Source organism: Peromyscus maniculatus, chromosome 12 (genome assembly GCF_049852395.1).
Source record: "Peromyscus maniculatus bairdii isolate BWxNUB_F1_BW_parent chromosome 12, HU_Pman_BW_mat_3.1, whole genome shotgun sequence".
In the NCBI taxonomy this organism is placed as follows: domain Eukaryota; kingdom Metazoa; phylum Chordata; class Mammalia; order Rodentia; family Cricetidae; genus Peromyscus; species Peromyscus maniculatus.
The window spans coordinates 73,954,522-74,076,426 of NC_134863.1; the positions used below are offsets into that span (position 1 = coordinate 73,954,522).

General features: G+C 41.6%; 2 protein-coding genes and 1 long non-coding RNA gene across 6 annotated transcripts; 1 reads left to right on the forward strand and 2 right to left on the reverse strand.

Moving 5' to 3' along the window:
- Nucleotides 1-15,171: 15,171 nt before the first annotated feature.
- Mrpl39 (mitochondrial ribosomal protein L39) lies at nt 15,172-39,017 on the reverse strand. 4 transcript variants are annotated; one of them, XM_006996464.4, is made up of 11 exons: nt 38,862-39,016; nt 38,113-38,319; nt 36,456-36,595; nt 35,076-35,175; nt 34,075-34,142; nt 31,742-31,854; nt 29,109-29,174; nt 27,706-27,859; nt 23,450-23,497; nt 22,150-22,215; nt 15,172-15,347 (listed from the first exon to the last, which is right to left on the reverse strand). In XM_006996464.4, exons 1-10 carry the CDS (start codon nt 38,923-38,925, stop codon nt 22,165-22,167), a joined length of 1,011 nt encoding a protein of 336 aa, XP_006996526.2. In that variant the 5' UTR covers nt 38,926-39,016; the 3' UTR covers nt 15,172-15,347; nt 22,150-22,164. The 4 variants fall into 4 exon arrangements, 3 of the variants coding, with proteins under 3 accessions (XP_006996526.2, XP_076405253.1, XP_076405254.1); XR_013043839.1 differs by lacking the exon at nt 27,706-27,859 and having other exon boundaries at nt 15,273-15,347; nt 38,862-39,017; XM_076549138.1 differs by lacking the exon at nt 15,172-15,347 and having other exon boundaries at nt 22,112-22,215.
- A 7,555-nt stretch (nt 39,018-46,572) lies between these two features.
- LOC107399950 (uncharacterized) lies at nt 46,573-67,793 on the reverse strand. The gene is made up of 5 exons (XR_013043840.1): nt 67,638-67,793; nt 55,562-55,608; nt 54,997-55,114; nt 48,066-48,346; nt 46,573-47,653 (listed from the first exon to the last, which is right to left on the reverse strand). It is a non-coding gene; the product is annotated as an uncharacterized LOC107399950 (long non-coding RNA).
- On the forward strand, nt 66,237-116,355 carry Jam2 (junctional adhesion molecule 2). Its single transcript, XM_006996466.4, has 10 exons — nt 66,237-67,574; nt 94,445-94,513; nt 99,704-99,811; nt 101,387-101,539; nt 105,900-106,096; nt 108,082-108,181; nt 109,154-109,261; nt 111,465-111,480; nt 113,909-113,951; nt 116,254-116,355. The coding sequence occupies exons 1-10, from the start codon at nt 67,508-67,510 to the stop codon at nt 116,284-116,286; spliced, it is 894 nt and encodes a 297-aa protein (XP_006996528.2). The 5' UTR covers nt 66,237-67,507; the 3' UTR covers nt 116,287-116,355.
- The last annotated feature ends 5,550 nt before the right edge of the window (nt 116,356-121,905 follow it).

Below are 121,905 nucleotides of genomic sequence, written 5' to 3' on the forward strand. Positions count from 1 at the left end.
GGAATTTGGAATTTATTCTGACTACAAAGGAAAACTATTGCCGACCCTGTGTAAGAACATGACAGCTGATTTCAACTTTTGAAGGGTGACTCTGGGCTGGAAATAGTGAGGTACGTCTTTAATTCCAAGACTTCAGAGGAAGAGGCAGGCAAAGCTCTATGAGTTCAAGGTCAGACTGGTCTACACAGTGAGTTCCAAGCTAGCAAGAGTTAAATGGTAAGACTCATTCTCAAAAAAGGGGGGAGGGGGGAGAGACAGTCCGCTCAAGAGGATTAGTAGCTTTATTGTGGCAACAAAATAGATGTGGGCAGAAGTAGATGGTGTTAGGATACACTTTTAAGGTGGACTCTATAGAATTCTTAATGAATTGAACATATGCAGTAAGAGAAAGCAAGAACTCAGGGGTGTTTAATGAAATAGATGGTGGACCCAGTTACACAGGTGGCCAAGGCTGGAGAGGAGTAAGTCTGATCTCACAAAGTAAGAGTCATGCCAACTGCCAACTTGAGAATCAGTTTACAATATTCTTTAAGGAAGGGGTTCATATCAAAACATACTAAACATTCTGGTAGATGTTAAATTTTTATCTACATTAACAGATTTTTAATCTATTATATCAAAATTGCATCCCTGTTCAGGAAAGCTTGGTTTTATTCTATTGTTTTTGAGACATGGTCTTGTTCTACAGCTTTGACTAGCCTCAAATGTATGGCAGTCCTCCTGCCTCAGCCTCTCAAGTGCTGAGGTTCCAGGTGTGAGTAATTCCTGCTACATCTTTGAACAGATGTGCTCATTGCTCTTTTGTTGATCTTCTGTTTCCTAGAAACATTTATTAACAACCAAATATTAATAGTGCAGCTACATGATGAAATCAAGGAAAGTATTAAGTACAAAGCTTAATAATAGAAAAACATGAAGGGGAAGATATAACTCAGGGGTAGAGCATTTTCGTACCACGTGCAAGAGCCTGGATTCAGTCCCCAGAACCATGAAAATTAAGCAACAATAGTAATAATGATAGGACAATTAGTGCCATGGAAGGTTGAACAGAAAGCTTGGCTTTGAAGACTGGAAAAAAATCAGCAAACTTTTTAGAAGAACGACTATATAGAATGCCAACAAAATGCCGTGTTTGCAATGCAGGATAGAAAACAGAATAGAGACCTATAGATGTGAACGACATCAGCCACTTCTACCAAGGAAGAACCACACAGTCCTTTTCCGGCTTGTTTGAAGTTATAGTGAAATGAGGTCCACCGTGTGTGGTTATCTTGTAACAGAAACCATTTTGTTACATCAGAGATAACTGAGCCTGGAACACACTTAGATGTGTATGTTTTCTGTTAGTTATAGCAATGTTAAGTCTCCTCTTGGGTTATTCTTACAACCCACTTTGTCTATGACAATGATAGCCTTGTAGCTCAAGACTAGCTCTGACTTCTTGTTTACTATCACTTCGTGATATTCCTTAGGATCTATTTTTCCCCACACTGGGGTCATTCTTGGTGGTATGCAATAGAATTAACAGTGGAAAAGCATTCTTTAGAAAAAAAATTAAAAGTCTGAAGAGGTGAAGAAAGTCCAATGATTTTGTACAGAAAGACGAATTATTTACATAAAGAAAAGGAGAAAACCTAACATCCTTACCACAGTGAGTATGGTAGATTGAACTATGTCCCTGATTTTATTTGGAGATAAGGCTTTGAGGTATAATTAAAAGTTAAATACAGTCATAAAGGTGGTGTTTAAATCCAATAAACAAGTGCTCTGGTACGAAGAGGCAGAAAGAAATCTCTTTCTACATGCACACAACAAGGAGAGTCATGGGGCCACAGTAAGAAGGTGGCCCTCTAGCCAGGCAGTGGTGGCGCACACCTTTAATCCCAGCACTCGGGAGGCAGAGCCAGGCAGATCTTTGTGAGTTCGAGTCCAGTCTGGTCTACAGAGCGAGATCCAGGAAAGGCACAAAGATACACAGAGAAACCATGTCTCGGAAGAAGAAGAAGAAGAAGGAGGAGGAGGAGGAGGAGGAGGAGGAGGAGGAGGAGGAGGAGGAGGAGGAGGAGGAGGAGGTGGTGGCCCTCTGCAGGCCAGGAAAAGAGCACCCTCCAGGCATCTAATAGGTCTCACAGTTGAGATTAGACTTTCTAGATCTAGAATTGTGAGAAATAAAGTTCTGTCAGTTTAGCTACTTTGCCTCTGGTAGTTTGTGAGAGTAACCTTGGAACTGGGTTCCATACAGAGCCTGAAACATTTTCAACATACATGCTGGAAACATGGGGGCTAAAGGTGATTCTAGTGACGTATATAAAATGGAGAGAAGAAGAGCCATAGAGAAAGACTGCATCTCACTGGTGAAGAAACTGTTGGTAGAAATAAACCCGCTAAAGGCTATTAAAGTGAGGTCTCAGACAGAAATAAGAATTAAGCTGTTAAAAGCAGGAGGAAAAACCCACCCCTGTTACCAAGTGCCAAAGAACTTGCCTCAAGTGTGCCTATGGTATAGAGTCTTAAGGAACAAAACAAACAGCCACAAAAACAGAGCTTGAAAGTGATGGAATTGGATGTTCAGCTGAGGGTTTATCTAAGCCGGGTGTTGGAGGAGTGGCTGGATTACAGTAAAGTACAAGACCAAAGGAGCTGCCAGCCAAAAGGAACAGTAAGACTTGAAACGCGGCCAGCCTGTCACAAAAATAAGAAGAGGACAGACACTATGGTGTCACTGGACTGCAGCTCAGCAAGGGGCCTGTTCAATTAAACATCTTCAGTTTTGAATTGAAATGGACAGAGGAAAGATGGAATAAAGGAAGGCCATCCAACTCCTTGGCCCTGATAAGACAACTGAGCATTCTATCTATAAACGTATCCCATTCTTCAAGAAGGAAAAAAAATGGTTTCAAAGGTAATTCAAAGGTTATCAGGACCACTGCCTTGATTTCACAAGGCAGCTGACCTGCCACCAAAGCATTAGGGCAGGATCTCCTCCTCCTGGAGACAATCCAGTGCTCTGCCACCCAGTAAGTCAGGAAGGCAGAGCACTGAACCAAAGAAAAATATTCTCAAGCGTTACAACCAACTGAAACATGACTTGCCAGCTTTTGAACACCTGGCAACAGGCCACCTCCTCTTTCTCCCCTATTTTCTTTTCAGTTTGGAATAAGAATATTTGTCCTATCCCACAATTATATTTTAACATCAAATAACTTGTCTGGTTTCAGGGGCTCCCAGTCAGAGAGGAAAATTGCTTCAGGGTGAATAATTCCTGTAGTCTCTTCTGTACCTGGTTTAGAAGGTATTCAGACAAGAGGATGCACTGTAAAGTTGATGCTGGAGTGAGCTAAGACACTGGAGACTGTCGGACATGATATATCCCATGAGAAAAGCACAAAAGGGCACAAAATGCTAAGGTCTAAGGTCTTCCTAAATTCCTATATTCAAGCCCTAATCACAGTGTAAATAAATTTATATATAAGACTTCGAGGGTGTAGTTAAGAAGGTCATAAAGGTGGTGTCCTTATCCAATAGAATTAGTGGCATTATTAGAACAGGAAGAGAGAGAGAGAGAAACATCCGAGTTCTGAGGAGGTTCTAGTGCATGGTCCATGGGATGCTAGTCTTCAGGCAGAAACAGAATCCACCGTAGACATTGCTGGTAGTTAGAGAAGTCTCCCCACTATTTCATGGAGGAAAGGAGAAAAAAAACCATGGAGAGTAATTTATTACAAATGACTCATCATTCACCAAGTAAAGCTGACCAGGCCATTTGAGATAAGAGTGTGGCTGGGGTCAGATACTGAATAAGTTGAGTGCTGGGTGGGGAGGGCGGCATGCAGAGGAATTTGCTCTGTATGTGGTCATGACAGAGCCTAAGGCAAGAACACTTCCCTTCCCATGGTGCTCATGAACCAAAATGTTCTGAGAATTTCAGTCTCGCTCCCGGAGCTCCACTCTTCCTTCACTGTAGGAAAATTCCCATAACACTATGACAACCTGGCTCCCCAAAAAGACTTTAAAGAGATGACTTGCACCAAACAAAAGTAGAAACTCTGCATCCCATAAAGCCAAACCATAAAGTTTACAAAGAAACTGTCTACAGAGGTGTGTGTGCACAGAAGAATCTTAAGAGACCTTAGTGCAACAACTAACCCCTGGCAGCAAGCACTGTCTCCTAGTAGAAGTCTGACTCCACGTCACTATTGTTTAAAGAGGGGTGGATGGTAAAGAGAAGGTTGAGAGATAAATGCTCTCTAATGTGTGAACTTCAACTACTGGATGGACAGAGAGCAGGGGTGGAGAGAGATCACACCTTTATCCTCTGAAGGTACCCCAGGATCTAAGAAGGTCACAGACTACTCTAAACCAGTGACCCATTTACAAAAGGAAATGTGGGTGAAAAACATAAAACTTTAGACTTCAGACTTGGGCATCCAAAATGTTATGAACAGCGAAAGCAAGAAAAAATTAAATTATGGTAGGAAAATAAACACGATGCTTTGTTTGTGGCAAATAAAATGAACACCATTAAGTCTGAACATCTTATGAAGGCCACATTTTTAGCTTCAGGCATCAATTATGGTTGCTCCACTGATGGAGTCCAGAGGAAGCCGATTCAGCCTGCTTCATCCTGGGGGACAGAGAGGATCTACAAGTTCACAGAATAATTAATAATATCCATGTTATTGTCCAACCGAGTTAGCAGTGAGCTGAAATCTTGGGCTTCATTCAATAGACTGGCCAAGTCTGACACCCGGGTCTGTTTCTTCACCCACAGTCTAAAATGTATTATACACTCTGAGAAATGTCCCTCTCATATCCTTCCAAAGAGCCAAGTTGCAAGTTGAGTTTGGTAATCAACAGGCCTGAGTTTCAGCACTCGGTTAACCTTAAAAGATTCTTTTTTTTTTTTTAAAGGAGGGAGCCAAGAGGCTGGTTTCTAATTGTTCCCTATGATTATCATGAATTCTGCAGAACTTCATGGACTTGCTAGACCATATCTAGCAAGAATTCTTCACTGTTACATAGCTGGCCAGTCGCCATAATCTATATTAGGTTCATCCAATCTATAATAAGCAATATCAACAGTCACCATTTTTATCCGGGAGGCTACTGGTAGCATTAAGGAGTCATGAGGAAAGGGAAAAACCAGAGCCAAATGAGCCCCAGACACACATTTATACCATGGTCACTTTGCTAGGGTCACTAGCTGGATGTGAATCACATCCCAAATGCATTCCTGCTCTCCAAGCTACAAGTTCAAAGCTGTGGAGGACGAGTCTGTGCAAGGCAAGCCTCCCTACCTCGGCTACACCTGGCATCTCTTCTCATCACCGCCATCCTCCTGTGCCTTTCTGCACCTGCCATGTCCTCTTTACAAGGACACCAGGTGTGTTGGATTCAGAGTACACCCTACTTCAATGATGTAATTTTAACTAATTATACCATTAAGACCCTACTTCCAAATAAGAGTCACATTCTCGAGGAGTACATACTGGGGCTTTCACATGGATGGGGATATGAGTTAGAACCAACGTGGTCAGTCTTTGAAATATACAAGAGGGAAGGAAATTTTATGCCCACAACCATATCCATGGGATAAACATGTTCCAGCAAGGAGGTGGCCCTTGCATTCCTTGACTGTCCTTGGAACAGTTACTCTGTATTAATCAAGGTGAGTTCGATAATCACCTTTCTCTTGGTCAGCTAGTATTGGCATAAAATATCTATACACCGGGCAACTGAAAATTGATTTACAGAATTTTGATGTTTGGAGAGTAGAAAACCCAAGCAGGGTCCGGCAAGTGTGGTTTCTAGGGAGGACTTGCTCCCTGGTTTATAAGCAACTACCATAGCACTCGAGTGGCATCCTCTTTGTAGAGAGGGAGAAGGAACAGGAAAGAGAGAGAAATAAATCTGGTGCCCTTTCCTTCTATAATGTCACTTTTGAGATCCACTTTTAGGACCTTATTTAACCTTGTCCAGCTACTTCCTGGCCCCACCTTCAAACAGAGTAACTCTGAGTGGTAAGAGGAAGCCTTCAGTGTTCCTATTTTAGGATTAGACACTTCTGTTCATAACCACCCCGTTATCCTCATTACAGATGAGGATACAGGCATGTAGAGAAATTAACTCTCAATTTCCATAACCAGAACTAGTGTGAAATCCAAGTGGATTTGACCCCAGAAGTCCATTTCTCTGTCCGCCAAGCTGAGAGGTCCTATTAGGAACTAAAACAGAGGTGAAGGGTGAGATTGCAGTTGATGACTTCTTTCCTCTGAGAGATGGGGGACTGAGAAATACAAACTCTGCCTCTGTTACACAGTTATATGAACTTGTTACCTGGGGAATGGAAAGTAGGTTCACCTAAGTCTAACCTACAGCCCTGACATGTGTCTCTACCCAGCAGAGGGTGTGGTCTGCCCGGGTGTGGTCCGGTGTTCCTTGCTGCATACCCAGGCCAGTTTTTTCCTGCTGCCTGGTTCTTCCTGAGCTCCCAGATGCTACAGAGATCCAGAGAGACTAGACTGCACAGCTAGACTACCTGGGCTGGAGCTGGACTTCATTCTCAGCTTGTTCCATCTGTACAAGCTAATGCAAACTGTTTCATTAATCTCTCATTGTCTTCCTCTCGGAATGTCCTGAGGACCAAAAGAGCAAACACGTATGTGGAGTTTTAGGGGAAGGCCTGACTTATGTCAAACGCTTTATAAATATGAGTGAGAACCAACACGGTCACTTTTGAAATACACAAGGGGGAAGTTTTATGCCTTCAAATTAGAGGTTCTTAAAAATGCTCACAAGTTCCTTAACCAACCTGGGCAGTCTGTAAGTTAACTGTAATTTCCAACTCTGCACCCATTCAGTTTAGAAACTAAGAGTCGCACATGCTAGTCTAATATGTCGTCTGACCTTCGGGTGGAAAGTCTAAGTGTTGGACATTCATGCTGGAACGCAGTGACTCACTTTATCTTTAATTATACATATCCATGATGCTGAGGTTCGCTCTGTCTCCATCCTCTGCTCCCCTTCAGGTTTTTCTTCCCCTAAGTGGAACTAAGTTGAATAGAGGTGTTCCTCACTCACGTGTGCCTGCAGTATAACCTTGCTAGGGTGACCTTTGTTCATTGCCACTGGAGCCATCACGTGGTCTGCTCTAAGAACATGCCTTCTTTTGGTAGAGTGAAGAAGGGTGAGGGTAAAGAAGAAAGGGGGGGGGGGCGGGTGAGTGGAGTGAAGGGAGGAAGGATATCGGTGAGCCCAGAATTAAAGAATATCCAAGTGGTTGATGTTTGGATTCCCCAAAAGTGTAAATGCAGGACCTAGCAAGGCACGCACTTTCTCGGACCTGTTGCACATTCCGAGTGTCTGGGGGTCTGGCAGGGTCAGGAGGGGAAAGAGGGGTCAAAACCAGGGTGCCCTGTGGCCCTGCCGGTCCTGATGAGAGCCGGGGAAGCCTTCCACCTGGGTCTGGAGTTGTGTGCCCTGCCTCCCTGCTGCTGCACAAAGTTAGCAACTTCCCCCTCCAGCCGGCCGGGCCAAGTCTGGCCGCCGCCGTCATTTGAATGCGTTTCCTTTAAGAATCAAGCACCGCGGAGCAGGTCAGGAAAGTACACGGAGCGTGTCAGAGAAAACACGCAGCGACCTCCCCACCGAGGAAGGGAGAGGGGAAACACCGGGTCCTCGCGGCGCTGGACTTTTTTTTTTTTTTTTCGACTTTTCCTTTAAAAAGAAAGAGAGAAAAAAAAAAAAAAAGTTTTTCGAGCCGTAGGTTCCAAGAACCGGCGGGAGGGGGGCCGAGGCGGGGGCTTTTGCAGCCGGCGCTGGTCGGTTATGAGTCACGCGCGGGTTATAAAAGGGTCGCCGGTTCGGAGCGCGGGCTTCCTGTGCGCGGCTCGCCGCGGGCGGCTGGGGGACACGGAGGGAGCGCGCGAGGGCCGCGGAGGCCGGGGGACAGCTGCGCAGGTAGGGCGAGCCGGGGACGTGGGGGCGACGCGGGGGACGGGACGGGCGGGGTTCCAGCGGGAGCCGGCGGCGCACGTGGCCGGGGAGCCCGCCCCGCTGCCGGCCGCCGCCGGGGGTGGGGGACCCGGGCCGACCGAGGTCGGGGTGGCCGGAGGAGGAGCAGGAAACCTGATGCAGGGGAGCAGCGGTGCGGTGCCCGGGGGGACACGGGAGCCACCTGTGAGATGGCCCAGGACGGCTTAGTGAGCTCGGCTAGGGGGTGTGTGTGAGTTGGAGGGTCGGAAGGGATTGGCACCAGCTAATAAATAACCCATCCGAGGGTCACCAAGTTAGGTGCCTATGGTTTTTTTTAACCCAGGGAAGCCCGGCCAACCAACCCATGGCGCTTCTGTGCCTACTTGCTCCTGTTGGGCTGAGGTAAGCTTGTCTTGAGGCACCTTAGTTGTCTTTTTTTTTTTTTCTTTTTCTCAGAAATCTCCTGTAACTGTAGATCGTTTTTTCAGCTTTCAAGAATGGAAAAGATCTTTGGGGTTTGTACCATCTAAAGCAGAGATATTAGGGTGGTTGATAGTACAACCTACTTTGTAAATCCCAAAACTGACAAGAATAAAGTCCAGTCTCTATTAAAAATGGGACGCAGAGGACCAGGCAGGTGAAGTTACTTCTCCAGCATCACACAGCAGATCTAGGAGAAACTGTGATTTGAAGAGCCGAGGGGCACCTGAGGATGGTATTCTGTGTCAAGTGGATAAGGGGAGTGCACATTATATATATATACATATATATATATGTATATATATGTATATGTATGTATATGTATGTATGTATATGTATATATATTCCTAAGCAAACCTAACTATTACCTCAGCTTCGGAAGTACCACCTCTTTTCTTTAACATAGTGGATAATCTAAGTAATCTTAGGATTCATCTTTTAAAGAAGGTGTGTGTAAAGTAGCTCAAGTGAGCTGTAATATATGCTATTTAATTTTCAGAGTAACTCCCCGTCTGCCATCTGATTGGGTAGTGGCAGTAACAGGATATTGGCAGGGGAGCTAGTATCTTGATTTTTGACTATGAGGACTCGGAATCTGGATTTTCTCTAGTAAAGGTCACAGATTCCTTAAAGCAGAGTCTACAGTTGAGTCAAATGTGGGATGGGTGGTGAGGGGGCTGGAAGGCAGGCAGCCTGCTATTGATCCTCGGGGTGAGTTTCAAGGTAGTTTGTTGCCAAGGGACCAAAGCACATTTTAAGTACTTTGGCTGATTCCTCAAGGGGATGATAATAAATGTTTCCTTCAAGAGTAGGTCAGCTGGTCATGGCCATAGAACCTAGCTTCCTGACCAGGCAGGTTGAGAGAAAAAGATCAGCCCTGTGACACTTCCAAGAGATAAAAGGCAGAACAATCAATGGTCATAGCCCAAATACCTGTTGTAGGTTTAGCTTGAACATGTACAGACCATAATTTATTAATTTTTAACCTCATAAAAGAGAAATGCTGTGTTCTCTTTCTGGGATGGCTCTTATCATATTCTGCAGTGCAGGACACAACATTGTGCTTGATGCTAGAGACCCAAATGACCCAGATAGACACAGCACCACCCTCATGGATGCAAAGGGGGAAAAGAGGCTAACGGGACCCTGACACGGTATTTGATATGATTCCAACTTTGGTAACCTTAAACACGCAAAGTAATGAGGGTGTACCGAGAATTCTTACTTTCCATGTGTTAGGGTGATAGATCTGTAATGTTTGCCCTCATATGTCAACCAATGAGCCCTCTAAATAATAAGCCCATATTTAAAAGACCCAGGTTTTAGCCTCTGGAGTTTTCTCATTGGTTATCTGTGCTGTAACCAAGATCCAATGGTCAACTTAAAGAAGTCTTTTTCAGGGTAGAGTAATAGTCCTTGCACCCCTTTTTTTGGGGTACATCTTTTGGATCCTAATGGAAATTGTATAGACTTTCTGCCAATGAGTATAACGGGGCAGGGAGTTCCACACACATCAGCAAGCCTGAGGCTCCTGTGGTGTTTAGCCATGATCCTCATGGGTGGTCCATTTACATAGTCCCTATTTTGAACTTAGGAGGACTAAAGGACTTGAGCGGAGGAAGTGGACTGTAGATTCTTCACTGTGGCTAGGTACTTCTGTCCTGACTTTCTGTTTTTTGAGCCCTGAGCTCTTGTTTAGCTGAGGCTGTTGATTTTAATAGCTTTATTGTTTGGGCATTAGTCCTCCACTTAGAGAAAGAGCTTAAGACCCACCAATGTCCTTCAAGCCATCTGTACACAACAGTCCTGTCCTCATTTGCCTGTGTCTCAGATAAGTGGCTGGGACTAGGCTGGTTCTAAAATCTCTTAAACTCATGATATTCTACAATTCCACGGAGACCATCAACTCTAACTTGTGTAGCTCCTAAGACACAGCCAGGCTTAGTACATTCATACCCTTCCTATCTAAAGAAAGTTCTAGTGGTCATACTGAAGCCATTATTGAATGCATCATTATCGAATGCATCTTTATCAAATGCATCATTATCAAATGCATCTTTGTCTTTTTCTTGGTCTTCTGGGCTCTAAAATAGCAAACATTTTAAAATATAGATATATAAATTCCCAAAACCTTTTTAATCCCCTTTTATTCTCAATATATTGGCTACATGTATATGAGAATATGTATATACATACATATGAAAGCTATAATACAGATAAAAAACATAACATCCACACATACATCCCTTCTCACTAAGACTCTTAGGGAAAGCAATGCTTTTAATTTGATATCTGCTCTATAATTCTTACCTATAATGAAACCTTTAAGGCCTGTCCATCGGTATCTTTGAACTTACAATATCCAAGACCACAAAGAAACCCACTTCAAAAGGACATTTACCTTCAAATTAGCCCATGTGTCATAACCATGAGCATCCTTACAACCCCAAGGCTCTTGGCCATGTGAAAGAATACTTGATTCCCAAAATTACCATCCTTGAACACAATGGCACGCTCACCCGAAATGAGACTTAGCATCCATGAAGTAGCTGCAGCTTAGCATAGCTTGTAACTATTTATGCTGGCCCTGATAAACAGGGACCCCTGTAGATGGACAAGGTTAAGACACTGGCACCAAAAATGTGGGAAGAATATCAGACTTCTGACTTAATGAAACTGGGAAGCTGCTACTTTGATAGCACTTCGGCCATTGTTCCATAAATAAGGATGTTCCGTTTAAGTTTTGTTTCCTGGGTGTCTTAACACAGAGATGTGGTCCTTTATTTGCCAGTGCATCATCAGATGGGCCAAGAGTGGACAAGTGAACGGCTGTGAGTGATTGTCCAGGTGCATATCACAACTGTTTGACATTAAGTGAATCAGATCAGCTGCTTGTCCTCATGCCCCTGTGCATACCTGCCTGGTGCTCATTCCCAAGGTTGTGAGGGGTAAAACCGTCAATCACAAGGGTACTGGCCACACAGGCAGTCCTGAGTGCTTGCTGTTGTTATGTGTAAGTGGGTGAGCTTGTATATTTCAGCAAACCAATTTGGAAAGTAAGATGCAGATGCAGTCTGAAGCTGTAAGGAATACAGGCACAAAGAGATCTCTAAAAATTCTTGACATGGTAACAAAAAAAAATCACTAACTGTTAAAGTTTTTAACAGTTGGAAAATTCATTCATCTCCTTAACTAAAAGAAAAACTAATAAAATAGTTAAGAAAATCTTTGCTGGGGCAGCATTTTGACCTTTTGGCAATGACTTTATAACTTCAGAGATCAAGAAAAGCAAAAAAAAAAAAAAATGTTTAATTTGTTTTATGTAGGCTTTTGTGTCACCGATAGCTGGTATAAGGATTCAGCTATCCAGTGGCAAATATATTTGCATTTGTACATTTAAAATACCAGGGTTAGAGGTCTCTAAGTTCTCAGGAATAGCTTAGTGGTAGAGGGCTTGACTAGAAAGCATGAGCCGTGGGTTCAATCCCCAGCTCCATATAAAATGAAATGGCACTGTTGGCATGAGATTATGCCCAGATAGCTGGTGTCGTCAGCACAGCGGCTGATATCCTTTGAGCCCTGATTGGAAACTTGACACTAATGTCACTTAAACTGCACATTGAGTTTTTTTCGTAATCCCTACCACTGTCTGTTTTTAAAGAAAAAGCTAAGGCTTAGAGAAGTTAATAAGCTTGCCAAATACCAAAAATCTGGCAGCTTCGGTGAAGTCATAGATGAAACTCAAGTTCTAAGCAGAATGATGAACACGCCTAGACCTTTCAGGTGGACTTTTTGTTACACTTGCTGAATTATCTCCCTGTTCCTATCTACCTCCCTAGCTCTGTGTATCTATAGCTACCAGCACACGTGGCATCTCACCCCTAAATGCTTTAACACATACCCCCTAAGAAGAACAGCATAATCCTCCACAACAAAAACTCAGTTTTTACTCACCAGTCCAGATGGTGACCTCTACTGGGATTCTCCAGCTTTACTCTATAATGACTACTCTCTGGAATGAGATCCCAGCACAGAATCCTCTAAAGGGGTTGATTTCTCATCCGGAATGCCAACAAATTTATTAATATATTTCACCGCAAGCTCCCACCTCAATAATTCAAGAACATGCCTATTATTTAATCCCACTGAAATGTTGCACTGTCAATCTAAGCCCAATGCAGGGAGAAATGCCTTTCAAGAGTGCCTAGTGTTTACTCTGGACTGAGTGCTCTGTACCAAGCACTGAGACCCAGTTTCTGCCCTCATATACAAACCTGGTCAGTAGAAATGCAAACACCAATTACCATGCAATGTGATCAGTGCTCTGGTAGAGGGTCAAGAGAGAATGAACCAGCTGGGAAAAGGCAGGACAGTCACTTCAAGAAGCAAGCAGAGACTATCCTCTGGGAATGTCCTACGTGAGACCATGGAAAAGGGCAAGGTGAGAAAGTCTGTACTTGAGCATGTGAAATACATAGATCTACTGCCTAAGTGAGTAGTGTCTCATAGTGACATCTTGGAGAACAAAAACTATAATCCTCATTTGGTTCATTAAAACACTGGCAAAATGCTATAGTGTGTATAAAGTAATGGTATGGATTTTGCCTTTTAGTTCAGAGTAATCACCTACCTGTATCTCACACAACTAATTTCTAAGAAGACAGAAGCAAATTCTTCTATTGTAGAACTTAACGTAATTCTTATTATATAAGTTCTTGCGTACTTGGAGCCCTTATAGTGTATGGGAAGAAAAAAAATATGAACTGTTGCTTACCAAGGTGTTTTAAACATGTGGCGATAACTAATAGGTAACATATAGATTTCAATGGGGAATTTTATTAAAATTAATTATTGACAATATGTGAACCCAAGTATTCTGAGGAAGTTTGTGAAGAGGTGACCCTTAAAGAGTGGTAAAATACTATAGAATAATAACTGCCATACATTTTCTTTTCCCAAGATGGAGAAAAAGGTAAGGTTATCAAAAGAAATTGTAAGTGAAAAGAAGAAAATAGTTATTAAAATCTTCTTACTGGAGTTATGGCACTACAAACATTGCCCAGTACAAACCTTTGCATAAATATGAAATAAGGATATATAAATATAAATAAGGCCACAGATCACATCTTACCAGTGAGCTCTCCCTTTCCTGTCTCTTGTTTTTCCCATGTTTATTTCATATTTTAGCAGTGTTCTGGCCTTCACTAAGCCAGTGAGGTCACTGAAGTAAGGAAGCTGGTCCCTCCCTGGGATGCACTGATGTGGGGAGAAAGCTGGACCCAGGCTAGCTCCCCTCAACATTAGCTGCTTGTTACTCCACTCCCAGACTCTAGGGGAAAAAATCCTAACCTGTGTTTTTCCACATCCTTATCTGACGAGTGAAGATATTAATTATGGCCCATAATAAAACTATTGGGACGGTTACTTCAGTTCCATGGGTCATTTTATAAAAATATTCTAGTTGTAAAACTGAGAAAGACAGAATCTTCTAAGACCCATATTCTTTCTCTTTTCTGCATTCATAATTAAATGTTCTCTCAGTCTTATATTTCCATGGTGATCCCAAGAAACCACATTGGCATTCTTCTGAGACAGTTCAAATGTATGCCACATTTTTGCTTGCATATTTGATCTTACTGGCAAATTCTCAAAATACATAAAGGTATGTATATTTAAGCTATTCATCATCCTTGCAGCTCCTTTTAAAAAGGAACTCTTAATTTGGAAATGTTAGACATTTTCAATAAAGAGCTCTTAATAAGAAATAAGAACAGAGAAGGAATTAAGGATTTTATGAAAGGAAATATTATGATATGAGGAATTAATAATTCCCTCCAGAAATGGCTTATAGAGGAATTTTTTCTCCTAAATGTAAATATATATATATATATATATATATGACATGTACTCCTACCTAATTCACCCTGAGTTCAGGATATATAAAGCAATCTTTTTACCTTTAGAAGATGCATTTGTGCTTTAGATGCTATTGGTAGCAGGTCACACCACACATCCCTCTCTAATGATGGAACTCATGGATTCAAGAGGAAATAGAATACTATTTATTCCATTAAATAGTATTATCCTTAAAATCAGTTACTGAGACGTGATACCAAATAATAATGTTCGACAGAAAATGAGCAACAAACTTCACATAAACACATTTTATAACAGCAGAAACCGAAATATTCCTTGAGACAAAAAACATTGGTCTTTATATGAAGCATTATCGAAATATGTTCTCATGATGTTTAAAATACCCAAAGGCTGAAATACAGAGAACATCCAAAGCTTAGATAATACTACTCAAAAGTTTAATTTGTAACTCTTTGTCCATGTCATTCTCTGTTCCAATTCAAAGCCATCTGCCAATATGTGGGTCCTTTCTCCTCAGCCTCTGCTTTGCACCAGGACGAGCTAACTTGCTTAGTGTGTGCAAGCTGGCAGAGACTTAAACCCACCCCGGCCCTCCTCCTTCATTGCACTCAGGAACTTACTTCCTGAAGCCTTCCCAGCCTACTAGTTCTCCCACACTGAGGGAAGATTCTGTCAGAGACTGAGAATGGAAACCGGGCCCTAGGGCCGATGAAAAACTTTAGTACTTAAGACATCATGTTCAGTCATCTTCACCTTAGGTCAAAGGGCAACCAAGACATTAGTTAACGAGTTCTAGTCCAGAGCTTCCCCCAGCTCTTGATTTTTTTTTTTTTTTTTTTACACATTTGCATTAACCTTTACTTCCCTGGTCTAACCTAGAACTGTAGCTTCAGAAGACGACTTAGGTTCAGGGTAAATTCTGGTGGGAAAGCCAGATGCTCCACAGATGCCGTTATATGCAGTTGATTTTAGTAAGTAGATCCTCATAGGATTCAACTCTGAATTCCATCTTCATCCTTGTGTTTTTAAAGGAAGGAAATAAATAAAGCATGAGAAATTAGTCAGGTAAAGTCATCTGAACTAAATCATTTTAATTTTCAAAAACATGACTTTGTTTTCATCTAGTGGCTTCAGAACTAAAATTTGTGTTGCCCTACTAAAACAAAACCATGGCTTTCCATGGAAGTGGATGTACATTCACTTCAGAACATCAAAGTCAGCTTCTAAATATTCGTATCTGTCCAAGTGAATAGCTAGGGCTGTCCCACAATGACTTTGGTTATAAATGCAACCACCGGCTTCCTATAAAAACATTTTTTAATAGGCAGTTTCTTTGGTAATAACTGTTAAATGGTTGGTGCTGAGGATAAACAGCAAAACAAGAAAATATAAAGATATATATAACTGTGGGAGAATAGAACTCGTGATTTTCTTGTTTGCTTGCTTGCTTCCTTGCTTGCTTTTATGTTTCTCTGAGACAAAGTCTCTCCCGACATCTCCAGGGTGGCCTGGAACTCCCAGAGATCTGCCTGCATGCCTCTGTCTCCTGAGTGCTGAGATTAAGGGTGTGTAGCACCATACCTGGCCTAGAACTCATGATTTTTTTATGAGACCCTCACAAGATGAACAGAGCTCCTTGGGAAGAACAGTGGGGATGGATGAAGAGCATTTACAAATGGGCTGGATAACTCAATCAGAAACTTAAAGCTGGCTATGAGAGCAAACTTTGTGTAGAAATTACTGAAAATAAAAAAAAAAAAAAAAAAAAAAAAGATCAAGCCTAGGCCATATTCCTCTCTGAATAGACTAGCTGATAACATCATCCCTGGCAAATCAAGGTAAGACTAGAAAGATTGTGAAATCCTATGCTTCCCTCATACCTCAAAAAATTATGAGGCAGAAAAGCCTAATTAAAATTTCCTGGAGTGTTCCTTAGGTTTAGATCATAATACAGGGAAAGAGTAATATGCCATTCACTGAAGGCTATCTGGTACTATAATTTGTCTGAACTATTCATTGCTTAACATTGGTCTAATTTCTACCCAAGGTCAAAAGAGTTGTTTTCAGTAATGGTGAGTAGCAATTCCAAGTGTTACATTTTGTTATTTGTTGAGATGAGAGCTCATGTAGCCCAAGCTGACCTCAAAGGTGCTAAGTAGTTGACAATAATCTTGAACTAAGGATCCTCCTGAGCCCATCTCTTAAGTCCTGGAATCATAGGCCTGCACTACAGTGTCCAGTGTGCGTGGGTACTTGGGGACTGAACTTTGGGTTTCATATATTTTTCTTTTTATATATAAAATATGCCAGGTGTGGGGGTGTACAGCTATAATCCCAGAATTTGGGAGACTGAAGTCTAAGGTCTTGAGTTCAAGGCCAGCCTGGGTTACATAGGGCAGCCTTGGCTATGTATACTAAATATATTCATGTTAACTCCTTTATTCACATGCTATCTTTAAAGAATAAGACTTACAGATACCAAAGCTATTCACGTAATAGAATTGTGTGCATACATGCACGTGTACATGCACATGTGTATATTCTCCCTAATGGGTCAAATAATATTGCTTGAAGTAAAACAAACAATAAAATGTAATATATTTACCACACAATTACTATACCCAGTGCACTACCAAGGGGGGAAATATTATTACAATCATGTTTTGGCTGAAAGTCTGTAAAATAAAATTCTGGATTGAAACCGTTTCATTCAAAGATTTTCATCATGAAACCAACTCATTTGAGAAAACAGCAAAGTTTTAAAAAAAATACTATCAGTAAGTATGATATATTTCCTTGGTTTGGGAATTTCCAAGCCACGATATTCTGCCCTGTCAAAATATATTCACTGGGGAAATTTTTCACTTAATACATTTCTTTTGAACTTAATCACAGTTTTACATCTAGCTGGTTTCATTATTAAATAAAAGAAAAGGTGGTTCCCCTTCGGTCATGAAGGGAACCACAGCCTTGAATAATGGTCTAACTTCTAGGTTCGCCTACAGTAACACCGAAACCAGAAACTTGTGGGAGAAATGTCACTTTATCTGAGAGAGTTAAATCCAACTCTCACAGGAAACAGCAAATTCATCTTTTTCTTTTTCTACTCAACTCTTTGCTGGAGACAAGTCCCTTGAGTCAGTGCTCTTTAAGTCACACTTCCTGTACATCGAGCAAACTGAAGTCACTGGCTTGTACTTTCCCCAATGGTATCCCGAAAGAGCATTGGGAACATTTTCAGATACCTTTTTAGGGCAGACCTGTATTGTCTATATCACACTACTTGAAGAAAAAAAAAAAAAAAAAAAAGAGAGAGAAAACCTCAACTACTCATTATGGAATGAAAATGGGTTCGTTGAGTTTTAAGTTTCCTATGTCATAAAGTGCAATCCTAAATATCTGGGTTGTCTTCTTGAATTGTCTAGGGATCCAGAGGATATAAATCAGAGAGTAGACCACCTCACTGGATCTAAAGCTATGCCCTTCAAACTTGAGCATTTTGGAACTATGAACAGAGGTTTTGTTTTAAAGATGATACATGTGTACAAATTATTCTCACCTATGAACATAATTTACAATGTAATTTTAAAATTAGCCTTTTAATGGCAAATCTTTCAGAATCTTTCCAAAAATAATAAGCTTTTAGCCAGCTCTTTCCTTTCAAAGCTGAAGTCTACCTTGCCTTTGGATTTATAGTCCGTCACTCCGTCTTTAGAACTGCATGTGCACACACAACTGTTTCTTTTTCTCTTCGCAGGTGATGTAGACCAGGAAGGGGAAGCGTGTGGTTTAAATTGCTGTGCCTCATCCTCTGGATGCTGGAGGCTCGCTGGAGGTGGTATGTTGTTAATGCTAATCGTGATAGGGGTTTTTGCCTCTGACTGACTCCTACATGTTAGCATTAACAGGATACTATGCCTGTTACTAGCCTTCACATGGAACAAACGGCTGCCGTGGGAGGATGACAGGACCATTAGTCACCCTGCTGGATGAGTGCAGACTTCAGACTTACTCCTCTATCATTTCTTAATGCACTAATCATAATCTGGTTACTAGGATGTTCCACTGTGTTAAGATAAATGTCATTTAAAAGATGTATCAGCAGTATCCCAAACAACATTTCAACTTCAAGCCTACAACATGTTTATTTTTATCTTTAATGGAAAATGAAACTTGTATCATTTTTAATTCAAAATTATGCTCACAAGCACTTTCCATGATTCAACCAAAATACAGGCTGAATATACTATATATAAAACACATTTCTAGAATATCTCTGTAGCTTAAATTCAGGGCTACCATCCTCCACTGACATCAAGGATTATCTGGAAATACCTCTTATAAGACTTGGAATTGGCTTTTTTTCCATGTTACCTTTTCTTATTTAGTCAGCTTTGATTTAAAATTCATAACTCTTAATTTGTGTTTTATTTTAAGGGATAATTGAGACAATACTGAAAGATTTTTAAAATTAAGTATTAAAGTATTAGCTGGGTAGTGGTGGTGCACACCTTTAATCCCAGCACTTGGGAGGCAAAGGCAGGTGGATCTCTGTGAGTTCAAGGCCAGCCTGGTCTACAGAGTGAGTTCCAGAACAGCCAGGGCTATGCAGAAAAACCTTATCTTAAAGAACAACAAAAAAATAAGATAAAATATTAAAAAAACTGACATGGTGAATGGTTCTTGACAGCGCCCCGTATTTCTTTCACAAGGCACACAAATTTAACTTAGAGCACTTCTCATTTGAAATGAAACCCCAAATCTTGGTTCCAGTTCAATAGCTGAGCCACACGGTTAAGCTTTCCTCTGTATTTCTTCAGGCACTGAAAGGGGTGAAACAGTAAGGTGTGCAGCTTACTGGAGTTACAGAAGTATTTGTAAGATAATAAAGCACCACATTATTAGTGTTCTCTTAATCTAAAACTCTACCTGTTGCTTTGTTATAGTTAATAATTTGTTTTACAGAAACTTAATATTTGAATTTGTCATTTTCTCCACAGTATCACTTATAAAGTATATATAGATAGGCAGTTGTATTATTATATTTAATGTATACCTATTTTGACAGTTTTCCTGAACATTTTGTCAAGCAACTTTTTCACTATAGACAAATAAATTTCATGAGTCTTTAGTTGACTTAGAATACTTTTGTGTGTGTGTATTTTTTTTTTCAAAGTACAGAGTGTAATTTCAGAAGATATTTATACAAAAAGAAGACAATGGAAAAAAGTTATAAGGACGGTGAGGAGAATGTTCCTGCCGGCTAGGACACAGTATTCCTGTGGAAGGGCACCCGCCCCCCCCCCCCCATGGCCCCACTGCTTTCTGCGGTGTATGCTGCCAAGATAAATTCCTCCTCTTAACCCTCGGATTGATCCTGTAGTTCCACAGAGGTTCTGTGGCGGTGAATCACACTCAAGGTGTTTCTTTGGACTTTTATTTCATCCACCACTGTCTAGCTTCAGGACCCCTTGTTTTGAGTCTTAATTCTTCAAAATCCTTTTTGCTGCTGCAGCCACAGTCACTGCATGCTAGTAACAGCCTGGGTTTTGTACATTACTTTCCTGCAGTTCCAATCAAAGTTCTGAGCATCACAAGGCACTTTAATGCCTTCCTCGAAGAGCTCTGGGCTATACTGCATGCCTAGGCAAGTAACTTGACCCAAGCCTCAGTTTTTCCATCAGTGTATGTATCGCAATGACTTGTCTATTTTTAAGGATGGTAGGCTTAGATGAAATACCACAGGACAGAGCACGATGTCTACAGCTTTGTTAAACACAAACCTTGAACGTTTCCATTTCTGTCATCGAAATCAAGAGATCTACCATAGCACAGGTGCCCCAACACTCTAGCTCTCCAGCCATAATCCCACTGTAACAGTCCACACAACTCAGATATGGCCCGAAGGCTGGGTCTTCTCTGACGCCTGGCTCTCCTAGACTTCTATTTGTTGACCAGTCTTCATCAGAGATGGGATTATTCCTGACCAACATTTCCAGTCATTCCAAAAATTCCTGGGGCATGAGCAAGGCTGGGTGTGTTTGCCGAGGAAGGTAAGTAATGAGGAAGTGTGAGTGTGCTAATGTGGCTGTGACTGATTTAAATGAAGGGCAGTTTTCTGGGGTTGAGGAAGGAAACAGCAACACAGTTTTGTACCCAAAAGACTTAAGTGAATAAAGCGCTAAGTTATATAGGACACCAAAAGACTGAGCTGGGCGCTCAGCCACTCTCCCAGACATTTGCTGAGCCAGAAACTAAGCTTTCCCTACTCACTGTCAACAACTACATAGACATACTAGCAGAGGAGGCAGGGGCAGGGAGTTAGGAGGCAGAGAAAATGTGGCACACTAGAAAATTTCTGAAAATAAGTGGACAGTACCTGAAAGAACAGAGAGACTGGAAGAGAAAGGGGAACTTGAAGAAAAATACATGCAGGCAAAGTATGCATACACATAAAGTTAAAATACAGTTAAATTTTTTAAGCAGACCCACTAAGTGCCAAGAAAAATAACTGCTTGAGACTGACAGAGCCGTAGAATGTTATAATTTTATAACAATGAAAGCAAAGTCCTAGCAGTGTCCAGAGCGTGCTGGGGCCTGGGGGTGCAGGGCTCCAGGTCCGAATTCCAACAAGAACGGACTATCAGTCTTATCAGCAGTGTCATTCGCTGGCTGCCAACCGGACTATTTCTGAGTGCTGATAGGAAAGTGTTTTTCAAAGTAGAATTCTGTATCTAACCAAACAGCTGCTCAAAGGTAAGTACAGAGAAAAGCCGGTTCCCCTTCCCTTAGTGATTTTCCTGTAGGAAGGATTGGAACGATCAACTCCAGGAAAATGAGAGTTGGGCAAGAAATGGATACTAGACTGGGGGAGGGGAGCAGATAATACTCAGGGGAAACAGAGTCTTCAGACAAAGACGGCACCAGTTCTAGAAGTGTTCAGAGCAGAATCGGAAAAACATTTTGTTTTGGCAAAGGCTGCCAAAAAGAATCAGTAATCAAAGTCTGCTCAAAGGTGTGAGGAAGCAGGTATTTTCAGTCACTGTTGGGAACATGCCTTGCCAAAACCTGAATGCAAGTAAGACAAGAGTTATGAAAGGGGATATAAAGCTAATTTCTTTTCTGGCTCTAATACTGTCATGGGTTTTTCACATTTGGTGATAGTTAAGTACATAAAAATATATTCAGTAGTTAAAGCATGAAAATCTGATGTGACACTCCATGGCCTCCGTGTGTATGTGTGTGTATTTAAAAACAAACAAACAAACAAACCCACCTTTGGAGGCTAGCATCTGGTAGCACCTAACAGTAGCTCCACTAACAGAACTGCATCCCTATACAGGTATTCCTATACAGGCAGCACAAAGTAGAACGGACTGAGTGAAATCACCTGTATTCAAATCGTTTCCTCGTTCATGAAATGGCAAATCTGTCCCAAGTTGTGAGAATTAAATAAAAGGCTCACACCCTAATTCCAGCACTCTGGAGGCTGAGGCAGGAAGACTGGATAGCAAGTTCCAGGCCAGACTTCACTATAAACTGAGACCTTGTCTCAAACAAAACTACAGAAAAGCTTTCTGTGGGGGACTTAGCATGTTGGCACACAGTAACTACACAGTTAAGGACGTCTTCCATCTACAAACACATTATTTTGGACAAGGATGTTTAGTACACCACTGTTTACAAAAGCAAAAAACGGCAACACAGATAGTGTATTTTCACATGGAGGTCGAGGACATTGACCTTGCTGAAGTATCCACAGAGCAGAAGCAAACACACATTATATTAAAAGCTTTTATTTTAATTTACTATACATACGTAAATTTTAGAAGGCTACTGGGTAGACACAGTGCTCTCTGTCTGTCTGACTGCATCTTCAGTTACCTGCAAAGACATCCACAGCTTTACTCTTCACAGCCCCTTCAGTTCACCCTTTACCCACAGTTCAACCCTCCAACCTGTCCCACTTTCCTTCAGTGATTATTACAAAAGTTACACAAGAAAAAAAGACTTAAAAAACAAGTTGCCAATATAAATCTCCAAGTATATCCCACTTAAAACTATGTAATCAGAGGCATATTATATGTAGGCTTCCCAAGTTTCTCACCTTATTCTGTCTATAGAACAAAAGCATTACTATGAGAAAAATCACCAGAAGTGAAACACAAAGTATTATTATTCCATGTATCTTGTGTGAGGACATTTCTGTTTGGAACAGATTGTGTTACAGACCCACTGCAAATAGATACCAGCACGTCCCATGGTCCTATTCTATGGACAGAACTGTCAGGAAGAAATACGCAACTTGAAAATAAACTGGTCATGTGCTTAACGTGTTTGTTGGATGGCCTTACTTTACTGTTCACAGAGTGACTGAATAAGTCGGAAGAGCTGAGGCAGGTCTCATAGGGCAGCTCGCAGACAACAAGAGTGAAAGCGGGAAGTGCTCAGGTCAGGAAAGGTGACACTCTTATTTATGCAGGTTAATCATCAGAGCCATGTTCTGAATCTAGCTTTTCAGGGCACTCAGCATTTAACAGTCACGGTAACTTTATATCACATAAGCCTTCATTTTTCAAAAGCTCATTAAGTTTACAAAATTAAAAAAAAAAAAAAAGGCGGGGGACTCAATTAGGGCTAACACAGCTACTAAGAACAATTACCATCACATCATTTCTCTTCCAGTTCCATAGTATCATTTGTATGCTATTAACAAATTTAAAGGCAAATTATAGCTTTATTCTTGCCAAAGGCCCACCGGGGTGATAATCACTACTAGTAAGACAGATTATTACTCTGTTTCCTTTGCTTCTCTTCAGCTCCTACCCATTTTGGTGGGGTTTTGTTTGGTTGGTTGGTTTTGGGGGGTTTTTTGGTATTTTGTTTTGGTTTGTCTTTTGGTTGTTGCTTAATTTCTAAAAAGGAGGGCCGGGCGGTGGTGGTGCACGCCTTTAATCCCAGCACTCGTGAGGCAGAGCCAGGCGGATCTCTGTGAGTTCGAGGCCAGCCTGGGCTACCAAGTGAGCTCCAGGAAAGGCACAAAGCTACGCAGAGAAACCCTGTCTCAAAAAAAAAAAAAAAAAATTCTAAAAAGGAAATTTCTGCAGTGAAAACTTACCTTTTTCCGTGATCTTTCCAATAACTTGTCCCATATTGTAAAATGTGCCTGAAAAAGAAAATATTTGCTGTGAATGACATGCAGAAGGAAGCTGGAGTTTTCAGATTTCCTTTATTTTAGGTGTGTAAGTATTTCGCCTGCATGTACGTACGTGCACCGTATCTGTGCCTGGTGCCTGTGGAGGCAAGACAGGGCATCGAATCCCTGGAACTGGAGTTAAGGACTGTTGTGAGCCATCCTTTGGGAGCTGTAAGGTGGACCCAGGTCCTCAGTCAGAACCACAAGTGCTCTTCACTACTGAGGCCTCTGTGCAGCCCCCAAAGAAAGATCTGTAAAAGTTCCCATCTTTACCTAGCGCTTTCAAGTCATGTATATGTGTGTATCCGTATGTGGGCATGGGCATGTGGAGGGTCCAAGAAGGCCAGAGGCCTCAGGTCCGCTGCAGTGGAGTTAGAGGTGCCTGGAGCCTCCCTGTGGAGGTGCTAAGAACCAAACTCTGGTCCTCTGCAAGAGCAGTGTGTATTAACTGCTGAGTCATCTCCTCAGTCCTTTCTGTAGCTTTTTAAACCAAGTCAGAAGATACGCAGAACTAAAGTGTGATCACAAAAGTGAACAGAAGGCTTCTGTAACAACCCCCACCCTCACCTCACCACACCACACCCCCAAAAAGTAACAACCTAGACACGAAGCCACCAAAGAGAACTCTTAAAACTGTGATAGGATGCTGAAGTGTAGCTCTCCACGACCGATGGCCTCTGGCGGGGGCGCAGGTGGGGAAGGCCTCGGTGTTCTTTAGGGGCTGGCCACGGGGAGTTTGACCACGCTCCAGGGAGTATATGGACAACACAGGTGGGACCTGTTTTTGTTGATGTTGTTGTTTTTGTTTTGGCAGGGTGGGGGATGTCACGAGACTCAGGGAGGCAGACCTGGGAGGACTGGGAAGTGAGTGTGCTTGGGGTATATTATGTAAAATTTCCAGATATTCAATAAAAATATTATGTTGGGAAAAAAATAAAAGTGAAGAGCAGAAGAAACTGCACGGGGCCCTCATTTCGTTTGGCTGGGATAGACATGCCGTCTTCCTTCGCTGTCCTATTACATCACTTCTAGCGCTGACAGCTTCTTTCTAATGGGAAGCGAAAACTGGGCCCCACTTTCCCCAAGACTACAGTGCTTTCCCGAACTAGCCTATCTGACCCTGCTAGAGGTCACCCTTCCAATCACACAACCAATCACAGAGGTGTCACAGGAACCGTCTGCAATAGGGTGATCCTGAAATGACAGACCCGTGACTCAGAGAAATCACACCACCAGAGAACGAGCAGAAAGCTCAGGGATGGTGACAGGGAGGTACAGAGGTGGTCCGTGGCCACTTCACACAAAATGAGCTCAGAAAGTCTGTACTAAAAGGCAAAATTATCCACTATCCCCATGCAAACCCTTCTACAGCCAGCATGGTGTGCCGAAGAGGAAGACCTAACCCTCCTGAGGCAGAAGGGACAGCTGGTGTGGAGAACGCAGCCTGGGACTGGGACAGAGCAGACGGAGGAGGGAGCGGCCTGCCGTAAGGCCCCTAGCAAGCAAGCAGGGTAGACCCTGCAGGACTTGGTGAGACAGGACAGAGCTCGGTTGTTTAAGGGAGACCACTGGAGAGCTGCGGCAGGAATTACACACTCTGTATATGGTGCACACCTATAATCCCAGCTTTCAAAGGCAGGAGGGTCAGAAGACCAAGGTCACCTTAACCTACACAGTGACTTCAAGGTGAGCCTGGACTACAGGAGACATTGTCTCAAAAAAAAAAGAAAGAAAGAAAGAAAGAAAGGAAGGAAGGAAGGAAGGAAGGAAGGAAGGAAGGAAGGAAGGAAGGAAGGAAGGAAGGAAGGAAGGAAGGAAGGAAGGAAGAAAGAAAGAAAGAAAGAAAGAAAGAAAGAAAGAAAGAAAGAAAGAAAGAAAGAAAGAAAGAAAGAAAGAAAGAAAGAAAAGGAAACAAATATCCTTTCACTTATTTTAATATTTTTTTCATTTAAAATTTTTTAAGCAAATACAGTCTAAAGTTGACTGAAGGGCAGAGGAATTATAATAGTTCAAACAATTCTGGTAGGTACCAACATGGCTCGGAGGTTAAAAGCAGTGGCTGATCTAAAGGAGCCAGGTTCAATTCCTAACACCTACACACTGGCTCATAACCATCAGTAACTCTGCTTCCATAGGATCTGGGGCCATCTTCTGGCCTCTATAGACCATACGGTGCAGACACACATGCAGACAAAAACACTCACACACATAAAAAGAATTTTTTTTTTTAAGTGAACAGCCAGGTGGTGGCGACGCATACCTCTAATCCCAGTACTGGGGAGACAGAGGAAGGCAGATCTCTGAGTACAAGGCCAGCTTGGTCTACAGAGTGAGTTCCAGGACAGCCAGAGACACACAGAGAAGCCTTGTCTCGAAAAAACAAAAAAGAAAAAGGTAAACAAACAGATGGTTCCGACCACAAATCAGAGGCTACACTGTGGAGGGTAGGGATGAAAGCAGGTGATAGTACGGAGCTGTGCAGCAGGTGGGTTAGAATCAGACTGTGTTCTGAGCTAAGAGTCAAAAGATTTGCTAACAAACGGAAGAACGAACCGAGGACTCTCTCAAATAAGTAGAAATGGGGACAACTAGGGAAAGAAGCATGTGTGCAGAGAAATCCAACATGTGACATGGGTGTCGTCATACTGGTGAGAGTGGGTTCCTGATTCTGTCCAACTGTCCAGCCCTTTCTATACCACAGTCTTGACCGCTGCAGCTATAAATAAACAGGCTGTGAAGTCAAGACGATGCCTCCCACGTTGCCATAGATCAAAACCATTTGAACTATGGTGATTCCTCTGCCCTTCAGTTCAACTTTAGGCTATATGTGTTAAAAAAAAAAAATGTTAAATGAAAAATATTTAAATAAATGAAAAGATATTCCATATTAATACATTAGAAAACTGGACATATTAAAGGTAACAATTCTTTCCAAACTACTACAGAGGCTTAGAGAAATTCCTGCTATCATTCCAAAAAGATTACACTAAAGTTAAATGACATGCAAAGGAATTACAGTAGTTAAATTTTTATGTGAATACACACACACACACACACAGACACACACACACACACACACACACAGGAAGCTTACAAAAGGAATTCCATGTGGCTCTTCCAAATGTCTAGAGTAAGCTGTTCCTCCGACTTACTCCTCCTCCCTACACTGCCGTCCCTCCCCCACTTAAACCATCCCTCCCATTCCCGCCCTCTTCTTCTTCCCATCACGTGTTTACAGCCCCTCTTCCTCACTGTCCCCTGCTCCCAGCTGAGCGATTGATAACTGAAGGGGAGGAAGAGTCAGTTTTCTTTAAGGGTAGGGCCCTGGTAAGTCCACCACACTCTAATGGATGACCTTAGACCCATGAGAACATGGGCGGCACAAACTGGACTCGGTGGGAAATACAAAAAAAGGATGACACAGAGTTGGAAAGGAGTACAAAATAATGGATCTGAGAGGACTTGGGGGAGAGGGGGTAAATATGACCAAAATACATTGTATACATGAAATATTATTAAAATTAATAAAAACATATGGGCAAGTATCATGGCACATGCCTTTAATCTCAGCACTTTGGAGAAGCAAGTGGATGCCTGTGAGATCAAGGCCAACCTAGTCTACATAGTGAGTTCCAAAATATCCAGGGGTATGGAGAGAGCCTGCCTCAAACAAACAACAAATATATTGAAAAAACAAAAATAAAAAGGCCATTTTGACAAAAAACAATAAAATGGAACAAATTATTCTACCCTATTCGGTGCCCTATTTATAGCCACAATAACTAACACTGTGGGCATGGAAGAGAGATGGGTACATGTGGTCAACGGAACGGAAATGAAACCCCAAAAGCAGCCCACCCAGCAGATTTTCCTATAGCCGTGTCCATACCCCAACTGCATTACCCCTGAAGAAACCAGACACAGGTGCATGACATCTATTATTTCTTATAATTACCACAAAATGCTACTTCGGAAAATTAAAAATACTATCTCAATTTGATTCCTTGAATGAACCTTTGGCTCCTGAATAAATCTGCTTTACATTATAAAGGAGCTTGCAGAATTATTAGTAGAACACAAGGAAAATGAAAATGTGTGTTCTTCAAATTTATATAAAATCAAGTCTAGAATCAACCCCATCCCCAAACTAGAAGCCGTGGTGCCTCAGCTTTACTTACTCTCAAGTGGATGGGTAAAGACAGGCCCTGAAATCTTCGGATGAGGTTCGACTGTGGGGACGGAAGATTGTGGACTGCTGATACTTCAAACTGGAAACAAACACTAGTTCTTGGGATAAGAGGGCCTTCACTCACATCAATGAAGTCTCCAATTCTGTTTGATACAAAAATAAATAAATAAGAAAGAACTAATATCAAATCACAGTAGCCTAAAAAAAAATCTACTTCTCCTTCCTGCTGGATCTCAATGCAAAAATAACCTGCCCAATCCATCTGTAATAACCTGACATACAATGCCAAGAGAAGAGACTGGAAATTGGAAGAGAAATCTCTTTCTTAATTAGGATTCATATAAATATAAAGGATTTTGAGAATTATGGAATGCATCATGCCATCAATCAAGCACATCCAACTCGTCTAAGACTGACAACCTACAGCCTTTCAGTAGCTAAGTCTACAATCCGGTATGCAGAACGGACTGAATGCAGAAAAAAAGGACTGTCTCCAGAAGAAAAAACACCCTGGGACTTTGGAACTGGGGAAAAGGCTCAGAGTTATAAGAGCACTTGATGTGCAAGCCGAAAGACCTGAGTTCGATACTCAGCGCCCACACAAAAGTCAAGCATAGCGGCGACACGTGCCTCTAACTCCCGTTACCTGAGGGGCAGGGGCAGATGATCCCAGGACTGCACTGGTTAGCCAGTGTAGCTGAAGCTACAAGCTCCTGTTCAGTGAGAGCCTTTTCTCAGGGGATAAGGCAGAGAGCAACAGAGGACCCTCAGTGTCCACTGCTGAAAGAGTCTGCACCTGGAGCGCCTCTTCTCTCCCTGTCTCCTCTCTCCTTCCCTCCCCCCATCCCACTCCAGAAACTGCTCACCATGGGAAACCATCAACATAAGCAGTAGATTTTCTTCATCTCTGCATCAGAGAATACATTCCAATTCAATGTACATGAATCATAAATAACAAATTAGCACTCACGGATCTTCTATACACAAAACTAGTGTGTCCAATTCCTATCTGAATGTTTTGCCCAATTTCAAAATCAAAAATCTTCAACTGAATAAAAATAAATCACAAAATCACATGTGGTAGCATATGCCTGTAGTCCCAGCACTCAGAAGGCTGAAGCAGGAGCATTACATATTTGGGGCCCGTTTACAGGAGACCCTGTCTCACGCGAACACAGAAAGGTAAAAGAAATGCATAAAATGAAAAACACAAACCACAACTGTCGCTGGAGATCATGTGATCTCTAGGTTGCCACATGAATACTAACAAAGCAACAGAGTGAGGTGATGATAGACAACACAGTAGACAAGCATCTCCTCTGGCCAACACACTGTCCCAGGGTAACAAAGCCAGACTCTCTGTAGCACAGCCACCCAACTGTAGACTCTTACCTGTGTAACTTGACTATTCTCTCGGGATTCTGAGACGCCTTCTCTTCTATGAAGTCCACTTTATACCTGAGAAGTGCACACAAAAAGTCAAACCCTAAAGATGCCTTGTTTCCACTTCAGCTGCAGTGGTTGTTTCAGCTGGAGCTTCCTACTCCTCACTCCCTCCTCTCAGGCTAGATCCCACGGCTCCACCAAATAGATCCCACGGCTCCACCAAATGCCTCTCACTAAATCCACAACATCTGATCACTGTCAGTGGACACTTCTGATCCTTCACTCTGCTCATCTCCACTTCTCGAAGCATTCTTTCCACAGGCCTCAGTGACGTGCCCAGCTGCCTGCTAAGCTAGCTCTTCAGCCACCCTCCATTTCCCTTTCTCTTAAGGACAGTCTCTCCTAGACCCTCATTTTCACGTAAGCATCTGCCTGAAAGCAGCTTCTTGACTTACAAGTGCTTCCACTGATGCAGCTAATTCTCCCACACCTCTGCCCCCAATCCATGTCTCTCTTCTGTGCTGGAGATCCAACAAACACTTTAGATCACCAGTCACCACACAGAATAACAAAAAGTCTCCTTCTTTTCTAATTTAAACATGTTTTTCATGAATTTCCTATCTTAATATGGTAACATAACTGTTCATGTGTTTAAGTGAAAAAAACAAAGAGATTTCCTTGACTCTTCTAACACCATACCCTGTATCCACTGCACCACCAAGTCTTACCAATTCTAGTGCCTGAAGTCTCTGAGCTTACCCAGCTCCTACCCAGTCAGTATAACTAATTAATAGACATGCAGAACTCGAAGCCCAGGTAAAAGCTTACTAAGAACTTGTCCATTTATCCTCAAGTGTCAGGCAGACATCAAGTGAGCATGAACATGAGGTCATGAATTGTGGGTGCAGTGGGGAGCACTGACTTACACCTGTCATCCTTTTTCCACTGGGCACCCAGTGCATATGGTGGAGTGGATTCCCCGAATATGTGTCTGCCCTAACCCTCCTTTATGAGACAGACGTTCTTGTGTCCGTGAGGCAAAGCAATGTTGGTACCTTCCTTTCTCTCAGGATAGAAGGCCAAGTCACTAAATGACCTTCCACAGTCCACCATTCCTAAGCTCCTAAACTTCTCCAGAACTATCCCTCTTCCCCAATCACACGAAGATTAGATACCAGTGTCCCAAAAGCTCCCACAGAATGACGGTTGAGTGGAAAAAAGGAAAATTCCACCAAACACAGGATGGAAGCTCAAAGCACACTGTGAGTAACACAGCTATGGAGCACTTAGATTCGGGAAGCAACAGAGAACTATGACCTACGTGTAAATGCACACTGAACTCTGAGCATCTGGGACTGGAAAGAATATAAAATATTTAGCAGCTTTGATACTGATCAGAAGTTAATTTAACACTTTAGTATCACTGATTTTCTTTTAACCTTTTTAATGTAGCTACTAGAAAAGTTAATAAAATTAGATAAACAGTGTAATCATATTTCTATTGGAAACTGTGTGCCTCGACTTTTGTCAGGAAAGCAGCTGATAAGTTCTGATAACCCAGGAATTGTCTTACAGCATCAATGCTATAGGATGGTTTGACCTATGGTACTAGGTACTAGCTATACCTTAGTTCAGTTAAACAATACATTAGTACAAAGTGCACTGAACGAGGATATGCTAAAAGCATTTCACAGGAAAGGGCTTCACAGCCAATCCCTTGGAAAACACTGTCTTCTACCCTTCGGGAGGCCTTGTCTTGCAACTGGGCTAACTGTAGATTTTTCACTTTGACATTAATTAATGTCCTGGAAGATACTACGAGGTATACTGCTTTGCAGGATGCCAAGCTAGAGAATAAGTTGAAGAGCCTATATCCCTATAAGAGTCTGTGAGTCCACAGCTACACACCTAAGGCAATTCTAATCCACGCCCTTTACTGATTCCAGGTATACACTGCGGCTTTAGGCTACAATGTCTTTTGTTTCAACACAGATCTCCCTTTCCAGTCACTTTAACATTTCTTAGTACATGAATACCCAGATTCAGTTTGCTCTTAACAGCACAAGCAGAAGGGAAACTACAAATTTTAAGGGGAAAAGAGACTTGACAAGCCAAGCAGGCACTGAAATGTTGAAAAATCCATCAGACGGCTATTTCACACAAAGAAAAGTATGAAAAAAAAAGTGAGGAAATCACTGAGGAGTAGGGACCACTTTCCTCAGGGACTCAGCAATGAGATGAACACAGACAACACAGAAAGAAAAACATGGTAAAGAAAAAGAAATCTTAGGGCAAAAAGTAAAATTAAATGAAGCCTTATGTACATCAAATATAAAAAGCCTGCTGAGCATGGAAGTGTAAGAGGCCCACAACCTCAGATATTCCAAACATAAAGACAGGAAAAGGAGAACTTCAAAGTCTGCCTGCACAACTTAGTGAGACCATGTCTCAAAATCAGAAGTAAAAGGGGGGCTGGAAACACAGCTCAATGGTAGAATACCTGCTAGAAAGCACAAGGCCCAGGGTTCACCCCAGTACCTGAGAAGAATATATGTAAGGAAAATAAAGTGACAAAATTACTGAAAAGCTGAGTTTTCATCGTTACATGCTATTCTTAAGAGAATGTAGTCAATGCTTACTTGTTATGTTGAAATATTTCTAATGCCACTTTTGCATCAACTTCCAGAGTTTCAAAGGGAAGATCCCTATAAATTAGAACATGGGCATCTTTTGTGAAAGAACGCAGGTTCTCCTGAAAAACAGAACTAATCATTAGTAACCACTCGCCCGGAAGCATTTCTCTGTACGTCAGAAAGACAAAGCCGTACACTCAGTGCTGCAGATCTAAGTTTATAAGAAGGAAAAACTAATTGACTAGGACATTTTTCATTCACGGTGTTTGAGGATGTAGACTACACATTCTTTCAATTTCACAACTAAAAAAACTTGTAAGATATTATACTAGTTAGGAAAAACTGTTAAAGATAAATCTGCAGAAAATATTTTAGCATTTCATCCAAAATATACAAATAAATGTTTACTAAAATTATAACACAGCAAGTAAAAACACTCATAAGCAGTGAGACATAAAAGATGCATATGGTGTACATGACTAAAACTATGTTCAATAAATGCATGAGAAATTTTCATTTCTGTTTTCATTCCTCAGTTTCACTGGTCAGGGAGTGTCAGCAAATCCCAGATCAATCAGGACCTCAGTTAGTTGAGGGGTTTGTTACATATGTCACTGCTATTTGGGTCAGTTTTTCATGTCTGATTCTTTAGTTAAACTCCCTCCTTTAAAAAATAAAAAAAAAAAAATTAAAAAAGGCTATTTATTTTATTTGTATGTCTGTATGTGCCCGTGCCCACAGAAGCCAGGAGAGGGTGTCAGGTCTATTAGAACTGGAGTTCCAGACACTTGGGAGATGCCTGATATAGGTAGGTGCTAGGAACAGAACCCAGGTGCTCACTGAAAACAGCAAGAGCTCTTTTCATTGCCAGGCCATCTCTCCAGCCTCCTCTCCCTCTTGATATGACTCCTGCATATACAGAACTCCTAGTGTATGCAAAAGACTAAAATAGTGTAAGGTGGTAGTTTTCGAACTCTGCTCTAGGAATCCAGGTCCCCTAACACAACATTAATCAACATTAACAACTTAAGCTCATACATACACATCCACATGTATATGATATGTGTGTGTGTGTGTATAATATGTAAGTACTCAATGTGTGTGTCTGTGTGTCTGTGTAGTGGGTGGTAGATGTGAACCTGCTGGGGTGGGAGACACATGCTGAGGCCAGAAGAGAACATCAGTTATCAGGTGTCCTGCTCTATCACTCTCTACCATACTCCCATCAAACAGAGTCGGTCAGAGGACCTGAAGCTAGGCTGGTCATCAGCAAACCCCCAAAGATCCTCCCCTCTCAGCTCCAACACCCCCAACAGTGCAAGGGGTTACAAGTAGGTGCAGCCACACTTGGCTTTTTACATGGGTACTAGAGATTTGAACTCAGATCCTTATGCTGTCACGGCATCTGAATTACAGAATTTTGATTGCTGTGATAAAACACCATGAACACAAGCATGGTCACGGAGGAGAAAAGTTTATTTCGTTCCTACTTCCACACCATGACCCACCATCTAAGGAAGAGTTGACGCAGAGGCCATAGAGTAGTACTGCTTAATGGCCTGTTTCCATGGCTTGCTCAGCCGACCTTCTCATGCATCCAGGACCACCAGCCCAGAGATAGCACCACCCACAATGGACTGGGCCCTCCCACATCAATCACTAATCAAGAAAATTCTATACAGAGTTGTCCACAGGCCAATCTGGTGGGGACATTTTCTCAGCTGAAGTTCAATCTTCCCCTAGGACTCTAGCGTCTGTCAAGTTGACAAAAAGCTAGACAGCATACACAGCCAGTGTTCTTACTGAGCCATCTCTCCAGCACAGCTTCATATCTTATATTCTGGACATCCTAAAACTACTACTTTAAGAAAGGCACCTCAAAAGCTAGGCATGGTGGCGCACACCTTTAATCCCAGCACTCAGGAGGCAGGGGCAAGCCGATCTCTGTGAGTCTGAGGTCAACTGATCTACATAGTTAGTTCCAGGCCAGCCAGGCTATACTGTAAGACTCAGTCTCATGGTGAAACAAAGAAAAAATAAGTAAACAAACAAAAAACAGAAAGTCAAGCAAGACATAAAACTACAAAATGTCACTGTGACTATCCTAATCCAAACATATGTCACAAGTAAGCTGAAAATCACCAACAGATATAGAGTAATAGAGAAAGGATGGATGGGTGGATGACAGATTAGTGACTGACAGGCACATAGATAATAAATACTCTTAGAGAGAGGTTCTCTTAAATGTCTTCAATGTGTAGGACCATTCAGTAGAATTAACAGTACTATTTTAGCAAAGTGTAACACTGCTAAAATAATACTCCAAAGAGTATACTTACTTTCGTTGGCATCCATTCATCCAGTTTCTTATCCAAAATGACATCATAGCAGAAGGCCCCAGCAATTACTGTAAATCCAACAGCAAGAAGAAAGAAAAAGGAAGGCAAATCTGTTACGGCAACAAGTTTCTAATCTGCAACAATTGATTAGTTATGTCATAGAATGCAATCGCCCCAAACTCTGCAAATTATAACACTATGTTCATACCCCAGGTGCATGCTAGGGCATCATAAAACTTCCCCTATCAAAAACACCAGTTCATCTTTTGTCAATTCAAAGAGCATCATTTTTCTAAACATGCACACTTTCTTCAGGAATATTATACTATAGGGATCTCAAATGGATGCTGGATTCAAAACTACAAAGGGACAACACTTAAGTAGATGCATGACTAAACGCACAGGAAATGCCCGGTTTCTTCATAATATCTTAGATATCTTCATTTTTGTATTTTTTTGTTCTTAGAATCATTATCTGAGCTTCTTTCATGTATTTTGGCACACACACACACATACACAAACACAAACACACATACACATATATATTAGTTTCACACATTGCTGCTATACATAATGATAAGAAATTCTGATTTTAACACAGTTAGATTCTTATCTTTACACCTCATCTATGTGGTACCCCTCTGGTCATGTTTCTGAAGAATGGAACCACCCGTAAGCACAGTTCTTCTCAGTAGCCTATCCATCTTTGCATTTCCTCACCCTCCCACAAATTCAATTCAGAAACAGTCTTTAAAAAAAAGAACACTATGACAGTGTAATTCCTTAACATTTGTATTCAAGAGTAACTAATTTTGTGTTAATTACTGACATCATCTTACTTCACATTTCATCCTAACAGAGTACTTTTATTACCTACAATACATGAAGCACATGCACAGTCTTATACCAGATAAAATCAGAAATAAACTCTGTACATAATCAAAAATAAATACTCAAATATTCACAGATCTTAAAAGTATAAATATTGATGTATATATTACCAGGAACTTCTGGTGCTCTGACCAAGCTGACCACATAATCATCTTTGAATGCCCTTTCTACTACACAGCCCATCATCATGGCACAGGAACGCCAATAAGCCTAAAAAAAGAAACATACACATAAATGTAACACACTAAGATTCACTGAAGTTTCTACATTATTAAAACTGAAATCAACTCTTGGCTTAGCACATATTTTTCCAACACCTGCCCATTCATCCAGAGCAATTATGCCATTAATGCAATCAAAATCTATTGTGTTTTTGCCAAAATACCTAAGCTCACATCCAAACTTTACCACTTTGTAACTAGTAGCCTTAGTCAAGTTGTGGAAGCTCTCTTTATCATTTGTTCATGGCAAATAGGAAGAAAAGCACCTACTCTCTAGAGTTTATATGAAACAAAATGAACACCTGTAAATTACATAAACCAGTACCTCATGCATAATAGACACTCAGTGTTACTACTACTAAAGCTTCTATCATCTTCTTGTTTAAGTATGTCATTTCAACAGATGTTTATTGAACATGTTCTGATGTGAAGGACTAAATCCAAAAAGGTAATTATCTTTGCATTCACAGAAGCAGGAATCTAATGTATCCAGCAATAAGATGAAAATACTGTATTTAGAGACAATAACCAAGTGTTGCTAGAGCCTAAAGAATTTTGACAAGTAGAGACCTGGTAGGTTCCATAGAGCAGATGGTATTTTAACTGAACCACAGAACATAAACAGAATTTGAAAGGGGAAAGAAAGTGATCTACATTGAAGGAAGAGCATTGGCAAAAGCAGGCAGGATAATAAAGTATAAATCATTAGTCACCAAGTACTCTCATGTGGGGGAAGATCCAGTAGGAGGTAAGACTAAAACAGCAGGCTGGAGGCACATCATGCAAGCCCCAGAAAAGCTATGTTAATTCTACCATGCAGGCAAGTTCTTCATGGATAAATGGCATAACCCCCAAAAAGTCACTAATAAAACTTAATAGAACTGTAAAGGGTGGTGTTTTAAGTAGTAAAAATAAGGGAGCTGGGGGTGGAACAGAGTCAAAAAGTTACTAAAATCATCCACAGAAGATAGTCTGATTTCAGACCAAATTCAAGTTATATATAAAATAGGAGTGGAACTCCCAATTATATAGAGGGTTACCAAAAGTTATGAGCATAAATGACATGCCCTATAGTTTTCTCAATCCAAAATACAGACAAGTTGATACCACTAGTATTTTGAGCTACAAAAATACCTAAGCTGACCAGTAAAATGCTATCTAGTAGATACCACATATGAGTTTGGCCGTATTTTTAGATTTTATACTTCATAGAACATAGGTTTGATTTAAAAGGAGAAGAAAAAGAAACTGGAGGAGGCAGAAAAATACCTTATTCACTTCTGTTGGGTCAGGGTCTTTGAAGGTAAGAAATTTAATCTCACAGGACTTGGTCAAAGGCTTATACATGCCCCATGGTTGTCCGTCCACAAGAGCCAAAATGGATTTCTTGCAGTACCACTCACTTAAATCTAGGAATACAAAATTGATTGGTGATATAAATCTAACAAAATCCAAAGTGAAAAGCTACATGTTTAAGTGCTACATTCTGAGACAATGAAAAGCAAAATTCTGCCAATTATTTTTGCAGAAATATTATATATTATACATATGATGAATTTAAAAAGAAAATATCAACACACAGAGACATTATTAACCAATTACCCAAACCTTTAACAAAATTTATTAAAGCTAAGTGTAGTCTTAAGTTAATTTGCCAGTTAATAAAATAATCTTCAAAGACCTATAATTAAATATTCAAAGAGAAACAACATGGATACATGGCTTGATTCATACACAAGTCAGAAGAAAAGGAAAATATATCTACACTCACATAAATCTGTTTAAATTATCCTTGAGTCTTGCTCCCAAACCACCTCTTTCTGCCATTATTCCATTACAGACATTTCAAACTAAATAATGCAATTACCACTGTAAGATTATAAATATGAATTCATATGTAAACCAATCAGCTCTAATCTGTTCCATTGCCCTACCCTAAGAAATTCTAATTCTAATCACACATTTTACATGTACTCACAAAAATGATCAAACTAGAGTCTAACATATACACCAGTACAAAGGTTCCGTAACCAGGGTCTTAGGGGTCAAGATGAGGATGGCTCAGAAACTTCACCTCTGCAGACGGTATGTAGAGAGCTCCATTCCGGCCTTAGGTTTGTCTTACCCTCCTCTGTAATCTCCTACTGTTTACCACAGCACAAGCTAAGAAATACATGAAAATCAAATGACTATCATCATGCTTGTTTAAGTGTCAAGAGTAGAGGGAGATTGAGTACGCGTGCCTTCAACCAGTTTCAGCTGGCAACTAATCCTGTCAGTTACTTAAATGATATTACTACTGAGTCTCTTAAAGTTTAAACTACACAGCCAATCATTCCTATCTACTATTTGGGAGATATTTAAATTTAAATATCATATCTATCAAAGCCCTACCCAAATGTCTTTAGCCCCTTCATTTCCACACCAAATCATATGTAAGCCCAAGGATCTCTCTAACAGTACATACAAAACAATTAACTTTAACATTCACTCCACTTCACATTTCCATTCATACATTTAGTACCTATACTAAACAAAACCACAACACAAGGGGCAGAGAGCAAGCAGATGAGCGTTATATTCGGCTAGAAAAAAAGAGCTAAAAAGGAAAAGGTAGGAAAAAACAAAAACTCAAAACACTCTAATGAGACCTGCAGGATAAATGCCCCCAATACATGGAAAGAGAGTTTCACCAGCACCAAGCACCCTAAGTTTAGTCATGGCCAAGCAAACTTGGAGACAACCTGTACCTCACAGAAATGCTGCAACATCCACGGTACCCACAAAGTAAAAGGGCCCGTGATCGACAATAAAGCGCCAAGTAAATTCTATAGCTTCACAAAGCAATTACAGGATTTTCTCCTCTGTGGTGTTCTACATAGCTCGTGTAAAATGATCAAAACTGTACGCTGATTCTGCTACTTACGCATGGCGCAACTGTAGGGAGTTGAAATGTTTTTATTCATCACGAAGACAGTGCCCGGATCAGTTTTCCCAACATGCTTAACCTCGATCTTTTCTGTTCGGGGAGTTAACGATAACTGCCTACTTTTCTCTTTATTAAAAAGATCATTCTGCATTTCTGTCAGTTCGGTGGGTGACAGCTGAGCAGCTGGCGATGTCGCTATAAATCCTAGGGGAAGAAAAAAAAAAATCAAAGACTGAATAAGTAAGTAGCTTACTGTGGGCCTGTAACAAGTAGAGAAAGCAACAGAATTTTGCAAAACATAGGTCAAAATTTCGACCGGGGCATACTTATACCACTTTATAGCATGAATAATTTAGCTAGCATAGGCGCACACCTCTGGTTTTCTCTCACATGACCACCGACCTCCTCAGTGGCGTCCCAAAACCAAGCAGGAGGAAACTACACCAGACAGTGGGAAGAAAGCAATGTTGGAGCTGGAAAGGGTCTGGGAGGGGCCGAGAAAGCTCCAGGAGAGCGGAGAGCCCATGCCCAAACTATCGATATCTGGCAGGAGAAACGCTGAACTTTTCCTCCAAACCCCAAAGCAAGGGACCCGGCCAGGCTAGAGGAGATGGGGACGTGTTTGCAGGAGACGGGGGCTCCTTCCTAAAAAGCCCCGCAAGCCCCGCCCATGCCCGCGTCCCTTCTCTTTCCCCGATTCCTGCACCCCTAGACTGTCTTCCCAGGCTGGGAACGCAAAAACTCACTGCAGCGGGTCCCGCCGCCCCGGCAGGGCCGCCAGAGCAGCAGCCGTCCGACCGTAGTAGCCATGGCCTCCAAGGGAACCAGGGGAGCCTCTGAGCCCGGGTCCTTCTCTTCCCGCTTCGCCCCCGGAAACCAGGAACGCGCCGCAGTGGTTCCGTAGGACCACTCAGTTCCGGACCCCGCGCTGAGGCTGCCCGGCGCCACACGGGGGCGCGTTCGCGCTTCTCTGAGGATTAATCAACCACCCTTGGTCACAGAGCAGGGAATGTTCTCCAAGGTGCAGGGACCAGCCGGTGCTAGGCTGCTGAGAAACAGAGATGTCTCCTGTACAGGAGAGTCACACGCGCGCCTTTGTCCTCCGAGGGTTCCAGTTTCCGGGCAGAAAAGTTAGGGGAGGACTTTCTGCTTTGCTTTTTTTAACAGTCTGGCCAATCACCCGGGATACAACTCTAGATAGCAAAAGCAAGGGAGAGTTTTCAGGTCGTCTGCAGTGGGTCTGTGCCTGGTTTACCATTTAATCGGCCAGGTTTCTGTAGTCTTGGAAACACATCATGTTGATTTTTGGAGAGATCTCCTAGAACTCTCTGCGAATGATCTAGGCAAGTTTGCATGGAGTCCTTAATGAGAGCGGAGTGAACTGGAATTTGAGTCTCCTCTGTGGATGGATCCCCAAAACGCAAACCGTACTGCCCGGTTGGTTCTCAGCAAATATTTGTTATGACTGTGCATACAAAAAACACCGCTGCGTCTAACGCCTTTGTGGTGCACCGTGTTACTGTTGAAACAGCATTCTATACTTATGTAAAGCTGTACCAATATAGTCTTCATAAATTTAGCCAGGGACTTCCACATGACCTCTTCTTTTAACTTGGCGGTGGAGTACACCGCCACCAGGTGCAAGTGTCAGCTGGGACACAATACTATGTCTTAGCCACAACAAATGTGCTGTGTCCTTGCCCCAAATAATACATATTTACAACTGCGTAGGGACAGTGTTAAGACCCGTCCTCAACCTTAAGGTAAGTTTGAATTCAACCATTTTACGAGGCTATCTCTCATGTAATATCCTGATTCGGTCGGGGATGGTTGATGCACACCTGCCATCCCTCCTCAACGAGGCTTAGGCAGGGGGACCAGAGCTGGAGGAGCTGGAGCTGTTTGACAGACCTTTTCTCATCAACAACAAAAATTTTAATTCTAATCTGAAAAAGTGTGCGCATGCGTGTTACTTCCTTAAATGGACTATGGTTCCCTGTAAGCTTTTGGTTTCACCAGCTTTTTCAAAACTATGTCCATTTAACCTCATCTAGAAGGGCTAAGGTTTGAACTCAGAGTTCCACTTACCTCTGCCTTCTGGGTGTTAGGACTAAAGGCATGTGCCACCACACTCGTTAATGAGGCTCTTATTGCCTAAATTTAGAACAGTTTCTCTCCACCACCTCCCATAGGCTCATAGGGAGTGGCACTATTAGGAGATGGTGGCCTTGTTGGAGGAAGTATGTCACTGTGTCGGTGGGCTTTGAAGTTACATTTATGCTCAAGCTACGCCCAGTGTCTTAGTTCACTTCCTGTTGCCTGAGCAAGATATAGAACTCTCAGCTCCTTTTCCAGCACCATCTCTGCCTGCAGGCCACCATGCCCCACCGTGATGATGGTGGACTGAACCTCTGAACTGTAAGCAAGCCACCCCAATTAAATATTCTCCTTTATAAGAGTTACCATGTCATGGTGTCTCTCCACAGCAATAGAAACCCTAACTAAGACACCCCCTTTCATTATTTTTTTAATTTAGCATACAAAGCATTGGGTTTGTTACAGTAATTTCATGTCATTAAACATTTCCAATTGTTCCCCTCCTGTGCTCGACTTGCTGATTCCTTCCCTCAGATTGCCCACTCTTAGATAACACTGGGTTTCGAAATGGTGTGTTGGTAGGGTCCTCTGAAGAACAGATACAAAGGCAGAGTTCAGTATGCAAGGATTTTAGTAACAAGAATTATGATAAAAAAATTAAGATATACTTACTAAAAAGCATCAAGTCCATAGTAATGTTCAAAATTAAATGACAGTAGGGAATGAAGGAAACAAATTCTTTACCAATAAAAAAAAAAAAAACATTGCCCAGCTTCTTTCTTGAAACAGGATCTCTCACTGGGCTGGAACTCACCAAATAATCAGGTTGTCTTGCTATCTAGTCCCAGGAATCCAAATCTGCCTCCCAATGCTACAATTATAAAGGTGTGCTTCCAAGCCTACCTTTTGCACATGGGTTCTAGGGCTCAAAGTCAGCTGCTGGGGGTTGCATGTCAATCACTTTACTGATTGAGTTACCTCTCTAGTCCTGAAGTTCAGCTAGCTAATCTTAAGTATCACTTAACTAACCACAGAGCAATAGATGTCCCTTTTCAGTGGGGCAAATGTGTGCTATCTCCAGGGCCTTTGATTTTGTTTTTCAAAAATTTGCATTATTAATCCCATCATTTGGTTTTATATTTCAAATTATTAAACATTTGTTTGAATGAAAAAAATTTTAAAACTCTTAGAAGTGCATTGTGAAGCATTTTCATCCCAGCTCTTTTTACACACACACACACACACACACACACACACAATCCTAAAGCTTCTCTAAACTAAGCCAAATGTATGTCTTTATTCTCACTCTTTTGATCCCAAATGCAACACACCAAACATTTTCTGTGACTGGAAAAACTATAAAGTGTATGTCAGCGGAGTCCATAGAGGAACAAGATTCAGCATACAACTGGGAAAAGGCAGAGTTCAGTATGCCAAGATTTCAGTCAGGGGAAATGTCTGTGTCTTAGGGTTTCTATTACCATAATAAAAGATGACCAGAAGCAACTTACAACTCTCAGCTCACACTCCATCACTACAGGAAGTCAAGGCAGGAATCTGAAGGCAGGTGCTGAAACAGAAGCCATGGAGGAGTGATGCACAGTGGCTTATCCATCAATTATCAGGAAAACACTCCCATAGATTTGCCTGAAAAGCCAGCTTATGGAGGCATTTCCTCAGTTGAGGTTACCTCTTCTAGAAAACTAACCAGGACAGCCTGTGAAGGAAATAAACAAGCAGCCACGTAAGGCTGACCACACATAAGTTTCGAAGGAAGGAAAATTAACTAGACATATTTTTGGCCACCCAGATAGTCTAAAGATCTGTCAGAACCATCATGGAACCTTGAGTCCATGAGTTGTGGGAGCTAGCTTGCCTCAGTCTCCCTTCCACGTTCCGTGTTTTACTGGGAGCAGCTCCCGAGAAGTGGGGACTGTAGCCTCAGAGTACACATGGTGATGGGTTTTAGAATTCATTAGAAGGCTGAGGATCAGCCACAGTACCTGTAATTTGGGGGGCGGCGGGAGAAGGTCTCTGAGGCACATGAAATGAGTTGCAAGATCTAGTAATTTATGGAGCAGTTGATATGCATTTTACAGGCCTTAAATAACACACACACACACACACACACACACACACACACACACACACACACACACTTTCACCTTTTTCTTTGCATCAAGGCTCTATTCCTACCTGATTTCAATGATGCAAACTACTGTGAAATAACACAAGATTAAAGCAAATAAAAAAAATTCCCTCTCTGCTGATAGATGACCCCAAGGAGTTAAATTGTATGGTTCCTCTACTATGTTTCTTTATCGACTCTTTATGAACTGAGTTGGCTATGAACCTGTCTATGTGTTAGATGTTCCTGGAAAGAGAAAAGACTGTTGAATGTAAAAATGTACACAAAGCCAGGGACATAGCTGAGTGGTAGAATGCTTGCCTAGCATGCACATAGCTCTGGGTTTGATCCCAGCACTGCAAAAAAGATAAAAATAAAAAATAGAACAAATATGTACAATACAATTGATTCCTTCAATTATCATTCCTGTTTTCACCACCCCGTTCTTCCTTAAGCATAAGAAAATCTTATCAGTTCTTTCCTAATATATAGAGGGAATCAGATATAAACCAACAAGGTATAACAATTCTTATAGATAATATTTTTCTGAAAAAGATAGATAATAATGTTATACATGTATGTATGTTTTTCTAGCCTTCATTCTTAAACAAAAATAATGTTTATTTAAAATGATGATGATTCAATAATTGTTGAAAATTACAAATAAAATCACAAGTTGGAGAGATAATGCAGATAATTTATTCCATTCCTCCCCCTCAGTTAGCAGCCAGACAAAGTGAATCATAAAGGGACTGGTATTTGGCTCAAGGTCATCCAGAATGCTAGTGTGGCATCTGGGTTTCTTGGAAACACTAGAGTATGCCAAAAATGCTAGGACTCCTGAAGCATGTGGCATGTGGTCTTTAAACCATTCAGAATTTTATCCCAGCGTGTGACAGCCACATAAAAATCCTACACTTCATAGTTTGGAGGGAACATCACAAGAATTCCCACTCCCATTTCTTTAAGATTTCAAAGATGTACGAATTTGTCAAACATATGTTCATAGGAATTTTCTTTGAACGAAAGAAACAAATATGTTCCCTTGAAACAGGAACCCTCGTCCTTCTTCAGATGGAGAGAGCCTATTAGACCAATCAGAATACAAGCTCATATAAAGTTTTAGGATGGAAGTGCATGGGTCCTGGCGAATAGAGTCAGAATTGGTTAGAGTTTCTTTTCTTTTTCATGAGTGCATGTGTTGTTTGAATCTTATATGGTCTTTTAATAAAAATCCCAGAGCCAGATATCAGGGTGAAAGCTGGAAGATCAGAGAAACAGAACCTCCAGCCACTAGTTCTTATCTCTATAAATCCTCAGCCTAAAGAGAGTAAGTTCCTTTTTCCTCACACTTTATATACCTTTCTCTGCCCAGCCATGTCACTTCCTGGTTTTAAAGGCGTGTGTGTTTCCCAGTACTGGGATTAAAGGTGTGTGTGCTTTCCAAGCAAAGGCATGAGATCTCAAGTGCTGGGATTAAAGGTGTGTGCCACCACTGCCTGGCTCTGTTTCCAGTATGGCCTTGAACTCACAGAGATCCACATGGATCTCTGCCTTTCAAGTGATAGGATTAAGTGTGTGTGCCACCACTACCTGACCTCTATGTCTAATCTAGTGGCTGGCTCTGTCCTCTGATCCTCAAGGCAAGCTTTATTAGGGTACACAATATAACACCACATGCCGTGTGTGTGTGTGTGTGTGTGTGTGTGTGTGTGTGTGTGTGTGTGTGTGTATGTGTGTTTGTGTGTGTGTGAGAGAGAGAGAGACAGAGACAGAGACAGAGACAGAGATAGAGACAGAGATTCCCCTGAATCCCTTTATCTTAGTTTCACAAGGTACCAGTTGTCAATTGTTTTTAATGCTACTGGAGTCCTATTTAAAAAGCCCTTTTCGCCGGGCGTTGGTGGCGCACGCCTTTAATCCCAGCACTCGGGAGGCAGAAGCAGGCGGATCTCTGTGAGTTCGAGGCCAGGCTGGGCTACCAAGTGAGCTCCAGGAAAGGCGCAAAGCTACACAGAGAAACCCTGTCTCGAAAAACCAAAAAAAAAAAAAAAAAAAAAACACTTTTCTTTTCTGGCCTCAAACTCACAGAGATCCTCCTGCCTCTGCCTCCCGAGTGCTGGGATTAAAGGCGTGCGCCACCAACGCCCGGCTTAAAAAGCCCTTTTCTATGTCAGTAAATTGAATCATACTCCCTAAGAATCCTTTTTCCCCCTAGTTATTGATAATTTCTCTTTCATTTTCTTGTTGTTTTAAATTCTTGACTCACCTTTTCTTGTTCCTAATCCCTTGACTACAACTCTCCTGCTCTCCACTCTCTCCTCACCCTGAAATTATTGGAAGGAGATTAGGGTAGAGATGGAGATATCTGTCTACAAAAGAAGACAGTTTGTGGGAAGACTGGAAGCCCCTGCCCACTCAACTATGTATAAGTGATAGAGAATTAATAAGAAAAGTGCACAATCTCCAAATGCAGAAGTTGGGCACTGTGTGAATGACTCATAAAAGGTGAAGACTCGGGGCCTTTGAGCTTCTAACCTTTCCCAGTTCTCCAATCCACCTCCAATCTTGGAAATTTTTTTTTAACTGTGTCTCTAGAAGGAGAAATAGTCTTCCCCTGAGATGAGCCGTATGTGTTTGTTTATATTGTTGCATATATATGTATGTATGTATGTATATATTTATATATATGAATTTGAAAGATAAGGAGGCTATGAATTTGAAAGGGGGCAAAAGGTGGGACATAGATGGGGTGGGGAGAGAAGAGGTAGAAGAGAAATGATGTAAATATATTTCTTTTAATTGCAAAATAAAACCATCTCCCTTTCCACTGTTATCTAGGGGTCCCTGGCCCAATTCTTTGTACTGGAACACAAGAGCCTAGAAATTCTAATAGGTGCCCTCAGGATCCTGATCCATAACTATAACACAGTCATAATCATCCAAAAGCCACTCAAAAGCACAGATTCATGAAATGTAATGTATAGAAGTATGAAAAGTGAGGTATAAAAGTCTAGACCACATCCCAGTTCTTAGCCTTGCAACAAAATAACTGTTATTTATTAAATTGTATCTCCCTCCCCCCCTCTCTCTCCCATAGTATATTTGAGATTGAGAGTTTTGCTGCAATAAGCATCTGTCTGTCTTTCTATTTTTTCTGAAAAGGTATGGGGAAGTGCTTGCTCAAGAATATATGAACTTGCCATTTTGACAGAACTTCCAAAGTGACCGTTAAAGCCACTAGTGTACAAAACAAAGTAGAGCGATAGAGTCACAACTATATTTCAGATAGTGTGAATGTTATCCTTATGGAGAAGGGCTGCACTTGCTGCATCTTTGAGTCTGTGGCTGAGGTTCAGGATCACACTTACCCAGTCGTCCACCTTCCTTGTTTCACATGCCACAGAGTTTTCAACCCCAGGGTGGCACTGGCCCACTGGGGTCATCACAGAACCTCCAAACTCAGCCTCAGTCTGTTTCAAAGGGTTGTGGGCTATCTCTAGATCTCCTGTTACATTTTGCACCACACAATTACACCCCTTGTCGACAATAAATACACTTAGCTGGACTAGCTTAATGCTTTTCTCTAGAGTCCTTCTCTCTTGAGCTTGTTTTTTGGACTCTTCCTCAAATGTTCCACTTTGCACAGTAGCCGCCCTACAAAAATCCAAACATTAAGAACACATAGAAAGTATGAAACCCATACTTTCCAACCTTACTTCATTCTACTGTGGAGGTGACCCTCAGCCCAAGTTTTCGAATCTAACCACTGCACCATATATTATTTACATTATTCAAATAAGTCTCCAGGAAGTGGCAAGACAAGGAATTTGTAAGGACATGGAGAATAAAGGAGCAGTAACCCTGAGAACAATTCTCTCTGTGACAACTGTGGGAGTATTTTGATAAGTGTTGGCAGCAGGGTAAAGCATGTGATGTAGGGGAGGAAACTTTGGCATTCAAACAAGCAAATAGTTTGGCGACAATTTCTTAAATTTCTGCCGTGTTTGCAAATGCCCGTAGCAATTTCTCAGACTGCAGAGTTGCTACACGTGACAGATTCGAGAATGCTTTTCTCAATTTTCACCAAGTAATTCACCCTCCCAAATTAATAATTCCATGAACCCTTTGAATAATTGGAACTATTAAAGCTAAAGCCATGCTGGGGCTTTCTATATTTAACTTGTGCATTTTGATGTTCTGCTGTAGAATCTGAAGCAAGTCGGGCATCCAAATGGAATCTTATATAATTGTTTTTTGTGTGACTTGGGGGGGGGAATGTATGCTCACATGGGTGTGCCTGGGTGCTGGCGGGAGTGAATGGAGGAGTCTGGTGTCTTCCTCTATCTCCCTCAACCTCATGACAGGGTCTTTCGCTGAGCCTGAAGCTTGCCACTTAAGCTGGGTTTCCTGACCAGTGCGCTCCCAAGGACCTTTCTGTCTCTACTCCCAAAACACTAGAGTTACAGGCACACATGGCCATGCCCAGCTATTCACCCGAGTGCTGAAAATTAGAGCTCTAGTCCTCTTACTTTCAAAACATGTGCTCTTACCTCCAAAGCCATCTCCCCATCTCCAGTTCCATCTCTTTCCTACATATATGTAGTTAGTAAGCGGGTTGCCTGCCATGGCATGCATGTGGCTGTCAGAAGACAATTACAGGTCATTGCTTCTTTCCTTCCACCAAATAGGAAACCAAACTGTGGACCAAACTCAGACTTGGTGGCAAGTGTCCTTACCCACTGGGCCCTCTTACTGGCCCTAAATTCAGTCTTCATAAATCTTCAGGCAAAAATAGTACCCGTTCCTCCCTAAATGTATTGGCATACCTGCCTACGTTTTAAAGGCAGGCAAATTGAATGGATGTGTGGTGAGAATCCTAACTGTTGGCACTCATCTCTGCAGCTCCTCCAGGAATGTGGTGCGCTTTGAGTTTATTTCCCAGGAAGAAGCGTCCATTCTAGCGAATTCAATTTGGACTTTCCCATGCCCTCACTCCAGAGGTCATGAAGCCAATGTAGGGTTTCTGCATGCATGCTATCAAGTATCTCTAGTCCAATAATACATTCTGAAACTGGGGAAGTAGCCACTGGATAGATTAGGAAACCTACTAGACCCACTTCAAAATGCACTCAAGCTAAAATTCAATTGATCTCCTGACACCATAAGCTCCTGTTCTAACCATGGGAGTCTAGGTGTCAGTGTGGAGGCAGTGGCCAAAGTCCATTAGATCCTCAAAGGTCTGATGACTTATTCTTTTCCAAAGCTCAATTCCCCAGTTTTAAAAAAAAAATAGCTTAAAAAAAAAAAAAGCTATTTGTAGATGTAACCAATCGTCTTATTAAAATAAGAAACACAGAGCCAATGTAAAAGAGAAAGCCGAGAGGTCAGAGCTCAGAGATAAAATCTTACCTCCTGCAGTGCTCCTAGCTTCCCCGAGAGAGAGCTACTTCCTGTTTGTCTGTGTTTAAATAGTCTTTCTGTTCTGCCTTCTCATTGGTTCTAAACCCAACCACATGACTGCCTCATCACTGCCTGTAAGTACCGCCCTCCAGGTCTTAAAGGCGTATGTCTCCAATACTGGCTGTATCCCTGAACACACAGAAATCTACCTAGCTCTTCTAACCACCACGCTCTTGCTATGGCTCTAATAGCTCTGACCCCAGGGCAACTTTATTTATTAACATAAAATTAAAATCACATTTCAGTACAAATAAAATATCACCATAGCTATTGGTCCTTGTGAGGAAACTAATGGGAAGACTAAACTTACAAAGTTTTAGTGTTAGGATCTTTATCAAGTGTCCCTCCTCAAACGTGAAAATGGGTGGAAGTTGTGGATTAACTGTTTTTCTCCTAACTGTAACAAAATACTGGCTTGGGAGAGGAAAGATTTATCTTGGCTCAGGGGTTCAGAGGTTTCAGTCCATCCTGAGAAGGCATGATGGCAAGAACAGCGGTCCATAGAGGAGGAGGTGTGAATTGGCTGCTCTTCACATGTTGGATCTGAAAGCAGAGAACACAGACAAGAATCAGCAGTGGGTGAAACCTTCAAGTCCTAACCTGGTGACCCATGGCTCATGTCCCTACTTGGGAACAAAGTGTTCAAATTACATGAGCCTATAGAGGACATTTCACATTCAATCCATACCAGGCTGCGACCATTTTATGATTTACATTAGACCAAGAAAGAAGGAACAGAGATGATCTGTTTCATTTCCACAAACACCGTAATCCATCAGCAACACTGTAGGTTTGAACAAAGCAGCTCATTCTGATTGCTGCTTTGATCCTATTGTCCATCACATAACTGCACCTACTACCTGGCCCGTGCATTGATTGAGAGCAGCCCCTTTTTATCCTCACTACTTTGGGTTTCCTGAGTCAGTAATGGCAGTTTCCACTATTAAATCTTGCCTACAGAGAGAGGCCATGAGCTGTACAAAGTTTCCAGGCCTCCCATCACAAATATATTTCTCACCGTCATTGTGAAATGTGTCATCTTGACCTTCTCAGTATGGGAGAGTAGATCTAAACTGACAGGTTCATTCTAACAGTCCAGTCTTCCCAGGCCTTGGCATCCCTCCATCTGCACTAAACTGAGAGAGTTGATTGTCTACTACTCACTCACAGTGGAACTCCTGTGATTCTTATTTCAGGCAGACAACCAAACTGCTAGAGCCCTATTTATTCATACGTTCATTCATTTGTTTTCTGTGTAAAAATGCTTTTTATTTATTTCTTAATGGACAGATGATAACTATACTATTTCTAGGATATAATGTGTCTTGGTAGATTTGTAATGGTCAATTTGGGATGTTTAGACTTTCCCTTACCTCAACCATATATCATTTCATTGTATGAGAACTCTGAAGATCCTCTCTCCTAGTTAAATGAGTTATGTAGTATAACATTGTTACCTGTGATCACCCTTCTGTGTAGTAACACACCAGAATACATTCCTCCTCTCTGGCTGGGATTATGTACTGCTAACTAATCTCTTCTTCATCCCATACCTACCCCACCTCCAGCATCCACTCTACTACTTTACTTGGCTCCTATGCACTCAACTTCCTTAGATTTAGTATGAGCAAATCAAGCAGTGTTTGCCCATCTGTGCCTGACTTCCTTATGATTCCATGTTATTGTAAATGACAGGATTTCATCCTGAGTAGCCTTGCATTTTGTACATGCACATTTTGTCCATCTGCTGATGGACATTTAGGTAGAGTGTGTATCTTGGCTATCGTGAATAGTACCGCCTTAAACCTGGAATGCAGATGTCTTTTTGGTACACCTGTTTCAAATCCTTTGGCTATAGATTCAGTAATAGGATTGTTGAATCATATGGTATAGCTCTACCTTTAACATTTTGCAGATCTCCATACTGCTTTCCTTTACCCACTTCATTGATTTATATTTCCATCACAATGTACAAGACCTCCTCCTCCTTTGCATCCTTGCCAGCATTTGCTATTTATTTCTCCTTTTGATTGGCACTAGAAATTCTAATTTGGATGAGGTAAATGTTGCATTGTAGATGATTTGCATCTTGATGAGGACTGGTGATATATATGGAGCAGTTTGACAGACTTGCTGGCTATTTTATGTGATAAGAGTCCCTTTGAACAGTCAGAGCTGTAACAGTGGATACCTCATCCTAGAAAGCTCATATCGGTAGATTTGGCTAGGTCTAACTTTCTGTTCTTCTCCCCACTATCCCATGCCCTTAATGCCCATTCCCGCACATGCTCCCCACATTTCTACCTGTGTCAATTAGAAACCTCAAATATTTTTTGAAGTGCAATTCATATGGGCCATACCTTGAACCTCACCTTCCAGGAATCTATTGGGAGTTGAGTACAATTAATTATAAGACTAGAAGCAAAAATGACGACTCATCCTGAAAAGAGTCAGCGGTATCAAGCAGGCAACTGCCTCAGAGGGAGGCTATTGCAATGCTCACAGGCAATGTAGGGCTAATCTTAGGTGGAGCTATTACAGGGCATTCAGAGGGCAGTAGATGTATAAGTATTGAAAAACAAGGTTTGTGTAATTCTAGCTTTTTAACTTTGCACTTAGTTGTAATCATTTATTGCACTGTAATTCCCTACTTGACACAAATCATCTTGGTGTTCATGATATATTTTATTCTCCTCTCTTTTCTCTGCAATCTACAATATTCAGGCACTGGAAAATTCAAACATCTCTTCTTACATTAATAACAAATCCCTATCATGTTTGTCAATGAGATTTTGAAAATCTACATGGTGATATATAGCTGGTGTCCCAAGTATTAGCAACTGATTATTTAATATTTAAACAGCCTTGTAGACTGACATATTTCTCCAAGTTTTATGAGATTTTAAAGTAATTTGAAGCAGTCTATCTCAAAAATTTTCTCAGTTTACCACTCTCCAAAGTTACCTTTTTGTGTAGACGCAGGTGTCTGCTGCTGCATATGTATGAGAGAGAGAGAGAGAGAAAGAGAGACAGAGTGAGAGAGACAGAGACAGAGACAGAGAGACAGAGAGAGACAGAGAGAGAGAGACAGAGAGAGACAGAGAGAATGGCCCAGAGGGCAACTTCAGGTATCATCCTCAAAAATGCTGCCACCTCCTTGGAGACAGGACCTTTCATTGGCCTAGAATACATCAAGTAGGCTAGACTGGCTGGCCAGTGAACCCCACGGGTCTGCCTGTGTCTAGTGCAGGAGTCACAGAAAAGGCCACCACACCTGAAATTTCTTATGTGGTTCTGGGAAAGGGCATTAGACATCACTTTAGAAAGCAATATAAAACAAAGAACAGATGTGTCTGCTTTTTCTCCCCAGTTAACTTTTTCTTCAAGGCCTCCACAAAAAGTAGAGTTGTTTTGGCAGTGATCATTTACCTTAGATCAACTAAATAAGTAGAACCAGAGATACAGTAAAGAGAGTTTGCCTATTTTACTAGTGAAAATAGAAAATAGTTTATTTTGAACCTATGAATATGAGTAGCTCTGGCCCAGGAACACAGATTTAAATTGCTGAGAGGTAATCCATCAACATATATAAATAATACACTGATGGGTGTTGGATAAGCAGGACATAGCAGACTTGGAAGTCTTTTCTATGGATTTTAGTTGCCATAGCATTTTTATTGCAGCTTTAAGGATAGAGATCTGCTGTGCTTAGAAGACATGAGCTTACCTATAAACTCATAAAGTAGGTAAGACATGAAAGTTAACATAAATACTATTAAAGATCCTGTGATAGCTCTAGAATTATTAAATCCATCTCTCCGCAATCACAGTGTTCCGGGCTAAGGTCATTCTGCAGGATCTTTAATATAGATGTGATTTATTCAGAGAACTGGAGCTTGGTGAGGCAGCGAATTAACGTAAGGAAGAAAAGGACACAGTGTAGTCCAGTATAGTAAGCTTTCTTTTTGGTGAAAATGGGGTTAATTAATTAATGACTTTTTATATATTAAATAGTTTAGACCTACAGGAAAAAAAGGAACAGGTAGGGTAACCACTGCCATGCAGCCATCTTCAGTACTAGTGTCTGGATGCTGAGTCCCCATAATTGCCACACTGAGCCTGATTTCAAATGTGATCGCATCAGGGACAGGATGGGTGGGAAGTGATTAAGTCACTGGGTAGCATCCTCAAGACTGGAACTAGTGCCTTATAAAAGATGCCCTGGGCAGCTGCCTTTCCCCTCCTACCATACAAAAATGTAATGAAATGGATTCATCTATACCTCAGAATGTGGAGCCTCGTCAGACATTGAAGCTGCCCTTACCTAGACTGTGAAGGCCCCTGCCTCTGCAATTGTAAGAAACACAGTTCTGTTGTTTATAAACTCTCTGACGTACAGCATTTTATTACAGCAGTCTCCACAAACTAAGGTGCTTGGGTTAATGATTTGTCACATTTCGCTGCCACTTTATTCTTCTAAAGTATTTTATCATAAACTACAAATAGTATAATATTTTATCTCCACCCTTCAGCGTATATCTTCTTTAAACATACTATTTTCTTATATAAAAAGTGGCGCACAACTCAGGAGGCAGAGCCAGGTGGATCTTTGTGAGTTCGAGGCCAGTCTGGTCTACAGAGCGAGATCCAGGAAAGGCACAAAGCTACACAGAGAAACCCTGTCTCGAAAAAAAAAAAAAAAGTGAATTTTACTTCTGAAATCTTTAAGATTAAAAGAGGACATTTCTAGTATTAAAAAGCATTCATTATCATTCTCGTCACTGTCTCTTCTACTAGCAAAGGAGAAGAGAAAAATACTTGGACTTGTGAGAATAGGTCCAAGCAACAGCCGAGACTTTCTGTTTTGGTGTTTCCAGAAAGGACCTGACAGAAGGAAGCCAAGTTCTCTTTTGCCTTGAACTATTGATGACTGTGGTCAAGTTAGGCCAAAAGCTGAGGCTCTCCTCGTTGGGAAGTGTTATACAAAGATTTGGCTAAACACTGGATGTTTTTGCTTAAGAATTTAGTCAAGGGGGCCCGGAAGATGGCCAGTCAATAAAAACATGAGGACCTGAGTTTATTTTGTTTTTGTTTGTCTTTAGAGATAGGATTTCTCTGTGTAACCCAGAGCGTCCTGGAACTCACTCTGTGGACCTGACAGGCCTCGAACTCAGCAGTCCACCTGCCTCTGCCCCGCCAAGTGCTGCAATTAAATGCATGCACCACCACTGCCTGGCAAGGAGCTGAGTGTAACACTTAGCAAGAAAAAAATCAGGGAGGACATTGGATGTGCAAAGATGTAAGTGGTGATGAGGGACATTGAGAAGAGGGAGAGGCAAAGATGAAGGGAGGGGAGTCAAAACTAAGAATGTATAAAAAGCCCTTAAGGGAACCTACTCAGGAAATTAATCTAAAAACAAAATTTTACACACACACACACACACACACACACACACCTGGAGCTGGAGTCATGGCTACAGTCTCAGATAGGAAAGTAGACAAGCAGGCATCCCTGAGGCATACTACCCAGCTAATCTAGTCAAATCCCTGACCTCCAGGTTTAGTGAGAGACCCTGCGTCAAAGGGTGGAGAGCTATTGAAGAAGAAACTAATCTACCTCTGGCCTCTACATGCACAGAGACGCATGGGCATGTGCACATGCACACACAGAATCTCAGTCAATACATTAAAATGTTGACAGTCAATACATTAAAATGTTGACAGTCAATACATTAAAATGTTGAAGACAGTAAGAAGAGAATACAGAAAAGCATGAAAGAAAGATTTGGAGAGTGAGGTGGGGGAAGATGGCCTTATAAACCTAAGTCATACACCACAGTCAAAACATCCCTTCTTCTGTCTGCGTATATCCCCTTCCTCTTCAACCATTAAGAAGGTAAGGTTTCTTTATTTTGTTTTATGTGTATAAGTGCTTTGCCTGCATGATTCCCCCAAGGTCAGAAGAGGACATCAGATCACCGGGAAATGGACTTAGGGATGGTTGTGAGCCACCATGTGGGTACAGGAAATCAAACCTGGGCCTTCTGCAAGAGCAACAAGTACTCTTGACCACTGAGACTTCTCTCTAACTCACTGCCTGGTACTGTAAGCCTGGTCAAAAAATACAGCTGGCAAAGTCCTAGGTCCTAAGGAGGAGCTGACTGCTTTATTAGTTAATTGACAACATGAAAATGACTTCTAAATATTTATGTTTATGCACACAGGCAAATGCTTCTCTCTGCCTTAATCAGAAAAACCCCTATTTCCTTGCATTATGGCGAACACAGAGATTGACAGCTTCTCAAGGTGCTGAGAATGAGTGACAGTTGAGTGTTTAGCCATGAACAAGTCATTTATATCACCCCTTCTGAGGGTCAGGGAACTTGGAGAAAGAGAGGACAGAAAGAATATTTAAGAGCCAAAAGATAGGGAGAAGGGCCTGAGATGCTATCTTCTGGGCAAGGCACAGCCATTGCAGTTAGGAAGTAATGGCAGCTGCTCCAGACTGTGCCTGTCAATGCCAGGAACTCCTGGAGTCCTACTCCTATCTGTTGAACTGTTGGCTACTGAAATATTCTGGGAGAGAAGAGTCATTGACTTCAGCTCTGTACCCACTAGTTAAGCCCACCAAGCACCAATGGCTAGTTCTAAACACATAGCCACACAGACAGCCTTGACTAAACTCAGTGCATCACAAAACAAAACCAAAAGACATGATTGTGAGAAAGGAGTTTTTGTGCAGCTAACAAGAGTGGAATGGAGATAAGAGAGGGTGGGGTGGGAGTAATTAGGACTCATATACACATTTATGAAATGTACATGTCTAATAAAATACAGTTTTGTTATGAGAATTTAATTCTAAATTAGAAGACTCCAACATAACGGCAGTTTAGTTTTATTCTTGAAAATGTCTTTAAAATTCCATCTCTCGGTCCTGTTTCCTACATAAAAAGAAACAATTTTGCAGACATTGTATGGGGTGTCAACCCACAGGGTGTCAAGAAACAATTAACATTGATTCTGGAGTGGCCTGTGAATCCTGAAAATCTTTTATTTTCAGTACTCTAGAATGAGTAGTATCTATTCTACAAAGGGGTGACAGGAACCACAACTTCTGCCCAGACTCTGACCCTGTATTATCCACCCCAAAGTCATCTTATGTACAGACAAGCATTTGAATTTCTGTCTCTGACCTTAGTGCCTTAAGAATCAGCAGGAAGGCTTTCTTCATGTTATCATTCCAGGGAAGAGAACACTGCAGAAGACTGTCCTAACTTCTGAGTGTCCACATCTGGAAAGTCCAAGGCAAGTCTTAAAATCAAATAAGCAAATAAGGAAGTGTTACAGAAGAAAACATCCCCCTTTATGAAAATACATTTTAGTCTTTGAGAATTTTGTACCATTTATTTTGAACATATTCCCCCACCCTTCTCAACCTTCCCATCCTTTCCCATTCATCTTTGAGATTCGTTCTTTTTTTCTCTCTCTCTTCTTTCTCTATCAAGTCCAGTTCGTGTTGTCCATCTTGTCCTTGGATTACAGCCTGCTCTGGTGTGTGGTCAGTTTACCAGAGGTCACATCCTGGGAATGAGTTACTTCTTTTTGAGTTGTTGGCCAATGGTGTCACATTGATCCCGTAACATTGCAGGTTATTGCCAATACTCCTGGTCACCATCCAGACCATGCCAGTAAGACCTTATTGCTGAAGACACCACATTCCTGAATCACAGAACATGGAAACATCAAGCTGGTACTCACCTTCAATCTTCATCCCTACTGGCTAGCATCTCTCGTACTGGAAGGTGCTAGAAGGAAAAAATAAATTTCAGTCTCATCCAGCTTTGAACCCTGAAAGTTACAACAGTGAGTGACCCGACAACTCACTGGGGAATAGAGGTACAAATGCTGTGGAAGTAATGGACCACTTCCAGACTGGATGAGGGGCCCACGCTATGAGATGGAATCTATACCTGACACTAGTGTTAAAGGGGCCCAGACCCTGTAGCTAGATAGGTCATTGATCTTAGGGGAGAACCCATCCCTATTACTTTGCTAAATGGTATTAAAATAACCCTTAATGCCCCCCTTTAGTTCTCCCAAGGGAAAAAAATCTTGGCTTATGGGGAGAAGAGAACATTGACACGCTGTTATCAATCCTGAAACTAGGTGTTAATCTGCTGCTGCTATTCTAGTCTGCAATTTTTTTTTTCAATCAGCCAAAAGGAGCATTCCAGAAAGACTAAAATCATCCACCTGTTAGAGTGGACAGATCCAAGAACACAGAAGAGTTCCAGCATCTTTGGGAAGGAGAAGACATCAGTCTGTTTCGTGTCTTTGGCACTCAGTTCCCACATATGTCCTGTTTATTCCTGCTCTCTGTTGCCCTCTGGAAGTTCACTCTTTTAAGGTGGAAATGTGATCTTTTGTCCTCTGGAAGTTCACTCTTTTAAGGTGGAAATATGAAGCTGAGATGCTGGTAGGCAATGCTATTTCACTTGTATGTGTACATGTTCATGGAGATAGAGACACAAACCACGAACCACCTATTTTGGGCTGCTATTTATCCACTTATTTAAGATGAGATACAAATTAAACTCTATCCTCCAAAAGAGTGCCTTGAAGAGTAGTTACATGGGAAAAGAACTCTATCTTTTCTTTTAAAGTTATGTTTTTCTTTCTCGGTACAGTGGCAGATAGGCAAATAGGCAAGGGAATAGAGTCTGTTACTAAAAATTCAAGTATTAATGTGGCTAATTTAGCCACATGCATAAAAAACTTCTAAAACTGTCCAGCTTTTCAACTTATTACTATGGTTTAAATGGAATTAAATATTCTTCCCAAAATTCAGGTTGGGAGCTGGTGGTCTGTGTCTCAGTTGGTAAAACACTTGCTGCACAGCATGAGGACCTGAGTTTGGGTCCCCAGGGCTCACATGAAAAGCCTGGCATGCTGTGGAGTGTGCCCCCCACAGGGCAAGGGGAGGCAGAGATGAGATCCCCCAGGCTTACTGGCCAGCCGGTTATAATACAAATTATACCAGGAAATTGTCATGTACTGTCTGTGACTGCCGAGAACTGACGCTAAGGACAAGACAGGCTACCATGTCTTAGACCACAAGCATGTTTAATGCAAATGTCCTCCCAAACATTCTTTCATGGGACAGGCTGCCTCCGCAGCAGAGAGAAAGGAAAAGAGCAGAACATCCCAGGAGTTAACACATGGTGCCCTGGGAAACAAGAGAAGAGTAAATCATTTGAGAAAAAAAAAAAAAAGAAACAAAAAAAACGTTGTGTTCTTTAGAGCAGCTAGAGGAGAAATCTTTTCCAACAGAGATTACTGTTGTCTGTCAATGGCATAAAGACTTAGTGGGAACAAGAAGGTAGAAGCTCTTCCATGGAGAAATAGCTCTGCCGGTCTGGAAATCACTGTTACGAGCTTCAACATTGGGCCTGGAGGGATGCTTCGGTGACTAAGAGCACCGGCTGATCTTCCAGAGGACCCACTTACATTTCCCAGCATCCTCATGATAAACAGTGCTCAGCTGTCTATAACTCCGGTTCCAGAGAATGCAACCATCTTCTGCCCTCTGTGGGCACGGCGTGCCAAACATACAGATATGCAGACATACGTGTAGGCCAAACAGCAAACACATAAAATAAAATGAAAAACGGTTTGTTTGTTTGTTTGTTTGTTTGTTTTTTCAAAAAGAACTTCAGCACAACCATTCCAGAAGGGCCTCCCCAGTCATCTCCACTGGGTGCTGGAAACATCTGGTGTGATGATATTTTGCTGTCTAGATGTTGTTTCTGTCTGCTACTTACTCTTTGTTTCTTTTAACTCTTGTTTACTATGTACTTAATAAACTCACACATTCCAAACTAAGAAGTACAGCTTAGTCCCCATACAGAGTCCCAGTCTAGCCTAATTTCAAAAATAAAGTGAAGAGCAAATGAAGAAGATACTGATGTTGACCCTTGGTCTATGCATACAGTTGTGTGCGCACATGCACACACACACACACACACACACACACACACACACACGAACACATACACACACACACACTAACACACATACACGCACACCCTTAGGTTGAAATTTAATCTTTATTATGAAGTATTAACAGGTAGGACCTTTAGGAAGTGATTCGGCCATGGAGGATCTACCCCTAATAATAGGCCCATTTCCATTAGTTGATTAATGGATTATCTTCAGACTGCATGTATTACAACAGCCACATAGGGCTGGGGATGCAGCTTTGTGGTAGGTAACATGCCTAGCATGTGCAAAATCCTGGGTTTGATTCCCAATACTATAAACGGGGTGGGGGTGGGGAGAAGGGGGTGGCTAACCTCACTCTTATTTGTGCCTCTCTATACATGTGACATCATGAGAGTCCTCACCAGCAAGAAGGTCCTCACAAGAGGTTTTTCGAGACAGGGTTTCTGACTGTTCTAGAACTCATTCCGTAGACCAGGGTGGCCTCAAACTCAGAGAACTCCCTGTCTCTACTTCCTGAGTGCTGGGATTAAAGGCTTGCACCACCACTGCCCAGCTAAGACTATTCTAAAACTGACTGATCTTGTAAAATGTGCTCTTCTAGCAAGGTCATAAGACTAACTGCTATTTCTGCTTTTGTCATCAAACTTGCTTACTCTACTCAGTGACTAGGACAACCTCAAGACATACATGTTAGAGAATACATGTAATCTTGTGGCTCCCGACTTTACAAGCCTTGGACTGATATGGCCAGGTGCTGTATCTTGGTTGCTCTCTTGGTTGCAGCCCTGGTGCCATGAGTATCCAGCACCAGTATTTAATAAAGCCTCTTCTTATTAGATTTTATTTATGGTCATGGTGAATCTCAGAGTGACCCCAGAGCCATACACCAGCCTCCAAAATCATGATCAAAAACTCCTTTATAAGTTACCTGGAGTAGTCAGTTAAAGCAAAAAATGGGACAGTTATGTATCCAGTACCCTGGAGAGATAGTAAAGCTTAACTTTTGGTTGACTTAAAAATGACACTGTTATGTTAAAAAAAAACATTACATTCTTGTTACATCTGTGTAGTTATCCAGTAGCCAAATAGTCACTGAATGCTCATTAACTGACAAGCAAGTTATTAGGCAAAAAGAATATAAAAATGGTCCAAAACTACATAGACTGCCTTCATGGAACCAGTCTATTAGCTTTTGAAAAACCATGATGAGTTAAATGTAAAAACCCAGCTCTGATGCAAGGGAGGCAGCGGAACAAAAACTTTGAATACGAGGGTTTGATTCCACAGTGAGGGAAGGGTTTCTCCTAAGAAAATAGCTATTGAGCAGAGGCAGGAGGCTGAGTGGTCACCAAACAGATCGAATGCTATATGAGGGATTCCCTGGAGAAAAAGAACTGATAGAGTAACTATGTGTTTTTTAAAGGGATATTTATTAGATCAGCTCACACAGTAGGGGCTGAGTAGTTCAAAAATGGCTCTCTCTGCTCTGTTAGGCTGAGAAGCCAATAGCTGCTTGGTCCACAAAGCTGGATGCCTTAGTCATCACAATCTTCCAGTGAAGGCCTCGAAGAGTCCTAGTCCATGTTGGAAGACTAGAGACGCTGAAGTCTGCCATCAACAAAGGATGATGGCAGCAGTAATGGAGCAGATACACTGACCAGCAAGAAGTCTAGTCAGGGATGCATGCAGCACCGCATTTCCCTCAGACTTCTTTATATCTGGGCTGACCCAGGAAGATGCTACTTGCTAGAGGAGCGTCTTTAATCCTTCTTGGAAATGTCTCACAGACCTAGGCAAAAGGAATCTCTCTTAGTTGACTCCAGATCCAATCACCTGATAATCAAGATTAACAATCACAAACAGACAGAATCTCAAAGCAATTCCACTTTGAGGTTAAGCATAGGGATCCTCAGTTAGTCAAGTATGAGTCAAACCTCACTCTGTGTGACGTCAGTCCAGTCATTCAGGCTACTTTAGCAGAATGGCAGAGATGGAGGCATAAGCAATGAGAACTCATCTCTCACAGGTTTGGGAACTGAGAAGCCCAAGGTTGTTTAGTAAGGGTTCACTTCCTGGTTTGCTGAGTGCCATTTTACAAGGCCTGGTGTCTCCTCCTCTTAAGGAACTAATCCTGTCCATATTGGTCCTACGTTCACTGTGCAACTACAATTCAAAGACTACAGCTTCTAACACAATCACTTTGGCAGTCAGGACCTCCACAGATGAACTTCAGAGAGATGCAAACATTCATCCCACAGCAAACACCCACAAGCCATGATGACTCTGGCATGTTGTTCAGCCTTTCTATTCTAGATAGCTCACCTACAAAACACAGTCATGTTCCTTTATTTAATATGATTGTTATGAAGAGTAAGTCCAATAACATGGCAAGACTTGAGCATCATATCTCAGATAGCATACATTTAATTACTGCCAGAAAATAATCCATTTAAGTGAGAGTAAAGGACCAACTGAAGAGGAAGAACAGCATGGGCAAAGGTTCTGTAGGAACTTGGTGAAAATAAAAAAGAAAGAGTGTGGGGGAATCTGGTTTGATTTCTGCTTTTATTCTAAAAGGTGCTGGGAGCTCCCGCGGATTTCAGGATGGGGTATTTTGTAGATTCCATCCTCCTCTTGACTTAATGCTACAGCCTCATGGGACTACTTTCCTTCTCCAGTACATGTTGCATGTCTGTGTACACAGCCATCCTTGTTCATGATTTTCTTTCTGACCATCCTCTATACAAAGAGATCTCCTCAGCCTCTCTGAACAGCCCCCTGCCTCCTCTCCGCTGAGACAGTTTCACAAGATATCCCATGCTAGCCTGGAAGTCATGATCCTTCTACTTCAGCATTCTGGGAATAGAATTACAGATGTGCACTGCTGTCCACTGCTCACTTTTCTCACCCTTTACCTTTTTATTTGTTTATTTATTGGGAGGAGGACGTCACATGAGCTATGATATACATGTAGAGATCAAAGGACAGTTCCTGATTGTAGTTATTAGAACTGAGAAATGCAATTAAATAGTTCCCACTCCCCTCTTGTGCTGTGGGATGTTCTGTATGGCAAATGTGTTGCTCTGATTGGTCAATAAATAAAACACTGATTGGCCAGTGGCCAGGCAGGAAGTATAGGTGGCACCAGCAGAGAGGAGAAAAGAATCAGAAGGCAGAAGGAGTCACTGCCAGCTGCCGCCAGGACAAGCAGCATGTGAAGATGTCAGTAAGCCACAAGCCACGTGGCAAGGTATAGATTTATGTAAATGGATTAATTTAAGCTATAAGAACAGTTAGCAAGAAGCCTGCCACAGCCATACAGTTTGTAAGCAATATAAGTCTCTGTGTTTACTTCGTTGGGTCTGAGCAGCTGTGGGACTGGCAGGTGACAGAGATTTGTCCTGACTATGGGCAAGGCAGGAAAACTCTAGCTACACTCTTGAGACTAAATTTTGAACACTATATTGTTATAAGAAACTGGAGAGGCTGGAGACATGGCTCAGTGGTTAAGAGCACTGACTGCTCTTCCAGAGGTCCTGAGTTCAATTCCCAGCAACCACATGGTGATCACAACTACCTATAATGAGATCTGGTGTCCTCTCTGGCCTGCAAGGACACATGCAGACAGAACACTGTATACATAATAAATCTTAAAAGAGAGAGGGGGGGAAGGAAGGAAGGAAGGAAGGAAGGAAGGAAGGAAAGAAGGAAGGAAGGAAGGAAGGAAGGAAGGAAGGAAGGAAGGAAGGAAGAAAGAAAGAAAGAAAGAAAGAAAGAAAGAAAGAAAGAAAGAAAGAAAGAAAGAAAGAAAGAAAGAAAGAAACTAGGGAAAAGTACCATGCTAGGAGAATAACATAAACCTCAGATAGCATGGGGTCCTCTAAAGAAGCATATTTGCCAGGAAAGAAGGATAGGCACATGAAGTAGTTTCATGTTACGACAATAAAATATGAAGACAGATAAGCCATAAAGAGAAAAGGGTTTCTTCAGCTTACAGTTTTGTAGGTTGAGAGCTCATATAGTATAGAGCTGTTTTGGTGGCCCCTGATTGGCTGACTTACCTCATGTTTCAGATGGCAGGAGCGTGAGTATATACCTGGAGTAAGCTGATGATTAGATACTGAATTGGGAGGAAGAGGGAGGGAGGCAAGTCAGGCTGGGGGCCCCCAAACCCTTTGAGGACACACCTTGTCTTAGTCGAAGTTCTCCTGCTAGAAAGAGACACCATGACCAAAACAACTCTTGGAGAGGGAAACATTTAATTGGTGCTGGCTTACAGCTTCAGAGGTTTAGTCCGTTGTAGTCATATCGGGTAGCGTGATGGCACACACGCAAGCATGGTGCTGGAGAAAGAGCTCGGAGCTCTACCTGGATCTTCAGGCAGCAGGAAGAGAGAGACAAAGACTGGGCCTGGCTTGAGCCTTTGAAACCTCAAAGCCCACCCCCAGGGACAGACTTCCTACAAGGCCACACCTACTCCACCAAGGCCACTCTCCTAATCCTCTTCTGTTCAGTGCCACTCCGTGATGACCAAGCACTCAAATAGATGAGCCGATGGGGGCCATTCTTATTCAAAGCACCACACACCTTTAATGACCTAAAGACCTTTTACTGGACTCCACCTCTTAAACATCCATAGCACCTCCCAGGATCACCCCCCATCCCCCACTCTCCCACCCCCCTACCCCCTCACCCCCCACTCTCCCACCCCCCACCCCCCAACCTCCCACACCCCCACTCCCCTCCACCCCATTCCCCCACTTCCACCCCCCCACACACACACACCCCACCCCGGGGCAGGACCGACGAACATTTACATGGGGACCTGTGAGGGAACATACAAAGGGCAGTACAAGCAGGAGTGTGTGCCTGTGGGCACCTCGGGGTGGAATGTTGAAACCAGGCACACTTCACAAAATGGCCTCAGGAGATGATGTGAGATAGGGAAGCTGAGTGGCAGGGAAACTTATAAAAGACCTTGACTTTTTTTTTTTCCATAGAAGGTTAAATTTTATCTGTGAGATAATTGAGAATTCATGTGGTACTGGAAACGGGAGACTTGTTTTGTGCTCTCTTGTCTCTAAATTACAGCGTGGGCACACTTCCCAGCACCTTCTCCACACCCATGAGGAAAAATAACCCATGCAACAGAGAAACACCAAATCTGAGACACTGAGAAGTCACTCAGTTTAAACCCAGCCCTTTTCTTCATTGCTGGTTTTAGGAAATGCGCCTCCACACCTCCTCGGCATTATTTGAATTCGGAATTAGAGTGGGCGGAAAGGACAAAAAATGGTGAAGAGTCCCAAAATACCAAACCTCCATTTGTGTTTACCTAAAAAAAAAAACCAAAAACAAAACAAAAAAAAAACCAAATCCTGTTGGTAACGTTACGTGAAAGTGACTCTGACAGGTGAGGTGCGTGTGGAGATTAGAATGGAGGGGGCTTCAGTGGGCTGCGGATGCTTCTTATTCGTTAACACTGAAGCTAGGTTCCCACTTCCTCCTTTCTCCTTTCTTGCCCCTACCTACAGCTAATCGGTAGCGTGATCCTGTTCACCGGGCTTGTGAAACACCCACTGAGCTCTACTGGCTTTTCATTTCCTGTGCCCTGACCATTTACTTCACACCTTGTCCCTTCCACAGACCCTAATAATGGTTTTAGACGTGCCCAACGCTCTCTTTCTCTTGTTTCCAACCCACCCTTTACATTCTGTGATGACAGAAACGCTTTACCCTTATGCTATTCTATATTGCAGCTTCTTCCTCCCCCCACAAAGTGCCTATCGAGAACTAAACGTATGGCCAGCCTGGTCTACAGAGTGGTTTCCGGGACAGCCAGGGCAATTACACAGGGAAAACTTGTCTCAAAAAAAAAAAAGACAAAAACAAAAACAAAAACAAACAAACAAAAAAGGACAACAACAAAGAAGTAGGATGAAAATGCAGATAAAGGACACAAGAAAGATAAACCTAAACTGTAAGAAAGGAGTTAGGAGCAAGCGAGCCATCCCAGAATTCCAGATGGCAAAGTTAACAGGGCCTGAGTTACACGGTAAGACACCACTTTAGTTAATGTGGATCTTTTCCTCCCCTACCACATTGCTTTCAAAGCACTCCTTTCTTGTATTTCCATGTCCAGAGCTGGTAGTATGGCATTGAATGGCATTTGTAACCCAGTCTTTTGCTTTGACACCACTAATGTCCTCTGCCCACCTACATTTATAGTCTAGTGCTACAGAGCCTTGCTTCTCCTAAGCCAAACCCAGTTCAGATCTCCCAGCTACCACCCCTGTTCTCTGCTCTAATGACAATGTCCATCCTTTATTTCTTTCCTTTCAAATGCCCCATATTTCAAGGCCTAATGAGGAAAGCCCGAACCTTATCCCCATCAGGGAAACCATCCCCCTCTCCTTGACCTCAGGTGAGCCTTGAGCCATCTCTCAGCCCAGTTCTGCTCATCTGTAAAGTGGGAAGAACAACATTTCCTCTTTGGGAGAGGGCTAAGAATTGCAACTTTAGACTCTACCACTGAGAAAGCACGAAATAAAGCCAGCTGTTATTGCCCCCACCCCAACAGTTATGGCTTGATGTTAGAAACATGTGCAAATGGAACTGTCTCTCTCCTGGAGACTGAATTTCTTAACAGCAAAGCTTGGTCTTGTTCTGCACTCTCCCTGGAGATACACTGTAGCCACTGGACAGATGCCTCTAATACATGAGTCAGTGACTAAATAGAAGAAGCTCTGAGCATGGCTTTTTTTTTTTTTTTTTTTTTTTTTTTAGACAAGGTTTCTTTGTGTAGCCTTGGCTGTCTTGGAACAAGCTCTGTAGACCAGGCTGACCTCATACTCACAGAGATCTGCCTGCCCCTGCCACCCGAGTGCTAGGATTAAAGCTTTGCACCACTACCATCCTCTAACAACTTTGTCTTGTAAAAAAAAGTATTAAAAATTTGGGCCAGGTGTGGTGGTGCATGGGAGGGCAGCCTGGTCTATATATAAGTTCCAGGACAGCCAAGGGCTATGTAAAGAGAGAGTCTTGTCTCAAAAAAACCAACAACTGTGATGGTTAACATTTACAAGCTGGGCCACGGTGGCACCTTTAATCCCAGCACTCAGGAGGCAGAGACAGGAGAATTTCTGTGAGTTCAAGGGCAGCCTGGTGGACAAATCAAGTTCCATGACATCCAAGGCTGTTACATAGAGAAACCCCATCTCGAGAAAACCAATCAACCAACCAACCAATAAAACATTACATTTACAGTTTAAAAAACTTACTGTGCTTGAGAGACCAAAAAGCAAAGCATGCCTCTAACATGTAAGCCCTGACTTGTACAGGTGGTACCCTACCAGCCCACTTCCCTTTTCCTCCAGACATTGAGGACTATTCTTAAATTGACCGATCATGTAAAGTGTACTGTTTTAGATAGTAGTAGGTCATAAGACTAACTGCCATTTCTCCTTTTGTAATCAAACTTGCTCACTCTGTTCAAAAAGATGACTAAGACAGCTACAAGACATGTATGTTAAAATTAGACCCTGCCTATACATAGACAGAATACATATAATCTTGTGGGGTTTTGCCTTCAGAAGCCTTTGGCTGTTATGACTAGGGGCTGCATCTTGAGAGTGCTCTCAGGTGTAGTCCTGGCCCCACAATGAATGCCAGTACCTAAAATAAAAAGCCTCTTCTTACTGAAGTTTATTTATGGCCATGGTCAATCTCTGAGAGACCCCAGACCCATAACACAACAAGAAGTTGCCACTTCCCAGAAAGCAGATTAAGCAGTCTAAGCAGCTTCTTGACTTCTGTGCCCTTTAAATGCCAAAGCAATGGAAATTTCCCCAGGAATCCCATGCTGGGAGAAGGAAAACGCACCACCCAGAGGGGCCGCTTGTCTCTGGGAAAGAGATTTCATATAGTTGTAACAACTTGTCATACCACCCTAGAGGTTGAGACCGGAGCCCAGACAACGATGAGTTAAGATGTGGACTGCTTAACTGTGCATATCCTGGGCTCTGTATTTCATCTCACTTCGGGACCCTCAAAGACAGATTAGGAGTTCACTGGGTCTCTCTCTCTCTCTCTCTCTCTCTCTCTCTCTCTCTCTCTCTCTCTCTCTCTCTTACACACACACACACACACACACACACACACACACACACACACACACACTTCCACTACTAATTTGATTCTTTCAGTTGATTCTTTCGGGTTGGCTGGCTGAGGATGAGAGACTTAACCTGCCTTGGAGCACAGGCCATGATCCTTCAGATAGATGAGATCCCCACTGTTTGTGTGCTTGGACTACCAGCTCCAACACTTTTATCATTTTCTTCTTCTTTTTTTTTTTTTTTTTAACTTTCCTTTTCTTGCCCCCAGGGGTCCTCTGTCCCCTCCCCTTCCCTATGGGGACAAAGCTTTCATCACTGTTGCCAAGGCAACAGTGGGGATGCCTCATTCTTCAGAGCCCTGCATCTCTAAGTATATTTTAGCCTTTGTCCACTGAGCTGGCTCAATTCTTTGTAAGGGGTCCGCCGCTAAATCAACCATCTTCTACCCATAACTTTATCCAATATTTCACCTTATTTAAACCGATCCAAAAGAAAAAGAAAATGTCTTGACCTGGCAACGGCCTTTACACAGACGGGTCAATTTTCTTGAATGCCCCAGACATTAGTTCTGGAGAGCAAATGTGAACATCGCCTTTGCAAGTGTGTGCTTCCGCAAGTGCGGGTCAATTTTAAAGCACGCACTACAGCATTCATAATGGATTTCCCTTTTAAAAGCACAGGAGACCAAAAATAAACCTGACAAAAGGGCAGCTGTAGAATTTTAACATGTGGAAAACTCCACAGGCGGCACTTACATAACGGGAAAGAAACAAGATAAATATTTCACACGCTCAGATGAACTTCCAGATGACAACGAAAAAAGCCAAGAACCTAGAACACACCTTAACTCTCTAGGGAGGTCCGGAGGGGGTTGGGGGGGGGGGCGGGGAACGCTTGAACTGAGAAGATAAAGTCTGGGACCTGACTTGAAGCACAAGTGAAGGCTGGTTTTTACCCTGCTTTCCAGAGTGTGAGGCAGAACTCACCAACCAGTACTTAGGAGCGCTTTTCCAACGATTTTTGTCCGCTAGGTAAGAAATTTTCCAAAAATCTCCCACCCTAGGCAAAACACCGAAAACGAAGTTTTCTAACACCAGAGAAGAAAAGGGCGAGACAGATCGAGCCACCCCCACCCCCACCAACGCACACAACGGTGCCCATCCCACCGGCTGCGCTCTCCCGCCCCCGGCTCCTCGCCCTGGGGACAGCTGGCAGCCCAGCGCGGGACCAGACACAAAGCGGATCAGCCTGGGGGCGGGGGCCCGACCTGCAGGACTCTCCCTCCAGCAGCCAGCCTCCTGCCGCCGTCCCTCGCTTAGGACCCTGCGGACACCGCGCCCCGCGTCCACGCCCTCTCCTCAAGCCCCCCCACCCTTAAAAAGAAGGAACGTCCCAGGGCCAGAAGACCTGCCAGTGGAGACACCCCGGACCAAAGAGACTGACATCGGGACAGGACCCGCCCCTCTGCCTCCACTTCTCCCCGGACCTCTGCTGTCCGCCACCCCACCAAGTGCTGGGGGCTCGGCCCGCCTGTCACGCTCCAGCGGGGGACCCTCGGCCACGCAGCCAGCTGGCGCCCGCGTAGATGGCGAGGAGCCCCCAAGGCCTCCTGATGCTGCTGCTGCTGCACTACTTAATGATCGCCCTGGACTGTAAGTCTCTGGGGTACCTGCACCCCCTCCACCCTCCTAACCCACTCTCGAGTCCCGTTATACCAGCCTTCCGGACGCTTGCCCGCAGGCGCGGCACTCAGGGCTGGGGATCAGCCACGGGGCACCAGGTTTTGCACTCTGGGAGCACGAAGGGTAATCCGGATACAGGCAGGCTCTGGGCGGGGAGACTGAAGTCTTGAGTGACTTGTAAATAGTGCTGGGTTTTGTCAGTTCAAGTTGAAGAAAACTACGAGTCCCTACCAGACGATTCTCGTCTCCTTACAAAGTTGGGGGAAGTTTTCAAAGACACAAGGACGTGATCAGAATGCAAAACTCATAGAAAGTATTCAAGACGCAAAGAGCCCAAGAAAGATGGCATCCGGGGTTGGCGCAGGGCACTGTGAAGTACCAGCGGGCCAGTGGCAGAGTCCTAGCTGTGCAGGCAAGGTGCTTATGAAACACTTTAGAGGCGGGGAGTAAGTGAAGTTCGAGGCTGCTGAGCCCCAGTAGCTGTAACCCTTTCTGCCTGCAAAATCTAGTTAGAGAAGTCTTGTCCGGCCACTCTAGCCAGCTGCCGTGTCCTCAGGGGACATCCAGCCAGCAGGGCGATTCTTAGGATTGTTAGAAAGGCGCAAGAGATGAATGAGCGAGCGAGCTGGCAGCTGGCATAGCCGGCATAGCCCGGGAGATGTCCCAAAGCCAGTTTCTCTGGATGCTTTTAAAGGGGATTTGCACGAATAGCGGTCTCATGTGATTTGAAATTTGATTTTGTTTTCTTTGCGTTAGCTTTTTAGGAGAATGGAGAAAATAACAATAGATTTTTAAGTGACAATTTTTAAGTGACAAAGTCTTGGTGGTGTTTGCTTATTGTTTTTGGTTTTTGTTTGGGTTTTTTTTTTTTTTTTTTTGGTTTTGGTTTTATTTTGTTTGATACCCCACGTTTCCTGTGGGTTTTTTTTTCCTTTTTGAGAGGTGGCTAAAATGAGCTATTGTTGACCTTCAAATTCTAGTAATAGTACTTTCAGTATTTAAATTATTTTGCCTGATAAATGTTAACGCCCCAACACTAAGGCTTTTTCTCAGACTCCCTTAGTCCCAGCCCAAAGTGATGGGAGCTCACAAAGGGGTATACCCCTCAGAGCCTGAGCAGGGTACCTGCAGTCTCAGGGAAGCAACATGTCAGACCAAGAAGTTGAAGGTTTCACAATGAAACCTTTATGCCTTTTGAAATATCAGCTGGTATCAAACAGAACACACGGGGGGGGGGTATTGTTTATGGGGGGGTTGAGAGGTAATGTACTCACGATGAAAATCAGCAACAAAGCTGGAATCTGGAGGAAGTGTAACAAAACAAAGTCGTGTGTTCCTCTGAGCTCTTAAGTCTCCCTTTAACAGGAGTGTGAATGTGCTGTAGAATTGTTCATTAAGAAACAGAATTCCTCTATTATTCCCACTCAGTCATCAGAGTAGAAACAATAGGCACGTTTGAAATGGTCAAGAACGCTGAAGCAAGCAAAGGCTTACTCAATGGGCAGAATGATCCGTTCGAATTCTCGGTCATGTGCGGGCTCTGCTAATCCTGATACCTGTAAGGAATGAGTTGGGAGCCTTTTCCATACTGTCCCCCCAGTGCCAGAAAGTCTGGCATGTCATGGGTGTTTTCTTTCCTTTTAATAGATTTAAAACTTTTAAGAATTCAGACTTAAAGAAGAACTTCATTAGTATAGGACGTTCCCATATCCTCCATACCCAGTCCACCACTGTTGTCCTACAATGATGTCATATGGAACACTCTGCTCGGATTCTTCCCATTCCTATGGAATGCCCTTCTCTGCTCCAGGATTCCACATTGTGCTCATAGTCATGTCCGTTTACGCTCCTCTTGGCTGAGGCAGTATTTCAGACACCGCTTGTGTTTTATGACCTTGACAGATACTGGGGTGCTGGTCAAGTATTCTGTTAAATTTCCTTCAATGGGTGTATATCTCAGACGCTTCATTTGTGGTTAGATGAGGTTGTGGGCTTTGGGGAGGAAAGGCACAGAGGCAAATGTCATTTTCATCCTGTCATAACCCGGGGAGCATGTTGACATGGTCTATCACTGTTGATGGTAACCTTCATTGCCTGGTGGAGGAGGCATTGTGTCAGTTTCCCCGTAGATTCTCCACCCCCTGTCCTCAATTCCATACTATACGTTTAGAGGGAAGTCAATATCTGCAACTCACACTCAAGGAAGGAGGCAAGGGTGGTGGTGCAGGACTATCGTCTCGGCACCCAGGCAGGAGGCAGGAAGATCATCCAAGGCCATAAAAGATTCAAGGCCAGCCAGAATTATAGTGAGACTATCTCCAAAAATAATCAAGGGATGGGGTGGAGGTGGGGCTCGGAGGTAGAAAGGACTGGAAATAAGCACTTGTAAAACATGAACATATACACACACATGTGAGCATACCCATGCATGCATGCATGTGCACATGCACAAACACACACACACACACGCATGCACACGCATGCACACGCATACACGCACCCATGCACGCACGCATACGCACATGCACATGCACACACACATGAAGGAACAAGTATCTCACTTTCATAAGGGTGAAATTTCTTCATACATTATCTGGGATTTGTATCCATCATAGATATGTCTTCTTGAACTTATTTACACACTTATTAATCACTTTAATATCAGCATGAGCTTATTAATAAATATGTAAATAATATATATTTAGTTGGTAATAGAATACTATTTTTATTTATTAAAAAGGTGGAGCATCTCTTATCTGTAATAATTTAATATTCTTCTCAAATTTAGCTGTACTGATTCTTTGTCCTAATCCAACCATGCATAATTACAAAATCATGCTTATCACATTCTTTCTACTATCTGTCAATTTCTAATGTCTTTCACGGTAATCTGGGGAATTTTTTGCTGTGATTTTTTTTTTGTTTTTAAAGCATGAATTCAACATCATTTATTAATACATGGACATTGACTTTTGTATTTAGTTGATCTTTTCGTCCCCTATCAGCGACTGTAACAAAGTATCTAGGATAACCATATTAGAAAGAACAAAGGTTTGTTTTTGCCTCCCAGTTTCAGAGGTTTCAGACTATGCCTGGCCACTGCTTTTGCTGCTGTGTTGACAGAGCACACAGGGAACACGAGAAACAGAGTTCTGCTCCAAGAGGGAACCGCAAGGGAGGAAGGAGCAGTAAGTTTCCCTGTTTCCCAAGGCCACACCACCAATGATAGTTAGAACACCCAGGAAGTCTCACCTCCTAAAGGTTTTAAACCACTTCCCAATATTGCTACAGGCCAAAGATCAAGTCTTTGGAGAGCACATATCCAAACTCTAAACAGTTGTATTAATATCTTTCCTATCCAAACTATAAACAATTACAATATCTTTCCTTCACCAGTGAGGCAGAACGTTTTTTGATCTTTGACTGCCATTCTTGTGCCCATTACTGAACAAAGTACCTGGTTCATAGTAGATGTGAGCAAGTATCTGTTGATCAGATGTAGTCTGTTCAGCCTGCTATGACAAAATACCATAGACTAGGGAGCTTATAAACAAATATTTTTTTTCTCTCACAGCTACAGAAGCTGGGAAGTCCACAAATAAGACAAGAGCATTTCCACTGTCTCATGAGGGCCCAGCGTTTGGTTCATACTTGTTCCTTATGGCATCCTCATGTGGTGGAAAGGGCAGGGCAGCTCTCTGGGGACCTGTTTTATATAACCTCATTTGCAAGGGCCCCATTTATGAACTAATCCTCTTCCAACAGTCTCATGTCCTAATGCCATCTATCATGTTGGTAACCAGGTTTCCACAAATGACTTTGGTAGACACAAACGTTCAGACCATAGAATGGGATGGAGATGAGGTTTGGAAGACAGACGTAGTATATAGAGTGAATTAGTGATCATACTGTAATCATGAAGTACCAACTTCATGTTGAGTGAGCAGTGTCACATTTCTGTAAAGTGATAGGCTATTATTTCCAAAAACAGGAGGAATGAGTGTTCAGTATTGGGAATGGGGCTCTCATGAGTATTGGGATCTCTCAGAGAGCACTTTCTGCCACTTAACAGTCTCATGGCAGCTGCGTCTTCAGATGTGGACTGGACTCCTAGCCAGCCACTAGGCCTGAGTCTGTAATCTCTCCTAAAATAATCAGGGCTATGGTAAGAAAGAGTGGTCTGGATATATCATAGCATCATAGACTCCAGGAGACCAGTGATGCAAAACTTCTGCCAGTTGTAAACATTGCCAAGAACAAAGCATCACCATCGACTGGCTCAAGAGAACGATTTGAGGCTGGTACAGTTTCGATTACCTGAAGAACATAAAGCCCAAATGGGAGTTTTGGGTTGGTGGGCCTGACAACCATTTAAAGACTATGTCAGACAATGCATTTCTAAAAGTCTCAAGCAACAGCTTCAGCCTTAAAGAGAACATTGAGTTTCCTTTGGCCAGGAACTCTCATTCATCCTTTCACCTGTGCATGAGGAATGATGCCCGTGGGAGAATGTGGATGTGGACCACCCACGCCTTCCTTCGCACTGGATTTTTCCCTAAAGGATTGTCAGTGGGAGAATAGACAAAAACTACTGTTTTTTGTTTTTTTAATCAAAGACCGCCAGGGTTCTGTTTGGGTTGTCACATCAAATGCCTTTGTTTGTATGTCTGTCTGTCTCATCATATGGTGTCTGTCAGTGGAAAATTTCTGAGCCCATTCTCCAGGACTTGTAGAGAAGGTGAGGGTAAATTTAGAGAAGAGGAATTAGGACTTGGACAGGTGTTTCCTTTGGCAAAGCTAGGAAAGGAAGTCCTAAAACAGAGGACTCCTTTCTTGGAAGGCCTTGCTGTGTTCAAGTGGAGGACTCAGAGAACTAACCCAAATAATGAGTTGTCTATTGCTGTGAAAACAAACAGCCATAATAATACAACAGCAATTCATTGTGTTAATGTTCTGGAAGTCTGAAGTAGATCCCACTGGAATAAAACCAAGGTATCCACCAGCAGTAGTCCTTCTGGGGGTTGCAGTGGAGAACCTGTTTCTCAGCCTTGTCCAGCTTGTCAAGCTGAACAGGGCCCATCCTTCTACCTTCAAAGCCAGCAGCAACACCAGGCTGCTGCCTCTCTGACTCTCACCCTTCTGCCCATTTCGTCTGAGTGACTCAAGCTAATGTACCCATTTCAAGGTCAATTGATCAGCAATTTCAGTTCCATCATAACCTTGATTCCTAGTCATGGTATAAAGTAACCAATGTATGGGTTGGGAGGATAGGGTATGAACATCTGGGCCCTGCTGGGGTGTGATTAGTGTTACCATCAAGAACCTTACAAGGGCAGCCTGACCTTCAGCTACAGACTGTCATTCATAGTGATATAAAGCTATATTCTTGCTTTGCGTTGGACTGCAGGGTTCAGTAAAGAACGTGTACTGTGGTCCAGTGTGATGACCCAACCAGGGAAGGCATCTGCTGCCAAGTCTGATGCCTTGAGCTTGATCTCTAGGACCTAAAATTATAGAGAAAGCTAACTCCCAAAGGTTGCTTCCGACCACCACGTGCATGTGCATCCCCCACACAATAATAAATAAATGTTTTTTAAAAAAAATACCCCCCACACATGTTCTGTGACGCTGAACTCCCTGCTTACTCCGCAGCTGGGCAACCCGGCACCAGTTATTTCGTTTCTGTATCAGTTTACTCATTTGTGGTGGTGATAATCCCCATAATGATGTCGACCTTTATAGCCGTTGGGGGCGAATGAAGTGTGTTGACACAGTTAGGAAACTGGAGCTGCCAGCCTGACCTATTGGACACGTGATCAGTTAAAGTTACATTTGGAAGAGGGCATATGGGGTGGGGTGTGGAGAATGGCCAAGTCGGGGTGCTGTCAAGTTGGCAAGTGCGTCTGTAATTATTTCTGCATGGTTTATTAAAATATACACACACTTAATTACACAAAGTTATATGTCCACAGAGAACTGACTTATATTTGAAAAGTACTTAAATTTAATGAAGGATTTGACAAATTATACTTGGATCTTTATGATTATCCTCCCTGCCCCCTCCCCTTCTTTCTTCCTGTCTTCCTGTTTTAGGATTAAACCCAGCACCTGACACATGCTAGCCTTCACTCTACCACTGAGCTATTTCTTATGACTCTAAGTAATTTAAAAAAATAATGTCTGCCATAGGTACGTCCAGCTTCCCGTTCAGCTCCAGATAGAAGGCATTAGCTCTTTGGTTACCATTTACCTTCCTGCAACTTTGTTCCCTTTCTTCTCCAGGGTTTATCGTTCTCCAGCATTTACATGTTTCTGAATTTTCCTGAGTTGCCTCCTTAGGAAGGTTGATTTAGTCTACATTATATTATATATTGAATAGTCTCTCTGTCTCCCTCCCTCCCTCCCTCCCTCCCTCCCTCTCTCTCTCTCTCTCTCTCTCTCTCTCTCTCTCACACACACACACACACACACACACACAGAGAGAGAGAGAGAGAGAGAGAGAGAGAGAGAGAGAGAGAGAGAGAGAGAGAGAGAGGAAGGAGAGAGAATATGAATAGCCACATGTTTAAATACATAAATAGATGTCTTCTCTGCTCAGCTGGCAAGACCCCCAAACTCCAGCCTCTGGGTGGCCCAGAGAGTGCGTAGGAAACGTTCTCTGCTCTGAATTATCCTGCAGTTTATGAGAAGCTAAACAAAAGACTGCCCTGACCCAGTCCTGTGAAGTGTTCAAGAGTACACACTTAGCTGTTCACTGTCTTGGCTCCAAAAGTCCTGAGCAAGAATCCTTGTGACCTGAACTGATAGGAAATTTGCTCTTTATTGGAATCAGTCTCTGCCTCTGTCTCTCTGTCTCTGTCTGTCTCTGTTTCTGTCTCTCTGTCTCTCTCTCTCATTTCTCATTCTTTTATCATTAACACCCATTTTTTAAATTAGTTACATAAGATTTTGTTTTGTTTTAGCTGTCAACATCTCCCTTTTCCAGATGGACAATTTATCTTTTACCAACTAAACTCCTTGATATGAAAATTTTCAATGCTCAAAGCTCCAAAACTTTTTTGAGTGCCGACATAACCCCAGAAGTGGAAGATTCTGCAGCGAATACCACCACTACAATGAAAATGCTGTATAAATTACCTTCAGGTGCATATGAAACAGAAACAGATTTTATGTTGAGACTTGGATCCTTTCCCTATGATATCTCATTAGGTCTGTGCAAATATGGTAAGATCCAAAACAGTGCTGGCACCAGGCCTTTCAGACAAAGGGACACTCGGCCTGAAGAAAGGGAAGACACCATTCCTGGTCCCCTCTTGCTTGGTGTGTCCCATTTGCTTGCTCTCAAATCTGCTGAAATGTTTGTTCTGTTCTTGGAACTTCTTTACACCATAAAGACCTGTGAAATATTTCACTGCAGATGAAGATGAAACCAAACATAAAAGTGTAAGACTTAGTGCATTTACTTATATAATAGATATGGAAAAGAACATATGCATATGGTAAAGTCACACGGTGTGCAGAGGGAAGGGTATAAAAGGAAGCCAGGCCTCCCTTGCAGCCCTTGGTGCCTGTTGTGCCACCTACAGATAACTGCTCTTGAGTTCTTAAGCGCGTACAACTCCAGGAAATAGGAAACAATCATTCCTGTGAAATAGGAATATATCTGTGTCATTTCTCTACAAAGGAAGGAGGCAAGCATGATGCTGCACACTGGGACAAATAGATTGCCATCAGTTCTAGGCCACTTTGGGTCACATAAGGAGTCCCATGCCAGCTGGGCTGTCTATTGAGACCATCTCTCAAAACAAAAAGTTAAAATCAAAATTTGCTGTTTCGCATCCTCTAGCAAGTAAAATTATACTGTGTGGTGTGATAGAAGACATGTAGTACGCTCTCCTTCCTACTAAAAGTTCTTTTTGATAGTAAAGAAGCCCCTCTACCAAGTTAGGTCTTACACTTGGGACTCAGGATGACATCCTAGAGAAGCCTTGAGAATTTTTATGCCAACATGCAACAATCTCCTAGAAAAACAAGAAGCAATCTCCTAAGAAAAACAAATAATGGAACAGAGTAATTAACAAAATTGAGGGAAGTAGACTTCCAAACCATTGACCAAAGCTAAAGAGGGAAGAGTGCCAACCTAGACCTAATTAGAAAGTCCAGAGAAGAGCGTGTGTGCCAGACCCAGAGAGAACACCAGCTACAGCTAGCATTCACAGACAAGGGCAAATGACTGCTATTTAAAGAGACCAGAGGAGAAGTAATGACCACAAATAAAAAGGGAATGTGGTGAGCTGCTGGAAACGTGCTAATTTTGAAAGGGAGAGTGGTGTTTATGTTCTAGAAACTGCTCTAGAGGTATTTAAAAATAGGGATGGGTTCTGAGTAGCAGCAGAAGTGACTTCACAAAAATGAACCATGACTCAAGTGTCTCTTTTTTTATCAGTAAACCTAAACCTGCTGTCCTTTATATCACAAAAATGTGAATAACATATTGAATAAATGTATTGGAGCTCTGAGATCATTGCAGCTGGACCCATACAATGGTTTGGTTCCAGAACAAATGAGATGTGTTGTGTGTGTGTGTGTGTGTGTGTGTGTGTGTGTGTGTGTGTGTGTGAGAGAGAGAGAGAGAGAGAGAGAGAGAGAGAGAGAGAGAGAGAGATGCATATAATTTTAATATTTATTTTCTGCACCCATCTGCATTGTCTTGTATAGTATACTTCTGGGTTGACTGGTTTAAAAGGCAAAAGAAATTGACTAGAGTGTGTGCTGTGATTCAAGGACCTTATCCACCTTCCCATGCCCCTCCCCCATGCTTATACTGACTGCTAATCCCAGTGCCACGGCGTTAAGAGAGGCGGGCCTTTGGGACATAATTAGGTTGTGAGGGCACAGCCTTTGGGAATGAGATTAGTGCCTTCGTATAAAAGGCCGGAGAAGAACAGGAGAGGAGGGGGAGGGGAGAAAGGACAAAGTGAAGGAAAAAAAGAGCGCTGGGCGAACTCGTTCACTTTTCCCTCTTACTGTCAGGTGACGACTCCGACGTGCCTTCTAAGGCCACCTGTAAGGAGCTGGCCCTCCCAGCCAAGTCTGCCTGTTCTTCTTCTGTCTTGGACTTCTCAGCTTCCAGACCAAGCAATACATTTCTGTTGTGTATAAACTACCCAGCCTAAGGTTATTTAGCATGCCAGCAGGAAGGAACTAACATTGAGCCTGTATGAAATATGGAAATATCTGTACTCTTAAACTCCATAGCTTCACCAGAGTGGTCTACATTAAGACAAACAAAACAAGCCAACAAACTTTTTAAAAAAAACAGAACCCACATGAATTATCTTTAAGTAACACTTCTTTTAATGTATTCAGTCCATTTCAGACTAGCAGGAAAATGAAACTCCTTAAAAACACCCAGAATAATACTATCATCAGTTAGAACGTAAAGATCCTGACTTTTGAATAAGGACATTAGTGCTCACTGTAGATCAGCTTTTCATTGTTGATGATGTCATCAGATTTTCACTGCACTGCTTCCCAAAGGGGCTACCACATCTTATCTTCAAAAAGTAAAAACATCCATCAGACTGTGCACGTGGTGTGCACAGACTGATGGTGAGCAAAGTTGAATATTAGGAAGCTGATTTATTCCTCCCCCACCAAAAAAATAGAAAAATATCCCCTTGATTAGCTAAAGGAAGACAGTTGAGAAAGCCTCTGGTTTGAGAAAGCCTCTGGTTGTTCTGATCAACAAAAGAAAAGACTCATAGTGGTCTACAGAGCCAGAATACACCCAATATTTGACATAAACTCCAGAACATTTAAAAATTATTCATACTTCCTAAAATAATTCATTTAACATTCAAACTCATTAATACTCAAAATCTTAATGTTGAGTTCCATACGGACACTTCTTTCTCTGTCTTTCTCTCTCTGTCTCTCTCTCTCTGTCTCTCTGTCTCTCTCTGTCTCTCTCTGTCTCTGTCTCTCTCTCTCTCTCTCTCTCTCTCTCTCTCTCTCTCTCTCGTGTGTGTGTGTGTGTGTGTGTGTGTGTGTGTGTGTGTGTGTGTGTGTATTCCTAGTTCCTATAAGTACATGTATGTGTAATGTGCATATGGAAGCCAGAGCCATTGGTCACCTTCGAGCATTGGTCACCCTGAGTTTTGACAGAAGATCTTTCAATTGTCCTGGAGCTCACCTAGTAGGAAAGTCTGACTACTGACCACAAGCCCCCCAGCATCTTCTTCCTGTCCCCACATCCTCAGTCTTGACATTAAGCATACCACCGTGCCTGGATTTTCACACGGACCTGGGGACTGACCTCAAGTCCTCAGGCTTACAGAGCAAGCACTGAACTAAGAACCCTCACCCCAGCCCACCCCTGCCTAGCTCCATTTCCGCTCTTTATATAACGTGATTGGCCACACTTCTTTAAACTTGAAGACACACAGGCTCCTAGGAGTGCTCTTAAGAAGACAGTGGTTGTGGGGGGAAAATGGAAGAAGTAGAGGCATTTAGCTGCCACATAAAAAGCAGCCTGGAACCTGTGCCAACAACATACACACATTCTCTAGTCATTTGTGTCAGAAGCAATTTCCACACCGGGGACCACTTTCCTCAAATACACTGTGAATTCGTGAGCAAGGGATGTGAACAGAGGAGGAAGTTTCACTCCACTGCCTCCTCCATTACCTCTCACTTTTAGAGTATATTAAAAAAAAAGATTGTACCAACGTTTTCATAGAGTATATATACAAAGTCTTAGTGATTTGAATAAACAGTCTTATTTCTCTTGCTTTTACTGTTTCTTCTTCTTTCTCTCTCTCTCTCTCTCTCTCTCTCTCTCTCTCTCTCTCTCTCTCTCTCTCTTTCTTTCTTTCTTCTTTTTGGTGTTTTGAGACAGGGCCACCCTGTGTAGCCCTGGCTATCCCAGAACTCACTCTGTAGACCAGGCTGGCCTCCAACTCACACAGATCTGCCTGCCTCTGCCTCCCAGGTGCTGGGATTAAAGGTGTGCACCACCACCACCACCCTGGCTGCTTTTACTTTTAAAGTATTCATCTTTAGTTGGAAGATTCTAAAATCTTCTAAGTAACAGTGAGAGCACTTGTGAGCAGACTTTTTATTCTGTAGGCCTGAATGACTGAGGAAACGTTTCTTATTTATTTATTTATGCTGTATATAGTATTCTGCCTGCACGTGTCCTGCAGACCAGAAGAGGGCACTAGATCTCATTACGGGTGGTTGTAAGATACCATGTAGTTGCTGGGAATTGAACTCATGACCTCTGGAAGAGTAGTCAGTGCTCTTAACCGCTGAGCCACTTCTTCAGCCCGAAACATTTCTAAGTGTTAGAAAATAAGCCATCTTGGAAGTGAATAGAGAAACATTGCATTTAGAGAACAAAGCTATTTCACTAATCGGTTGACTTCCAGCTTTTCTCGGCAGAACAGTGAGAATGTTTAGGAGGAATACTGGTCCTATCATCTCTGACATGGCTGTCTTAGAGTCAGGGGTGATAGGCAGAATCACCTTCCCCTTCTAAATTTATGAACTTCAAGAATTATATTTGTAATATATACATGCCCATTTATACTTTGTGAAATTAATAGCCTAAAATGGCTTCTGGAATATCTCCACTGGATATCCAAAGGACCTCTTTATACCTTAATCATAAATGTGGAATTTGTTCAAAAAGAAACAAAAAGCATAATAGCAATAAAATAGAACTAACATTTTAAGATTGAATTAGCTCTGCTCCTAGTAATTCCATATATGGCCTTAGAAGAGTTACTTTATTTCATTTGGAGTTTGTTTTCCTTATTTGTACAATAAGAGAGTTTGATTTAATGGTGATTAGTGGCTTCTAACATTTAATTTAGCATTTCTGAATGGGGAAATGAACCATAATTCATCTGTGCTAAGTTTATTTCATGTATAGTTGAGAACACATTTTATTTTTAAATTCTAAACTGTCTCCTTTAGAATTCTTCTGGATTAGAACAAAGGCTTTTGGAAGAAAGCAAAAAGTGGGGAGGGGATCTGTACAACTTGTTTCGTTTTTGTGGAGTTGGGTGCATATTATGCCATAAAGTCTCCATTTGGTACAATAGGCAACAGGAAGTTGCTGAACACTTGGAAGAATGAAGTGATGTGTGATACGTGGTATTTAGAGCAAAGAATCATTTTCACTTTGGAGAGGGAAAATTGTACTGAAACTAAATGAGATATCAAGTAATGGGATCCAGGATTGAATTGACAGCTACCCAAATTGGTTTAGTACAAGTTAAAATTGCCCTGATATTGTGTTGTATGGCTGTAGTCCCAGCTGTTAGAAGAATCACAAATTTGAGGCCAGCCTAGGGCTAACATAGTGAGATCCCCATATCAATATCTATAACAATAATAATAGTAAATTCAAAAAATATTGAAAATAGAAATTAAGACTTAGTGATTGGTTAGATTCAGTTAGGGGGACAAGATAAAATAAAACCTGTAGTTCTAGGGCTGTGAATGTGTAGAACCAGAGACGACATGGTGTGCATTTAATGGAGGAGGAATGAGCATTTTTCTATTTCAGGAACTGGTGAGTCATTGGAAATGAGGCAGGATAAAAAGAGAGAAAATTAAGAAGGCATGGGGAAGGAAAGGAGCCCCTGGCCCCAGGGTGTGGCTGAAGCCTTAGACGCTGAGAGCCAGGAGTCCAGCAGAACATTTGCTGTAAAGCTTGACTACAATCACAGGATTTCTTTTATACAGAGATATTTCCAATGTAATGTCAAAGCAGCAGTGAATGTTCAAGGCCTAAGTGTACACGACCCCTTCTCCCTTCCCAGATGTAAACCTGTGATTTTCCAGGAGTCTCACAAGAAATATCCAGAGTAGAGGACATGTCAGTGCCCTTGTGCAATTCTTGGGACTTATCTTATCTTACCTTACCTAACAGTTCCACCTTATAAGGCTGCAATCCTATCCAATGTACCTCTGAAACCACCCTATAATCTCACTTACGGCGAAGGGAGGGTGGGGGTCTTAGCAATCTTCAAGATGTAACATGAGAAACACCAAGATGGTATGGATAGCTATGGCTAAGACACTTTAAACACCATCCTGCTTTGAGAAGACCACACCTGTTTTGTCCTTGAGCACCTCTCTTACCTGGATTCTTGAACTCACATCTATGTTAAAATCTCCTCATAAGCTCCAACGCTACTTCAGATTGGCTTGCCCTGACATTCTTTTCTACAGTGAAGTGCAGAATCCTAACTTTACCTGAGATCTCTAAGATTAATGCCTCAAGCAGCTGCAAATGGCAGCATGGAACAGTGTCTTTGGGTCTCCAGGCCCACTGCCTGTGACACAAGAGGGTGAAGTGGTTATTCATACACACGCTCTGTATTAAGGTGAAATGTGAAAACACCCTGGTGGGCGGGGGGCATGGGATGATAAGCTGGGACAAAGCATGAACTCTAGGGAATGTGTTAGGCAAGCAGGAAAAAGTGCAGAGAAATAAGATACTGGCCGAACCAGTGTCCTGGTCACCTGAGAGGAATTCTGTGAAGTCATTTGTCTGCAGGCCAGGAAGAGTGAAGGAAAAGGTCTGTCCAAATGAAGTATTGGGCAACTGAAGAACTAAAAGCAAAGAAAAAACAAAATTAACATTTGTCCCTCTGTTCAGAATATTCTTCAGGGGCTCTTCATTCTCCATTCTCATGCCAACATGCCTGGTGGGCACAGGGAACTATTTGTATCACTGCTTCACAGATTCGAAACCCCATACTCTCCTTTGAGGCAGATATGAAGAATGTTCTGGAAAGCATAAGGAATGGGAGGAAGCTGAAGAGATTTCAGGGGAAGTGAAAGTGTTCATCTTCGGTGTCCCTTTCTCAGTGTGAAAGCAGTGGGCCAGAGAGAGGAGTCGTTGTCTTTCTACACAGATTTAGAGTCAGCATGAGAATCCTGTAGGCATGCTGTAAGCATGATTCTTGTGTTGTCCTGGTAATAGAGGACTCTCTTTAGGAATGTGATAAATGGCTTAACTATTTTAATGCATCCTTAAAATACTTTTGGACACTGAGTATATTTGGAGTGTAGCTATCTCTTAACATATATAAATACCTTCCACGTTCACAACTCAAACCAATCTCAAAGCAATATTAAAATCAAACATAAGCCATAAACCTACAATAAATATTTTATTATAGAAAATACTTAACTAAGTGGAATATCCAGATATAAGCACAGCCAATATTTTGAGAGATTTATTATTCAATTATGTCATCTAACAGGATCACAGATTATTTTTAAAAGGAAATAGAAAAAGACCCCATTATGGTCTTTTCTAAAGATAAAGATATATATTAAAGAAAATGTTAATATTTTCTTATGCAAAATTAAATGTTTTTAATGGCATAGGTTTCCTAGATTTCCTTTTTTCATGTGTGTGTGTGTGTGTGTGTGTGTGTGTGTGTGTGTGTGTGTGTGTGTGTAGGCATATACACATATCTTCCATTCATCACTTCTCTCCTTGCACTATGTGTTTCTTCAAATCAAACTCAGGTACAGCAAGCACCCTTATGCAGGAGCCCTCCAACAATTGCTTGAGTCTATATACATGTGCAGATTTTCACAGCTGCAGTGTGCTATCTGATGGAAGGACGCAAGCTGTATTTTGAAACAAAGGATAACTCTTTTCACTAATTCTCTCGGTCCTATTTCACAATGTCTTTTGTCTTCAACCACTTCCCAACTTTAGTTTCTATGGCAACAGGACAAATCAGAAAGTACTTGGAACTATTTTAAAGTGTTGTGTCTAGGATTTATAACTTGGATCCAGACAACTGTAGTTCAACTAAAATGAGTCTCTGTTAACATCTTTTAAAGTAGAGAAACTCAGGCTATGATTCCATAGTATGTTTGCATTTTCAAAGATTTCCTTAAAGGTTTGTATCAAAGAGCCTTAAGATAATATTAAAATGTGGTAGTACATGCTTGAAAAATTAAATAATGAAAGATACAGCAATTATCCTAGTTAAACAGATGAAAATTATTTAACATTCTCTTAGCTAGAAGTATGATCCCTTATAGCATATGGTTAGTAGAAAAAATTATATTGGGCTTAGATTTGAAGCAGTGAGTAATTAAAAGTCTAGAGAAGTCAGACAAAATAAGAGCGTCAAAGGCCTCAAACTATACAAAAAGTGACCATGAATAAATCATGTGTCCTCTGTAGTACGTCTTCTGTAGTTGTGATGACAGGGTCTAAGAAGCATAGCGAAGAGGATAGGTTTTAATATTTAAAAAGTAACTTTAAAATCATGTTATATTACCACATAAGGGGGAAAAAGTTCACAAAACAAACTTTCAAGACTTTCTAGGTGAAAGTGTGTTCAAGAATCAAATCAGGAGCTATCAACAAGAGAGATGCCCACATGGACAGTGGAAATTCCACACAGTCTCGTTCCTAGATGAAGAGCTACAGGTGGTCAGTGGCTGCGGAAGAGGGAGAATTATCCTTCTACAGGGACAAGCTCCCACGTAGATCGTCCAGTCCCAAGGGGCCACCTCTGGACACAAGTACATACAGGCAACATTAAATGGACTCAGTAGGTCCATTCAATAGATATATAGATATATGTGTGTGCATATTTGTATACATATGTGTGCATATAAATATGTATATACATCTAAGGATGATAGTTGAAGAGGAGATCATGAATTTGGGGGAGGCATAGGACCTGTTGGCCGGGGAAGGAAGACAAAGTGGTGTGGATTCAGTGCTCATGTATGAGGTTCTCCAGTAAAATAAATTTAGGGGCTGAAGATAGGACTCAGCAGTTAAGTGCACTTTCTGCCCTTGCAGAGGATGGTGGTTCAGTTCCTAGCACTCAAGGGGGAGCTTACAACCAACTGTCACTCCCATTCCAGGGAATCCTGTGTCCTGGACACTAGGCATAACTACAGTGCACTTACATACGTGTAGGCCAAGCACTCATACCCTTAAAATGAAAATAAGTCATTAAAATATTCAACGATCTTAAAAAATAATGATTAATTTTTTACAAAGAGAGTGTTGTGATTTCTAGGAGAACTATTTGATTGTCACCATGATAAGTAGTTGCTGGGTAGAGGCCAGGGCTGTTAATTAGCATTTAGTGAATCAATCTATCAAAATGAAGAATTCTCCTCACATGCCCTCAGTCTTCATGATTTTCCAAAATCCTACTGCATGCTCATATAAGTGAAATGTGTGCAATTATATAAGCCTATAATTTAAACTATTTAACCTGTAAGCAATTTTTGTATAGTCTCATCTAAATAAATATACAAATTGCTATTTTTGTATCTTCAGTAATGAGGCTCTTCATTTTTCTATTTTATTTGAAAGAGTTTTTTATCTTCTTGACTAAATTTAGGTATAACTTTCTAAGTGTCTTCCAGTGTACTTATGAATGATCATGTATGTACATATTTATTAAAATATGTACTGATTTGTTTTCATTTTATTTCTATTTAATATTAAGAAACTTCACACTTAGTTTTCTGAATATATATATACACATTATTATATATAATGTTATTAATATATTTTGTTTGAAAGGAGGCAGTCAGCACTTTTACAGAGGTTCTGGACTAAGAAGATATCTCTTTTACTATAGTGATTATATGCAAAAGTGAGGACTTGAGTTTCATCCCCACTGGCCACATAAATCAAGTTTGGTGATACACATTGTAATACTAGTCCTGGTAAGGCAGAGACAGGAAGATCTCTGGGGCTCACTGGTTGGTCATTCTAGCTGAATTGGTGAGCCCCAGGTTCCAATGAGAGGCTCTTTCTCTAAAAACAAAGTTGATAATTCTTGAGGAACAACATCTGAGGTTTACCTCTGACCTCTACACTCATGTGCACACATGTGCATATAACAGTACCACCTTCCCTTAACATGCAAATGTTCTGATAGAGTTAAGAACCAATGAATTAAAATAAACATATGCAAATTATATACATTTTACCACTGCACCATAGATTTAGGTTTGTGGTAATGGAAGACAAGAAGTTTATTATATACTGTATTTTACGAAAACTTTTCCCTTTCCAAGTTTTGTTCTTAGGTGACGTGGAAAACAAACTCAGTAAGAAAGGTGTTCTGAAATAATGCTTGCGGGACATGCTGGGTAGCCACTGAATGCACACTTTGTTAAAATGGGTCAGTCTAAGGGCTTTCACCAGCATCACAGAGGGCCACTCCAGCCAGTGTGTTGACATGAGAGGAGAGAAGCAGAATGCCAGGCCCAGGCTCCACCAATCATCTCAGCAGGAGCTTTTCCTGCCCAGACCCTGGTTGTAGGGGAGGGAGCAGTGGGGAGCATTCAGACTTTAGATGCATCATGAAAGTGGAGTGTTAGCACTTACATATAGATCAGATTTGTTTTCAATAAGTGGAATAATTAAGGGACACTGCCCAGACTTTGGCCAGAGCAACTGCAGCAGTTGGGCTGCCTCTGTCTGGGGTGGGAAAGGTAGAGTAGGCTTAGAAAGATAATATTTAGATACAGGGTTTGAAATGTCTCTTAAATTTTCAAGTGGCAAGGCTGTAACAGATTTGTATCTAAGCCCAGAGTTCAGCAAAGACGTCTAGACCAGAGATAAATATTTACGACTTGTTGGCATTTATTGGCGCTTAATGTCAGGAGTCTGGATCACAGCATCATGAAAAGAAATATGGATAGAGGGAACCATATGATCAGAGGGAAGGGAGAGCAGGAAAGTGTTTGTCCTGGGTGCTAGGTGCAGAGAGTGTGTTAAGAAAGGTGTAATGAACTGGTTCAATAACGGTAGAGTGGAAACTGTCTTTGTCACAAATTCCCTTTCACAGATACCAAAACAGTTCAAAGAGCCAGAAACTGTTCAAAATATGTCATAACAAGAATGAAAGAAGAGGCAGAATTTAAACATAGCACACACACACCCCACTCTGAGCAGCCACTGAAAAGAAGTTGTTCTAATTATTCTCAAAAGAGAAAAAAAAAAACATTAGCCTATCAATTCGTTGTTTTGCTAATCCATCCTAGTGTGTGATGTTGTTGAGTCACTTTGGAACACTAAATTTTCGTGACCACATTGTATAAAAAGCCTCAAGCAGTGAGGAGAAGGGAAAGAGCAAGAAGTATTTATAGCAAATCTATTGTGGTCCAGGAGCTAGGCTAAGCAATTATGGACTTTTGATTGATTCTTTACAGCTAGCGAAGAAAGATATCATTAGCTTCATTTTACCTGGAAGGGAACCAACACCGTGTCTTCCACAAAGTGACATGGGTCACACTTGATCTTGTTCCTTCTTGGTTGGTTATAACTTTTTGAAGACCAAAGATGGTTCTAATAAACCACTAACATCTCTCTAGCCCTAATTCAAGGGGCTGTAGCAGCAGGATTCAGAGTTTGGGGTCAGCCCAAGAAACAGAAAGATTCTACCTCAAAAACTAAATAAACGAGTTTTGTTTAAAGACTCCACACTTCAGCCTGGCAAGACAGCTCAGCAAGTGAAAATCCCACCAAATCTCATTTGTTCTTCCATTACGTGCATGGGTGCAGAGTCAGTCACTTTTGAAATGTGTTCTCACTGTTTTACTCAGGCTGGTCTCAAACTTCTGGAATAAAGCAAACCTTACACACACACACACACACACACACACACACACACACACACACACACACGTACACGCACACACACACACACACACACACACACACACACACACACACACACTAATGCATGCACATGAGACAAGGTTCTATGTAGCCCAGGATAGCCTTGAAGTGGCTGTGTAGCTAATAATGACCTAACACTTGATCCCTCTGCCTCCATTTCCCAAGACAATTAGGTCCTTTTCATTTCTTGCCCATTGTGGACCATGCTGCAATGAACACTGGAGTGCAGATGTCTCTTTGACATGCCTGTTTTATTTCTGTTGGATGTGTGTCCAGTATTGAAGATCAGTTTGAATATATTAATATGCAGGTAGTCGCTCTTGATAACTAAATATTTACTTCTTTGGTTTTAAGGATCATCTTTAGGTCCTGCACTTCTCTTACTTCCGTTTACTTAAAAGATTGCTTGCAAATGAAATTAAAAAAAAAAAACATTTAGTACATGGTCACTGAGATTGAACTTGTTTAAACAGGAAGTTCTTAATCTAATCTTAAAACTTTTAAGTTACTGTAAATTTTTAAGTGTTCTAACACATCTACTTGCTTCAGCTCTTCTCCTCAGACTCCATTTTTTAAAACGTGTGCCTAATAACTCTTGATATCAAGACAAAATGTTGGATTCCACATCAGTATTTCACCAACAGATGTTGGGAACAGTCTCGGTTGTCTTCTTTCTGGACCAAGTTTTTCTTTACTTTTTCAGAATAAAGTAAGTAGGAAAACGAACAAAAAAATTGTTATGTAGGCCTGGTGGTTGAGGTCAATGGTTGTTTTAAAGTTGGCTACCAAACGTCTTTAATTCTTATGGATGTATTCCAAATCTACTGGCAGAAGTTCAGAAAATGAGGCAGAGATGATTATTTCCATAGCGGCGAACGGCTCCCGCTGAAGTTCCCCCTCCTCCTAATGAAACCCTTCCCTCTCTCCACCCCTCACTCTGCTAACTGAAGAATCAGAGTTCTCGTATTTTTCTGTCACTCATCTAAGATAAGCTGCTGGGACTAAGAATAAATATTTACTTTGCACCCCAACAGTTTTTAAACTTCTAACGATATTAGTTAAATTAACATACTTCACCGAAAACATGATTCAAAATATGAAGTATGATAAGGGTTTTTATTTCAAAAGCAAAGTACAGGCAGTATCTTGTATAAAATTATTATAAAATTGGACAAAAATACATATTTAAATCATTAGGTATTTTTAGAGTAACTGATAATGATTGCACTAACTAATATCACAAGTTGCACAGGGTTATCAGGAGGAACGTGACACTCTGTAGAATTAACTATGAACACTACTTATAAGGCTAGACAGCAGCCCAGTGAGGCAGGGATTAGAAATTAGATAACACAGTCCTCTCTCTCACAGTCATTCAGTTGTACCAGATGTAAAGAGCAGGAGGAAAGAGAGGAGAGAAGGCATGAAGGAAGGGGAGAGAAAGAGAGATGGAGACAGAAAAAGAGGCACAGAGAGAGAAAGAGCAAGAGAGAGAGATGGGGGGGGGAGTGCAAAGCAACAGACATCCTTCTACTCTCAGACCTCTACATTCTGGCTCTTCCTATTAAGAAGACTGATTTTTTTTTTGAGAGAGAGAGAGAGAGAGAGAGAGAGAGAGAGAGAGAGAGAGAGAGAGAGAGAGAGAGAGAGAGAGAGAGAAACCACATTAAAATGTGAGAGGAAAGAAAACATGCACTTGACCTTGTGACTGCTGAGGGCTGACATTCTGCCTTTATATGTTCTGCTTGGCTTAGCCTAAGATGAAGGCAACATCGAGCAATGGAATTATTTAAATATCAGATCTCAAAAATACACCATCCTCCGCGATGGCATGGAAGAGGGACAAGGCAGTGTCCTCCTCAGCGATGCCCAGCGTTCTGGAGTGTATCACAGGCACACCTCAACAGGACAAATGGGCCATCTGGCTTTGACAACCAAAACAAAATTACTCATTGCCCTTTACTCTGCAACTGTAATTATCTAATTACTATACATTGAAGTGGCTTTTAAAGTCCCAAAGTCCAAAACCCATGTCAAAATTTGGTAGTTTTCTCAGTAGAAATGAGCTTAACAATAGAATTACTAGGAGGGAGGAAAGATTATATCAAAATATATTATATGAAAAAATTTAAATTAAAAAAATCAAGAAGACAGGAGGATTACCAAATAAATTATGTTTGAGTCAACTATTGTACATCACTTCTCCAGTTCGATCAGCTCTGGGCAAATGCCTAAAGCCTAATTCTTGAGCCTGAGTCCAAGAACTAGAGCTCTGGTTCTGAGTCACCAATACCATCTCTGAAAATCTGAAAAACCAGTAAGAAATGTCTTAAAAGCAGATTCAAAAATTGTTCACTGGTTGTTTTGACCCGGGGACAGAGGAATGGTTAGTCCACGTTTTTTCTTTATATTTATAAAATCAATGAAGTGGGAGCTAGAGAAATGGCTTAGCAGAAAGAGCAGTGGCTGCCCTGGCAGAGGTCCAGGGTTCAGTCCCCAGCACTCAGATGGTGGCTCACAATCATCTGGAAGTCCCCTTCCAAGGCATCTGATGTCCTCTTCTGGCCTCCGCCGGCACAAGGTGTCCACACAGTGCACATACTTACATATAGGCAAAATGCGCAGACAAAAAAAAAATCCCAAGCCAACAATTGCTTCAGCCTCAGATGCAAGAGCGCACTTCTGCTTCCTGCTAAACTCTGCCCACACCCATGCTTGGTGTTGTTTCAGACTTTCTGTGGCCTCTGAGTTCCACTTCTGTATCTTTTTTTTAGCAACTTCAGGGTCACTAATAACAGCTCAGGGTTCCAATATTTTCAATTTATTTAAAGCAGTTAAGACTAAAAATTGTGTTTTACAAAAATTAGCAAAAAAGTGTATTAAAAGAATTCTCTAATATCACCACACTGTCAGATTTGTAATCTCTGAATGAGCATATATTTTGCATTAGCTTTGCTAAGGTTTTCAGTATTTTTCTGAAGCAGAAGACTTATAAGGTAGAGTAAATAGAGTCATTAAGCAAGGCCCATTGTGGCCAACCTTGGCCTGGGTATCACCCAAGACCCTGGACATGGGGTAGGGAGGACCTGTCAATAAGCACATTTTTGTGAAATTATCAAGAACAGAATTTTTTCTTTTTTGTTTTCATAGTACTAGGGATTCAAGCAAGGGCCTTGTATATGCTAGGCAGGCACTATCTCACTAACCTGCATCCCTAGCTTAAGAGGGACATGTCTTTCACAGAGTATACACTTATGGGTTTCTTGTTAATGAGTTTATTTAGCTCCTCAGTATTTGACTACTGCAGGATAAAGGAAGTGGTCTCCAAGGACTCTGGCCTGATAATTCCACCATTAAAACACTGAGGCTGTTACAGGACCAGTGACTCTATGTACACACTCATGGGTTCCATCAAACCCCAGTTCTTAAAATAGAGGGTTTTATAGGTATTATTTTCCAAGTCTCTGGTGAGATGAGGACTCACAGACTCTGAGTCTTTGTTTCACACACGTGCTACCAATTCTATTCGACTGACATAAACGCTAACAGAAGGAATCTGAAAGCCAAGGGAAACCTCCCTGCTTATTGTTGCTCCAGGTTTCCTTTGATTAGTGTTCAGGAAGCCAAGAGAATAAGGACCATTTATTCCAAAGGGCAGACATGGAAACAATGGTCTGGCAGCGTCATCTGACTGCCATGTTTGTGATTGGCAGGCGAGGATGACTCACATTTAGCTACCCTCATTTCTTGTAAATCCAAGGATTATAATTTCCTTTTTCTTTTGGTAAAGGCGGCTCTCTAATTTACTCTAATTCCTACACCCCTAACTGTGACCTCACACAAAACATACGGTAGCTTGGGTCAGTCACCAAACAGATTTTAAAAATGGCTCGGTGAGTATCCGTACACATTTGCATCCCTGGGACCTTTGGATCTGGGTCCTCAAACAGTCACAGGACATCAGGATAGTGTGTGCAACTAGATGAAGTTCCAATTTTTGAAGTTCACTCAAATCAAATATTAAAAGACAAAGTTTTTTTTGACCAAATGTAGAATGTGAAAGTCTACTTGTCATAATTCAGGTGAAATGGCTGTTTAAGATGCGCATGACTGGATTTGTGATAGAATCAAAAGGACAATTTAAAATCTGGAAGATTCTGGCCTCAGCACTGTACTTCATGATGAGGCAATAAAAGAACTCATTTCATGTCTATTTTAGAATGAAGAACTGAATAGGTTTCTACCATCATCATTGTTATCAGTTTTTATATATTTTATTAATTATTACCTCCTATCAAAATTATAGCACAAAACAAATCCAAGTTGATAGGATGAGTACTGTCTATAAAACACAACCCAAATCTATTATAGACCAAAATGAAACTTTTGTAGTGTGTGTGTGTGTGTGTGTGTGTGTGTGTGTGTGTGTTCTTTCCTTTTACCATGAGGTTTTAGGGATCAAACTCAGCTCACCAGTATATATACACATACGTACATAGGACATGAAGTTGTGAGGGGGAGGGATGTGTTTTCGCCATACAAGGGGAGTTAGAGGGGCGTGAAGGAAGATGGAATGAAGATGAATGATCATATTTCATTTTATATGCATATGCAATCTTTTTAATGTATGCAATTCTTAAGAATAAATAAAGCTCCTAATTAAAAATGAAAGAGTTAATGAATAAATAAAAGTTTTAAACTTTCGAATACATGCATGTGAAATTTATGAGAGAGTAAGTACAACTCATGAATAAAGTTGTTATTTTCCATAGAACTTTTAGTGATCTTTGGAATTTCAAAAAATATCTTTCAAAAGAAGTTTTAGTAAGTAGAAAATTGGAATTGACAAAAAGGAAAAATATTCACATTCCTATTTTGAGTCATGAAACCTAGCTCCCAAACCTTCCAGTCTCAGATTTGAAGTGTCCCTGGGTAAATGGAAACCTTCGATTCAGCTGAAGAAAATAAACACTCTCAGTAGGCGTGTGGTGTTTAGAGAGTTCAAAGCTAGGACAATGTGAAGGGAGCAAAGATTATCTCTTCCTCTTTTGCTCAGATTTCCCCTTAACTGGTTTCCAGAGAATATTAGTCTTTATTGTTTTGTCTGAAAATCACAAGCCTTGTCGGTGGTCATAATCAAGAGCTGCTGGGGGACACTAATTCACATGTTTCAAAGTGTCCTTTGAAAGTTTCGAAACCTTTCAAGTTTGGAATTGTAATTATTACAGCTGTATCCAGAGATTTTTATCATTAAATGTAGGATGACACAAGAAGGCCTGACTTTTTGCTAAGCTCACCTGTGAGAACCTGGTTTAGCTGTAGTCTTGACCCATCCTCTGCTCTCCAAAAGAACAGGCTCTGTCTTCGAACTCTAGAGAATAAAACTGGGGAAGGAGAAAAGAGGGTAGAAAGAGCAGCTCTGGAGAAGGGAGAGGCGAGCAGATTCAGAGGAACATCGGAGGGAAGGAAACAGCTTGCATGGGAAGGAGGTATATGGGAGAAGCAGGAAGGAGATTTGAAGAGATTCCCTGGACCTTCTTCATGGTTCTTGACATACAGGTTTTTTTTTGAAGTGACGCTTTGGTGGCCCCGACTCCTCTCTGTCACTGAGCCCAGTGGCCTGATCCTTCCACACCCATCTGCATCTCTGATCCTCAGTGACAAAGATCAATGGAGGTCCACATTCTCCCCCCACACCAGCTTACCAGTTTCCATGGTGGAAACAGTTGCAATTTAGAATCAAAACCTGAATTGAACAACTAGATACTTAAGTTCTGCAGAAATTGGGGAACTTTAATTTGCAATGAGACATGCCACCATGCTTCAAAGAGAGATAAAAAGGGAAATAAAAATTTCTCCTGAATGTCTGTGTTCCTTAGGTGTGAGAAGGAAACACCCACAGATAAACAAGCCAAAGAGAAGATGTCATCTCACATGATTTTTTCTCCTTCCCAGATATATAATAAATTCTCTCATCATTATAAAATTTTGATTTCGAAAGAACTTTAAAATCCTTGAGCTCACAATTATCTGTTCTCCTTAAGTCTATTGGTATATGTCTATACCTGGTTCTTAAACTAGCCTGACTGGAGCAGGGTTTTACAACCACGAGTGGTTTTCACACCACACTTTCAAGGCACATTTATCCATTTATGTCTACAGTTTTAGATGTCAGGACATGGGCAGGGTGCTACCTTCATCTAGTGGGTAGAAGCCAGAGATGGTATAACTGCATGACTGTGTACAGGACAGTATCATGTAAGAAACTACCTGACCCCCAAAGGTCATAGTATCAGTATTGAGAAACCATGGTCAAGGGCCTTCTAAGGTTCCCATGGTGTCCTTTTTTACCAAGCACAGTCTCTTCACTTCTACCTTCCTGTGTGATCAGAGCCAGTCCTTTGCCTTCATCAATACCAACTTCTCTTCTCCCCAGTCCTGCCTTCAATAGAACAAAGGACTTTTCCACATGACATCTGTATTAATTGGCAGTCCTTGTTCATAGTTCAACTTGAAAGAAATGGGGCACTGTGCCTAGTACAGTACAGTACAGTATAATACAGAAGAGGATAGATAGTACAGTATAAGTAACCACGTGGGATTTGGGTACTGTAGTAGTTACGTTTGCATAACTGTAACCAAGATACCTGAGAAAAACCTTAAGGTGGGAACTTTTTTTTTTTTTTTTTTTTGGCTCATAGTTTCATGCTTGGTTGGCCTAATGAGCTTGGGAAGAACATCATGGCAGCATGATGATTGGGTGAATGACCTTCTTCACCCCATGGTAGACAGGAAGCAGAAAGCAGGAGACAGGAAAGGGCCAAGGTCAAGTTAGCTCCAATACCCCACCCCAGTGACTTACTTCCTGCAGCTAGGTCACAACTTGTAAAGTTTCCAGAACCTCCCCAAATAAAACCATGAGCTATCCTGGGGGAAGATTTCATATTCAAGCCATAACCACAGATAATTCTTATAAGAGTTAGATGAGCACATACTTAGGAGGCACTGGGGATGCGGCCTGACATCTAAGTACTTAATATGCGTTGAGCATCATTATTATTTTTTGCTTTGATACCGAGATCCGTGTTGACCAACTCACTTCCTCTTCTACCACAAGTCTGGGAAGCAGGGGTAATGGTGGTTTCTCTCAAATGCTTGCCTAAGTTATTGCTTTTTTCCCACGTCTGTCCTGCCCAGTGTTTCTTCTACAGTGATGAGGCAAGATGTGCCTGTTTCACTCTTGCTTGATTTGAGGTATTTATATACCCTCTTGAAACAAGGAACACTGATGAGTGTAAGAGCAAAGAGGACCAATACTCAAAGCGCCGTCGTGGGTGGCAGAATTCTCGGACTGCATTGGTGTGAAGACAGGTGAATGCTGGGAAAAGTATCAGATTCTGGCATGACTGACCCTGCGCATTGCGATGCCTTTCACGGACATGAAATTTGTAGAAACAAAAGGAAGTTCTCAACCAAGCTGCTGTGTTGCTTTTGCCCATGAATTTGTGGTGGAAGGAGAAAAAGGAGAGACAGGGGTCTAGAAGAAAGGGAGGCTTGTAGGTTTCATCTCAAAAGAGACATCAGAACTAGTAATAAGTATTTGTTTGGTTTTTGATTTTTGTTTTTGCAAAAAATGGTAATTAATTAAAAGACTACATAAAAACAAGACAGTTGAATCTTTGAGAAGCTATCTCTGGATGGATGGATGGATGGATATGTGGGTAGGTGGGTGGATGAGTGGTCAGGTGGATGGATAGGTGGATAGATATGTGTTGGGGGCAGGTGGATAGATGGACAGATATGTGGGTGGTTGGATGAATGGATGGAAGGGTGCATAGATAGGACATTGCATAATAAGGTAAATTAAGGGCATACTTGTTTTCAGAGGTTCTGAGGAGAGTGCACTTCCTGCTATAGATTCTTCTTGGGAAATACTAAAAGCCCAAACCACCATAAAGAAAATGAAAGTGATGTGTGTGGTATGGTTTCCCTATTTTGATGTTTTATGTTCTGTGTTATGAATTGTGTAACAATTGTTACTCAGTTTATGTTGGCTTTGTTGAATGTTGTGTCCCACTCAAACATTTGAAAAACAAACTTCCATATTAATTATGTATCTGTTTTACTCTTTCAGATCATAAGGCAAATGGATTTTCTGCATCAAAAGACCACCATCAAGAAGTTACAGTAATAGAGTACCACGGTATGGCATCTTACAGGTTTAACTGGATTGATTAGTTAACGTACTGTGTTTCTATGTAAGATCTTCTGCCCACTCCACACTGTGTGTGTGTGTGTGTGTGTGTGTGTGTGTGTGTGTGTGTGTGTGTGTGTGTGTGTTGAGAGAGGGCATGCAGGGTGGGAGGACAACTTTGTGGAGTCAGTTCTCTCCTTCCACCTTATGTGGATTCCCAGGGATCAAACTCAGGTCTCCCGGCTTTTGTGGTCAGCCTTTTAACTGCTGAGCCGTTGAACTCGCTGCCTGCTCACACCTCATTTGTCTCCTTTGGTGGTCTGTTTGGTTCTTGTGATGCCATTTATCATCAGCCATGATGCTGGTAGTGGGTGCCATTTATCATGTACTTAGAGCTTCTGTAGTAGTCACTCTGGTAGCCACCTTATAGCCAGTCAGGTTTTGGTCCGTTCTTCTGAAGAGGAACTTTTGGCCTCAGGCATCCTGGTTTCAAAGATGAACAAGATAACGTTGGGGTAGAAGTTCCATTAGGTCACCTCGGCAGTACAAGATTAGGGTGGTATAACAAAAAGCACTCAGATAATTCAGTGAAGGCCTTTAAGTTGTAACATGATTAAGCTAATAAGACCCACTTCATGGCCGGTCAATTTCAAATGAGGGAAGGTGGCTAAGAGGTATAAATGCCTGAAAGTGAGTTGGACTCTCTAGAGTGTGTGCAGGAGGCTAAACAGAGCTGGCATCATGCCAGAAGGGAGGCTGGAAAGCAGAGAGTGCGCACAGCGGGAGAGGATGACCTCAAGAGGCAAAATGAAATTCAGCTTCCCTTCTTCTACTCACTTTCCCAGAGGCACTTACCTAGCTAGGTCCAGCCAGACGCGGTGGGTGTACATGCCTCGGGTTTAATATCTCTATGAAAACGTCAAGATTACGTGCTTTATTCTTACATTACCTTTAAAACACTGGGCAAAATTAACATAACTTTAAAATCTGACACCTTAAAATGTAAACACTGCAGTGGGATTCAGTATATCCAAAATGTTCTAAAAGCACCACCCCTCCCTAGACCCAGAACATTTCCTCTACTCCAAAGTGAAATCCTTTGCCCTTCGGCTTTACTTTTTAAAGACATGCTTTATTTTTTAATATAGAAAATCCTTCTATAATTTATTGCAGTCAAAAGTTAATCTCAGGGATGAAGTTACTATGCTCAGTGAGAAATTACTTCGTGGCAAGGTCAATGCTTACCCACATACGAGGTGCTGGGTTTAATGCAGTGCAAGCACACTCAAACACACACACACACACACACACACACACACACACACACACACACACACACACACCAGTCAATTTTACTCCAGAGTAAATGTTTACTCTTTTCTCCTTTCACTTTCTTTTAGTTAGAGTGGACTTTAGTTCTATTTCATCTGTGCCCTGCTTATTCCAATTTGGCTCTTCATTAAGCAAAAATCAATCTGTAGTTTCTTCCACATTTTTTTTTCTTTTTGCAGTAACTAAAAATCTGTGACATCTTGTGATTTGTATACATGAAACACATTTCATTCAGGTTTTTTTTTCTTGTATTTCTCTGATGTCAAAAAGTTATGAATTAATCCCTGATTCTCAGGGCTGCTGGTCTGCCTCACTTCCCACGGTGCTGCCAAAAGCAGATTAAGCCCGAAATCAGGGCAGCTCTGGCAGGCTTGGACATCACATGAGCAGCTCTCTGCAGCATGCAAACCTGAAAGCTATTAATCAGAGTCTAAGAGCAACCATTTTCTTGAACAATGGTCTTTTTTTTTTTTTCAATCAAGATTAAACAGATGTTTTGACACCATAATCCACTTTAATAGAAAAGGTTGGCACCTTTTTGTGTATTAATGTGTCTTGTGTGAAGAAATATGATTCATGTCAACACTACCCAAAACAGAGGTAACATTTTAGTAGAGATTTGGGCAATGTAAATGTAGGCTTGTGATAAAATCTTGTGTGGATTTCTAGCATGTGGAGGTGAGTTTATAATTACAACTAAAGAGAATTTCCCCATGGATGAGAATAACAGGGCATTTTTGGAGCACATGCTATATGCAAGGTATAATGTGTATCAAACACACACACACACACACACACATACATATATATATAATGATATACATTATATATAATTTTGACAGGAATTACTATTTTATCATTTCACTGATATGAGTATGATGCTCCCATTCTCTCAGGCCTAATATGTGACAAAGGTCTAACTTGATGGCCTGTGCTGTGAACCTCCATGCCACCGTAATTCTGAAGCCAGATATGGAAAATTATGCCAGCTGCGAGTTTCAAATTTTGGCTGGAGAAAAGGGGGAGTTAACATCTGGGATCTTTATCCGGAAATGTTAGCCCCATAGTGCTGGCACTTTCACTATGTGTATTCATATCCCAGGACTGTCTTAACAAAATGCTACAGACTCTGAAACAATAGCCTTGTTCTCTGACAATGCTAGAGCTCAAGATCAAGGTATTGCTGCCTTAGGGCAGTGGTTCTCAACCTGTGCCCCGTGGGGTGGAACACCACTATCACAGGGGTCACCTAAGGCCATCAGAGAATGCAGATGTTTACATTATGATTCATAACATAGCAAAATTAGGGTTCTGGAGTAGCAATGAAAGTAATTTTATGGTTGGGTCACCACAACACGAGGAACTGCATTAAAGGGTGGCAGCGTTAGGAAGGTTGAGAACCACTGCCTTGGGGCTCTTGGTCTGGACTTCCCTGTGCAGGACACTTTCTCAAAGAATCTTAGAACCAAGTTCCCCGTCTTCTAAATCTTTGATCAGATGTTACCTTCTGAGAGCGGTCAACTGTTCTGGACTTTGTCCCAGCAATCCCCATCTCCCCTGCTGTTTCCTCTCCCCGTCTCCACAGCTCTCACCTTCTGGGGCACTTGTTGCTTGTCGGCCTGCCTTTTCCTGCTGGATTGTCAGATCCCAAAAGCCAAGGATCCTTCCCTGCTCGCTGATTACAGCTCAAGAACAATGCTGGCCCACAGTGTTACTGAACATAATTTGAACAACTGGGTAGATCACTTCTTCACATTATATATATATTCCGTAAGAAGGAGACTAAAGTCAAATCACTAGGGAAAGTCATTGGTTACATTTTCTAAAGGATTTCCTCAAGTTTTTCCACGGGACAGTGAGGGAAGGATCGGGGGGAGGCACTCACCAAAAGGGATGTGTTTGTGTGCATGTTTAGTTAAATATATGAACAGTGTGGTGCAGTATAAACTTATCTCTTAAGATGTAGGAGGTAAGACACAGAGAAACAGTGAAAACGAGTGTGGGTGTGTGCATAATTGTTGGAAAACTCAACAAAATACGGGAAGGAAACCTATCTAAAACTCAAGACTCCGGAAGTTACCACCCTTTCTCCTTAATCAACAGAACAGAACTGTTTCCTCAGACAGGTCCCTTAGCACACATTTGTCTTTGGAGCATTGTTGTAAACACCTCTGAAAACGATCATTCGGAGCGGGGTGAATGTTTAAAGCTTTAAGCACTCTTAAAACAGCGTAGGGTTCTTTTTTTTTTTTTCCCTTGCCTTTTTTTTTTCTCTAGCCATTTTTCTACTACCTTTCATTTTAGTTCTATAAATAGAAGCACAACTGAAAATTTAGAAACACACGACAGGCTACACATAACAACAACAAGCCCTTGGTCTATCACATACCCATCAGCACTGGGTTAGTTCGCAAACAGGTGCCTGCAGACTTTTTGTCCAGGACTATGCTCTATCTATAATACGGGACTTTTTAAAACGAACATTCAATGTTCTTGTTTTAAAATAATTTATTGTTATTTATGTGCATTGATGTTCTGTCTGCATGGATGTCTGTGTGAGGGTGTTAGAGTTTGGAGTTACAGACAGTTGTAAGCTGCCATGTGGGTGCTGGGAATTGAACCTGGGTCCTCTGGAAGAGCAGTCAGTGCCCTTAATCATTGTGTCATCCCTCCAGCCCCTAACACTAAATGTTCTTAAACATCAAAATCAGACATATGGAAAAGATTTTAACCTAATTTTTTATTCAGTGAAAGATCCTCTGCTTTTTTTTTAAGCTCAAACCACATGCCTTATGGTTAAAAATATTCAGAAATATGAAGTTGGCACTCAAAGGAGCCTACTTGAAACATGCTTTTAAACTATTTATAGCTGGAGCTTCTGCTTGGCAGCTTGGAGTAGTATTGAGACGAGTGTTGGGTGACTCTCCCCCTAGTCATTTGGTTGGACAGTCAAGAGAGGTGACTCCCTCGCCATGGGCGATGGTGGCACACACCTTTAATCCCAGCACTCTGGACACAGAGCCAGGTGGAAGAAGTGACTCCCTCAGAGGTTCCAGGAATTCTTTAATGATGGAACTGTGGCAAATTTACTGTCATGAAACTGATCTTTGATACACTGAAGTCAAATTGATGTGAAGATTCATCTTTTAATAGTTAATCCAGATTGAGACAAAGTTATAGGCAGTAATTTTGCAGTAGGAACCTACAATTTATTATAGGGCTTTATTAGGTGTATATTAATGTCTTCATAGAGAGTCACAAGGGAACTGAGTGGGAATGTAGCCGGTGAGGAACTTCTGTGCATTTTTCCAGCATGCATTGGCGGGACCAAGTGTCTTTCTTAGGTACAAATGTCCAGTCCTCCCCCTTGAGCTCCCTCTTGATGCACATCATCTTCGCCTGAAATGACGTCATCTTGCCTGCATCTTCCATCAAACTTTAGAATCCTCAGATGCTGAGACTTAGACTAACAAGTAAATACTTAGTCACAGCTGCTGTTTGTTAAGCACTAACAACGTTGAGGCCTGTATGTTGTGCATATATTGCTGCTTTTGAAGACTCACAATGGTGTGAGCTACTATTCCATTTCAGGGATGGCCACTCAGATTCCAGAGCTAGGATTATGTCATATAATTATTACAGAGAAGATCGGCTATGCTCCCAATTCATCTTTGGGTGAAGCCAACATGGTATCTGTTGATGTGATGTATTGGTGTCTCTGTGTGTGGCTGGGTGGAGATGAATGGATGGATGGAAATGAAAAAAAAAAATTGAAGTAATTTAAAAATTGTTTTAAAGTTTTTTAAATTAAGTAAGGTGTAAGCTCATAGGAACAATTAGAAAACTTATTTTCCCTATTGTTTCTAGAGGCTATTTTAGCTTGTAAAACCCCAAAGAAGACTACTTCGTCCAGATTGGAGTGGAAGAAACTGGGACAGGGTGTCTCCTTGGTCTACTATCAACAGGCTCTCCAAGGTAAGAAACTGGAGACTGAAGAGGTCAGAGTGAGAAGACACCACGTACAGCTCATTTAATTTACAAATGGGAACAGGACATGACTGATTACTGAAAATGTGTTTCTGTAAGTGTGAGATGAAATGAACAGTGTCTGAGACCTAAAATACAACAGTCATAAAAACCAGATAGCAAAAGTAGGTGAATTCCACCGAGGCCTGGGACCCTTGGTTACTTAACACAAAATACAATTATTTTTGCTGGCCTAGTAAATCAAACTGTTAGAGAGGAGAAAATCACTGGCCTGAAATTGGGCTGTGCATGATCGTGCATGCCTTTAATCTTGGCACTCTAGAAGCAGAGGCAGGGAGAGCTCTGTGAGTTTATGGCTAAGCAGGATAGCCAGGACTACAAAGGGAGACCCTGTCTCAAAAACAAAACAAAACAAGCAAATGAAAAGATGAGACTGGGCCAGGCGGCGGTGGCACACACCTTTAATCCCAGCACTCAGGAGGCAGAGCCAGGTGGATCTCTGTGAGTTCCAAGCCAGCCTGGTCTACAGAGTGAGATCCTGGACAGGCACCAAAAACTACTGTCTCGTAAAACAAAACAAAAATAAAAGAAAAGATGAGACTGGAAAGTCTACCACTGAGAAGCCTGGAAAGTTGGGATGTGAGGATGGACTGTTAGTTACAATAGGAGCCTGGAGAGTTGGAATGCATAGACTGTTAGTTACAATAACTGTTAGCAAGTACTTTTCATTTGTTGTACATGTCTTTCACGCTCTACTCTTCCTTCGGATTATATAATTTATTATTAAATAAAATATGATAATGGTGGGTGTGCTATAGCATTAGTTTGTATGCTGGTAACTTCTCTGTTGCTGTCATAAAATTCTCTGACAAAGGCAACTTAAGGACGAAAGGGCTTACTTTGGCTTACTGTCCCAGAGGGATAGAGTCTATCGTAGCAGGAAGGCATGGCAGCTGGATCAGGAAGCTTGCTGATGACATTTTTATCCATACACAGGAAGCAAAGAAGTACAAAAGGAAGTGAGGTGAAGCTAATCAAGACAATGCTTTTATGATCCTTGCCACCTACCTCTTTTTCTCTGTTATTACCGCAATGAGCATATATAAAGTTACTGTTCTGACCAGTTAAATCAGACTCTTCAATTTTGAAAGCAGAAACAGATGCGAGACAGGTGGCAAGGCAGGCATTGAGTTGAGTTCTTTAAAGGCAAACATGGTGCCAAATGTAATGGTATACACCTTTAATCCCTGCACTCAGGAAGCAGAGGTGTGTAGGTCTCTGTGAGTTTAAGACAAACCTGGTCTACATAGAGAGTTTCAGGTCAGCCAAGGCTATATAGAGAGACCCTGGAGAGAGAGAGGGCAGTATGTGAAACTTAATAGTCTTTAGTAGTCTAAAAATGCCCCCCAAAATGCATAAAATGCACATGTAACTTCAATGTTTAAATTTAAGTTTTACCAGGAAAACAAATGCTTTAGTTTTGAATGAAGTAGCTTGAGGAAGACACTCCATAGAAAGCTGCTTGCATTGCTTCTAACACTATTGTCTTTTTCCTTCCAAAAGGTGACTTTAAAGATCGAGCTGAGATGATAGATTTCAACATACGAATCAAAAACGTTACAAGAAATGATGCTGGAAAGTATCGCTGTGAAGTCAGCGCTCCATCTGAGCAAGGCCAGAACCTGCAGGAAGACACAGTCACTCTAGAAGTCTTGGGTAATGCCCATGCACGCATGTGTAACTGCCGTCAGCTGTCCCAGCCTCAGCCCCAGCCCTGGGGGTGAGACACAAACCCAGAGTCCCAGCCAGTACCGCCATATTCTGCAAGCACCTTCCCAGAAGGACCCAGGCTATTTCCATCAGACCACTAGCTGCTGGAATCACTGTTTCCTCAGCTCTCTCTGTTTAAGACTGAACTAGCCTGCAATGGTTTTGCTCTGTACCACGAACATTCTGTTTTTGTTTGTTTTTCAGTATCCTAGATAGTGTCCCATAAGTTGATGGAAAGCCAACAGAAGAAACAGCAATTGTAGGCCAGCAGAAAAATCAGAAAGTGTTTGGTTCAAGAGAATTGGCATTTATTTGGTAGCTAGCAGATGTAAAGTGCTTTCACACAGTATTTTACTTAATCTTCACTACAAAACCAATTGTTACAAATGAGGAAATAGAAGTTCAATTCTTTGCTCAGTGCCATAAAATTAGAACATGTTCCAACCAAGATTTGGATGCAGATGAGGTTGATTCCAAGGCTGCTATGATTAACCAGCAGAAGAATGATTGGTAGATAAAACAGTTCACAACAGCAGTAGGCAGAACCATCTTTTCTATGATGTTAGCATAAGAAGCCAAGAAAAACAACCTCTTCTCTTTAAAAAATGTTATTCAGAGTCTTTCTGAAGCAGTATTATTTTTCAACTTTTTGACTAAGGCCAAGTATAAAATCCAGTGACACGCTGGTATAAAGTGTAATTCAGAGAACCTTGCAGCAGATTCAGTTGGTATAATCACTTTCTATTCTACATAGTGAATTATCATACATTAGCTTAAGAGAATAGTCCTTCATCAGCTTCTGGTTCTATGGATGAAAGGTCCAGGAGCAAGGCTCGGTCTACTCAGTGTTCCACAAGGCTGAAATGAAAGTTTTACATGGGCTCAACTCCTTTCTCCAGGCTCTGGGGAAAATCTGTTTCCAAGCTCCTCCTTGGTGTCGGCAGATTTTTACTTCCTTATGATTGTAGGCCTGAGATCCTAGACCATGCTCCCTATCATCTAGAGTCACACTCATTTCTTAGAGGCTGTGCATTTTCCTGTCACCTCACCCTTTTCATCTTCAGTACAGCAGAGGCATGCTTGATCCTTCTTGTACTTTGAATTGCCAGCATTTCCTTTAGTAATTAACCAGAATAAACCCTGCATTTAAAAGGTCCATGCTGGGGACTGGAGAATGGGCCACCAGTGGTTAAGAGAACTTGTTGCTCCTACAGATGACCCTGGTTGGTCCACATTAATTTTGCAGCATCCAGATGGGAAATGACAAACCTATTACTCCAGGTCCTGAAGATCTGCTACCCTCTTCTGGCCTTCATGGGCATTGCATGCACTTGATACACATAAATACATACAGGCAAAACACCCATACCCATTAAATATAAATAAGTAAATCTTCAAAAGGTCCATGTTGTGGCCAGATCCACCTTTCTATATTACAAACAATAGATTTGGAATCTTTTTTTCTTTTTTCTTGGTTTTTTTTTTGGGGGGGGGGGTTCTCTGTGTAGTTTTGGTGCCTGTCCTGAATCTAGCTCTGTAGACCACGCTGGCCTCGAACTCACAGAGATCTATCTGGCTCTGCCTCCCGAATGCTGGGATTAAAGGTGTGAGCCACCACCGCCCAGCCACTTTTTTTTTTTTTCAAAATAGGGTTTGTTGTAGCTCTGGCTGTCTTGGAACTTACCTTGTAGACTAGGCTGGCCTCAAACTCACAGAGATCCACCTGCCTCTGCCTCCTAAGTGCTAGAATCAAAGGCATGTACAATCACCACCCCCTGGTAATTTGGAATCTTAATGACATTTGCCAAATTTCTTCACAGTACTTTTATATTTTAAATATCTGAGAGACCATGTATATATACTGAAGATGGGGGTCTTCTGGGACTGTCTTGGATTCTGCCTACCATTGTCAGCCCTGAGTTTTCCAGGAGACTATGGACAGTTACCTACTAAATTTTGTTTTACTTCAAGTCCCTAAGACCCACTTTCTCCAATGAGATCCCACTTCTTTTTTTAAGTTTAAAAAAAGCATTTTATAATAAAATAAGGTGTAATAAGATAAAAGACCCCACTTCTTAAAGTTTTCAAAACCTCTCCTAAAGGACCGCCAGCTGGAGAGCAACTGTTCAAATACATGAGTCCATGGGGGTCACTTCATGGTCAGATCTTATCATTCTGCCCCTGGTCCCCATAAACTTGTGGATATTTAGTAAGGGGAAGTGCATACAGTCTAACTTCAGAAATCACTGGTCTCATGGCCCGAACCCTGTTCTAAAGTCTGACGTCTTAAATCATTCAAAGCAATCGCTTAATCATGAACTCCTATAAAATAACAAAATACAGTGTTTCACAATGAACATCCCCATTCTGAAAGGGAATAATGGAGGCATAGTAAGGAAAGGCAGGGCTAAAGCCAGACCAAGACAGAATGAAAAGTACCGAAGTCTGCGGCTCTATGTCCACTCTCTGGGGCTCTTGGTGGGATCATCTGGGCTCAATGACCTTTGTAGCTGTTGCTCACTGTTACCTGAGGCACAGGTGGCTTCTCTTTGGGGATAGCTCCATTTGGTGCTGGAATGTTTTCTCAGTGAAGGTCCAGTGCTTCTGACAATCCTAATATCCTGGGGTCTCACTACAGCTTGGACTAGACCCTTACAGTTTCACATGCAGCCCACACAAGAGCTCCATGCAAAGAATCTGACACTGTTCCACAGCTGTTGCAACAGCTTTCTGGGATCTCAGTACACTTGCCTTTCTCTTGAACCAGAATGCCTGAAAACAAGCAAACAAACCAACCAGCAGCATTGAAATAATTCCTAGTACTGTAGCCTGCTCCAGATGCGTCTTGACCCTCTTGGACCACAGTGTAGCAGCCTCTGTGTGCATTTGCTACTGAACTCAGGCAGAACTCTTCGATTGATGTCTGTTTTACAGAATGACACCTACAAGGCTGTTTTCAGGAATGCTTCTTCTTCAGGAATTTGAATTGTTACACCATGGAGCTCTTCTTGATGAGTGGGTTTTCCTCTCACGGCACCCTTTCTTCCTTGGTGGTGCCAATATGTTTAACAATTACAGCTGCTTTGTCTGAACTCACCTTGCCCTCTGCCTGCAATTTAAACATTTCTGTGCACCTTTCCTTGTTATAAATGTCTCTTGCACATCCTTCTCCTTTCTCCTTGTAAATCTGACAAAGGCAGTGAAGAGTTACCATGCAGTGCTTGCAGCCTATGCAGTCGTGACATTTCCTCAGCCAAACAACTTAGTCCACTGCCTTAAAATTCAGCCTCAACCCAGTTTTCAGGACACTGGCAGAGAGGAGCCAGATCCATTGTCTCAATGTCATAGTAATGGCCTCTAATCCAATTTCTGATACAAGTCAAGTTCTTCATCCTGTCTCTGAGCAAGCACAGTCTTTACTGTTCACCCTTCTATTGGCATTCTTATCTTCCACAACCCACCAAAATAAACCATTAACTTCTGTTTATAGCATTATATGGCTTCTCTACCACTCCAAACTCTATTGCAGTCCTGCAAACTAGTTCCTAAGGCTTATGAACTGTGTGGTCAGAGTCCCAGCAATGTTTCCACTTCTTATTATTAGTTACTTCTCTCATTTCTGTGACCACCTACATGACAAGGAACAACTTAAAGAAGGCTCGTGTTTTGAACGGCCGTAAGTCCAGCATGGTAGAGAAGTCATTGAGATGGGACCAGCTCATCTGGGGCAGTGGGAGCATGAGGTTGCTTGTTCACATCTTGGCAGACCAGAGAGCAGCGGGACCTGAAGCAGAATGAGGGTATGAATCTCAAGGCCAGTCTTCAGTGACACACTTCCTCACAAGTGGTTCTCAACATTCCTATTACCACCAGCAGCTGTGGGCCAAGTTTTCAAACACACGAACCAGCCCATGGAGGGTATTTCATATTCAAACCCTAACATCTTACTTTATGAAATGAAGAGACTCAGAAAAATACAGGTCTGGCATCTTCAATACATGACTTTCTAAGTTCAAGTGTATTGACAACTACTTGATAGTAGGTGAGGAAAAAGTGAACAAATGAAGCATACATGAAATTTTAATAGGATATAGGCATGGCTATTATCACTTTGGCCAAAACTAATGCATATAACTCTCCTGGCAGCAAGAAGAGTAAAAAGTGTGGTGTATTGTATGCCCAAGAAAAAGGAAATATGTCTAGTGAATAGTGATCCATCTGTAACTCAGGTGTCCCCTCAATATAGACTACTACAACTCATGTTCAGCTAATGAATAATGTATGCTATTTGGCTTCCATTGTCCAGTGGCTCCTGCAGTTCCTTCATGTGAAGTACCCACGTCTGTTCTGAGTGGAAGTGTTGTAGAGTTACGGTGTCAAGATAAAGAAGGAAACCCGGCTCCTGAATACACATGGTTTAAAGATGGCACCAGTTTGCTGGGAAATCAAAAGCTTGGCAAACACAATAGCTCATACACAATGAACACAAAATCTGGAATTCTGGTAAGGTCATTTCCGGTATTAAACTACTAACTGTCATTGCGATGAAATGGTTATTAGAACTTAAACTGATACAGAACAGCAGATCAATATCATTACTTACTAAGTGGGGAGAGGGGGTGGTAGCAGGAATGAGAATAGTACATGTACTAACAAATGAGGGAACAGACTATCATGGGAAGTGGGAAAACGGTACAGGGAACCAGGGAGCTAAGCATATAAGGTGTGACCAGGAACTGGGGCAGGCCAAACAGGCAGTGCTCCATAGCTACCTCTCTGGCCCGGAAAATCACTGACCTCAGTCTCAATTTATACTACTGAGGAAATGCATGAAAAACTCAGCTGGGGATACCTGGACCTCAGCACTAACATGGAAACAGGGACCACAGGAAAACCATGTTAGGATGTCGGAGTCATTAAACTTCCCCATGGCTCCAGATCCATCACTCCAATCTCCGTGACTTACATCTCTAGTACCATACACTTAGTTCAGATTTTCTGATTGTTTCCACCTTTCCGAGAGATAACTGAGAAGGCTCTATAAATAAGCTGCTCAAACTTAATGACATTTTTATGAAGTAGTTTTACTTTCTCATCTGTGACTTTTCAGAGTAGATGTGGGACCCCCCCCCAAAAAAAAAAAACAAAAACAAAAAACCCAACAACAACAACAAAACCAGGTCATTTAATCTGAAGCCATTTGTTTCCAATCAAGATAATATCACATTAGGTTTTAAATGGTTTGCTTCCAGCAATGCAAAATCACTACCACAACTATTATGAAAAACACTCTTATAGGTAATATTAAAAATAGCCTTAAGAATTTTGAAACAAAGGTATATTGTTTGCTTTGATTCTTTCTACTAGTACAGTGTCATTTAAAAACCAGATCTTCTGATGCCCGCGAAAGCACATGAATTCTGTAGCTAAACGAAAGAAGAAGGAGTAGAGGATGCTGCCCTCAGAATAAGGCCGTGCTCTAGCATTTCCCACAGTCATCGGGAGCAGTCAGCAGGTCCGAGTGATTTTGCACTGTGAAACTGTGCACAAAAGCTGCCGTCACACTCGGCTATATTTACTCTTCAGATTTCTTTTCTGAGTGGGTGATAAAAGCCCTGAGACAGGTCTGAAATGCTAGGATCCACTCCCCTCAGGGAACCTCAGCCCTTGGGGTATCTGGTAAGGACACCTTATGCCCACAGGCTTCTTAAACTGGAGTGGGTTCTTCCCCCTTCCCTACAGCCCACCCCCCACTTGGTTTTTTCCTTCTTTTTTTTTTTTCCTTTTTCCAGAAACTCCTCAAGGTTATAAAACTACTGGTACAAATTATAAAGCCTTTTATACCAAATTCTTACTTCTTATCACTTGGCAGGGAGAAGTAGTGAGGGTTGAACTTCTATCTCTTCAGAATTTCCAAATATTCTGGAATTGCTATAATTTACAATCCCATAAACATCAGTTGAGGTTTCCTGGGCCCAGAGCTACTTCCGAGTCATAGCTCTGACTCTTTGGAGAAAGTACTTATGATTTGCTCTTGCAGTGAATTCACTGTGACTGAGAAAGTGCACTAGTCCTTTTCACTAGGGAGGCCTTTCTTTATGAATGGTACTTCCCAGAAACTAGAGATCCTGAGGTGGCATGTACCTGTGATGCTGGCCACTTGAAGTCTGCAGAGGGAGGATCAAGAATTTGAGACCAGCCTGGGCAAGATAGTGGCACACAGGTAAGGGGAGGAATGGAGGGAAAGAGAGAGACAGATTTCCTCAGATAGACTTGTCTTTTTCTGTCAAATTAAGCAGGCCTTGCTGTTTACTTCTCAAGGTCCTGACAGATTCTGGTAGATACATACACAAGAAAAACACAAAGTTTTGAGTCATTACAAAGGGCAGACCCACTTGATGACAAAATTCAAAGGACATTACTTATTTTAGGAGTCTACTCACAGATTTACAGTTTAAAGGTCTATTTCTTTTTCCCTGTACAAATAGCAATTTAACATGATTTCCAAGATGGACAGTGGGGAATATTACTGCGAAGCCCGTAATTCTGTCGGACACCGCAGGTGTCCTGGGAAAAGAATGCAAGTAGGTAAGCATGGAGTATTGAGAAGTACTGGTGGGTGAGTAGAGTGTGGAATATTCGATGGTTAAGGGAGCATGGGGAGGGAAAGGGGTGAGTGATTTGAAGGACAAGTTGGAAGAAATGTAAAGTGTGCTTAATATAAAAAAGCAGCATTGTTTTCAGTCTATCTTCTAATCAAGGCAAGACGATTTAGCTTCTACATAATGTTTTTTAATTTTTCAAATGACTGTTTTAAAATATGCAGTCTTTCGAATCACAGCCAAGCGTGCTATAGGATGTGTTGCTGGGGACCCACCTAAACTGCTGCCACCAGCCTGCCACACACTTCCGTCTTTACAGTGGCAGAGTCTTTCTTCATAGGGTTACACTGAAATAATGCAGCAGTGCCCCTGTTCTGTGAGCATTTGTGTTAGCCACGTGGGTCATTAAGCCCTGGATGATGGCTGTGTCAATGCCCTGAAACACTAAGCTTATACTAAATGCAGGATAGGTTTGCCAAGACACACGGAATAGTTATGAATCGATATGGTTCAGGCTGTAGCTACAATGCATTATATTTGACAAAATGACTTTTAGAATCCAAGAAAATGACAGCTTATGAATCTTTCCTAGGAAATATGAGTCTCAGAGCATAACCTCCACCCCCACCCCCACCCCCACCCCCAGGGATTAAACCCAGGGCATGAGTGGATGTCGGAGAAGGGTTTCAGGAATTGAGCTCAGGTGCACAGTACATGGCAAGTGCCTTTACCCACTGTGCCATCTTGCCAGTCCTAACATTTAAGATTTTAGCGAAGCTTGGTTCTCTGAATATTTTCAGTAAGTTTTGAGCCATGTCTTGAAATTAACTTAGTTAAATAGGCTGCAAAAGCATACAGGTCTGCTTACTATTGCTACCAAGGGGAGCTTTTATGACTCTGTTGGATTTAATGATGGCATGTGTCCAACAATTCAAACATGCATTATTTCACATTCCAGATGTTCTCAACATAAGTGGCATCATAGCAGCTGTAGTAGTTGTGGCCTTCGTGATTTCTGTATGTGGCCTTAGTATATGCTATGCTCAGAGAAAAGGCTACTTTTCAAGTAAGTTGAATTTATCCTTCTCAGATATGTGATTTCCTATTAATATAGAGATTTCTTTTTAAGGTATACTGTTTTTCCTATGAAGTTCTACCTACTCTGGAGAGTATTTTTTACTGCTATTGTATGATAGATAATGTTCACAATAACATGCATAAGGGTTGTGATACACCTTGGCAACTAGAGTCGAGCTGGGGTGAGATGGAGAATGCTTCCTTTTCAAAAAATTCTAGGCAATTCCATGGAATGTGTGAGAATCATCCTTGGAATATAACAGCACAAAGACATCCAATGTAGACAAATGTTTGTAATGTATTAACATATGTGTGAGATCTTTATATTATTTTAAGTTGGAATTGTGTCTTTCTGGATAAACATTGATTTCTAATTTTATAACCACCAGTGAAATGTTTCAGTATAGAACGGTGGGTTTTTGAATGTCTAACTTAGTACAACTATAAAGAACACTGACAATGAAAACTAGAAACCTAGTTGGGCATGGGGGTGTATACCTGGGATCCCATTACTGGAGGGCAGGGTAGAGTCGTGAGCATGGGGGTGAATACCTGGGATCCCAGTACTGGAGAGCAGGATAGTCATGAGAATAAACAGTTTGAGGCCAACCTGGGCTATATAGTGAGATCCTATTTAAAAAAAAAGAAATGACATAACAAAACCAACAAGCACACATAGACCCTACTGAACTAGAGATGCTTCCGGACAAGGTTTTAGTTCCTCATGGTTAGAACTCTTGCAACTTGAAAACACATTTGACCATGCAATTAGTTTGATATACATTTTTGAGATTTGAACATATTTTATTCTCTTAATGTATTCCTTCTGTCCCTGTGTTTAAATTTATGGAAACTCAAGAGCTTCCACTTGCTGCATTGACAGAAGGCTATGAAGTTGAATTTTTAAATGAAACAATAAATTATAACATGAATGAATTTTAGGTCCATTGCTTAATAATGGATATTAGTTTTAGAATTTAGATTGAAAATTATTCATATCAAAACAAAACAAAATCAAAAGGAGTTGCTGATAACATAAGTAAATCTTATACATCAGAAATGTTTCCATGAAAACTGATTCAAGGTAATTCTTTATGCTTAGCTGCTGCTGGGCATGGAGCTCACACATGTAATTACAACATTCACAAGGCTAAGGAAATAAGATTGTAAGTTCAAGGCCAACCTGGTCTACAAAGTAAGACTCTGTGTCAAGGGAAAAAAAAAGGAACAAACTGTCCTGTGAATGAGAACTCAGTCTAGCTTAGTCTAGCCTACTTTGTGAATAGAATCCAGCTGTGTCCCCCTGCTGGTCAATAGTGAAAGTATAAACAAAATTATTATTCAAAATTCTTGTCATTTTACCTAATGAGGAAAAAAAAAAACCTGATGATTTTTAAATGAGGAGTCAGTAAAGATACCTTTCTTAAAATACTGAGAGTTGACATGAAGATGAGTTCATTAGCTAAGATTATTACTTCCATTTATTTATGGTAGAAAACCTGTCCAGGGGAACTGTATTTTTGAACTCGTGTTTGGGATCAGCATCAGCAAACTATAACCTCTGGCCACATCCAGTTTATATCTGTTTTTCCTTTCCTTCTACTTTTTTTTTCTGGTACGGGAAAAAAGACCTAGGGCTCTCTACAGGCTGGACTCCTGCTCTGCCATGAGCAACATGGCCAGCTTCCCTTTTACCTTTCCACTGTGTTGCCCAAGTTGGCCTTGAACTTATGATCCCCCTGCCTTAGTTTCCTAAGTATCTGGGATTGCAGGTTTGCACCACCAGGCCCAGCTCCCTACCTCATTTTCTGGGGTCTGTAAGGTAATTTTTACAGAGGCAAACTTGAAATTACTACCTTGAGACCACATTTCAAAGAAATGTTAGCCCTACACCAAAAGAATTCCATTATTTTAATGAATAAGCTGATGAGATGATGATTATATTTTAAATTTTGATAACATTTTTGGAATTTTGTTTTCTTCTTGATTATAAAACCAACTAAAGTATCCTTGATTTTAGTCCTGAGCCCTCAAAGCCCAGCCATTTGTTGTCCGTATGCCCTTTGATAGGAAATTTTCATTTAGAAGGTACAAATATTGTAGGTGAGACTCAAGTGAGTCAAGCCAAAGTCATTGTAGATGGATCTGCATATTAATTCCTGCACTAATGATATATACTTGTTCTTTTGTAGAAGAAACTTCCTTCCAGTAAGTATCCTTTTGCAACACGTTTTTCTTCATACCTTTTATTCTTTAATCCTGTTTAATGTCAAAAGTAGTTTATTTGTGCAGAGTAATACTGTTAGAAGTTAATTGTCTTCATCAAGAAATACATACCACCTCTGTCCTTGTGCCTGCTTATAAATGACAAGAATCATGGTTTCTAATTTTGTAGACATTTCCATAGTACAACTTTAAAAACACATTTCTATGTTTCACTAAGTAAGCTGAAATTTTTCAAATAAGCTTCCACTTAGTACTTTCTACATTTAACTGAAATTTCATCAGTTTAGGGCCCAACACTGCTCCAGGCACTGCCATTATATCAGTTTTTTCAAAAAGGCCAAAACACCCACAAAATCTCTATTGTAAATCATGAATCAAAATCAGTATCAACATGAAGCTTACACTCCAGGAGCAGGAAATAACTAACCCCGTACACTCTGCGACATTTCCAGTGTGACAAAATCTATGGAGGAAAATAAAACAAGCAAAAAAAGAGAGAGTCTGAAGACTGGGAGTGGAGATTATCATTTAAATAGAGGGTCTAGAAGGGACCTAGGTGATGTTTGGTAAAGGCTGAGGAAGGAAGCAAGCCAAGCAGAGAGCCCCAATGGTGTTCTCGTAAGGGAGAAAAAAAATGAAAGTGCTCAAGGTCAGCATGTCCGGTGTATAGGGAGACATGAAGATGACATTGTGCTTCCAGCAGTGAGGGAAAGAGGCGATGAACACAAAAGTCCCGGGGGACAGACTGTACAGAGATGTTGCAAAGCACTTTTGAGGACTTTGAGGTATTTGGCTTTGGTTCTAAGTAACGTAGAAAGTCCATGAAGGACTGAAAGCAGCTTTAAAATTTTTAATTCTTTAATGTTCATCTTGATTTCTCTGTTAAGAATAAACTTTAAGGGAAAAAATGAAAGCAGGTAGAGCAATTAGATAACAAACAGAAACCAAGACAAGACAACATGGTAGTGTTGGAGTACTTGAGGGTTTTATAGCATAGTGGACATATTTTCAGCAATTAACTGATCGAGATCCAGGCTGTTAGGAGAAAAGTCAAGTGGAAGGTGGCTTCAGGGTTACAAGACATATCCTCTACTTACTGAATGAGGAAGATTGTAGGAGGTGTGGCCTTGGGAGCAGGGTCAAGGGGAGGGGAGGTCCAGAGTGCTTGAACTTTCAGTATTCAAATAAGCTTATTAGACTATTAAGTAGAAATAATCAGTAACAATATATACAAATCTGGAGTTTGGGGGGAAATATTTTTCTTCTTTTTTAGTTTACTTTTATGTGACTGAGTGTTTTGCCTGAATGTATGACTGTGTACTAAGTCCCTACAGTATCCACAGAGACTAGAAGAGGGTGTCAGATATCCAGGAGTTGGAATTACAGATGGTCGTGAGCCACGGTATAGGTGCCGGGAGCCCAGTTCTCTGAAAGATTAGCAAGTGCTCTTATCCACTGAGATCTCTAACCCCTGGGGGAAAATACTTCAGCTGTTAACAAAAATGTTGGAGTCCTGCATAAGACATGATGAGATCATCAAAATCCCAGTTTTGCTGCACGTGATCTGTGACTGACCTCCCTTTATATACAAGCATGGCAGATCGATCCCGTTTACACATTCTTCCCTCTTCCCAGCTGGCATGGCTTGTCTTAAATCCTCTGAAGACTCACCTGTCACTGACTTCCTGCCTCAACCCTGATATCTCAATCTCATGCTATCCCAGTACAAACACAAGTCAAAGTCTAAAATATCAGGATTAGCAAAGGGGAAATTAAGGAGAGAGCTGCCTGGGGGTGTGGCCACTACCCAATCCCACTCCAGCCCCAGGCAACTGTGAGCACTTCAGGTTTTTATTAAGATGAAAAGTGAATGGAGGGTTTTGAACAAAGTGAAAAGTGATCTTAAATAAGTGAGGGAGATTTATACTTTATTAATTTGAGCCTCTGTCAAATCAGGCAGGAGTCTTCATAATCCAGGAAGGAACATTTTATTTCTTTACACCTTGTGTCTACTCATGAAATCTATAGTCTTCAAATTCATTTAGCTTCTACAAGAACCCCAATCAACATGTAAAACTTTCCATGGACAAATGAAATTTCAGATCATAATAATCAACTTTTAAAATATTTAATGTTAATATATCAGGTTGAAAATAAGTCTCTTGTTTGTACATTCCACAGAAACAATTTAGCATGTTAGCCTCAGGCTACATTTTGTTGCTGAGAGTTTCACACAAACCTGTATGTACTTTGCTGCATGGCTTCTCTGGATACTGTCTATAAATGACAGGAACCCAGGCTGGGCTGTTGGGTTTTCTTCCTGCCTGGCTAAGATAGTCCTGCTGAGTGAAGATGGGTTCCAGTTGGAAGTAATAATATAGTAAATACTGTCTTTATGTTCTACAAACAGGAAGGGTAATCCTGCATCTAAAGCCACTACAATGAGCGAAAATGTGAGTACTATTAAAGCATGCTATTAGAATAGGTATATTTAGGGACTGTAGCACAAAAATGAAGGAAATGTATGGATATTGTGACTTCACTCCTATTACTTTAGATTGGTATCTACCACTGGTACACTAAAGGATCTAAGTAGTTCCTTTCCATCTGGATTGGCATGATAAAGATGTTTGGTATTTACAGAGCAATTACAGGAAGTGATTTCCACCATATTCTGTTGAGGGTATTCAGTTCTAAGTCTACCTCTGTAAGATGAATCCTAAAAGGTCTTATAAATAAGAAAAAACCTGGAGCCAGATATTGGGGTGCAAGCTGAAAGATCAGAGAAGCAGAGCAAGCCACAGCCAACCTCACCTTGCCACCAACTCCTCAGCCGATCTTGTTTTCTCGGCCTGAAAGCCTGGGTCCTCACCCAAAACAATCTCAGCTGAACTGCCTTTTTCTATCTCCCTCACGTCTTATATACCTTTCTGTGTCCTGCCATATTACTTTCTGGGATTAAAGGCATGTGTCCTTCCCAAGCAAAGACATGAGATCTCAAATGCTGGGATTAAAGGCGTGTGCCACCATGCCTGGCTCTGTTCCTGGTGTGGCCTTGAAGTCACAGATCCAGATGGATCTCTGCCTCCTGAGTGATAGGATTAAAGGTGTGTATGCCACCACTACCTGACTTCTATGTTTAATCTAGTGGCTGTTCTGCTCTCTGATCCTCAAGCAAGTTTATTAGGGTACACAATATATCACCACATACCTCCTTAATGTGACTGGGACTGACATTTTTAGCTATTTTTGATAGATGAGAAAATTAAGTCACGTTCTCGCAGGCTAACCCTGGTGGAGGTAGAGATCAGGTACTCTGTGTCCTTGAAGTCTGACCCAGTGGATGGCTACTTCCATGCTGTGGTTCTAGACTTTTATTCCAAGCATTTGCAAATGTTAGGGACATAAAATAGCACCTACTACTGCAGTAAAGGAAATTATCATCTAGTTGAGACCAGTTAGAACATCATTTGGACCTGCTGGACTACTTTTTGGCAATATAATAGAGAGGGGACAGCCAACATTCTCAGAAGCTTAAATCCTTTCCTGAGAAAAGAGGATTCTCAGAACCCCTCAGAACTCTGGGGAAGGGATTCTCAGACTTCTTCCAGCAGAACTCAGGCATCAGCACCTTAAACATTTAAGTGATTCTAGTAGACAGTAGTATATAATACCCATTTATTGCTCTGTAACTTTTTTTTCCTGTAAATTCATTTAAAATTTACTTTTGTTAGGATCTATGACAGAAGTCACTATGTTTTGTAGTTTACTACCCTAACCTTTAATTAAGGAACAAATATCATGTCCTATCCTCATCTGTAATTTACAGAGAAAATCTTTAAGATTGGAATAAAATAATGTCATCCTGTCAAATAATAAAAAGGGCTTTGTCTCTAAATGAAAGGGAAAGGGTTTCTCTCTCTCTCTCTCTCTCTCTCTCTCTCTCTCTCTCTCTCTCTCTCTCTCTCTCTCTCTCTCTCTCCTCTCTCTCTCTTCCTCTCAGTTACCCTCCTCAGCTTCCCGTCTGCAGTTCACTTTTGTCCTGTGGTACGTTTCCCACCTCACAGTGTTGGACCACACTGCTCTGTTGCGCTGGGTGCTCTTGGATGAGCTGCAAGAGCGTCCTAGCACACGCCTAACAAGCTGCATTCCTCTTGCTGTAACTTCAGTCCTAGTTCTTTATTCTCAGCAAAGGTGTAGCTAGAGTTTTCCTGCCTTGCCCACAGTCAGGACAAATCTTTGTCACCCGCCAGTCCCACAGCCGCTCAGACCCAACCAAGTAAACACAGAGACTTATATTGCTTACAAACTGTATGGCTGTGGCAGGCTTCTTGCTAACTGTTCTTATAGCTTAAATTAATCCATTTCTATAAATCTATACCTTGCCACATGGCTTGTGGCTTACCGGAGTCTTCACATGCTGCTGGTCATGGCGGCAGCTGGCAGTGTCTCTCTGCCTCAGCCTTCTGCTTCCCAGAATTCTCCTCTCTCCTTGTCCCACCTACTTCCTGCCTGGTCACTGGCCAATCAGTATTTTATTTATTGACCAATCAGAGCAACAGATTTGACATACAGACCATCCCACAGCATCTTGGCTTCCAGCTTTTATTTAATTGTCTATAAAATTAGATTTAGTTACATATAGACTAACTGTAACTCTAAGAACCTTATAGTTTGATATTGTTTAGATTTATATGAATGTTTTTATATATGAAGTAGCACATTATATTTAGGATTTTTTTCTTTCTTTTCTAGGATTTCAAGCACACAAAATCCTTCATAATTTAAAAGAATTCCACTTTCAAGATGCACCAAAACCACAGCTGTCACACAAGTTATTAAAATATTATAAAAATCTGCTTTGTCTTACATTTTCAAAGAGATGGATGAGGAGATGACATCATAACTTTTATGACCTCTAATTCACCTGAAATTGTTATTTTAAGCAGAGTTCTTGCCATCACCTAGAGTACAATCTGGTATCTTGTGTCTGAACTAAAGAGAAGGAAAATACCTGTTAAGATTCAGAGTTTTGTGGAGTGCAAATGAATGTCAATGAACGTCTGCGTTTAGAACTTCCATGCGAAGCTAACCCACGAGGCAAGTATACACTGCAAGTGCTCTCCGCGCGAGAGTGGCTTATGTGTTCCAGAAGTCCTCTGAAGGATGGAAACTCTGGTCTCAAAATTCCCACCAGAACCTTCTTCTTACCTCTAAATAACCCTGATTTCCGGGGTCCCTTGTCTCTAATGTATCCATCCTTCAGGGAAGCCCAGGGCTGGGTCTTCCGCCCAAGGATTTGCACTTTGTGTTTACTTTCACCTCTCAGAACCAAAAACAACACCAACGGGGCTGCTTGCTGCTACTTCCATCTCCTGAGACTCCTTTGGAGAGCTCCGGGACCTGGACATCAGAACGCACTACTAGAACCCACACAACTTCGTAGACACCTTTCTCGGCATGAGTGGTGATCTTCCATCTACCCCTAAACACAATTCTGAGCTGGGCTAGTCCCTCACTGCTGAAGATAAGGGGCTGCCAATCTGCTTCTAATGGAAACGGGACATGGGGGAGAGAAGCGTTGGCCCTATATGTAAAATGTGAACAAATGAGCTCATTTTCACTCCCAGCTTGCTTGATACAGCAAAGGCACATGAGAAACCATGGCAGAAACTAGACAAGGGTCTAATGTTTTCTGAACTGTTTAACCATAAAGGCCAGCGGCTGATGTCAGAATATGAAGTTTCCAAGGCTCAAGAGTAAAACCAGTCCTATTTGGACTGTTTGGGACTGGTTTACCCATACTGAAAACAAAATGTAACTAGGGATGTCTAGTTCTGGCTAACAGCATGAGAAGGTCATTTGTCAGCTTTAAACATGGTTAAATTGGCGTCAAAAGAGTTTGTTCTTTCTACCCAAAAAGCAAAGCAGATTCTCGGGATTCACTGAACAAATGGAGTAGGTGGTTACCAAGTACCTGTAGTGATCAGGCCACTGGGGAGTTGCCCCAGTACTGCCATACTGCTCCCCTGTAACTGTGTGGCCTTCAGTCCTTCTCAGTAGACTCCTTCCTAAAGGTCTCACTTCTGTAATATGCTCTGCTCTCAAGGTCAGATTCACACTTAGTCGAGCCAGCAAACTCTACAAACAACAACACAGTAGATATTTTAACTCCCATGCTTCCTGTTGCGACCACTCATTTCTGTCACACAATGAGAACAGGCAAGTTAAGTGTGCCTGTTCCAAGAAAACACAGTTCACAAAACCAGTGACAGAGGTGGCATTTGCCCACAGGGACAATCTCCTCATTCCTGGTAGTAGCAAATGACAAACAGACACCTGTGGTGTATAAGAAATCAGGGTAAATGTTGCCTAGGCCCTGACTCTGAGACTTGCTTTGATAGGAAGAACGCTGTCCTTCTGCAGTGCCAAGTAGACATACAGTCTCAAGGATGCCTCTTCAGGCCATACACCACCATCACAAGATCAACTGCTTCAACTTCAATGACACAAATCCACAGTGTGAGAGGACAATTATGTAGTGCCTTAACTTCACTAATAGATGAAAAGCTTCCTGTCATCACACTGAAGCCTAGAGATTCCTTTTATGCGATGTAAAAATCTAACAAAGTCTGTGCCAAATACCTATTATACATTATTAACTAAAATACTGTACACAGCTAAGCAGAGATCATTGAATAAAGAATACTTTCTTCTACACAAAGGCTATAACTGCAAACACTAATCTTCTAGTTATTAAGTCTGTCAGTGGTCACTGCCATCCAGACTTGTCCATTTGCTGTTTTCTGAGACTTGAATACTAATAGTGTATCAAAATTCAGCATTTTGGTTTAATTTTTCCACAGTGAACCTGTGATCTGGCTCTAAAAACTATGGTCACAACCTTTGTTTTAGTATTGTTGCTATTGCAACTAGACGCAACTTATTTTTAGTCAGGGTGGGGGTTAACTTAACTAAGTCTGAGTGTTTATTTTTCAATACAACTTTACAAAGAACTTCCTTCGTTCTACAGCTCACTTTTTGATCAAAGTCCACATTTCAAAAATAGCTTCAGGCAGCTAAACTTTTTAGCCCCATTCAACAGAGCAGAGGAAGTCACTCACCTATTGTTCAGTAAAACCCAGGAAACCCCTCCCGCTTGCCACCTGCAGCCGTGGGGTAGCTCTTGAGGAGCTTAAGATGAGAATCTGACTCATGGCTCGCTTGGATACCTGCCAACCTCTAAAGTCAGAGAAGAAAAAGGGAAAATACATATTGGATGCTTTATGTATGTATGTCAGAGGTGGGGATGTGGGGGTCAGAGGTTAGAGAGGAGCCTGTCATTTTACAGTCGACCACTTCTCAGGTTTGCAGTACTGCTAAAGGAGCTGGGGTCTTTGTGAACACATGTCCACCTGACCCACAGTTCATACTTTTTCTTCATTTTAATTCTCCAGTTCCTTATACTTTCTCTTCATCCTCAGTAACCTCTGGCTCACCCAGCCCTCTCTGGTCCCCAAACCTATCTCTGTCTCCTACCCATTCTGTCATGGTGGGACACATCTTCAACCACTCTGATTTTCAGATCTCTGTATCTCTGTATCTTACAAAGTCATCTCCAAGCATACTTTATTTTGACTGATTATCAGCCCATCTCCTTTCCGTTTCCTGCTGTTAAGGCTGTTATGGCCCTTGGCATTCTCCTTCCATTCTGTCCTGTTGTGTGCCCCATACCCCACCCCTAAGCCTCTATTTCACATCCCTTCTGCCTCCCTGGGCTCTCCTCACATCTCCTCCCACCTAGATAAACACACTCAGCAGCTAGAAGCTAGAGTCCACACAAGAACCATGACACTTGTGTTTGTGCCTAATCCTTTCCAGTTCCATCCATTTTCTGGCAATTTCATTGTTCTTCATGGCTGAATAAAATTCTGTTGTAATTCTTGTTTTTAAATGCTGTTAGTCGTCAACATTATATGTAAATTCTAACTGCACAGCCATCCCATCCCTAAATTTCTCCATCTTTAACTTCCTCATGGTGCCATTAAAACTGGAATCTCAGGCTTTCGTCATCCTCACCTTTTCTGGGGCCTTCTCTCAAGACCCTCTTTCGGTCACTTAACGTCTCCTGCTCCAAGGCATCCATCCTTTCCTCACCCCATCTGACAGCCTGCCCACGTACTGTCATGTCTAATGACAACTCCCTTCTCTCTTCCCCTGGCTAAACACTTTCACTCTTTCTTGATTTAATCAAGTCTACATTCCACAGCTGGGAATTAAAAGGCTCCTCCTGTCCCCTTACACATAAGCTCTCATAATATAACCCACCTGATCAGCCACATGTGATTCTTCTTTGATTACATTATTATTCACTGATCAAACTGAACTGTTTGTCTTTACAATTTATTCTGCCCTTTTGAATACATGTATTTACAATACTTCCCTTGGAATACTAGTCCTCAGCACAAGCTATGGAAATTCTATCTACTCCTGACAGGTCAAATTCAACTTGCTCTAGCTCAGCCTTCTCATTTGCTAGCTGCAAGTTTCTTCTCTGAATTCCCAAGGCATTTGATTCTTCTATTGTATTTATTCACTTCTGTGTTATAGCATAAGTAGATATGGACATGTCTGACACCTCTAGCAATCTGAAACCCCAAGAAAAAGACTGACTCATGTTGTACAGGTCTTCATAAACCCCAAGGTATTGAATAGTATCTAACATGAAAACAGTTCCTAAAAATGCTGAATACTTGGGAAGCACAGAGAATGATTAAATGTAATCATCTACTTAGAATATTAATAAAATATATTCTGATACAACTCAGTTTGTGTTCTATGGATTATTACTACATGAATTAAGGATGGGCAGAAATTAGTTTTCCCTTTTAGCAATTAGGTGTCCATATTCCCACACAGTTCTTATTTTATGTGTGTGAGTAGTTGTCTACATGTATGTCTGTGCACCACATACACCATGGCTAGTGCCATCACACATGAGAAGGAATCAGAGCCCCTGGAACTGGAGTCCAGGGTGGTTGTGAGCTGCTATGTGAGTGCTGGGAATTAAAACTCAAATCCTCTGGAAAAGCAGCCAGCTGTCTTAACCACTGAGGCATCTCTCCAGCCCTAGCCACACATTTCATACCTTTTTTCATCGCTTGTTTCTTGCTCAGGAAGACTTGGAACATTTTTTAGCAGTAATAACTGGTAAAGAAACCTAAGTGAACTCTCATGTTTGTTGTTGTTGTTACCAATCATTATACATTCATTTTAAATGTGTCATATTTGTATTTGACCAAATTCAATGACAAAGACACACTATAATGTCGTTTTACTTTCTACAAAGAAAATGTTTTCAAAATAATGAAGTGTGTCAACAAAGGACCTATTTAGTTTAAGACTAAAGGCAGATACTTTCTAATACTCATTTTATGATCATTTTCTGCTTTTAATGTGCTACCTATAAATGTTCTTAGAGATATACAAAAATTGAGCATGTTTCCATGAACTGTAGTTGGATTTTTAAAGTAAACTACTGCTACTCAATTTCTTTTGTTTTGAGACAGGGTCTCGATATGTAACCCAGGCTGGCCTTGAACTCCCAATCTTCCTGTCTTCATTACTTAATTATTATGATTATAAGAACGTGCTATTATCCCCATTTTATTAATTTGTAAACTGACTTTTCCTTCTAAAAAGTATTTAACTACTGTTGAATTCCCTGAAGTAACTGAAGATGCAGAAACTTACCTTTCTAGCTTTTAGGACAATACAGAGCAGAGGGAATAAAAGGTTTATTCATAAAGACATACTTATGTAATAGGGCTACAGGAATGCTCTGCTGCTCAGAGACTAAAAGGGTTGTACTTTCTACTGAAAATGATGACTGCACAGAGTATGCCTACCCCTTAGTGCTATCTCGAGATTTCTAGTCCCCACTCCTGCATCCATGAAAGCTTAAGTGTGTAGGGATGTATTAGTGATGAGAATGAATGAGAAGGGACAGGCATAGAAACAGGATGACTTGGTCAGAAGCCATCAAAGTATGAGGAATCTTATTCTCCAATTTGCCCCCAAGGTAATTAAAGGTTTAATAAACCCGGATCCTGGCATGGCAGAGACACTGTCAGATATACGGTGACGAGGCTATTTCCCTTTAAAAGGCTAACTTCCTGGAGCTCCACCTACAGTTGCTGAAACTTCGATGTAAAGTTCCTGATCTGCAACATATCCCCAGGTAATAACAGTTACATCTTTGAGAGCCTTTTGTTCCAAGCTACCTTCGCTCCTGAATCCATACATACCATAACCTGAAGGCAAAAATGAGCGGACAATGGTTAAGACACAACAGACATTTCTGTGCATATTAAGTTACAGAGTTTACTAAGAAAGCCATGGCAAGGA

Coding starts and splice junctions, on each gene's coding strand:
- Mrpl39 (XM_006996464.4), bottom strand. CDS start 38,925: ATGGCTACTACGGTCGGACGGCTGCTGCTCTGGCGGCCCTGCCGGGGC. Junction 31,855..34,074: donor ATGAATGGATGCCAACGAAA/GTAAGTATACTC, acceptor TCTGTTTTTCAG/GAGAACCTGCGTTCTTTCAC. Junction 29,175..31,741: donor GAAATATTTCAACATAACAA/GTAAGCATTGAC, acceptor TGCACTTCTCAG/GTATAAAGTGGACTTCATAG.
- Jam2 (XM_006996466.4), top strand. CDS start 67,508: ATGGCGAGGAGCCCCCAAGGCCTCCTGATGCTGCTGCTGCTGCACTAC. Junction 99,812..101,386: donor CTATCAACAGGCTCTCCAAG/GTAAGAAACTGG, acceptor TCCTTCCAAAAG/GTGACTTTAAAGATCGAGCT. Junction 108,182..109,153: donor TGGGAAAAGAATGCAAGTAG/GTAAGCATGGAG, acceptor TTCACATTCCAG/ATGTTCTCAACATAAGTGGC.